General features: G+C 45.7%; 1 protein-coding gene and 2 long non-coding RNA genes across 4 annotated transcripts; 2 read left to right on the plus strand and 1 right to left on the minus strand.

Moving 5' to 3' along the window:
* The first annotated feature begins 12660 nt into the window (after nt 1-12660).
* On the plus strand, nt 12661-23580 carry LOC141098063 (uncharacterized). Its single transcript, XR_012234135.1, has 3 exons — nt 12661-12832; nt 14521-14596; nt 22032-23580. It is a non-coding gene; the product is annotated as an uncharacterized lncRNA (long non-coding RNA).
* A 5272-nt stretch (nt 23581-28852) lies between these two features.
* On the minus strand, nt 28853-46527 carry ENO1 (enolase 1). The gene is made up of 12 exons (XM_073585361.1): nt 46390-46527; nt 41817-41905; nt 40269-40364; nt 38271-38329; nt 35605-35674; nt 35000-35133; nt 33117-33339; nt 30284-30481; nt 30003-30204; nt 29568-29676; nt 29414-29472; nt 28853-29320 (listed from the first exon to the last, which is right to left on the minus strand). The coding sequence occupies exons 2-12, from the start codon at nt 41899-41901 to the stop codon at nt 29251-29253; spliced, it is 1305 nt and encodes a 434-aa protein (XP_073441462.1). The 5' UTR covers nt 41902-41905; nt 46390-46527; the 3' UTR covers nt 28853-29250.
* LOC141097869 (uncharacterized) lies at nt 46064-104526 on the plus strand. 2 transcript variants are annotated; one of them, XR_012234064.1, is made up of 2 exons: nt 46064-46229; nt 104395-104526. It is a non-coding gene; the product is annotated as an uncharacterized lncRNA (long non-coding RNA). The 2 variants fall into 2 exon arrangements; XR_012234063.1 differs by lacking the exon at nt 46064-46229 and adding an exon at nt 46667-46917.
* The last annotated feature ends 39653 nt before the right edge of the window (nt 104527-144179 follow it).

The raw sequence follows: 144179 nt of genomic DNA on the forward strand, positions 1-144179 counted from the left end.
ACCAAACTGGAACTGTTTGGTAGAAACACAACTTGTCGTGTTTGGAGGAAAAAGAATACTGAGTTGCATCCATCAAACACCATACCTACTGTAAAGCATGGTGGTGGAAACATCATGCTTTGGGGCTGTTTCTCTGCAAAGGGGCCAGGACGACTGATCCGGGTACATGAAAGAATGAATGGGGCCATGTATCGTGAGATTTTGAGTGCAAACCTCCTTCCATCAGCAAGGGCATTGAATATGAAACGTGGTTGGGTCTTTCAACATGACAATGATCCAAAGCACACCGCCAGGGCAACGAAGGAGTGGCTTCGTACAAAGCATTTCAAGGTCCTGGAGTGGCCTAGCCAGTCTCCAGATCTCAACCCTATAGAAAACCTTTGGAGGGAGTTGAAAGTCCGTGTTGCCAAGCGAAAAGCCAAAAACATCACTGCTCTAGAGGAGATCTGCATGGAGGAATGGGCCAACATACCAACAACAGTGTGTGGCAACCTTGTGAAGACTTACAGAAAACGTTTGACCTCTGTCATTGCCAACAAAGGATATATCACAAAGTATTGAGATGAAATTTTGTTTCTGACCAAATACTTATTTTCCACCATAATATGCAAATAAAATGAAAAAAAAACAGACAATGTGATTTTCTGGATTTTTTTTTCTCAGTTTGTCTTCCATAGTTGAGGTCTACCTATGATGTAAATTACAGACGCCTCTCATCTTTTTAAGTGGTGGAACTTGCACTATTGCTGACTGACTAAATACTTTTTTGCCCCACTGTATCTTATAAGAGAAATTTGCTTGTTTCTCCTCTTGCTTGGATGTTTCATCTTAATTCTTGGGTAAATGCCGTATTCAGTGAAAACAGATTTTCATATTACTGAGATAGATGACAGTTAGTGCTTATAAAATTCTATGGGGAAGAAAGGAGCAGACATTCTGCTGAAACGACAATTACAGGTCTTTATAGAACTTTATAAGCACTAATGGGAAAGTATGTATTCACTGAAAACAGATTTTACCCATGAATTAAGAATTTTGAGAATATTGATTGGTCCAAGAGGAGAAAGGATAGTATTTCTCTGATAAAGATATATGAAAAAGTTGTTTATTTGCATGTGTACTCTTCATTTATGAAGGAAAAAAAAAGATGGTTACTCTTTAACAATACTACCTTTAATTAAAGGACTATGGTATTGATAACGTATTCTTATTATTGTCCATTGATTAGATTTTTCCATCTCGTAAATTTAAGGCAGAATTCTAGAATATGCAATCACTTGATTATTGGTGGAGGGCTGACCACGGAGATCCTCACCGATCCTAAAAATGAAGAAGATACAGAGATTGAGGCAGCAGAGCATTTCCTTATACAGCCAGATGGGGGTGCTGTGCATGGAAAAAATAGTGGAGGGAAAGTAGCTCTACAGGAGCACTGTGTCCCCTTCCTACTTACCAATACGCTAATCACTTTATGAGCTGTGTGAACCCCTTTAATTTCAGATAGATGGGGTCTGACTCTCAACAACGCCATGATTAGAGACTGAATTGTACTGAGCTGCAGTACCAGGAGCAGCCACTATTAAAATGATGGAGCTGTGTTTCCTAAACAAAGGAGAGGACCTGGTCCCTTTATTCATCAGTGGGGGCTGCTGGGAGTAAGACCCTTAGAAATCTGATATGGATGTCTACCCTAAAAGTAAAGTTACTATAGCTTAGAAAACCCCTATACCTTTTTATTTGCACTTTCAATGTCAGTTCCAAAGTAATCAGTGCTTTATCAGCAGGAGATTATCGCTGCAGGACTAGGTGTCTCATGCATGGCAGTCTAGGTAATCTGTGTAACCCCGCCTCCAACTCTGATTGGCAGCTTGCGGACAATGTACACAGGAAGCTGCCAATCAGTGGTGTGGGTGGGGTTATACACAGCTCAGCCTTCTGGGATGCAATCATTGATGGCTACTCATTGCTCTGGATAAATAATGATGACCTTAAATAGAGACGTACCCCTGCTAGGGTGGTAAAAAAAAAATCAGCATTATAAGAGATACAACTAATATAAACCATTTAAAAAAAAACATAACAAAACAAAAAAAAAAACATTAATCCTTTCACAACATGCCCCGGAGCAACTCAGAAGCTGGTGAATAGCACAGGCTCACGCAGTGAGCCCGCCCCATACCCAGCAAGCGATGGCTGTGTATTACCACCAGGACCTGCTGCTAACAATCTCCGCCCGAGATTGTTAAACCTATTAAATGCCATTGTTCATTTCTAACAGCATCATTTGACTTGCACCTAGTACTTCCGCCCATCAGCGCGCCCATGATGTGATTGTAAGTGGTGTACCGGGATTGAGAAATGCTCCATGCCCTTCCTTTAATGTAAATACTTTTTATGCTTATATTTGTATAAAAGTACATACACTTGTCTTGCTATGTATTAAAGTTTGGGCATAGGGAAAGTGTAGTACCCAAATTTAGCCACAAGAAGGGTTACATTATAGTTTTAGATATAGTACTGTACATAGTTAATATAGGAGGGGTTAGCCTCTGTTGGAACTAGTGTTGGAACCTAGGCCAAGGACAAGGCCAGAGCAGTACGGGGACGCTGTTAGGAACTGTCTGTACAGCAGCCTCAGTAGACTTCGCAGCTGAGATAGCACTCTCAAGAGTAGCCAACCGGCCCTCTAGCTGCCGAATGTACTGTAGGAGTTGCTGCTGATCTGCCATTACTAGCCTGACCCTGGCGCTAGTATAATGTTAGGAACGGCAGAACGCACTAAATAAAAATAAATAATAAAGTGTGTTTGCCGCTCGGGGCCCACCGTGCAGTAGGTGTTACACCGCTGCTAGGTAATGGCAGACGCACAATATGGCGGTATATCGCGCACGGGTTGAACGTCACCCAAGTGCGGTAAGCAATCTCTGTTTGCTCACAGAGATGTCAGGAGAGGTAAACACAAAAGGCTGAGCCTGTTAGTGTCACAGGTCTCAGGTAAATGCACACACGGTATCTGGTCACAGGAGCAGGACCCAAGACATAGGAGCTGCATCCGTCTAGACCTACCGTACTACTGCAGACGCCAAAGAGGGCTGCAACTACAGCACGGCGTAGGACACTACCGCTGGTCGACAAAGCAAGGAAGCAGGCGCAATGTCGGACGCTAGCACTGTGGATGATGCTGTAGTGGCTTGAGGCTTGCCAAGCGCTGGCGCTGACTCTAATCTAAGTCCCTGTACACATTCGTAATATCAGAGGGAGGGGATCTTAATGAGTCATTCGCAGGTTAATACATCCATCATCATTCACACAGTAGCAACTAGAGACTATACTAGCGCATGGCCGAACGGTCATGCGTGCTTTTTATAGTCGAGACCTTCCAGAAGCTTCCAGATCTCCGAGATGGACCAATGAGATCTGGCGCAGGACCTGGACACATGACTTCCGATCTCCAAGGGGAGATTGTCTTGTGAGCATGCCCAGTAGGAGAACAGAGGGATTTAGTCTCTGGAGCAATCTGCTGCAATGCAATATCCTCTGCGGTAGATAGACAGCAGGAGACCGCAGAATGTGAGGCTCTGGATTCCTGCAGAGCAAATGCAGAAACCTGACGCCTAACAGACGTAGGTGGCTCCATAATGGGGCAACTTATCGCAAGGGCTGATGTCCTCAGATCTGAGGCGAAACGACTGAGGGAACCCCCAGATGCAGTGACTTTGAAATGGGAGGATGTTGCATCACCGCAGGAGACAGTACAGAAGGGCCAGTCGTTCACCTTGTGGCAGCTGACTTCAGAGGCTGATGCTCTCATGTCTGGGGCAAAACAAACTAGGGAATGTCTAACCGTAGCAGAGCTGAACCGGGAGGATGCTGAGGAACTGTACTATACGGTCCGACCCGGGTATGCGCTGTGTGACAGAGAGAGAAGTGCAGGGAAAGAGGACAAAATGTGCAATGTGGAACCTGTTGTTAATGCTGTGAAGAATATGGATGTGCTGCGTAAACAAACCAGTAAAGTTGTTAATTTAAAAGTTGAAATGGACTGTGTCTCTATTTATGCGGTACCGTCTATAGGGAGCCTTCAGTAACGCAGAGAGGACCCTGACAGCGCAGAAAGTGAAGTCACAGGTATGCAGAGTAATGGACACTGTATTCTTGTGATGGAAGGCCAGGGAACAGATATACCGCAATTCTCGGCCTTGACTACGGCCCTGGCCCTCCCTCACATGATCCCGGGTCACCGATAGGTTGTCATGACAGTTGGGGGTCAGCTGATGATCCCCTTGCTTGTTATTACGGAACTCCATTAAAACTCTGCCTGTGGCTGGAATTCAAAGGAGACAGTGATTTCTGCTATATGCATCGATGCTGTGGCATCGCTGTGTATAGCAGAAGCGATCGGATGAAGCAGGCTAACAAGATCTGTAAAAAGTAAAAAAAAACTGTTTTTTAAAAAATAAAAAAATAATAAAAGTTCAAATCAGCCCCCTTACACCACAGTAAAAATAAAGATATTAAAAAATAAATAAAAAATACACATATTTAGTATCACTGCGTTCAGATATATCCAAATATAAAAACAACCCAACCGGTAAACACTGTAAACGGAAAGAATTCAAGAACGCCAAAATTAAGTTTTTTTGGTCACCAGAATGCCACAAAAAATGCTGCAACTAAAAATGAAAGTCACATCTATCCCAAAATAATAATAAAAAACTTCACATGTTTGGTATTGCTGTAATCGTGTTGATGAGGAGTATCATAATGCATGGTCATTTTTACCACACAATGTATACCGTAAAAATAATTCCCCAAAAAAGTCAGTTTTTTTTCACAATTTCACCACATTTGGAATTTTTTTTCCCATTTCGAATACATTAGGTGGTAAAATGAATCGTGTCATTCAAAAGTACAACTTGTCCCATAAAAAACAAGCCCTCATATGTCTATGTGAACATAAAAAAAGAGTTATGGCTCTGGGAAGAAGAGGAGGAAAAAATGGAAGTGAAAATAGGCTGCGGCGTGAAGTGCTTAATGTAACTTCTGTGTATTTTATGTATTAATAATGGCTTTCATACAGTATAATTCTCATAACAAAAAAGCAATTTAATTTCTTGGGTGGAAAACTGGGTTCTGCCACTAGTTTAATATTTTTTTTCTTTTCTACAGATGATCACAGTTTTGAGTGGGATTTTTATTACTTATTTAATGAAGGTCTTCATGACAAGTGTATCAGGCATATCTGTTCATGAATAAAATAGTTCTATACAGGGTTCAGAATATAAGATGAAATACATTTGATTTAAGACCCATAATTCTCATTATTGTTCACGGTACAAAACGGTTAATGATAATGATTGCATTGTAAGTTTCTTTGACCAGATGTCTCAGTATGGAATAACTCAAAACAATAATTTTATTCCATATCGCAAGACAAAACTGTGTATGAACCTGTAGCAAACACACTGATACCTTTTTTTGGCCTCTTTAAGGTGAATATGGGCCTATGGATAAGTTTTATGTATTTTTTTGCAGCAGTTTTAGTGCATATACCCTGAAAAATGCAGAGTGAATCCACCCTAAAACAGCAAACATCCAATACTATTGTACTCTGAGGATAATTGTAAATTGTAAATGGTCCACCAGAGGGCGCTAACTTCCAAGTTTCTGTGATAAAATCCTGCAGTAAAGGAACAAGAGGTATCATTGTAGCTTCCATCTGCAGCGCAATACGTGGTTAACATCTGCGGTTTTGATTACTTATTTAGAATCCTCGTGTAGGGAGGTTAAAAGTAATATGGAAAATTATTCTAATTTTGTATCAGAGACCGTTCTGTTTGCATTTAGTTTACTTTATACAATTTGCATTCTAGTTATTTCAGGGTATTACTAGTGGAAAGTGTAAAACATGTTTATTGTAAAGTTTGGCAATCCTCCTAAGTGAGCGTATTGTCATTTGCAACAGAAAAAACTTGGCTTTCATGTTGGATCTGGTGTGATAAGTCTATATCAGGTAGATTTGTGCACGAAGTACCAGAATAAAATATTAATCTTGTGTTGTGATCATGAACATCTGAAGGGTGTAGCTACAAGCAGATTAATCTAGGGGCATAGTGCATTTATGGTTACTGCTGGGCATATATACGCTCTGGGCTATGGCCACAGTCAGGAAGGATGTTGTAACAATTCATAAAAAAGGTGCTTTGTTTGCGGTGGCTCTCTGCATAGGAAAGTACAGCCTGCTTCGCTTTCTTATATAGTTATGTATGTATACAGGACAATTGGAGGCCAAAGATCACACTTTGTACCTCGGGTGAATAGAGGCCAATAAAAACATTAAATCGGAACTAAGCTTGACTTCCGTTGCATTGATATCAGATCATCCTCATTTGGAGTACAGATGATGGCAGTGGCAGGGTCCGTGGCAGTGTTTCATTAAGGCCAGGACCCTGGCCAGGAAGAGTGGGAGAAGAGCAATGGGTAGCACTTTGAACACATTTTATAGGTGGTCATAAACTTGTAAATAACTCATGAAAGAATAAAGTTAGGTTAAAACCAAGCACACCATTGTTTTTCTTGTGAAATTCTCAATAAGTTTGATGTGTCACATGACCCTCTTTCCATTGGAAAAAATAAAGTTGGATCCAAAATGTCTGACTTCAAAATGGCCACCATGGTCACCACTCATCTTGAAAAGTTCCCCCCTCCCATATACTAATGTGCCACAGACAGGAAGTTGATATCATCAACCATTCCTATCTTATTTAGGTGTATCCATATACCGTATATACTCGTGTATAAGCCAAAATTTTCAGCCCATTTTGTGGGGTGGGCGGGGGGGGGAGGGGTCAGAGACCAAACTCACCTCTCCTGGCACTTCTCTGCAGCCCCTGCGTCTCCCTCTGCCGTCTGCTTCCTGCATTCAGTGGTCACTTGGTACAGCTCATTAAACTCATGAATATGCGCATATTTATGAGTTTAATGAGCGGTACCACGTGACCAGCTGAATGCAGGAAGCAGACGGCAGAGGGAGAAGCAGGGGCTGCCCCTGCAGAGAAGACCTTGCGCTAGGAGGGGAGAGTATGACGGGCAGAGTGATATTCACCTTTCCCTGTTCCAAGTCGTGCACCGCTGTGTCTCCGGGTCCTCCTGCTGTGACGGCAGAGGGCACAATGACGTAGTCAGTGCGGGCCCTCTGCTGTCAATGCAGAGATCCGGGAGACACAGCGGTGCATGGCTTGGAACGGGGACAGGTGAATATCGCCACTGCCAGGGGCTCAGGACACCGGCACCTGGCCCCCAGCGACGGAGAGGTGAGTATGTCATTTTTTTTTTATTGCAGCAGCAGCAAATAAGGGGTATTTATGGAGCATCTTATGGGGTAGCATTAACCCTTGTGGAGCAGCATATGGGGGGTATTTATGGGGCAGCATTAACCCTTGTGCAGCAGCATATTATGGGGGCTCTTTATGGAGCATCTTATGGGGCAGCATTAACCCTTGTGCAGCAGCATATGGGGGGTGTTTATGGAGCATCTTCTTGGGCCAGCATTAACCCTTGTGCAGCAGCATATGGGGGGTTTATCTATGGAGCATCTTCTTGGACCACCATTTAACCCTAGGCCTATACATGAGTCAATAAGTTTTCCAAGTTTTTTGTGGCAAAATTAGGGGGTCGGCTTATACACGAGTATATATGGTAAATGACCCACCCTGTATATATAATAAACATCTAATATAAATATATATCTATATATATAAAACTGAGTGAGTGTGTGTGTGTATCAAGCCATGCCCACTCCACATATCCCCGCTTACTCCACATAGCTACACTCACTCCACACGCAGAATGCTCCTTGCAGCCTTTCTGGGATTGATGCAAGAGGGGACTGTTGCAGGCAGATGTAGTCTGTGTGGGTAGGTGCGATGTCCTCCTTACCTGGGCAGCAGGCTGGATATGTCCCCCTGACTAAAACTGGCAGAAGAGTTAAAGAGTATTTAATCAGTATTTTACCTCAGTATTTGGTCAGTGGTTTTCCTCAGTATTTGGTCAGTATTTTACCTCAGTGTTTGGTCAGTATTTTACCTCAGTATTTGTTCAGTATTTAATCAATATTTTACCTCAGTGTTTTAGTACTTTACCTCAGTATTTGGTCAGTGTTTTACCTCAGTACTTGGTCAGATTTTCTGCACATTTTCTGCACCCATTAACCACTTAATGACCAGGGGTATTTCAGTTTTTGCATTTTGTTTTTTGCTCCCCTTCTTCCCAGAGCTATAATTTTTTTTATTTTTTGGTCAATATGGCCATGTGTATTTCCCAAGATGCTACACAAAGAAGCAGTGTGTTTCAGGTATGCATTAACAAACATCCACGGGTGTGTCTCTAATTAAGTAAGATGTTGCCAAAAATCCTATCAGAAGCTTCCAAACACATGACATCATCATATAGGCAGTCCAGAATTGATTAAAGGCATAGTAATCTTAGTGTATGTAAACTTTTGACTTTGCAGTAATAAAAATGCCTAAAAACATTCTCTCATTATTTTGGCATTTGGCAAATATTAATAATTATGGTAATCCTAACTGACCTAAAACAGGAAACGTTTATTCTGATTTCATGTCAGAAAAACATGCATATGTGTATTTTTATATAGTGTATGTAAACTTCTGGTTTCAACTGCATAATAAATTGGGGAATGAGGGAGGATGCTATTAGAGACTTTGCATCCTCAACCCTCAATTAATTTTAAGTCTCTAAACAGCATTCTCCCCACCCCACAGTTCATTATAAATCTTTCTATAAGGTCGTATGCACGTATGTATGTACGTATGTATGTACGTGTGGCACCCCAGGAATCCGGTTGCCACAGTGGCATTGCCTCCCTCACAGGAGGGTGATGACATGCCTGGAAGAAAGGAGGGGTCTCTTAGCTAGGTAATACCAACATTCAACACTTTTTCTACTGCAGACCACCAGAAGGGGGAGCTCTAAACCCAGTTTCAGGGGAGCTTTCCTATAAGTTCTGGGCTGGAGGTGGAGTTAGTTGCAGGCTATGAGAGTCTGTACAAGGGACAGGAGCTGTGAAGAGCTTGTCCCAAGAGCAGAGTAAAGAGAGAGGAAAGTGAAAGTTTCAGAAAGCCTGGGGATTGGAGCTGTGACCAAGCTCACCCCAGGGAAGAGAGCTTGACACCGGACGCCGGAGTCCATTGCTGCACGGGTACAACAGTCCCAGCAGCCAAATCCAGAGGGCAGGAGACTGCAGGCCTCCTGGCCCCATCACACACCTGAAGGCACAGCAGCATACCAGAGCCGGAGCCACCACGATGGAGTGACACCTGTAAAACGCTCAAGCCGCCTGCCATACAGGCAAAGACTAAAGAACAGTCAGAAACAGAGGACCAATCATAGCTTTAGGCAGCAAGGATCTCATAGGACAGCGCAGAAAGGAGGCCTCCAAACGATCTGGCTTAGTGGATCCTAAGTTGTTTCCAGGCTGCCTGGATCTCCATTACCATCTGTACTCAATGCCCTGGTCTGCACCTCAAACTGTGAGTAAAAGTGTGAAGGCTGCACCTCACTGTGTCCTCCTGTTTATTTGCTGCGTCACCTCAGTCCTGCACTACAACCATCATCACCCTCATTTTACACTATTACTGCCCTGGGACTTAGCTCCACCTGTGGAGAGCTGTAACAACTCTGCTGCATCAGCCCCAGCAGTCTCTTCAAGCAGCGTCGGCTAACATTTAATTGCCAAATACCACAGGTGGCGTCACAAACTATCTTTCAGAAACTTTATCATCCCCTTATCATCATTTTTCATTGGATGCCCAGGGCCATGGACCGGGACACTGCTGCCGTGACACATCCCCTTAAGAACCGGCACGGCACCGAGTATACCCGCGGCCCTGGCAGGCGTCCCATACTTATGTATGTGTGTGTGTATCAAGCCACGCCCACTATGCATAGCCACAGTTACTCCACACGCAAAGCCCTGTCCACACGGCCCACGTTGTTAGCACACACAGGTGGAGACACATTTACCTCGAAAGCCACCCTGCAAAACTCACCGGCTGCGACGTCCCGCCTTCAGAGTATCAGTGTGCTGCAGGCACAGGCCACATCTAGCTCCATCATATCTAGAATGGAGTTGCTCCTGTGAGGATTACACTTCTGTGCTCATAACTGGAGGTTGGAGGGAAAAATGAGAGGCGCGAGCGGAAAAAATGAGAGGCGCGAAGGGGGAAACATAATTTGATATAACTAACCACAGTTAGTTACTATGCCCGTGTAACGCTGGGCTCTTCAGCTAGTATATAATAAATATCTAATATATTTATTTCATAGGCACATCTTCTTGACCACAACAGGTTACACTTGCCTGTGTTGCCCATAGCAACCAATCACTAAGCATCTTTCATTTCACCAGAGCTGTTTAAAAGATGAAAGTTGAGCTGTGATTGGTTGCTATGAGCAACAGTTTTCCCACTCTACAACGCCTCAGCAGACACTGACCGGGTGGGAGAAATCTAGCATCGCCGGGAACATAAGCTCCCAGCCATTGCCTGCCCCCTAGAAAGGAGCAGAGAGCACATGACAGAAATCAATCACCCCTCTTCTATTACTGCCGGGCTCTATTGTTACCGGAGTAGCTATCTTTAACATTGGGTACACAGGCCGTGTGGATGTATGCAGATGCATCCGCATGCGTCGTTTTGACAATGTGGCGACCGCAACAAATTGCAACATGTTGCGTTTGCCGCAGGTTGCCGCATCCCTCCGCAGCTCTGCCAACCGCAAATCTCAAACCAGCCTTAAGGCCCCATCACACACAGCGATCTCGCTAGCAAGATCGCTGATTCTTTGACGCCACAGCGAGATCGCTGTGTGTGACGGTGATCAGCGACCGGCCCCCCTGCAGGGTATCGCTGATCGTGCTCGATCGGCCTGGGCCATTTTTTGATCGCTGGTGTCCCGCTGGCCAGCACACATCGCTGCGTGTGGCAGCAAGAGACCAGCGATCAGCGACGCTGGACGCTGGTTTCTAATGTAAACATCGGGTATCCAGGAGCCGCGGTTCCTGGATACCCGATGTTTACATTAGAAACCAGCCTGCTCGCTGGTGCTGATCGCTGGAGGGGCTGTCTATCTGACAGCTCACCAGCGTTCAGCCTAACGATGTCCCAGCGATCCCATTCATGTCTGATTGTTGGTGGGATCGCTGGGACAGCGTTATGTGTAACGGGGCCTTTAGTCCTATTCTGATCAGAACAGGACATGCTATGAATCTTGCAGATCCATGATCTTCACAGATATGTGAATGGGTCTATGAAATTCTAAGTCCATGTGCCGTCCAATAAAAAAATCTGGCATTATCATTCCAAGTCACACAGTACAGGTACAGAATAAATACATCCAGTGACCACTGACATCTCATTTGATTAGAGTTATTTTCTATTGTTTCTTCTCCATTTGGTCAGACCTTCATGTTGACATCTCCCAGCCGCGACTCCTCTTATCACGATGATCACCGCAGCCCTGAAAATAACAAGTCACATATATCGTAAAGAAAGAATAATCCAGCGCCACGAAAATCCAAATTTTCCATCAAGGTTGTTGAACGATTGAATTGTTTTTTATTATAATGTTCCCATTCTTCCCATAAATGTTTATGGACAATAGAAATACTGTAATAACAAGAATGCATTTATAAAACTATTAATAATTTCTGTAAACATTTCTGCTTCTTCAACAGCAATAACAACATCACATGTAAAACATAATATGCTATATACCTTGCATTTTACCTATTTCATGCATATTGTATACATAATGCATCTCCATGTTTTATTTTTGTATATTGCACATTATTGCCTGTTGTATATATGATGCATTTTTTTATCTTGTTTTGTATATTTATCTATTATTGTAGGTGCATCATACATTTTGTGCATTATATGTCACTTGTTCTTATCAATATTATCATGTTTTTTTTCTGTGCATGCGAAGAGGATATCATGTGATTAAATGTTAATTAAGAATCAAATTTAAAAACAGGAGACTTCCCTATATATGTTCCAACCCTTCCCATTGTATGGTAATGTAGGTTACTAGCAGGTGCGTAGGATGCAGTGACGAGCAGGAGGCAGAGCAAGTGTTAACGGGTGATTTTATATAACAAGAAAAAAAGATGACAACACTTTCTCCACTATAGTATATGCAGCTTCCTTCTGTGGCCCATGTTGCTTTTGGCTGCCCAGGGTGTACACTGTGCGCACACGCCCGCCGGGCGACTTCTGGGGCATCGCTTGATGCGGCATCTCGCGCCGAGTTCTGGTCATGTGATCCAGTCCTGCCTCATCAGACGTGGGCGGGGCTTGGCTTGCGGCCCGGGGTTCGGCGTTCTGCCGCGTCGCGCGGTTCTCCAGGGCTGCCTCGTCGGTGCGGTGTGCGCCTCTAGAGTGGGACACTTCTGGGACACCCTCATTTTAGGGGATCTATACATACTTTATGCTATAGGACATACTGTATGTGCCAAGGAGGGATCAGAGGGGAGGTTCATAATGAGTACTTATGTGATTAGCTAGATGAATCTCACTATTTTAATTAGACACATCCCCCTTTGTTAATCTTTTAATCTATTGGTCCCTTTAGATTTGGGATGTTAACATACCTGGCCATAGTCAGCCATATGACCAATCAGAGTCTATTTAAGTTAACAGGATTTGTTATAGGACTTTTCATTGAAGTGGTCCCGATATAAAGGTATGCTCCTGCTGGTGTGATACCAACCCCTGGAAGAAGGCTAAACGCCGAAACATACCCATAAGAGGTAAAATCCATCTTTGCACTGCAGGTACTATTTGTATAGGACCAGTGATTTTTTTGATATAGAGTTTTGATGTCTTAGGGACACTTTTTCATGGCTATTTGGCAATTGAAAAGCAATTACTGTTTTTTTTTGGCTATGTGCAGCCTCTTACTATTAGGAATGTGGGTTGTGGTGCCTTATTTTGGGTTTCCCACTTTTTAACTCTTTATGTGATGTATGCAGTGTCGGATTATAATGAGGTCAATTTGGGCAGTTGCCCCGGGCCCAGTGGGGTTAAGGGGCCCACAGCCCAGGCCAGTAAATTGCCCCATTATAATCCGCCACCGCGCAGGGCCGGATTATAGGCAGGGCAGGCGGGGCTTCAGCCCTGGGGCCCCCACCACAAGAGCTTCTAAGGGGGCCCCCACCACATTCCTGCTGGCTGCTGCAATGGCACTCCATCTTCTCCCCACCTAAAAGTGAGTGACCGTGGGGGCGGCATTATGTGCTCTGCTACCAGCAGCATCTACAAGTAGCGTGAACGCTGATGCTGCTGGTAGCGTGCAAAGGCTTGTGATGAGATCACAGGAGGGAAGGTGTCAGGGCCCCCGATCATGTGACCCCTGTCTCCTCCCCTCCTGTGACCTCATCACAGGTCCTGTGCGCACAGCACAGAGCACTGAGAACAGCCATGTATGTGGAGTGCGGCTCTGCGGGTGGAGGTCGGTGCTGGAGGCCCCATTATTCTCTATGTGGAGTGCGGCTCTGCGGGTGGAGGTCGGTGCTGGAGGCCCCATTATTCTCTATGTGGAGTGCGGGTGGAGGTCGGTGCTGGAGGCCCCATTATTCTCTATGTGGAGTGCGGCTCTGCGGGTGGAGGTAGGTGCTGGAGGCTCCATTATTCTCTATGTGGAGTGCGGCTCTGCAGGTGGAATTCGGTGCTGGAGGCTCCATTATTCTCTATGTGGAGTGCGGCTCTGCGGGTGGAGGTCGGTGCTGGAGGCTCCATTATTCTCTATGTGGAGTGCGGCTCTGCGGGTGGAGGTCGGTGCTGGAGGCCCCATTATTCTCTATGTGGAGTGCGGCTCTGCAGGTGGAATTCGGTGCTGGAGGCTCCATTATTCTCTATGTGGAGTGCGGCTCTGCGGGTGGAGGTCAGTGCTGGAGGCTCCATTATTCTCTATGTGGAGTGCGACTCTGCGGGTGGAGGTCGGTGCTGGAGGCTCCATTATTCTCTATGTGGAGTGCGGCTCTGCGGGTGGAGGTCGGTGCTGGAGGCTCCATTATTCTCTATGTGGAGTGCGACTCTGCGGGTGGAGGTCGGTGCTGGAGGCTCCATTATTCTCTATGTGGAGTGCGGCTCTGCGGGTGGAGGTCGGTGCTGGAGGCCCCATTATTCTCTATGTAGAGTGTGGCTCTACGATTCGTGACCCCCGTCACGTGACGAGGGGGGCCCACAGAGTCTGAACTGCCCCGGGCCCTGGCTACCCTTAATCCACCCCTGGATGTATGTCTTTTGCTATTCAATAAAGATTGTTATATTTTTGCGATTTTGGGTTCATATGTGTTTTTTTCAGATATACTTAATTTTACTTGAACCCAGTAATGGGTCCATCATTAAGTAAATTGAATACAGTATGTTGCTGAACACGCTCCGTACTTCAACTTCAACACCTTTGCTAATTATTGTTCTCTGTGTTTTTTCACAGTTTAATTGTTGCAGTCCCATGGACTACAAAGCCAGGGATTTGTCCAGGCGGACCAAATTGAATAAGTTCTTTCAGAGTGGGTCTCCCAATATTGACCAGGATAGTCAGAGAAATGTTACAGAACTGCAGGATACTACTAGGCGTCTGTTACAAAGACGTATGAAAATATGGTGGAACAAAACGTTTTTGGAAAATTATCTTGGTAAACAAATGATTCCATGTGGTCTCAGAGTCCAAGTATTTCCATTCTTCCCGGTGGAAGATGAAGGGTTTATATCCAAGTGGGAGGAGGTTTGCAATAACAGTTCTTTTAAATTTATGGAATTATTAATTGCCCGGAATCAAACAGTTATTGAAAACATAGTGCAAGATTTGGACGCTTCATATATGCATCTGAAAGAATCTATTCCTAACAAAAAATTAACTACCTTTAATGAGCAGATGGAAAAGTGTCTTGATACCTGGGAGAAACAGATCCAGGATACTCAGTTAAAAAAATTGGCAAGGGATAACTCTGATTATGCTCAGAAAAGGGTTTATAGGTGGAGAAAGGTGGCAAATAAGCCTAAACCCAATAGATCTGTGTCCATGTCTTCTCTATCATCAACTAGCGGACAGTCCGAGGCCTCATTGCCATCAGGGGTATCTATGAATACCCATCTGGGAAAGAAAAAGAACATGCGCCAAATGGAATATCGGCCTAAAGGCAATAAGTCTAAACAACCAAAAAACGACTCTGAAGATCATAGGTAATCAACCTCTCTGACCATGTATTTTCAGATCTTGACTTGTCTCTGCTCTCTAGGGGTCTTACGTTTTCACCCAGTTCATGCTTTGATCTTTTTACAGTGATTAAAGATCTTCACATTTTTGGCCGCTCCTTGATTTTTAAGAAGTGGTTCCACAATGATGAATTACTTTACATCAAATGTTTCCTACCAATGAGGAGCAGTTGGTGTTGCAGACCTTGGAGGAATTGTCCAGGGAACACAAGGGCACAAATATGAGTAAGATACCCAACTGTCTGTATGAGAAATCACACAAATTTCCACCCTTGTCCGCATGTCCCAATGTAGAACTATTTGTACAATTGGTTTCCAATGAATTGGAACAGATTCCATCAGGTATCTATAAGGACAACTTAACATCGGATGAACTTAATAGTCTGAATAGATTAAAACAACTACGAGATGTTGATTATAAACCTGCGGACAAGGGTGGAAATGTGGTTGTGTGGCCAAGTAAACTATATGAAGCAGAGGCCTACCGCCAGTTACCAGACAGACAGTGCTACTGGAGGCTGACCTACAATCCTTTGGTGCAATACTCTGAAAAATTAGTGAGAATTCTGAATACTGCTCTTGAACAGGGCATTATTTCCAAACAGTTACGTGATGTACTTATTGTACCAGAGGCTAGAGTTTCTACTCTGTACCTCTTGCCAAAAGTGCGCAAGGATTGTAGGACATCCCCCGGTAGGCCTATTGTTTCTGGTGTGGGCAATTTCTTGGAGAAGGTCTGCAAATATGTCGATGCCCAACTAAAGCCTTTGGTGGAAACATTGCCCTCGTACATTTGGGATACGAGTGACTTTTTGAAAAAGATCGACTCTCTTAATGTGGAGGAGGGGGCTATACTTGTGATGTCGAGGCTCTGTATACGAGCATTCGATATGAGGATGGACTGAAGGTAGCAGCATATAATCTAACGTTAACAAATTTTACAAAAGAGGAGGTCCAATTCATTCTAACAATATTGGAGTTTGCACTTAAACATAATTTTTTCTTTTTTGGGGGGTCCCTCTACCAACAGTTCCAGGGAACAGCCATGGGAGTGGCCTTTGTGCCTGTGGGGAAGGTGACTTGACGGATAGACGTGATTGGCAGTAGGAGGGGACGGTTTGTACACCAGAGATGGAGACTGACAGGATAGAATGGTGACAGCTAGGAAAGGCAGGATAGGAGGGTGTAGTACTGAGAAGCGACCACAAGATGGCAGGGGAGAGTAGTGCAGAACTATACATCAGCTTATGGCTCTGGATATGCTTAGTCATGGGGGGTGGGGAGATAGGAGCCCGGGAGGTGAATTCCCCTGTGGGAGAGGGGATAAATAGAAGTAGGCGGGGCTCAAGATTAGATTAGTCCCAGGAGGAGCTCAGAAGAAGACAGGGAAGAGAGAAGAGCTCGGCCAGGGGACAGAGAGAGAAGAGACAGTCAGGGGGGTGGCCCTGACCCGACGGACTGCAGGACAGACGAGGCCCCGGGGGTACTGATTGGACAACGACCTCGGACAGGTGAAGCGCTTGGGGTAGATTGGTCTAGGACAGCCCCCAGTGAAATATCCACGAGGTGCGTTACTGTGACTGGAACAAAGGTGCAGTTACCCGGGCCTGGAGACAGTGTGAAGAAGCTGCGGTGCGTGTTTGGTGGTCGTCAGGAGTGCAACGAATAAATCCGGAACTGTTACACGAGAAATCTGTCTCCGCCTTGTCCTTGAGTTGCCTGGAGTCTGCGGCGTCCGAACAGGGTAAGCAGTGGTCCACCCCCCAAGCCCGGCCCCTACCACATTTGGCGTAGTCGGCAGGATCGCCGCCGCTAATACGACACCTTCCGCGGCAGGCCTGCGTTTGAAGAACCTAGAAGGACGTGGACTGTTCCTCTGTGGATTACAAGTGCCTGTGGGTTACAAACACCTGTGGATTACAAATCGCCAACCTGTGGATTACAAATTGGGGACGCTGTTTCGGATCTGCGTTGCCAACAGAGGATTCGGGGCGGTGCCAGATTCCGTCCAAGATGGCGGTGGTACTCCAACGCCGGGGAGAGGCCCGGGCGTTTGCAATTGTTCTGGATGGACTGGGGCCCCCTCCAACGTACCCCTGGGGGGAGCGGTGTGTGTCTGGAGTCCGCCGCCCCCTCATACTGGACCCGGGCAGCTGGATGGAGAAGTCGCCATCGCCCCACGTGGGAGTGGCCCGGGAGAGAAGGCCGGCTGCGGCTGCTTGGCGCCATTCGATTGTTGCCCACCGGATGGGATGCGACACTGCAGCTGCCGTGGCCTCAGACGCCAGGAGTGGCAATGGAGTTGGGAGTCTCGCTGGGAGACCAGCTTCTTGGAGTCACGGACTGTCCTCCAGACTTCGGGCGGAGAAGAGGAGCGAAGGCGGGCCCCGTGGGAGAGACCACCGAAGACACCACCGGGGAGCCTCCCCGCGGGATCCCCGAGCCTGGAGGCTAGCCCTGCCGCACGGTGGGGTGAAGAACGGACACTACAGGAGGAGCTACGGGATGACGTGTCGAAGGCCGCGGCGCCGGGGAAGGTGACAGTTCCCCCGGCTCTGCCGGCAGCTCCGCAAGCGGCCCCCACCACTCGGCCGCAGAACGTGGCCTCCTGTGCTCCTGGAAGCCCGGCTGCGGAGGGCTCTGCGGCTCCTACCGGGCTGAGCGAAGCCTCTGCTCCCGTCCCCGAGCCGCCTCGCCTGGCGGCGCCATGTCCGGTGTTGCCGATGCAGAGCCAGCCCGCGGCCTACGCTGCTGTGTTCCACCTGTCAGCGGCGGCCCCGTCCCTGAAGCCGGCTGCTACTCCGGCCCCGTCTGCAACTCTGGTTGCGGCCCGCCCCGCGGCCGCATCTGTGTCATCACCGGAGTCCGCCGCGGCCTGCTTGTCGGGCTCTGCAGCCTTTTCATCAGGAGCTATGGCTGCCCCTACCTGCCGCCCGGCTGGGCCGCCGACCTCTACGGCCGCCTCTGCCCCGCTCTCAACCCTGGCTGCGTCCCACCCACCGGACTCCGGGGCCTACACCGGACCCTCCGTTTGGGTCGCGGAGGTCATCCGAAAGAAAAAGGCCAGGGAGCAGGAGGTCTGGAACCTGCTCCATGAGAGGGGGAGGCTGGCATGGCGGCTGCACGATCTATGGAATGGCTCATGTATACTAACTTGCAGAAAGGTTACAGGTTCATCCGAGACCTCGCAACCGGCCAGAAGGTGTACATCAATGTGACCTCCATTCGTCACGGCAGGGCGTTGCGAGAGGGGGACTTGGTGTCATACTACAAGGAATACTGTCCCCGCGGCTACTACGCGGTAGCCGTAATCGCTGAACCCGAAGCTCACGAGCCCCCATAGAAAGGACCCCTAAAGACACTCCCTGCATCCTGGGAGCTCCACGGCTGTGGGGCCCCTTGCTACCAGCCACCAGGAGATGGCTTGGACTGTCGGGATTTCGCTGCACCGTTGTGCAGGCCACGAGGACAGTGTTCGTCCAGGTTGAAAGAAAATGTTTCTTTTATATGGTTAAGTTTGTTTTTCCTGACATAGCGGGGATGCGTAAAAGGAAGTACTAACGTTAAAGGGAGGGGGAGTCTTTATTTTAAGAATGCTGTACGGAAAATGTTTTGGAAAAATATGTTAACGTGTTTGGAAAAAAAGAGGAAAAAAACAAAAAAAAAAAGAGAAAAGAAAAAGGGGTTACCCCAGTTAAGTAACTCCTTATGTTATGTGAGAATCATGTGGGAATAGTGGATGAGGGCAGGTATATCTCGCCCAGATTCCTTTCCTATGAGGCCTAGTCTGGTCAGTATCGCACCTGCTTGCTAATGAATAATGGGAGGTGGATATAAAAGGATGCCAGGTGGTTGTGTGAGTGTCTCAGCCTGGGAACACAGAGAGCCTGTCTGTGTGAGAGACACACGTGAGTGGAAGCAGTGCCCACTGCAACTGTGGTTTGGCTGGACGGGAGAAGCCCGCCAGTTGGTAGTTAGGTTGTCCATTGTTTAGTTAGTGCCGGACAGGCAAGGATTTGTTTTATGTTTTATTTCCTTTTTTGCATTGCTTTCACCGTTAATAAACCTGACCCAGGGTCAGTTTCACCCGAATCCCAGCACTGCGCCTGAGTTTTATGCTGAACGCACGTGACCTTTGACCCCAGCAAAGGCGATCCCGGAGTGTTTTATCACAGTTATTAAAGTAAGTGTAATAGTCTGTTAAGAGTTGATTTAGTGAATAATGTGTTTGGCAAAAATGTATATGTAACAGGTTCCGGGTACGAGGTAGAGGTGACGAATACGCCGACCATGACTCTTTTAAGTGGCAGACGAAGAAACGAGGAACATTGAGCCAGACAGTGGTCCGTCAGTCAGGTCCCCAACACCACGGACACCCCAAATGGACAAGCGGGCGTCGATGACCTGGTAGTCGAAAGGCCTCGGTCATGGTATTCCGGACAACTGAAGGTAGTGGAAGGGGAGAGCAGTGGGAGGTTCATGCCGTAGAGTAGTCCGGGTGGACCTCGCCAACCCGAAAGAAGTTGTCACGTGGCGTGCGCGCTGGCAAGTAGCGGTAGGCTGCTCGGAGCATGGTGCTCCCGGTTTAGTTCGGCCCCCGTGGGTGGTGGGCGCGGCCAACGACCAGTCCGACAACAGACTGTGGATAAGCTTTAGAACGACGTAGGTAGGATGATTGTCGGGACGACAATGGACAAAGGGAGGGGGAGTGTGGGGAAGGTGACTTGACGGACAGACGTGATTGGCAGTAGGAGGGGACGGTTTGTACACCAGAGATGGAGACTGACAGGATAGAAGGGTGACAGCTAGGAAAGGCAGGATAGGAGGGTGTAGTACTGAGAAGTGACCACAAGATGGCAGGGGAGAGTAGTGCAGGACTATACATCAGCTTATGGCTCAGGATATGCTTAGTCATGGGGGGCGGGGAGATAGGAGCCCAGGAGGGGAATTCCCCTGTGGGAGAGGGGATAAATAGAAGTAGGCGGGGCTCAAGATTAGATTAGTCCCGGGAGGAGCTCAGAAGAAGACAGGGAAGAGAGAAGAGCTCGGCCAGGGGACGGACAGAGAAGAGACAGTCAGGGGGGTGGCCCTGACCCGACGGACCGCAGGACAGACGAGGCCCCGGGGGTACTGATTGGACGACGACCACGGACAGGTGAAGCGCTGGGGGTAGATTGGTCTAGGACAACCCCCAGTGAAAGATCCGTGAGGTGCGTTACTGTGACTGGAACGAAGGTGCAGGTACCCGGGCCTGGAGACAGTGTGAAGAAGCTGCGTGTGTGTTTGGTGACGAATAAATCTGGAACTGTTACACGTGAAATCTGTCTCCGCCTCGTCCTTGAGTTGCCTGGTGTCTGCGGCGTCCGAACAGGGTAAGCAGTGGTCCACCCCCCAAGCCCGGCCCCTACCACATGCCCTCCTATGCTAATCTGTTCCTGGGGCTGTGGGAGAGGGACCTCTTCCTGTCAGATTGACACACATCAATGGACCGCATCTCATTTTGGGCTCGGTTTATTGATGATGTCTTTATGATCAATTAGATCAATTAGTTTCTTTCTTTGTCGATCTAAATGTCAATAATCACAACCTACGGTTGACATACAAGTACCATACAGAATTTATTGACTTTTTGGATGTCACGGTCAAACGTGACAGTAAAGGTTTTTTGCAGACGGATTTGTTTAGGAAGGAAACCTCTACAAATTCTTTGCTGCACACGCAATCAGCCCATCCAACACAGGTCATCAAGTCCATACCCACTGGACAATTTCTGAGGGTCCGACGTATCTGTTCATCAGATGGGGACATTCATAAAAGAGGAGCCGATTTAAAACAAAGATTTTTGACTAGAGGTTATAGCAAGAGACAAGTCAAGTTGGCATACAAACGAGCCAATGGTCAGAAAAGACATGATTTGATCTACACCTCAGGTAAAGCTTCTAACGGTAAGAAAAATGAAGAAAATAAGGTTAGAATGGATACCACTTACCATTCACAATGGAACCTAATGCGAAAGGTCATGGCTAAATATTGGCCTATACTTCTCGCCGACCGTACCCTTGGTAGTTATTTGTCATCAACTCCGAGTAGTACTGCTCGGCGAAGTAAAAACCTGAGGAATATATTAGTTCTAAGCCATTATGAAAAGAGGAATCAGAAACAACTTCTGTTTGTCCAGCCCCAGAAAACAAAATTGAGGTGTGCCCCATGTGGAAAATGTGTGGCGTGTCCGAACATTGAATGTGCAACTACTTTCTCTTCCTCAGACGACAGCAAGAATTATAAAATCACTCAGTCCATTACATGCTCCACCAAGGCAGTTGTATACTATGCTTGCTGTCCCTGTAAAAAAAATTTTAACGTAGGCCTCACGACTAGAGCCTTAAAAATACGGGTTAGAGAGCATGTGCGGGAGATTCTTGCTGCCAAAGAGGAGATGTGTGTGGATCATCTACGCACATTACCGAGACATTTCAAGCTGCACCATCAATGCAACCCCAAGGGGTTAAAGGTCAGAGGCATTGATAGACTCCTTCTACATGCTAGGGGAGTGGAAGTAAGTCGACCTTTAGCACGGATAGAGACCAAATGAATTTGGACTTTGAAGACCATGTATCCACATGGTTTAAATGAAACTTGCAGCTTTGTTCCATTTCTTTGATATGTCCTGGTCAAATTTTTATCTCATCTTGTTTTTAACTTATTAATTTTATTTTATTCTGTTTGTAGAGCATACCTTTGTGTTTTCCACGAGACCATCTCTGATCAGTCACAATACGGATTGGAACATCATAAAATCTTGGGATGGACATTGGATTGGATTTTTCAACACGGGAGTCATCTTTTCTTGAATGTTAAGATGTATGGTCATGCTATGCACAAACATTTTCCATTTTTAGTGTTTATAGTTATAGATTATTGTTTAAACGTGGATTTGTCTGTTTCGGTAACATCCAACAATTTGTTCAATATGGGATATTGTATATTCCTTTGTTAAATATGAGGCATTGTACGTTTTTCTGATTTAATATAACTTTATATGTGTATGTCATTATTTACATGGTTTAATAAGGGCGTTATATATGATTTTGTTAGGATTTATTACTATGTGTAATAATTTGCTGCTATTATGTATTATAATGGTATGTCTTTTTATAGAGTGCTCATATGGCTATCGTGGGGTTTTCCCCATTAGAATGTATTCATTGTCTGTGTTCTTTGTATGATCCAATAAGAGCTACCTGGATGTCCCTAATTGTTAACAATTACGTTATTATCTGTTATACTATTATTCCCTGTTTGGAAAATGGATGTCTACAATTTTCTATGTATTACTGTGCAAGGTTACTAATATGTATGGATAGGGCCCGATATTAACGCTCTCACTGTGCAATTTACTTTATTGCGTTTGTAAATTTATAGTATATGCAGCTTCCTTCTGTGGCCCTTGTTGCTTTTGGCTGCCCAGGGTGTACACTGTGTGCATCTCGCGCCGCGTCCCGGTCATGTGATCCAGTCCTGCCTGCATCAGACCTGGGTGGCGCTTGGCTCGCGGCCCAGGGCTTGGCGTTCTGCCGCGTCGTGCGGTTCTCCGGGGTAGCCTCGTCGGTGTGGTGTGCGCCGCTAGAGTGAGACACCTCTATGACACCCTCATTTTAGGGGATCTATACATACTTTATGATATGGGACATATGTGCCACGGAGTGATCAGAGGGGAGGTTCACAATGAGTACTTATGTGATTGGCTAGATGAATAGGATAATCCTCCCACTATTTTAATTAGACACATCCCCCTTTGTTAATCCGTTAATCTATTGGTCCCATTAGATTTGGGGCGTTAACATACCTGGCCATAGTCAGCCATATGACAATCAGAGTCTATTTAAGTTAACAGGATTTGTTATAGGACTTTTCATTGGAGTGGTCCCAATATAAAGGTATACTCCTGCTGGTGTGATACCAACCCCCGGAAGAAGGCTAAACGCCGAAACGTGCATTGGGACTGGCACCATCACCCACAGGAGGTAAAATCCATCTTTGCACTGCAGGTACTATTTGTATAGGACCGGTGATTTTTTTGATATAGAGTTTTGATGTCTTAGGGACACTTTTTCATCTATTTGGCAATTGAAAAGCAATTACTGGGGGTTTTGGATATGTGCAGCCTCTTACTATTAGGAATGTGGGTTGTGGTGCCTTACTTTGGGTTTCCCACTTTTTAACTCTTTATGTGATGTATGTCTTTTGCTATTCAATAAAGATTGTTATATTTTTGTGATTTTGGGTTCATATGTGTTTTTTTTGGATATATATAACACTCTCTCCACGTAGAGAGTTGATATATACAAGATGCACAGAAGTATTGCGCGAGCAGATATGTGAAGGTACAGTATACTGCGGTGACAGCCTACTTGAGCTGTCAGCAACGGTAAAAAAACAGAGTTGCTAATGGCGGGAAAGAAGAAAAACTTAGGGTTCAACTTATCAGACTCTGTCGTCTGGAGGGAGGTGGTTGGAAAATCCCACAATGGCGCCGCAGATGGTGCGTCACGTTGAGGAAGCGGTCCTGGATGTACTGGAGGCACTGTCTCTTAGTGGCGGCGAAGAGTCCGGGAACTTTTGGTGGGCCGCTGTATGTCCGGGTACCAGTGGCTGTTGTTTCATCAAATGAGGCAGAGGGATCCGGTATCAAGGCCGCTGTCGCGGCTGTAGAATTGAAGTTTCTGATGGGGCTGTGCACCCTACGCTGTCAGCGGTCAAGCGTTGAGCAGTACGGTCAGCGCTTCCTGCCTGCGGTCGCAGAGTCGGCGTCTAGCAGCGGTAAGCGGTCACTGGTGCTGTTGCTGGGAAGTACGCACCCAAGCGTAGTCTGCCATCTGTTGGATTACCCGCAGGGAAGGAGCAAACCTTCACCTGCCGCACCTCCTGTCTTCCCGCAAAAAGCCCCGGGTTCCCGCCCCCAGCCCTTTTTATAACAGACCAGCCCTTGGCAGTAGGGGGTCACAGGTCTGTCCCGGCCAGGTTCTCTGTCCCCCTGCAACACTAGTGGCAGCCCCAATGGTTCCGGCCCAGAGACACCGTTGGCTCTATTGTTCCGGTCCTTCCTCCCCCAGTAACATGCTTATGGGTTTCACTACCTGAAACTAGTTGTTTTATCTACTACCATGACATTTTAATTCACTGACTGGAGTGTTTTCTATTCACACCAATAAAGAAGAGTTTTTGGATTTTCATGGAGATAGATTTTTCTTTATTTACAATCATAACGTCCAAGATACGGACGCTTCCTTTGCTCCGGATCTTCATATAGTGCACGTGGGTGAGCTGGACTCTCTTTCCCTCACATATATTGTATATAAAAATTTGTCTCCCCAACATTGCACCCCTGACTACATATATGTACCCCATCATTTTTACACAATCAGCCACACACCATTAAAAATATAAAGTGATAACCTAGCTCTGTCTCCCATTAACTATAATTTCCAGTGCCCAATAAATATAAATTAACCAGTGTCTTATTCCCATCCCTACTCTCCACCAACCTCCTCTCATCATCCTTACCCCACTGTATTGCTCCCCAGTGTATTGCCTCCCAGTTGATTACTCCCCAAGTGTATCACCTCCCGTTTATTGCTCCCTAGTGCATTGTCTCCCAAGTTTATTGCTCCCCCACTGTATTGTCTCCCTAGGTTATTGCTCCCTCAGTGTATTTGCTCCCTAGTTTTTTGCTCTCCCAGTATATTGCCTCGCCAGTATATTACTCCCCCAGTGCATTGTCTCCCTAGGTTGTTGCTCCCCAGTTTATCGCTCCCTGGTGTATTGTCTCCCGATGTTATTGCTCCCCCAGTGTATTCCCCCCCCCAGCTTATTGTTCCCAAAGTGTATTGTCTCCCCAGTTTATTGCTCCCCCAGTGCATTGTCTCCCTAGGTTGTTGCTCTCTCAGTGTATTTGCTCCCCAGTTTATTTCTCCCCGGTGTGTTGTCTCCCGATGTTATTGCTCCCCCAGTGTATTGCCTCCCCAGTTTATTGCTCCCAGCTTATTGTTCCCAGAGTGTATTGTCTCTCCAGTTTATTGCTCCCCCAGTGTATTGCCTCCCTAGTGTATTGCCTCCCTAGGTTGTTGCTCCCTCTATGTATTTGCTCCCCAGTTTATTGTCTCCCGATGTTATTCCTCCCCCAGTGTATTAAAGCCCCAGTTTATTGCTCCCCAGTGTATTTCCCCCCCAGCTTATTGGTTCCAGAGTGTATTGTCTCCCTAGGTTATTGCTCCCTCAGTTTATTTGCTCCCTAGTTTTTGCTCTCCCAGTATATTGCCTCCCGATGTTATTGCTCCCCGAGTGTATTGCCTCCCCAGTGTATTTCCCCCCCAGCTTATTGTTCAGAGTGTATTGTCTCCCCAGTTTATTGCCTCCCCAGTGTATTGTCTCCCTATGTTATTGCTCCCAGTATATTGCCTCCCGATATTATTGCTCCCCCAGCTTATTGTTCCCAGAGTGTATTGTCTCCCCAGTTTATTGCTCACCCAGTGTAATGCCTACCTAGGTTATTACTCCCTCAGTGTATTTGCTCCCTAGTTTTTTGCTCTCCCAGTGTATTGTCTCCCAATGTTATTGATCCCCCAGTGTATTGCCTCCCTGTTATTGCTCCCCGAGTGTATTACCTCCCTAGTTTATTGCTCCCAGTGTATTTCCTCTCAGTTTATTGCTCTCCAAATGCATTTTCTCCCCAGTTTATTTCCTACCCAGTGTATTACCTCCCCAAGTTTATTGCTTCCCAGTGTATTGTCAAGAAACCAAAACTCACACAGATTTATTCACTCACCTCTGTCTGTTCTCCCTCCGCAGCATCGCTTCCTTCTTATTGCCGGGAACTTTCTAAATGGCACAGGCGCTCAGAGAGTGATGGTGCGTGCACCTGTGTCACATAGAAATTACCAGGCAGGAAGCGAAGGACACGTTCCTGCATCTCTACTGCCATTGTCTACTGAATGCGGAGCCGCAGGAAAATCCCTGCCACGCATGCTGCCTATGATGAGGGCAATCTGGCCATGGGCCCCTCAGAGCCTCTGGACAGATTGCGCTCATTAATTGCCCTGCAAGAGGCCCCCTCCAGCTCTAGGCCCCAGTGCGTATGTCCGTCCCTGGCCATGAGACATGCAGCCGCAGGGACTTGAACATATTATTCGAGCATGCCAAAGTCACTCTGTTAGCATCTGAGCATGCCAGATAACACCTTATCCCAGCACGTTCGCTTATCACTAGTAGGAACTCTACGTGTCAGCTTATGCAGGATCTTTGTGTGCAATTTTGCAATGTGCATGAGACCCTAGTTCAGAACTCCACAACGGCATATCTCGATCATTTCACTTGTGTTCACGCTAGAAGGTTGGGCAATATTGCCTCAAAATGTAGGTCTACCCCTGCATATCTTGCAGCTGTCGACATGCAGCCCAGGGGCAGGAATATTTTTTTTGAGCACCCAAGCACGTTCTCTCATCACTATTAGCTTGGACTTGTACTGTGATGTGCGAGTGTTCCCAAAGGTTTCTTATTTTTGTTAAACATTCTATTTCCATTTGGATATGTCTGAAAGCCAGTCCCAGCAGAATAAACTCTTGCAGATTACAAGCACTTTTTTCCTTTCTTGTTCTGCATTCTAATTACAATTCATTCAAGCCAATGGAAAAAGACAAGAAGAAAAGAAATACATACTGTAATAATTATTAAATTTATATTTTAAAAAATAATTCCAGCTTTTCATCACAAGGGTGGCCAGCATCACTTTCCAGTTTTACTTATAGGATGCAGACTTTTTTGTGAACTTCCTCATGTGCAGTCCACTCTATGGGTCATAGACACCAATTCTTGGACCTTTGCTGTCACCCATATTGCTTCTTGGAGAGGCAACTCATTTTATACATATTCTGCACCAAAACTTAGAAAGGCACTTGCAAGAAGCTTCCCATTCAAACACATCCATGTAATGTCAGTGTATCCGTATGTGACTTATTGGATCATTGAAACAAGTTAACTTGATGCTGTTATTTTGGTGGCAGGAATCATTGCTAAAACGTTTTTCCTTCATTTTAGTGTTGGTCTGGCTGACAGAAGTCTGATTTTCACTGTGATTTGAACCATGCAGAATGTTCACGTTTCAGAGGCAAATTCTTACCCAAGTAAAAGGTGTTTCATTGTGTGTGACGTGGGGCTACAGGTTAGACATGTACTAGCGGTGCGCTCTGCAACAATCCTGGGCTCTCTGGGCCTTTATCTAGCTCTTCAGAACACATTGTATTTGCTCATCTGTGTGCCAGGTTCTGAGTACAGGAGACCAAGTGGAGGATTTTCAGAGGAATATTCCAAGTTGGTAATGAATCCAACTGTAAACACTTTAATGATGGCAAAACAGATACACCATATATGGTGTAGACCGTGCCATAGGCCATGTCGTCGGACCCAAATAGCCTCACAGACATAGGAAACTGGCAGGTTCAGGTCAGGAGACCTGCAGCCAGTCTTTGCAGTGCTGTCCGTCATGGGACTGACATAAATGTTGAATGGGTGGCACTGTGGCTAGCACTGCAGCACTGGGTTCAGATCCCACCAAGGTCAACATCTGCAAGGAGTTTGTATGTTCTCCCAGTGTTTGCATGGGGTTCCTCACACATTCCAAATACATACCGATAAGGAATATAGATAGTGAGCCCTAATGGGGACAGCGATGATGTTTGTAAAGCGCTGTGGAATTAATGGCTATATAAATGAGTAAAAGAAGTCTGGCCCGGACTGCACCAAGTGATCCCATTTAGTCCCCAATGAATGAGTTAAGAAAAAAAAAAAAAAAAAAAAAAAATTTAACAGTCTAAACAGTGTTTCACTGACAGATTTTTGCTGTCCACAGGACATGTGCTGCAGTGAACAATGATATTTTTTTTATGTGCATACAACGACATATTGCATGTAGCCGAGCAGCAGTTAACTATAAACATGGTGTGTACAAAGGAGAAAGGCTCCTGTAAACATGGTTTCCTCTTGCTCGAGAAGACGACCACCTGCTCCTCCAGTCCTACCTCTTAGCTCTTGCCCATGGTTTATCTAGCTTTAGCAGGGATAATAAGTACAGTGTGATGCAGCCCTTGTAGTAGGGTCAGAGGGGCATTGCTGGAGCAGGCCAGCCATGTAAAGCCAAATTTTATTTTAAAAAACACACTGCAGCCTTTGTGCAATGCATAGGGTGAAACACAAAAATCCAGCACACTCTTTATATATCCAGTCCACAAGGCAGCACAGGACCAGGCTAATGCAAACCGGAGGAACGGGACCCAGCTTCCAATGACAATTTCTTTTTTTCTTCTTTCACGATAACCCCGATCATCCTTCACGCACATGTTTTTTTTTTTAACGCCTTCTCCAATTAGAAGCTGGATCCCCTTTCTTGCATAGGGTGAAATACACACAAGCCCCAGGTTTACAGGCAGCTCTTCCTCACTTATGTTTCAATTTTAGCTCTTAGCCCCTAGACTTTTTTTGCAATGAGAACAATCAAGTCACCTTCAATAGAGTTTATTTTCTTTTCATAAAACTACATTCTCCTTACTCTGCACATGAACTGTTATAACTTGCCTCCTGATAGTCTGCAACACAAGACGACAACATACCATTTCAACAGGGTTTAAGTGATCAGGACCACAGCCACAAGAGAACAAAACAATGACAACATGCAGGCACTGAGAGTGAAAAAGACAAGGAATCATCCTAATAAGCAGCAAAGCTTCTGGGATTGGAAGGTCAGAACCTGCAGGATTGTGAGGATCAGACATGGTACAGTCATTGCTGCAGGGGCTTGTGGAGGGACAGGCCTCTACAGCAGTGAGGGCTTCTCCCGCAGACTCCTAGGTGTACAGTGACTACATAGAGATGGGTAAGTGCTCAGTGTGTTGACTTTCTAGTTGATGACTGGCTTCCTGAAGTTTTTGCCTGCAAAGCGAGCTTTGGATCCCAACTCCTCTTCAATTCTGCATGGTAAAAAAAACAAAAAAAGTTACCTTAAAGCAGCCCTCTCACACAAAGCATCTTTTGAGATTTAAGGACTATTTGAAGTCACTCACCTAAGGAGTTGGTTGTATTTTGCAAGTCTCTCAGATCTACATGGAGCTCCAGTTTTTATCTGAGTGAAAAAAAAAAAAAAAAACAAGTAGAGATCAAGTTGATCGTAACTTAGAACAAAGAAATACACATAGGACATCCTGTATTCATTTATACCTGTCCAGTGCAAAGGCCAACCACAAGATCAGCAATGAAGGTGTCTTCAGTCTCTCCAGATCGATGGCTAACCATTACTCCCCAGCCATTGGTCTGAGCCAGTTTGCATCTACACAAGAAAAATAAAGTTTGAAATTCAGGGCCACATTTTTCAGATACTTAAACTTCTCAATATTCAGCATGTGCCAAAGGCCCTTAACCACTTCATGCATAGCCACAGGAGAAGCTGTCCTGCAAAACAGGTGAAGGTCTCTGGCATTGTACAGGGGCAGAGACATCCGGTCCCTCCTGGAGTGACCATGAACAGCAGTTGTGCCATTTAGCAAAACATTAACTTTTCCCTTCAAAATTGATTTTTGTAATAATGAATTGGGGTCTTAAGAATCTCATAATATCAGCACAGAACAGATTGTTAGATTGCAACCCTTTACTTACGCCTGCAGAGATTCAGTAACAGAGCCGATCTGGTTAACCTTCAGAAGAAGACAGTTGCAGGCTTTTTCACAAACAGCCTTCTCAATTCTCTTGGGGTTTGTCACAGTCAAGTCATCTCCGACTACCTGGATACCTACACTACCGGTGAACTTGGACCATGCTGCCCAATCATCCTGATCAAATGGGTCTTCAATGGAAACCACTGGAAGACAGACAAGCAATTAAGCAATGGAGAATAAAAAGTAGCAATTTTTTTTTTCATGTTGTGCACTAGCAGTCACCTGGGTAGTCCTTAACGAAGCCCTTGTACAGGTCGGCCAGCTGGTCAGGGGAGATGTATCTGCTGGGGTTATCTGGGGACTTGAAATCCAAGTCATACTTTCCATCACGGTAGAACTCAGAGGCAGCCACATCCATCCCGATCACGATCTTATCTGGGTATCCAGCCTTGTTAATGGCAGTCTTCAGAAGTTCCAGAGCTGATAGAGAGGAGAGGATGTTAGGATAAAAAGCTATGCTAGCAGTAATTAGGCATTTTACCATGTAATATTAGTGTACACCATGTATTACTACATATATTTATGCCAAGGCAAGGGTATACGAGCATTTGATTGCCAGAAGTCAGTATTCAGAATACTGCAAAAGTTGGCATCTATAATTGACATACAGAGATCCTCCAGACACAAGTCTTGGCAGAAGCGTGGCCATTACATGTATAATGCATGTGCTCCTGATCTCTGGCTCCAGAGCCGGACAGGAGCTGCTCATTCACTTAACATTCCATGTCCTCCCCCGGCTGCAGTGCATAGTAACCCTATATTTAGATTCCTAGTCTTCCCACATACTGTATACAGTTACAGTAACATAGCGGCTGGCGATAGTTTAGCTGTGAAATTATAGAGCACTTTCCCCGCTGGAGCAATATCGGGAAAGGTATTCATTTACTAATTATATTTCACTTCGGAATTCAGAAAAATTGAAGACAGCACTTTTACAGTCCAGGAAGCCAGGCTCTATAGGGAGAGGCGCACAAAATTACTGTTCTGATCAAGCACGGGCGCTCGCTGCACCTGCAACCCACCAGCAGCTTAGTTGCAAAAGCAAGTAGGTGAGGAGGTTGACAATCGCTGTCCTGCGACTGCTCTGGCTTTACAGGAAATAGACAGGTGCACTCAACTATCTGGTTGCTTTAAGTGCCTGTATTTGGTTTACAGGGAGCATGCCAGCACAAAGCAAGTGTAGCAGCCAGAGCATTTAAGGTGTTATTCCTAAAGTTCCTTCCCCCCCCCCCCCCCCCCCATCCATGGCATAGGGAATAACTTGCCGATTGTTGAGAAAAAGCAGACCACAGATCCAAAAATTAGGTCTTTAGAATCATCCCCCTCCTGATTATTCGGGAAGCATGCATATGCCGATTCCATTTAATGTCTATGGGAGTGCCGAGTCTAGTGCTCAGCTAGTAGCTTAGATAATGGAGTGGAAATTGCTGGTGAGCCCGAGAACAGGGCACAAACAGCAAGTCACCCCCTCATGCCTTCATATGAAACATACCACAATTTGCATGCCCACATAGTAGTCTACAGACAGAATTAATGTATGGACTCAGATTCCACAAAACAGATCTTTAACCCTTTTGCGCCTGAGCCTGTTTTTGCCTTCGTGACCAGGCCAATTTTTTCAATTCTGACCAGTGTCACTTTATGAGGCCATAACTCTAGAACGCTTCAACGGATCCTGCTGATTCTGACATTGTTTTCTCATGACATATTGTACTTCAGGATAGTGGTAACATTTCTTAGATATGAACTGCGCTTATATGGGGGGGGGGGGGGGGGAACAAAAAAAAACAAACAAAAAAAAAACGAAATTTGGCGAAAATTTTGCAATTTTCAAACTTTTAATTTTTATGCCCTTAAATCAGAGAGAGTGATATCGCACAAAATAGTTAATAAACAACATTTCCCACATGTCTACTTTACATCTGCACAATTTTGGAAACAATTTTTTTTTTGGAAGTTAAGGGTTAAAAGTTGACCAGCGATTTCTCATTTTTACAACAAAATTTACAACACCATTTTTTTTAGGGACCACCTCACATTTGAAGTGAGTTTGGGGGGTCAATACGACAGAAAATACCCAAAAGTGACACCATTCTAAAAACTGCACCTCTCAATGTACTCAAAACCACATTCAAGAAGTTTATTAACCCTTCAGGTGCTTCACATGAATGAATGGAATGTGGAAGGAAAAAATAAACATTTAACTTTTTTTCCACAAACATTTTACTTCAGAACCATTTTTTTTTTTATTTTCACAAGTGTAAAAACAGTAAATGAACTACGAAATTTTTTGGGCAGTTTCTCCCAAATACGCCGATACCCCGTATGTGGGTATCCTAGCCCTAACCCTAGCCTGCCTACTTTTTTTTCATTTGTGTTTTTTATTTTTTGTATTTTTGACTCATAGTAACGCCACTTCTCCTCTGATCTCACACTGACAGATGATCAGAGGAGAAGCAGCGTTACTATGTGACAAGATCGCTGCCCGGCACATAGTAAAGCCACTTCTCCTCTGATCTCACACTGACAGATGAGCAGAGGTGAAGCAGCGTTACTGTGTGACAAGATCGCTGCCTGGCACAGCTGTGCCAGGCAGCGATCAGCTGTGCCAGGCAGCGATCTAGTCACACAGTAACGCTGCTTCACCTCTGCTCATCTGTCAGCATGAGCTCAGAGGAGAAGTCGCGTTATAATGAGGGAGATCGCCGGGAAACAAGCAGCTTTCCCAGCGAGCGCTCTCATTGGCTGCTGTGACGCGACGTCATCAGGACCTGAACCAATCAGGTCTCGATGACGTCGGGGGTCCCAGCATGCATTGTGCACTGGGATCCCCGCGTTATAAGGTATCTGGGGGTCCCGGGGGGGGGCACAAAACCGCCGACAGTAGATAAACGTCGGCGCTGCACAAACCCCAGCAAGCGCCAACGTTTATCTACAGTAGGCGGTCGGGAAGCGGTTAATAGCTGAAACCCTGCAATAAGTCTAATGCAATCAAGAAAAAAAAACAAAAAACTTGCCATTTAAGGATTCCGTGCAGAAATGTTAGGACACCTACCTTCCTTATTCTCAAGGATGTTGGGTGCAAAGCCACCCTCGTCTCCAACATTAGTGGCATCCTGACCATATTTGCTCTTGATCACGTTCTTTAGGTTGTGGTAAACCTCTGCACCTATGCGCATGGCCTCCTTGAAGCTGGAGGCACCGACTGGCAGGATCATGAATTCTTGCATAGCCAACTTGTTGCCAGCATGAGATCCACCATTTATCACATTGAATGCCTAAACGAGAAAACATGGCCACTTAGACCTCAGGAAATTTCTGTTTCCATGCAGCTGGGATTACTTGCTGTTGCTATCTAACATATAAAGTTCAATGTGGATATGTACTGTATGTCCGGGATTGGCATCCGCACCGTCGTGCCTACAGCCACAAGATTTGGCACAGTCACACATCTAGACCTCGAGAGCACCATAGGCTATGCTGTGAGGTGAAATTGTAACCCCGCGTGTTCCAATTCACCAAAAAATTTTGCCCCGATCTACATAATGGGGAAAAAGTGAAAGGAAAAGTGTTGGAGGCAAATTGACAGCTGCCAGATGTGAACAAGGAGGACTTAAAGAATCAGAGCGATGGTGCCAAAGAGTATATACCGTACAGTTGCTAAGGAGGGGCCCTGACATGGAGAACTCACCACACGGGGATATGAACACAAAATGTGCCACACACTACCATGTGCTTCAACACATACCAACCTCAGCACACATTTCACCACACATACACCAACCTCGCCACATAAAAGTCGAAACACAAAAGTCGCCACTTAAAACTCGCCACGCTGTCCCAGAGCTGTTTAAAAGATGAAAAATGAGCTGTGATTGGTTGCTATCAGCAACAGTTTTCTTTGCAGACAGTTCTGGTAACTGAGGCCTATTATTCTTATCATTTCTATGGTGTTATCCTTCTGTAAAGCTGGAAATTACACAATTTATTACTGTGCCAACACAGACCACCCTCTGACACAGACTGCAGGGGGAGCCCAGTATCACACAGGATAGGATTAGATACACAGCTCAGCAGTCAGTATCACACAGGATAAGATTAGATACACAGCTCAGCAGTCAGTATCACACAGGATAAGATTAGATACACAGCTCAGCAGTCAGTATCACACAGGATAAGATTAGATACACAGCTCAGCAGTCAGTATCACACAGGATAAGATTAGATACACAGCTCAGCAGTCAGTATCACACAGGATAAGATTAGATACACAGCTCAGCAGTCAGTATCACACAGGATAAGATTAGATACACGGCTCAGCAGTCAGTATCACACAGGATAAGATTAGATACACGGCTCAGCAGACAGTATCACAGGATAGGATTAGATGCATGGTTTTTATGTGCAATCTAATATATAAAGGTGTGTGTGTGTGTGTGTGTGTGTGTGTGTGTGTGTGTGTGTGTGTGTGTGTGTGTGTGTCATCCGCACCATCACAGCTACAAAATTTGGCACAGTCACATGTCTGGACCCCGAGAGTGTCCTAGGCTCTGTTGTGAAGCGAAATTTTAACCCCACGCATTCCAATTAACCAAACAATTTTGCCCCTATCTACATAATGGGGGAAAAAGTGTATCAAGCCCCGCCCCTCATTATGATGTCATAATGGTTGCCATGGCGACGCTGATGTCATCATAGGTTGCAAACCCCACCGCTCATTATGTCATAATGGTTGACTATGGGATGGAGGGTGTGTGATGGGTATATGGGCACGGGACTATGAGATGGAGGATATGTATGATGGGTATATGGGCACAGGACTATAGGATGGAGGAGAATTATAATTTGCTATAACTAACCAGTTGTTACTATGCCCAGGCAACGCCGGGCTCTTCAGCTAGTTCATAATAAAATAGAGTGGTTTTCAGTGAAACTTACAGGGACAGGAAGAATGACTTCTGGGTTTCCAGCCAGATCAGCGATGTGACGGTACAGGGGAACTCCTTTTTCAGCAGCACCAGCCTTGCACACCGCCAGAGAGACTCCCAGGATGGCATTTGCACCAAACTTTGCTGTAAAGGGGGGGGGGGGGGGGGGAAATGAAAAAAAAATTAAAGGGCTATTACATCTAGGCTACTGCTGCATTATCCCCAAAAGTGCATGAAAAATCCTTGGTCAGATGCAGCCTGGTTACAAGGCTATTGCATTCCAAAAATTCACCTGAAAAAGTAAGGCACCCCTGAGGGTGGCCCATAACACAACTGACTTTCAGGTAATGATCACAAATCCTATGAATGGACTTCAGGTTATGGAGACGTATTGGGTTTAATTAAGAACCAAGCTTTTATTGGCGATCAGAACTTTAGCATTCTATTGAAGCCCCAACAAAAGGTGGCATTTACTAATGTTACACTATACATATGGTGGGGATGAATTTGCCAAACATTTACACTCCTTCCAGTACTGTATCCATAATGGTAACAGAGCAAGTATTTTATGAAGGCCGTTCCTACAGGAACCACAGATAGTCAGAATACACTTACACTTGTTCTCAGTCCCATCCATATCAAGCATTAGTTTGTCGATCTTTTCCTGCTCTACGACACTTAAACTCTGGAAGAAAAAGACAAGTTTAGCATAGAAGTTTCCATAAATATGACCTTGATGAGGTGGTGGTCCACAGTTAAACATGTATTCTCAAGTTGTCTCTTGAGCAGCCGAGAGCTATGCAGTCTCCTTACTTCCTAATGTGGGGGGGCACTCCCTTTGAGTGACAGTTCTGGCGAGTTGCAAAGAGATAGTATTTGTAGAATATAAAGCTCAGCACAACTTTAGCTCTTACACATTCAGCCATTAGTGTTTTTTCCACCCAGGAGTCTACACAAAAAAAAAAAAAAAAAAAAAAAAAAAAAAAAAAAAAAAAGATTGCATCTGTGCAAGTGCCCTGTAAGCTATAAGCTGTGAATAGAACAGACTAGAAGCAGCAGATGCTGGGTGTGGTGAATTGCAAGATTTACAAGAGCAGCTAGTCAGGAGCTAAAATGGAAGTGAGCAGGCTGGTGCGCCGAGAGCGGTAGATAGGATATTCAGTTAACCCCTATCCTGAAATGTAAATACTGCACACTCTCGCCACGGTCTGGGAAGGAACTAGTGGCTGAGCTTCAGGAAAGCAAGCTGCACACTATGAAAGAAAGACACTCAAGAGAATAGACAGCAGATAGAAGAGCCAAGTTAATTGCAAACTTAATATTTTCACACTAACTAAAGGAATTGAGAATATTCCTTAGAAGATTAGTCATTCCACAGGAAAACATGCTGGATTTTTACTGTGCCCAAAATAAACAAAGGGGCAAAAAGTACATTTAATTCAGAAGCACACACAGTGCCATTCTTAGTGTCATTATGGGGCTTGTGTAAAGCCCATAACGGTACCTTAAATTTCATATTGGGAGTGACAAGTTTATCAAAAATCTAATAAGCAACATGCTCTGGATGACTCCACATCTACAGGAGGTACTGCTTGTATATGGAGTCCCCCATATAGAGTGGGTCAATACAAGTTCCAGACTAATGTGCACAAGCCTTTATCCTGCAGTTGTCAGTCTAGCTGCTTTTCTACAAGTCTTGATCTCATTTAACAAGTGTCTCCACGAACACCTGCTGCTGTAAGTTTATTCCACTGCTCCATTACAGCAGCGTGGATCCCCAAGATATACATGTCAGATTAATTCAGATTTTCCAATAGGAGTAGACAATTATCTCTTATGCACTCAAGACACTGCACAAGGCAAGAATTCAGTAGTTTGCAGGAAACACACACACACACACACACACACACACTATGAGCATAGGTCAGGCAGATCATAAATGAGAATGAGAGAATATGGTCTGATTCAAACATTTCAGTGGCTAGCTGGATGTATGCTGTTTTGAGCCACAGGTTTCAATTACTGATTAATAAAACAGTGAATTTAACAGATTAGAGGGATTGAGATTGATTTGTATTGAGGTTGTTAGTCCTCTGTTTATCCTGTAGTTTTGAACACAATCAACTTTTGTATAGACTGAAAGTTATATTTTTCAGCTTTCAGAATATAGGCTCCAAGTTTAAGGGTTGTCCACTGAATGCCGCCCAGATCGGAAAGTCCAACGCTCATACCTCAGTCACCGGTTCTGTGAAAATCAGTCAAGCTTAAAATACTATAGGAAGGAGACGTTTGCATGTGGATGCATTGCAGTTACTGGCACAAAATGTATTAATGTTGCACATTTGACACACTGGATGCATCTTGATAACACTTCTGCTCAGAGGTTTTACCACATTTACAAAAAAAAAAATAAAAAAAAAAAAAGCCATAAGGGTAGACTTTAACGGCAGAAAAATGGAAGTTGTTGAAAGATTTGGAGACTTTTTTCATGCTACCTTGAATCAGCTGTGCCAAAATGGGCAGAATAAGGAGTGACCATGTACACCTTTCAAATGTGTTGAGTGCTGGACAGAAACAGACTACTCCGGTCCCTGACTAGAGTAGTATTACTGGCATGGTGCATGACAGTGTGCCTTGGTATGCCAGCAAGACTGGCATGGCCAGAGCGTTTGCTAAGTCAGTTCTCATTAATTGGTTAATTGTGTACAGTAGTGTTGTAATAAGCCGAAAATCTTAAGTCTGGCTTTGATCCATTTGCACAGATAGCCACAGCAATAATTTAAGAGGTGACTAGAGCATCATCAAGTTGCAAGATGTTAATTTTTCAAACAAAGTGATTGATTTTGAATAAATATTGAATTTTGGTCTTCAAGAGATAAAATCCTGATGTTAAAAATGCTTAGATTGGATCATCAATAAGATAGTTAGAGACAGCGATAGAGGTTGACAAGTTTCAACTAATAGTAACAATGGGTGCATACAACTTTAGTTGTACTCCTGAGACGCCTCTAACATGCACCCTTGGTCTGGCAGAGCATGCATGCGTTCCCTCCCCCTCTAGGGAGATTTTTCCATCAGCTGTTAGAGTATCGATACTGAGACGCCACATGCTTAATGCTTCTCACCCAACATCTGTTAGGTTATAGTCAAGAGACTCCAAGACAAAAGGTAGTATTCTGGTCCTGCCAAAATAAGCAGCTTTAACTTTGGAAGAACATCAAAGCAGAAGATTTTAAGAGCCCAAGAGGTGAGTGGCAAGTTAGTAAAACAAGAACCCATACCTTTCCAACCAGTGCTGGCGCAATGGTATTATTGATGTGCTCAACGGCTTTAGAGACACCTGGAAGGGACAAGCACATACAATCACTGCACGGATCACACGAGCATGCACTTCAGGCATTTCTAGACCAACATCTCCTGCTGAAGGCCGCTAAGTTCTTATCTGCCAGACCACTGCATGCACTTCTAAAGCAACAAGGAGATGACGTCTGTCTAGGAATGCCATTGCAGCAGTTAGTCAAACCCCATGCGTTGGGAGGAGTGCAGGGCACGGGCTCCCATTACCTGGGTGCATAAAGCAGGTCCCAAAAACTCGTTTACATATTTCACAGCTCTGCCCACACCTGAGATCAAGGGACACAAAGGTGAGGAAATACACCAGCAAATAAAATCCTGGATTTCAGTTCTTGCAAAGACTCAGTCTACGGTAAATTGATAGTTACCCCATTAGTGATGATCGAACAAGCACAGATAAGGTTATCTGAGCATACTCTGGTGCTAATCGAGTGATTTCGGCATGCTCGAAGAATACGTCCAAGTACCTACGGCTGCATGTCTCGCCACTATTTGACAGCTGCAACACATGCAGGGATTTCCTTTTAGGCAATCTCAGCAAGTGTTGCAGCTGTTGAACATCCACGAGACATGCAGGCACAGGGATGCAAACATTTTTAGAGCACACTGAAAACAGTTAGCACCTGAGCGTGTGATACAACACCTAATCCCAGCACATTCACTCAACCATTAAAAGGGTGTCAGAATTAATGACCCTTAGACAACATCCACACACGAGACGAGAAATATTTAAATCACTAGGTTTTAAAGGGAACCTGTCACCAGGTTTGGCCGATACGTGTTACAGCCACCACCTTTCAGGGCTTATCTACAGCATTCTACAGAGTGGGCCATATATATGGATACATCTGGGTGGGCCATTTATTAATATACAATCCAAAATGGCCACCACCCATCTTGAAACGTTTCTCTCCTCCCATATACTAATGTGCCACAAACAAGAAGTTGATATCACCAACCAGTCCCACTTTATTTAGGTTTACCCATACAAGTGGCCCACCCAGGTGTATCCATATAAACAGCCCACTCTGTATAATGCTACAGATAAGCCCCTGGTTCAGACCAGCAAGAGGGTGGGGGGGGGGGGGGGTACTACAAAAAAAAAAAAAAAAATTGCACTCACCTGCTGGGCGGTCCGGTCCAATGGTGTAGCAGGTCCGGGTCCGGCGCCTCCCGTCTCCTTGCGATGCCACCCTCCTGCTTAATTGCTCCCTGGCATTGCACTTCTGCACAGATGTAATTCTCTGCACCCCCAGGTGAGTATAATAAGAGTTATTTTTCCTCTCTTGCAAGGACTGTGCTGCAAGGATTCACTGGTTTCAGAGCTGGAAATGGCAGTGATGTATGCAATATGCATAATCCTGGGTAAAACCCATCTAGTGGACGTGGCCAAGCTTAATACGCCTATATGGAGTCAGGCCACACCCACCAGACTTATTCTGCCCAAGAGCATGCATGACGCATACATCGCTGTGTTCTTTGCTCAGAAACCAGCAAATCCTCGCAGCTCACAGTGAGTGCACTCGGGGAGGGTGTGGGTAAGATACACAAGTCTGCAGATTTGGTATTTTAGACTTGACAACCCTCTTTATATGGGACTTGTAGCATTTAGTAGTTTATTCACAGGTTTCCAGGAGTAACAGAACTCTGCATTGTATTGTTACCAAGATGATCTAGACTATTTACTACATTATGCAACTCTGCTTCAAACAAGTGAAAGAATGAACAATTGATACATTTATTATTGTTTACAAAATATTTCGTCTTATTTTGCTTTAATTATTGTATTGTTAGCGTTGTTACTTATGACTTGTGTTTTCAAACTGTTAAACTGTAAAGCGCTGCGGAATATGTTGGCACTATATAAAGATTATTATTATAAAATATGCCAAGAGGAAACAGACGCAATAAACGGATAGACTTACCCTTTCCCAAGTAACGAGTTTTATCATTGTCACGGAGCTCAAGTGCTTCATAGATACCGGTGGAGGCTCCGCTAGGCACTGCGGCACGGAAGAGACCTGCCAGAGAAAAAAAAAAGTTAGTGGGTCAAGATTAAAAGCCTCCATGGAGTATGGTTTTCATCAACTTCAACCCAAGGAGGAACAATTGTTTTAGCTGCCTAATCAGAGCAGTTTGAAATAAAGTCAGCCATGTTTGGTTGGTTTTCAGCCAAAATCACTTGTATATGACTGATCTTGTGATAAAAGAACATCATCACCAGTAACAGTCTGCTTGTCACTCACTCAACTATGGCCAGATTGACTATTGGACTAAAGTGTATTGCGATGTCGAGATTCAATTTGTTAAATGACTAAAGTTCTCCCTTTGCCAAAACTTCTGTGCCAGTCAGTCATCCTAGTAGCCAGAGTTTATAAAAAGGCAACGCTTTCTTAGTCTTCCCCCAGGGTGGTGACTGACTGGCTGTTGGGTACAGGCACTTGCCTGCATAGCAGCCTGTCAGTCATTGCAGAGATGGAGGAGTGTGTTGGGACTGATCAGTATTTAGTTCCCCCCCCCCCCCCCCTTGTCTAGCCAAATGTTTAGAGCAGCTGCAATTATACCCCTGGCGTTAGGTCTAGAATAAAGCCATCATCGATAAGGAACAGAAGCGCAAGTCATCGTAATGACAGGTCCATTAAGCTAGGAGGCACTAACCAGATTATTGAGCTTGACGGCATCAGGGGACAAGTCCTATTTAATACATGTCAAGTGCTTTCAAGGAACTTTTTGGTCGCTTTGTCACTGCCCATCCAGTTGTCCTGGCACATCAACAGCACGCCTGTGCCAAGCAACAAGTCTGCAAACTGGTATAAACTAATGGATGCAGACATGAGAAGATGCAATCCCCATTCTTCAGTGTTGCAAAGGGAAGGACTTGCTAAACACATTGTGTACTGTATAATGGCTGCTGATTAGCGACGAGTGACCGTGCTGGGATAAGGTGTTATCTGAGCATGCTCATGTGCTAATAGAGCATCGGCAGCATGTTTGAATAGCATGTTCGAGTCCCTGCAGCTGCATGTCTCACAGCCACAACACATGTGGGGATTGCCCAACAGTCAGCTGAGAGACATGCAGCCATGGTGGCTCGAACTTAGAGCATTTTCAGCACACGCGAATACTATTAGTACACAAGCATGCTTGGATAACACCTTATTTGAGTATGCTCGCTCATGAATACAACTAATGTTTTCATCTACCTCATCAATGGCTAAGATTGGAATACCAGTCAGATGGGCTTACAGGGACAGCCAGGCTCCAAAACTCCTATAGAATTGACTTCAAGCCACAATAGTAAAAACTGCACCATAAAGGGATAACCAGTAAAGGAGCCCAGCCCCAAAGTCAGTGGGGTACATAGACTGATTTTACCTCATGTACAGTTCAGTTTGTGTCAGTGTTCAAAGATGAATTTGAGTAAGAGGAATGGTTTCCAGTTTTGGAAAGTCCAAGACGAACCAATAACCCACCTTTTGATGTATACAGGTCTACCTCCACAGTGGGGTTCCCACGGGAGTCAAAGATCTCTCTTGCGTGGACCTTAATGATGGACATGGTGCTAGGAAAAAAAAAAAAAAAAGCAATACAGCACAAGATTACAAGTTGTACATACAAGAAGAAATTACTCCCATGAAAATTCAATATATGCTGGGACGGATTATCTGGAAATACTACAATACGCTGGTACTTTTAATTGCAGCTGCTGCACGTCAAGTGAATTAGTTTTATGATTTAAAGGGGTTGGTCAGGTATAGAAAATATGTCCCATTTTGCCCAAAACTGCTCCACAGCCTGTGTGCAATATAATAGCACAACCCCATTCAATAATAATGCAGGAGTGCAATAAACCATGGAAAGGAAATGCAGATTCTGAAGAATGCAGACATTTTCTTAAACTTCAAACCACATTATATTAAATAATTGACATTGTATGACAGGTCTAGCTAACCCAGCATACACAAGTCTTGCACACAATTTTTTTAGCATTAGTAATTTTTGTATTTTTTTTTTAGGGTCTGTGCACACGTTGTAGATTCTGCTGCAGTGTACAGTACCATTTTAACCAATGCAAAATGAAAAACGCTGTGCACATTCCGTGCTGATTTGAACCCGCAGCATATCAATTCTTTGGACGGATTCCGCAGGTATAAAAACGCAGGGGAAAGCTGCACCAGAACTGCAGAAAATCCGTAGTAAATCTGCAGGTAAAACACAGGTCGTTTTACCTGCGGATTTAGTAAAATCTGTGTGGAAAAATACACAGCAGAATCTGCAACATGTGCACATACCATTAGGCTATGTGCACACGCTGCGGATTCACCAGCAGATTTTTCCATGCGAATCTGCAGGTAAATTGACCTGCGGATTGGCCAGCGGTTTTCCCCTGCGGTTTGACACCTGGACAATGGAATAGGTGGCAAACAGCAGCGGAATCCGCAGAAAGAATTGACTTGTCAATTCTTTCTGCAGGTTTAAAACTGCAGCTTTTCCACAGTGAAAAAACCACAGCATGTGCACAGCAGATTGTAAATCCCATAGACTTACATGGTACTGTACACTGTCTACGGAACTGCTGCGGATCCGCAGAGGCCAAATCCGCAGCGTGTGCACATACCCTTAAGCTTCTACTGGAATTTAGCTACTTTTCTGCATTTTAATTCACTGAGAAAACTCTAACATTCAGCTCACGTTAGTTCCTCATTCCCTGCATTAAGCAATGCTAATCCAGCACAGAGGAGGTTAACCCATCATTTTGCAATGGCTGGCTTTGAGAGGACAGTTTGCCTCAAGGTCATGAAGAGCTGATGACCCCTCCCTTTATGCTTGTGACCCCCATTGTGTGGCCAGGGATCAGCTTCTGTTATGTTCCTACAGATGACCCTAATGGAGCGGCACCCATCATAGACCCTATATACATACACAGCTATGTCCTTGGTTATAAGCCTTCCTGTCTCTGGCTCCTCCTCCGCAACCTCAGAAATGCTGCAGTTCTGGTTAACCCTTTTGTTGCAAGCAGACACTAGCATCCGCATCACAATAAAATACCGGTATATATGTATTAGTCTAGAGCAGCTTCATGGAGCCTCAAGGCTTAGCAGCTTAAGGACGCTGCAGTGCCCAACCCATCCAAAGCCATGCAGGAAGAGGAGTGTGCACATCACGGCCTCCTCCATTCATCACCATCTTCCTCATCACGTAGCATCATTGGGGCATGCTCAGAAACCTGGCTAGGTCATACCGTGTTCAAGGACATCCTCCATCCTATAGAGCTGGAGGTCATTCCCATAGAGAGCGTGTGTATTCAGAAACCATGACTTTTTGGGATCAGCAGCTGTCCATCCCTTATAAAAGCACATAAAAGGCAGAGGCAGTCGGCAGATTCCTGCAAGCACCATTTTTAATGGACGCATACCGGTGCAAAGTGCAGTTTATAAATCATGGCCCAAATTTATAAACCGGTTTGCGTCAGGTGTGAGGGACAAATTACAGGGTGCAGATAATGGACGGCAGATATGGGTGCAAATGCAGAAGCCTTTTATGTCAACCATATTGTAGACCAGCGTCGCCACTATTGGAAGCAAATTGACCTTATAGAAGTGTCAGGGGTACAGGGACTGGGGAGGGTCATTGAACGTTGCCTGATGCTTCCATATATAGTGTATTATACAAGAAGTGTGATCTCAACGTACCATTATTGGGCATAAAGGTCACCGCACTCACTGTTAGCACCCGATCACGTCGCTGGCTCATCACTAGTGATAATGGGTGGGACTGATTTCTGGGACCCCCAGTGATCCAGTTTGACATGTCCCACCTTCAGCTGAGCACATGCTCTCTCACATTCATTGAATATGGGATCTCTAGAAAAATTAAACCAGAGTGCGACAAGTCCCAGATATCAGACTGAATGGAGGTAGAGCAAGCTCCCTCGAGGGTGGCGGGTTGGGCCTGTGCAGAGCCTGGCTCCTGTATTAGAGCCCCTTCTTGCTACTGCTGGGGTCCTAGTGATCAGCAATCATCCCTCATCATATGACTGCATTCACATTAGGCAGGGGTAGGTTGACATGCATCACAAACCTGTCCCCAAATCTTTTATGCAATCTGCATCAAGAGTGACAACCACATGTTACAAAGACTGGTGCATAGTGTGCTTTTTTAAGCATTGACTTTTTATTCCAGACTTGTGTATTTTGCTGCAGAATAGTCAGCAACTGAACAATCAAGGCTTGGCAAACAAAATCTGCAATAAGTCAGTGTGGATTTTCTGTTGGGGAAGCGAGCCGCACTGCCAGCATGTCGGGGTGCACCCAGAGACGCAGAACCCTCCCCAGGGAGCTTCCATCCACATAAACTAGCACTTGGCTGAAGTGAAGGAAACAGCCCAGAAAGCAGTTTTATGGCAACATTGTTTTTCTCAGACAGGACAAAGGTTCAAAAAAGGGCACAGTCCCTGCAAAGCAGTCACTTCCCTGCAGTCAGATCACCAGTGACCCACTTCTATAGCAGCCACACTAATCTAGAGGACTAACCAAACCCATCATGACTGCAACAGTAAGAGTCATACATTCCTATAAGACCAATATTGGTGTAAAGAAACCTGGGTGTCATCATTTCCGTACAGGTGGGCAGGATTATTAGTCATAAATGCCCTTCCTCCTGTGGGGGCAGTCCTGGCATCCGAGATATGGAGAAAGAACAGTGATTCAAGGAGCAGAAATGCTCATTTCTAGAAAATGGCTGCTTTGTAGACGTGCACTTACTCACGACGCAGAACACGTCCAGGCCTGGCCAAGTCGTTAGAGGGACTTCACAGGCTGTACAGTGCGGGATTACATCATAAAGCAAGCCAGTCATTGTAAAAGGACATTATGTAAGGAGACACAATGGGCAAGTACTGCATTAAGTGTGCAACCCCCTTCTGTAATATACGAGCCGCCTGAAGGCTCCCCTCTATAGCACCACTGCAGGCCATTAAACCCCTCTGTAGACAATACACATTCACACACATTCATGGAAAAAAAAAAATTTTTTAAAAACCTAATGGCAGCCATTACTACCTGCGAATGCTCCACACCCACCGAACCCTAGCAACAGATCTCGCTAAGAGTACAGATCAGATTGCAGCACCAGTGTTAACCCCTTACATGCTGGCACAACCCAATAATTATCCTTTAGGGACAGAATCAAATGGAAAGAACATAGCCCGGAGAGACGCCAGCCATTTTAAAGGGAGGAGGATTCTGTTCCTTTACAGTTTGCCAAGGAGGCAGTTGATGCAGAATGAATAAGTTCTGGGTCAATTTATGCTTTCCACTCCCCCCACACAGAGGGCCAGGTTATATGCACAGGACTATTTTGGGCTGGGCGATAATGGACAGCCACAGGCAATTTATAACCGGCCACAAATGAATGGACTTGGTGCCTGCAAGGAGTTAATACTAGACAGCAGGTTTCTATTTGTGGCAGCAGCAGCTGAGAGCATCTGTCATGGAGGGGGGTTACTGTACAGGGTCCACAAGGGTCACATTCCTGGGGCGTGCATATAGTGGAGGGGCACTGACGTCTTCCACTGATCACCAGGGCAGGCTGGTTGCCATGCTGCAGAGCTGTAGCACCTGGGGCAGAGGATCAGCTCACTGCACTCACCTGAGGATTTCCACACCCACCCTATGCCCCTGTCAGAGGGCCACCATTGCAGATATGACGTCACATGGTCGCCCATAGGCCAGCAGACCTTCAGCTGCTGTCAAGCTGACATGTATGGCTACAGCTCTGGTCAGGGTGCAGAGAAAGGTCTCGTGCATGGTCAGCAAGAAAAATGGAGACCAGACAGGGGCAGAATTAAATCCTCATCATACTCCATGACAATTAGCAACAAGCAGGTAATTTGCACCATGTGACCAGCTAAAGGTCAGACACCAGCAAACCCATACAGGACGAGTAGCCATAATCCAGGGACAGGACTAAATGCAAGTGTCACTCACTCATAGCAATACGACACAAGGAGAACACACAGCAGCGATGGCTCTTTGCGTCACTCACCTCTGGGATGGTCGTACTCTGCTTTCCGGCTAAGTGAAAGGAGCTGTTATTGCAGCAGCGCTCGACTTTTATAGTGTACGAGGACCCGCCTCCTCCCGGCAGTCACAAGCCCCCTTCCTGGGGGGTCCCCTACGTGAGTGTGATTGGACGAGAGGCGCTCACGCGCCCTTCCCTAGATAGACCGGAAGTGGAGACTGTACGTGTAGAGGGGGCGCTGGTGCAGGTGGGGGGGCTCAGGACGTGCGGACTGCAAGTATTGGTAATGTGTGGCTCTGAGTCACGGCGTTTAATGTACAGACATGCTTAAAGTTTGTGAACCCCTCAGTTTTATCGATATTTCTGCATAAGTTTGACCGAAAAGTCCTTAAAGAGAACCAAATCAAATATTACACCTTGTCATTATATTATTTTAGGAAAATTAACCATTATCATGTTTGAAAGTGATAAAAGTATGTGAACCTTTAGAACTAGCAGAAGTTTGGAAGGTGAAAGCAAAGTGGCATTTTTAATCAATGGGATGACAATCAGGTGAGACTGGTCGACCTGTTTCATTTAACCTCTTCCTAAAGGGGCAATATTTATTTTTAATCTTTTTTTTTACTGGTATTTTTGCAGTTTTGTTTTGTGTTTTTTTTTTTCTCCTTATGTAACTTAGAGAGAAAGAAAATTATTCAAAAAATAGTGTGAGCCAAATGTAAAAGTTTATTGAAAGTTCATCAAAAAGTACATAACACCTGAATCTAATAGAATAAAAACAAACATAAACAACCCATCCCAAAAAATAACGGGTGCGACCCACTCACAGGGCAATATGATAATTAGGTATAAGAATACAAAAACTAAGACTATATGACCTCTCTAAACCAAAAAATGCTAAAGAATATATGATAATTATAACCATTAGTAACAAAAGGATAATGCGGCATCCTGTCTACATATCAGTGGTCAAAGTAAAACGAGGAGAGGCAGAATGGAGACATGGGGCAGAATGGAGACATGGTGGCAGGATGGCAGACAGGGGTAGGATGGAAGACACGGGGGCAGGATGGAGACAGATGGGGCAGCGTCATGTGGCAAGATGGAGACGGAGCAGATTCATTGTGCAGGATGGAGACACATGGGGCAGGATGGATACGATGGAGGATCATGGAACACGATCATGGGACACATGGAGCATTGGGGGAGATCATATGGGGGCAGAATGGATACTCATGAGGGCAGGATGGGAGGACATATGACTGGAGCCAGGAATGAGATACACAGAGGGCCAGTATGGAGGATATTACTACCATAGGGGCTAATTAAGGGATATTATTACTGCAGCGTAGTATTTGTTTTATTTTTTAAGGATACTGTTTTAAATGGGGAGTGTGGTCCTGTTACTGTGCAGAGCAACACTATGTTGCCTTTTTTTCTTCATCTGGTGTAGTGTAGAAGATAGGTGAAAAAATTAAGTAATCTGTTCTGTAAGCAGAGCTCTAGATAACTGTGTTATTTCCTGCAGAGACAAGCCCTTGCTGAAAGAAGTCACGGCGGTCTGTGCTGGATGAAGATGAAAAGCGAAGATGAAGGACTTCACCTAGAGATGTCACTGGTGAGTCGGTCTAATACCTGTACACTGACACTATACAATGTATACTATATACAGAGTTCATGTGTATATAATCACTGGTGATCACTGTATTACCTGTACACTGACACTATATACAGAGCTCCTGGGTACAATGTCACTGGTGATCACTGCATTACCTCTATACTATGCACTATATAGTGTCTGGTCATGGTGTGATGGTATTTGTCCTTTGTGATATTATTGGTCATTTTAAAAATTGAAAAATAAATAAAAAATATACCTAAATTGTATTGCATATTTTAAAAAATGTTTTACTCCTGTCACTTGCACGCTGAAGTCAGCTGCCGGCTTCAGAAGAGGACGCCGTGTGGCGGGGAGTTGAAGGGAGGCAAGTATTTATTTATTTTTTTTTTAATCCTGTAGTACACGGTGACCATACTAATATATGGATGACTAGGAACTGTGCAGTATACTATAAGGAGGACTATGAAGAATGCATTACATGGAGGACTATGAGATGCAGGGCTGCCACTAGGAATTTCGGGGCCCCATACTGACAAAATTTTCGGGGCCCCCTTGAGACTCCACCCAGGCCCCACCCCAGACCCGCCCCCACCCCTTGAACTGTCCACAGTCCCACTGCTCTCTCTTGGAAAAACTCCACTTCTCACCAGTCACACATTAACAGTTCCCATCACCAGATCACATATATATTTCCAGGAGGTTTTGTTTTGGCCAAAATATTTTTTTAATCTGCCACCATGACAAGGTAGACTCTTTTGGCCGGGCCCTACTCTACTTGTATCCTATTAAACATTTGTTAAAATACGCAATATAATTAGGTATATTTTTATTTATTTTTCAATTTTTAAAATGACCAATAATATCCAAGGGACAAATACCACCGCACCATGACCAGACACCATATTACCACCACGTAGTGACCTATAATACCATATACAAGAAACAAATACCACCACACCATGTCCAGACCATATATTACCACCACAGTGACTGAATAATATCACATACAAGGGACAAATACCACTGCACCATGTTCAGACCACATATTACCACCACACGGTGACCAATAATACCACATACAAGGAACAAATACCAATATAACATGACCGGACCACATATTACCACCACATTTGTGGGTAGTGCGCTTCTCTGATCTAAGATCGCCCTGACTTCCGGTCCTGCACACTAGGTTCACAATGTGTTCCAGCAAGCGCTCCAGCGCGGAGACCGGAAGTCATTCTTTTACATCCGGGTCCGACCAACAGTAGTGGAGAAGCACTGATATTTTCCCACTAATGAAGCGCTACATCCAATCGCATCTCTGCAACACATATTTAAGGCACTACCTCTGGCCTTGTCTATCACGACCCCATAGAAGAAGCATTTGCGAAACAGCGCTGTCGGGGTGAGAGCATGTGGCAGCCGTATCTCCTGCTCTCTGCACTTTAGAGGTAATCTTCACTTTCCTTTCCTCTACTTTGTTTTTGATACAGTACAGACCAAAAGTTTGGACACACCTTCTCATTCAAAGAGTTTTCTTTATTTTCATGACTAAGAAAATTGTAGATTCACTCTGAAGGCATCAAAACTATGAATTAACACATGTGGAATTATATAATTAACAAAAAAGTGTGAAACAACTGAAAATATGTCTTAGATTCTAGGTTCTTCAAAGTAGCCACCTTTTGCTTTGATCACTGCTTTGCACAGTCTTGGCATTCTTGGTGATATTGATTCCTTCTTCCCATGTGTATAACCTTACATTTATCATTGTTAAACAGCATCTGCCACCTTTCAGCCCAAGTTTCTAACTTATCCAGTTTCCAACTTGTAGCAGAATACTATCTTCTCTTGTATTGACTGCTTTACATAGTTTGTATTATCTGCAAATATCGATATTTTACTGTGTAAACCTTCTACCAGATCGTTAATAAAAGAGAATAGGTCCCAACACCGACCCCTGCGGTACCCCACTGGTCACAGCGACCCAGTTAGAGAATATACCATTTATAACCACCCTCTGCTTTCTATCACTAAGCCAGTTACTAAGGCCTGTTTCACACATCCGTTTTACTACTCAGTCGAAATCCGCTAAAAAGGCGGAAACCGGATCAGCAGGCGGATTGGAAAAAAATGGGTGGCACCGGACCGTTGTTTTGACGGATCCGTGTAAGGTAGAATTTGAAAGGAACCGTATCTGGAATAAGGAGAGAGAGAGAATATTTTTTTTCAGCCGCCAGAACCGAGTTTAGGGTTAAATTTCCAGCTGACTCAATTCCTCCGGGCATGCGCCCTGTGAAATGCGGATCGGGTCGGGTAAAAAAACGTTTAATTGTCCGTCCGGCTATGTCGGCGGACGCCAAAATTTTGGCGGATCCGTATAAAAATGGATCCAACGGATGACCATCCGTCAAGATCCTCTGGTAATGCAACTCAATGGGAAAAATTTTTTTTTTTGCAAAACGCCGGATTTTGACTGATGGTGACAGACGGATGTGTGAAACAGGCCTTACCCATTTACACACATTTTCCCCCAGACCCAGCATTCTCATTTTGTGTACCAACCTCTTGTGTGGCCCAGTTTCAAACGCTATAGAGTCCCTAAATATAAGAAATAGTGGATTGTCTATTACATTACTTAGTTTTCTTAGAAATCGTGGGAGTATGCCATCCGGACCCAGAGATTTATCTATTTTAATCTTATTTTGCCAGTTTCACATCTCTTCTTGAGTTAGATTGGTGATCCTTAATATAGGGTTTTCTTTGTCTCTCGGCATTTAATTTTCCACCGAGAATACCGTGGAGAAGAAGGTGTATAATATATTAGCTTTTTCCTCGTCATCTACAACCATTCTTTTCTCACAATTTTTTAAGGGGCCTACACTTTCACTGTACAGGTAATACAGGGATCACCAGTGACATTAATCACAGGAGCGTTGTATATAGTGTCAGTGTACAGGTAATACAGTGATCACTGGTGACATTGTACACAAGACCTCTGTATATAGTATACATTGTCAGTGTACAGGTAACACACTGACTCGCCAGAGACGTCTCTAGGCGAAGTCCTTCATTTTCGCTTTTCTGTTGTGAACACTCTTCACCTGACTTCTGAGTTTGGGCTCCCTCTGGTGGTTGCTGCGGGTAATGGAGCTGGTCAGGTTGACAGAAGTCAATCACCTGAAGAGGATGATTGGAGGTCAGGTGTTACAGACTGGGAAGATTTAAGTCAGCAAGCTTCCCTCAGTTGTTGCTGGTGATTTGGTTTTCTTCCTGTGCATTTTGAAGTCCGCTTGCCCCCTGCTTGGTCCTGCATCGCTCAGATAAGTTATTTGTTTGCTGGAATCTTTTTGCATTTGATCCAGTTTTTGCCTTTCTCTGCTTTCTGCTTTGCTGTGTGGGTTCAGCATTGTTCCCTGCTGGGACCAGTGCTGGCCCCTGTTCCACATGCCACAGCTTATGTCAGTCTGTTCAGTATTGCTAGTCCCCTGTTATATCAGTATCTTTTGCTTTGCTTCCAGTTCACACCAGAATGCTGATCTAGTGGGGGAGAGGTCGTGTGGCCTCAGTGCCTAGCTTATTCCCCGGCTATCCTCCTCGGTGACCTAATCATAACACTTTGCATCTTCATCCAGCACAGACCGCAATCACTTCTTCCACCCACGGCTTGTCTCTGCAGGAAATAACACAGTTATCTATAACTCCGCTTGCAGAACACAATACTTAATTTTTTTCCCAACTTCTACACTACACCAGATGAAGAAAAGAAAGGCAACATAGTGTTGCTCTGCACAGTAACAGGACCTTCCCCCCCATTTAAAACAGTATCCTCAAAATATAAGATAAATACATCACTGCAGTAATAATATCCCTTAATTAGCCCCTATGGTAATAATATCCCCCATCCTGGCCCCCCGTGTATCTCATTCTTGGCACCAGCCATTTGTTGTCTCATCCTGGCCCCATATGTTCTCCCATCCTGCCCTCATGAGTATCCATTCTGCCCCCATACGATCTCCCCATCCCGCCCCATCTGTCGCGTGATCGTGACCCATCTGTCGCGTGATCGTGACCCATCTGTCGCGTGAGCCTACCCCATCTGTCGCGTGAGCCTACCCCATCTGTCGCGTGAGCCTACCCCATCTGTCGCGTGAGCCTACCCCATCTGTCGCGTGAGCCTACCCCATCTGTCGCATGATCCTGCACCATGATCCTGCCCCATCTGTCTCCATTTTACCACATGATCCTGCCCCATCTGTCTCCCATCCTGCCCCATCTGTCTCCCATCCTGCCCCATCTGTCTCCCATCCTGCCCCCGTGTCTCCCATCCAGCCCCCGTGTCTCCCATCCTGCCCCCGTGTCTCCCATCCTGCCCCCGTGTCTCCCATCCTGCCCCCGTGTCTCCCATCCTGCCCCCGTGTCTCCCATCCTGCCCCCGTGTCTCCCATTCTGCCTCAGGCCATGTGTCTCCATCCTGCAGCCAAAACATATTGCGGCTTACCTCTTTCAATAAAAAGAAAAACTTTCTCCTTACCTGACCGCATTCCTGCGGCGATGTTCCCTCCAGGCATTTCAAGTGCGGACTCGCCGGCGAATGACAATGACGTCATACACCGGTGATATGCGCTTTGACGTCAGCTGTCAGCCTCCAATAGGCTGGTGACTTTTAGCTATTACCATGCGGGCCCGAACGGCAATAGAGTTTAACTGAACCTGCGTTTCGGACGTAGGTACGGTTTCTGCACCGGCAGAATCCTCCTGCTAGGGCCCGATGAGCAGAAGAGATGGGGCCCCACCCGGCCCTGTTGATACCTATCGGTGGTGAAATAAAAAAATCTGTTTTGCACTTGTCCTGGATCCGGGCTTTGCTCTCCTCGCGCCTGTCCGATGAACTCTGTTGTGCTCCACTTCTGGCCTTACAGATGACCCTGTGTGATCCCTTGTGATCTTCTGCCTGGGCCCTACTAAGACATATACCGGTGCCTTGGTATTAAGACTTTTAAGTGCTCTGGTCCCCTGTCCATCTGCAGCCACCTAGACCTCTGCTACCCATTAAGGGTCTCTTGACCACCTGCGCTATCCAGTACCTCTGCTACCCTTTTCCCGCTTTCCTTACCTGCTCACCTTGGGCTTTGAGGATTAACCTCATTCGGTGAGCCTAGCAAAAATGGAATGGTGCCTTTATCTATTTACTTTTCACAGACTTCACAAAAGTTTTCACAAACTTTTTTGGCACATAAAATCATGTTCTAAATTCTCCTACTGACTCACAATTCTAGAATGTAATAAATTACAGAGCAAATTTCACTCTCTTAAACTTTAGGATGCGACCGATCCATTATCCCCCGAAATAAGAAGTCAGGAAAAAGCAAACACAGCATGGATCAGTGAGTTACCCTTATACTAACTAGATGGATAAAAATTTGCTGAAGCAGCGATTTATCAGTGCAATTGCTGTATAAATGGTGTTGTACCACTGACAACGCTTTGAAACTGATGTGAAGAGACACATTGCTTGCAAATTATAGACAGTTGGCTGGCGTGCATATCCTCACTAAAATACACTCCTATTTAGGGCACATTCCTCATGTGCTGAACTCTTTCTTTGTAGCCACAGCTGACAGGTTTTGTAAAACTCAGGGAAATGAACAACATTGAAAAAAAGAAGGAAGGGGGTGTTCATAATATCTCAATGAATGTACTTTTTATTTGCTGAAGTTTTTTTCTTTACTGCAATTAGGGGGAAAAAAGTAGTTTTACGCGAACACATAAAAATTTCTGAATTTTTCAACTGTGTCCAAAAATAAGGCAGATTGGTAATGAGTTCAATGAGAGTGTATGCTTGTTATAGGAGTACACACATAGTTCTGTGTTTGCTTGTATTAAAGATTATACTGAATATATATTATATATTCTGACTATGCAAACACATCAGTCCTGTCCTTAGTGAAGATAACATCCCAAATAAATAATAGAGACAATTCTGTAGGAAAATATGAGGGAAATACGTAACTCCCCAAATAAACCAAAGCAAGCTGAAAGAACATTTGTTGCCATAGTTGACTTTTGTGTAGAAGGAAACGACCAAAGCCAACATCCAAAATTGATTAAAACCTGGAATTTAATTCTTTAAGTTAAAAATATGTAACCAGTAAGATTCCAAAAACAAGAGTTATCAATATCGCTTCCATGTTTCAGACACAACTGTCCCTTAACCGTAGCATTTACTTTTGCATATAGTAGTTTTCAATGTATTTTCTACTATGAGTGATGAAGGAGATATTAAAGAGGACTTGTCACTTTCTCAAAAATTTGGTTTACATAAATTGTAAAAATCCCTGACCTCTCCTCATTTGTATGCTACTCTCCATTTTGTGATGCACCGTTATATTGCAGAGATATTTAGATTTGTTAGTTTGGAGCACAGTACGTGAAATTTCTACTTGCAGAACAACTGGGCGGTTCTTCAGAGTTTTCTCTAGGGGCGTGCACTTTCACCCATGCTCCCAGATGCTGCCAATCACAGCTTGGTAGCTGATCTAGCAGCCGCAGTCTCTGCCTAGTTGTAATTGGCAGCATCTCCGAGAAGAGTGAAAAGTGCACAAACCCAGAGAAGACTCAGGAAAAACACCCAGTTTGACTACAAGCAGAGGTTTCATGTACTGATCTCCAAAAGCAACAAATGTGAATATCTCTGTAGTGGAGCGACGCATCGCAAAACGGAAAAGAGCGCTATATTCGGGTGAGCTCTGAGATTTTTACAAGATATCTTTTTTTTTTTTTTCTTTCAGGAAGTAACGAGTTGTTTTTAGAGTGATCCATGGACTTTATTATTATTATTATTATTATGCATTTATATAGCGCCATTTATTCCATGGCGCTTTACATGTGAAAAGGGGAAATATAGACAAGTATAATAAACATGTGTAAGAAAAGGGACATACAAGTACATAAGGAGAGGGGACCCTGCCCGCGAGGGCTCTGTCTACAGGGATGGGTGAGGATACAGTAGGAGAGGGTAGAGCAGGTCGTGCGGTGGTTCAGTAGACCGAGGATCATTGCAGGCTGTAGGCTTGTCGGAACAGGTGGGTCTTCAGGTTCTTCTTGAAGGTTTCCGTTGATGGTGAGAGTCTGATGTGTTGCCGCAGAGAGTTCCAGAGTATGGGGGAAGCACGGGAGAAGTCTTGTATGCGGTTGTGGGAAGAAGAGATAAGGGGGGAGTAGAGAAGGAGATCTTGAGATGATCGAAGGTTGCGTGCGGGTAGGTACCGAGAGACCATGTCACAGATGTATGGAGGAGACAGGTTGTGGATGGCTTTGCATGTCATGGTTAGGGTTTTGAATTGGAGCCTCTGGGCTATAGGAAGCCAGTGAAGGGCCTGGCATAGGGGGGAGGCTGGGGAATAGCGGGGAGACAGGTGGATTAGTCGGGCAGCAGAGTGTAGGATGGACTGGAGCGGAGCCAGAGTGCTAGAGGGGAGGCCAGAGAGTAGGAGGTTGCAGTAGTCGAGGCGGGAGATAAGAGCATGCACTAGTGTTTTTGTGGTTTCATGGTTGAGGAATGAGCGGATCCGGGAAATATTTTAGAGTTTGAGGTGGCAGGAGGAGGTGAGGGCTTGGATATGTGGTTTGAAAGAGAGAGCAGAGTCGAGGATCACCCCAAGGCACCGAGCGTGTGGGACTGGGGAAATAAAGCAGCCATTGACATTGATGGATAGGTCTGGTGGAGGGGTAGAGTGAGATGGGGGAAAGATGATGAATTCTGTTTTGTCCATGTTCAGTTTGAGAAAGCGAGCAGAGAAGAAGGCTGAGATAGCAGACAGACATTGTGGGATTTCAGTCAGTAAGGAGGCGAGGTTGGGTCCAGATAGGTAGATCTGCGTGTCATCGGCATAGAGGTGATACTGCAAACCGTAGGAATCTATGAGCTGTCCCAAGCCAAAGGTGTAGATGGAGAATAGTAGGGCTCCTAGGACAGAGCCTTGAGGAACACCAACAGACAGGGGGCGAGGTGAGGAGGTGGTGTGTGAGAGGGAGACACTAAATGTTCGGTCTGTTAGGTATGATGAGATCCAGGATAGGGCCAAGTCTGTGATGCCAAGAGATGAGAGAGTCTCTAGCAGGAGGGCATGGTCTACGGTGTCGAAGGCAGAGGACAGGTCCAGGAGAAGGAGGACAGAGTAGTGTCGCTTGCTCTTGGCGGTAAGTCGTTAGTGACTTTAGTTAGGGCAGTTTCAGTTGAGTGATGCGGTCGGAAGCCAGATTGTAACAGGTCAAAGAGGGAACAGGAGGAGAGGTGGGTGGACAGTTCAAGATATACATGCTGTTCCAGTAGTTTTGAGGTGTAAGGGAGAAGAGATATCGGCGATAGTTAGACACAGAGGATGGATCAAGGGAGGACTTTTTGAGGATGGGTGTGATTGAGGCATGAGGGAAAGACACCATTTGTAAGTGAAAGGTTGAAGAGGTGTGTTAGAGATGGGATGAAGACTGTGGCCAAGTTAGGGATGAGGTGAGACGGGAGTGGGTCGAGGGCACAAGTGGTGAGGTGTGATCTTGACAGAAGGGTGGAGAGCTGATCTTCTGTCATGGTGGAGAAGCTGGCTTTTGCAGAACAGAGCAGGATACGACATGATGTGGCCGTCTGTGTCTGGAGAAAAAGGATTGTATGTGGAGGAACAGTTGTGACGAAGAGGTGAGATGGCTGGGAAGGATGGAGGGGGAAATGACTAGTTCCTTACTGGGTGGAGGGATTGCAGGAGTTAGGGAGAAATGGAGTAGTATGGGGGTGGTAGTAAAAAGAAGGTGAAACATTGTTGTGGTGTTATAGTCCGTTACCTTACAGTCAATTCCAGTCCAATTCTAGTCTAATTAAGAGTACTTAGAAATATGTACTTTGAAATATGGATTTTGAAGTAGATGGAGCCAACTACGTCTGGAGAAGACCCATGGTGCTGAATATATGTGCAGCTAAACACAATCAGCTGTGAGTGAAAGTGGGGTGTGGCTGCCCAGGCCAAATGCACAAAGTTAAGCAAAGATCATAAAAAAGGGAAGGGGTTATACAGACCACTTAGATGTGTGGCAGAGATAACAAGAATGGAGTACAATTATGGATACAAGAAGATGGGTAAACAATGCATACCATATGAAAATACAATGCAGTTCACATGGGGCATTCAGGAGCATGGGAGAGAGGGGGAAGAGAGGGGTGGAATTTAGCAATGCATACCATATAAAAATACAATGCAGTTCACATGGGGCATTCAGGAGCATGGGAGAGAGAGGTGGAAGGGTTTGTCCATTACTTTTGAAATCTTTGCAGGAGGTAGGGATTAAGAAAGAAGTAAAGAAGGCAGGCTGGCTCACCCCTGGAATCTCCAGCCATTCAAGCCACTCAGATAGTCTCCACTGGGACTGGAAATTATGACATCACCTGACCCTGCAGTCAATCCGTAGCCTCAGTAGTAAGGTGCCTGGTAAGCCATCAAAACATCATTATACCAGAAATAATAACACTCTGATTATCAGTCATTTGACTGCTAAAGGATGCTGATTGACTGAAGGATCAGGTGACTGGTGCTTATGGCATAATTTCCTGTCCATCGGACAATCAGTTGGACAGGAGCCCATTGAATGTACAGTTTTGGAGATTACAATTGTAAGTTTTGGGTCTTACTTTCTTTTATATTCCTTCTTTCTGTAAAGTTTTCTAAAGTAGTGAACAATTTACCCCTCTAAGAAAGAAATTTTGAGTTTCGTTTTTAAGATGTAAACTGTTGTAAAAAATACTTTGCAGCATGATCCTTCAGGTGAGTCCCAAATTTAAATTATTTTAAAAGCATGAAAAATAATTAGGTTTGTGTCACCATTTTTATTTCTCCGTCGATGGAGTTTTGTTTGTTTGGCTTGGTGTTTTTGTGTGTGGGGAGTTGTAGTTTTTATTGGTACCATTATGGGATACATACAACATTTTGATTGCTTTTTGTAGATTTTTGAGGAGAAGTACATTGACTAGAGTTGAGCGACTTTTGTTTTTTTAGGGTCGCGTTTCGTTTCGTGAAACCCGACTTTTCCAAAAGTCGGGTCGAGCAAGATCGTCCGATTATAGGGAAAAGTCGGGGTCGTCACGAAACCCAATGTAAGTCAATGGGGAATAAAAGTCGGCAGTGAGAGGAGGACAGGAAACACACATACAGTGCCCATTTGAATGCCAAAAGCATCAATTCTTCTTACTTAAGCTTGTCAACCTTAATTAACTTCATAATACAAGTTACGCACTGAAAAATGGGGGTTATTTGGCTAAAGTTGTGGGGGGGGGAGGGCTGGCTCCAGGTTTTCATGTGCCCTGGGCGAAAGAGCGCCCCTTTAACACATACCACAACTCATCATGCTCCGATACGGCAGAGAAATAGCGGTATAGTACAATGAAAAATACCTCACTTTTTACATCTCATGACGAGGCCCATCTATTTCTCCATACAAAATCATTGGTCCCATATAATGTTTGAAACAGTATATGATGAGCTCCACATAATGCTACAGTATATGTTGGTCCCCATGGATGAAGCTCCACTGTCTTATGGGCCCAAATAATGCTCCAAACATAATGGGCCCCATTTCTAATGCTCTAGTGTATAATGGGCCCTGTAAATGCTGCTCCAGTGTCTGATGTCCACCTTTGGAATGTTCCAGTGTATGGTGGGCCCCATCTATCATTCTCCAGAGTATAGTGCTCCCCAAAAATTGCTGTCCCAACATTGAAAACAATCAAATAAGTCTCCTCGCTAGGGAATCCCTGTACTTGTCTGGACTCCTCGTCGTCCCCATCTTCCATCTCACTGCACAGTATTTCAACTTTGCAAGTGCTGTGATCCTGAGCAAGCAGGGGGGGCCCACTCGTTGGCGACGGCACTGGCACAGGGCCCCTGATAGTACGGTGGTGTGTCTGATGGCGGGTGGGCCGAACCTGCACTTTCATCTGCAGCTTCCTCTTTGTCACCGTGTAAGATGGAACTGTATATGGGAAGGGTAACCTGAGTTTCATCAGGGTCAGATTCAGGTCGTGTAGCGTGCGAGGGGAATGTAGTGGTCTGGGTCAATGTACCAGCAGATTCATCGAGCAGTGGCTGGGCATCAGTGCACTTGTGTCGCCCCCAGGAGTACGGTCGCCACAGTGGCATTACCTTCTTCCTAGGGAGTGTGATGTCATGCTTGGGAGCAACGAACGATCTCTCTAGCAGGTTAACTGATTGGGCGGCGTTATTCCCACGAGTCATGACCCTCCAAACAGCGTTCATGAAGGCAAAGTGTTTGTTTTACGTGGGCAGTATGGTTGCAAAGCTGAACCTTAAAGGAATGTCCAGAAGGGCACCACCAGGAGTGGAGCCTACGGTTAAATTCGACTCCACCTGGGAAACCTCAACCATGCCAGCTACAGAACAGATGCACACATTGCAAGCTTAATTCCGTTAACGAACGAGACTCCGTCATGCCCCGCGGTCCGAGTCCGGCTTACTAGAGGGACACGTGAGGCTCTGGCACATGAGATTGGCCAATAACTGGTGTGTCATGCCCTTACATGTCCGTGGCTGCATGTGCGCTACACTGAAAAGGCCAGCGTTTGTCGCTTACAGGTGCAGATAACCCGCTGAACAACGTTAGTGATGGGGATCACTGATTACAATTATTACCCGCGAACAATGATTTCCCAGTAAGTGCAGGTCAACCGCAGTTCCGGAATTTGGCCTAACCGTCATTCCTGAAAAAATGAAAAACTTACGTGTGCAAACCACAGGTGCTGTAGCTTGCTTAACAGCTCGCCAGCCGTTCTCACGCCCAGGATTACACGTGATTGCACAAAGGTGAGAAAGGGTACCGTATCCCAGATAACATGTATGGATAGCGTACACATTCAAAATATATGTCTGTACATCAGGAGGCAGGAAGACGGTGTTAGGCCCAGTATGGATTGCACGTGATTGCACAAAGGTTAGAAAGGGTACCGTTTCCCCGGATAACATGTATGGATAGCGTACACATTCAAAATATATGTCTATACATCAGGAGGCAGGCTCAGGCGGTGTTAGGCCCAGTATGGATTGCACGTGATTGCACAAAGGTTAGAAAGGGTACCGTATCCCCAGATAACATGTATGGATAGCGTACACATTCAAAATATATGTCTATACATCAGGAGGCAGGAAGACGGTGTCAGGCACAGTATGGATTTGACGGCCCAGACTACACAGCGGAGGAGCAGGGAGAGGTAAAGATTGCAAATGCTGGGGCCCTGCCCAAGCAAGGGGGGCCCACTCGTGGGCGTCGGTACTGGCACTGGGCCCCTCATAGTACGGCGGTGTGTCTGATGGCGGGTGTGCACCACCACCATCAGAGACACTTGATTGCACTATGAAGGATCCTGTGCCAGTGCCCGCTCCCAAGAGTCAGCCTACCCACCTGTCCAGGGCAACGGCACTCGCACGGTGTCGTGCGCTAGGTGGTGACCCCGGCCATGGGGGGGGAGGCAGCACAGTTAGGGAGTTTTAGAAAGTGGCACATGTTGATGTTGGACATTCAGCTGATGCAAAAGGTGAAATAGGTCAAGTCCCAGGAAGAGGTGGACCAAAGCAAGCCATTTTTCTGTCACCCTATGTGTCATCAGGGGAAGGTGGGACAAAATCCTTGGAAACCCATGCGTGGTTCATTTTAATGAAGGTCAGATCATCCACATTTTGGGTTGACAGATGGGTCCTTTTTTCTGTCAGGATTAGAGTTGAGCGATACCATCCGATACTTCAAAGTATCGTATCGGATGGTATCGGCCGATCTTTAAAAAAAGTATCGGTATCGCCGATTCCGATACCGGAAGTCCCATTCAAGTCTATGGGACTTCCGGTATCGGAATAAGAAAAACCCTTTCCTGCCCTTGTACAGCCTCTCTGGGGTCTGTACGGGCCTTTCGGGGGGCTGTGCCGGCCTGCCAGGGGGTCTGTGCAGGCTCCGGTGGTCTGTGCCGGCCTGCCGGTGGTCTGTGCAGGCTCCGGGGGGCTGTGCCGGCCTGCCGGGGGGCTGTGCCGGCCTGCCAGGGGGTCTGTGCAGGCTCCGGTGGTCTGTGCCGGCCTGCCGGTGGTCTGTGCAGGCTCCGGGGGGCTGTGCCGGCCTGCCGGGGGGCTGTGCCGGCCTGCCGGGGGGCTGTGCCGGCCTGCCGGTGGTCTGTGCAGGCTCCGGGGGTCTGTGCAGGCATCGTCCGATGGGACTACAAGTCCCATCGGGCGATGCCTGCTACCATGACAGTGATTGACACATTAGCCAATGATGGGACAGTAGTAGTCCCATCATCCGGCTAATGTGTTAAATGTAAAAAAAAAAATAAAAAAAAATTACATGCTACATTCATACTACATACTACATACATGCTACATTCATACTACATACTACATACATGCTACATTCATACTACATACTACATACATACTACATATATACTACATGCATGCTACATATATACTACATGCATGCTACATACATACTACATATATACTACATGCATGCTACATACATACTACATATATACTACATGCATGCTACATACATACTACATATATACTACATGCATGCTACATACATACTACATGCTACATGCATGCTACATACATACTACATACATGCTACATATATGCTACATACATACTACATATATACTACATGCATGCTACATATATACTACATGCATGCTACATACATACTACATATATACTACATGCATGCTACATACATACTACATGCTACATGCATGCTACATACATACTACATACATGCTACATATATACTACATACATACTACATATATACTACATGCATGCTACATATATACTACATACATACTACATATATACTACATGCATGCTACATATATACTACATACATACTACATATATACTACATACATGCTACATACATACTACATATATACTACATGCATGCTACATATATACTACATGCTACATACATACCACATACATACTACATACATGCTACATATATACTACATGCATGCTACATACATACTACATATATACTACATGCATGCTACATACATACTACATGCTACATGCATGCTACATACATACTACATACATACTACATGCTACATACATACCACATATATACTACATACATACTACATACAATACATTCATACAATACATACATAGACATACAGTACATATAACATAGAGTAACATACTTACCAATACTTGTCACATTGTTCCCCGAAGCCATTGTCGTCTACGGAATAAATATTAACATAACAAACCACAAAAATACTCACCCACGATCCGAAGCAGTCCACGAGTGTGTCCCACGACGATCTTGGGTAGAGAACTGCAGCATCAGCTGATGCTGCCGTTCTCTACGGGCTGCAGGAATCCAATGACGGAAGGTAGGTATCCTTCCGCACTGTATTCCTCCGCCACTTAAAAAAAAAAAAAGTCCCTAGTCTCACTTTATGCCATTGCTGTGTGGGAATTTCCCACACAGCAATGGCATAAAGTGAGACTAGGGACTTTTTTTTTTTTAAGTGGCGGAGGAATACAGTGCGGAAGGATACCTACCTTCCGTCATTGGATTCCTGCAGCCCGTAGAGAACGGCAGCATCATCTGATGCTGCAGTTCTCTACCCAAGATCGTCGTGGGACACACTCGTGGACTGCTTCGGATCGTGGGTGAGTATTTTTGTGGTTTGTTATGTTAATATTTATTCCGGAAAGACAATGGCTTCGGGGAACAATGTGACAAGTATTGGTAAGTATGTTACTCTATGTTATATGTACTGTATGTCTATGTATGTATTGTATGAATGTATTGTATGTATGTAGTATATATGTGGTATGTATGTAGCATGTAGTATGTATGTAGTATGTATGTAGCATGCATGTAGCATGTAGTATGTATGTAGCATGCATGTAGTATATATGTAGTATGTATGTAGCATGCATGTAGTATATATGTAGCATGTATGTAGTATGTATGTGGTATGTATGTAGCATGTAGTATATATGTAGCATGCATGTAGTATGTATGTAGTATGTATGTAGCATGTATGTAGTATATATGTAGTATGTATGTAGTATATATGTAGCATGCATGTAGTATATATGTAGCATGCATGTAGTATATATGTAGCATGTATGTAGTATGTATGTAGCATGTATGTAGTATGTATGTAGCATGCATGTAGCATGTAGTATGTATGTAGCATGCATGTAGTATATATGTAGTATGTATGTAGCATGCATGTAGTATATATGTAGCATGCATGTAGTATATATGTAGCATGCATGTAGTATGTATGTGGTATGTATGTAGCATGTAGTATATATGTAGCATGCATGTAGTATGTATGTAGTATGTATGTAGCATGCAGTATGTATGTAGTATGTATGTAGTATATATGTAGTATGTATGTAGCATGCATGTAGTATGTATGTAGCATGTATGTAGTATGTATGTAGTATATATGTAGTATGTATGTAGCATGTAGCATGTATGTAGTATTTTTTTTTTTTTTTTTTAACATTTAACACATTAGCCGGATGATGGGACTACTACTGTCCCATCATTGGCTAATGTGTCAATCACTGTCATGGTAGCAGGCATCGCCCGATGGGACTTGTAGTCCCATCGGACGATGCTTGCACAGACCCCCGGACATCAGCACAGCCCCCCGGCAGGCCGGCACAGCCCCCCGGCAGGCCGGTACAGACCCCCACAGGGTGCACAGCCCCCCGGCAGGCCGGCACAGCCCCCCGGCAGGCCGGCAGAGACCCCGGGCAGTCCACACAGCCCCCCGGCAGGCCGGCACAGCCCCCCGGCAGGCCGGCAGAGACCCCCGGAAGGCCCGAAATGACGGCGCATCATGATGCGCACACACCGCGCATCATGATGACGTCAGGCCGTCAATCAACTGAACTTCCGATTCCGATGCCGAATTCCGATATTGAAAAAATATCGGAAGTCGGTATCGGAATTCCGATACAGCAAGTATCGGCCGATACCCGATACTTGCGGTATCGGAATGCTCAACACTAGTCAGGATTGATCCAGCTGCACTGAAGACTCTTTCCGATAGCACACTTGCAGCTGGGCAAGCGAGCTCCTGTAAGGCATATTGTGCCAATTCAGGCCAGGTGTCCAGTTTAGCGGCCCAATAGTCAAAGGGGAATGACCTGTGTGGGAGAACATCGATATGGGAGGAAAAGTAGTTTGTAACCATAGTTGACAACTGCTGTCTCCTGTCACTTTCCATCGATGCAGTATTACCAGTTGTGTGAGCGGTACTTGAAAAATCAGTCCACAACATTGTCATGAAACCCCTGTCTCCAACGCCACTTCTGCTGTGTGCACCACGAACACCTCTGCCAAGCTGCCCCCGGCCCGTACGGCTCGTGTGAGAACCATCACCGCTGCTGTGTCCTGGGAATGCCTCAAGCAACCGATTTACCAGAGTTGCTTGTTTATTAGCCAATATTAGGTCAAGGTTCTCCTGTGGCATGATGTTTTGTAATTTGCCTTTATAGCGTGGATCCAGGATGCTGGCCAACCAGTAGTCGTCATCGTTCATCATTTTGGCAATGCGTGGGTCCCTTTTTAGGATCTGCAAGGCATAATCTGACATGTGGGCCAATGTTCCCGGTGTCAATGATGCACTGCGAGTGCTGGTTGGAGGAGCACTTTCTGGCAAATCCACATCCCTCCAGTCACGCACAAACCCTGTACCAGACCTTGCCATGCCAACATTTTCACTTTGGCAATGTGGGCGTTCAAACCCAGTGTACGCGGATGAGAGACTGAGTACTTTCTTGACCTACTCATAGTGTCTGGGAGGGTGAGCTGGACTTGAGAGCTGCATATGGTGGAAGTAGCGGTGGACAGGGCGGACTGAGAGAGGGTTGATGATGGTGATGGAGTTGGTGTTCTTTCTGATGGCCTAGAATCAGTCTTTCGTTGATATAACAGTGGGATTCCCTGACTGCTGTGGCCTTGCAACGACACCTCAACATTTGCTGCTGTGCTAACCGGTGGGCTTACAGTGGGGGAAACAATGTAGCGTTGCTGACTACCTTCGTTGTGATCAGTTGCACATGTGGCACTTGAGGTTTGGTGTTGTGTCCACGCTTGCAAGTGCATGCTGGTTAAATGTCTAAGCATGCAACTGGTATTCAAATTTTTCAGATTTTTCCCTTGGCTAAAGGTCTTTGCACACTTCTTACAGATAACCTTGGCCTGATCATGAGGATTTTGGTCAAAAAAGTGCCACACTGCACTCTTCCTACTTTGGCAGACATTTTGCGGCCTAGCACGCTGTGATCTTTTGACCCTCTGGACAAGCTGTCCAGCAACTCTTTTGATGTTTGGAACCTGTCTTTGGAGTGCTCCGGGCCTGCCAGATAACAGCTGTTGCGATGTCGATGTCTGCTGTGGATGCTCCTCATCTGAGCTATTGGAAGCAGCACCCTCTTCCCCCAATGGATGCCAATCTGGGTCAACAACTGGGTCATCCATCACCTCCTCTTCTATGTCATGTGCACCTTCCTCTGTGTCACCGTGTATGGTGGTATAGTGTGCCTATGTCACAGGCTCGATGGCACAGCTGTGACAAAAGTGACGAGAGGATAAGGGAGATTTTGAATTTCTGCACACACTTGTGGACACTGGACACTTTTGGATTGTGTGAGACCCAATGAATATCTGAGCGCTATGTGACAGGCTCGATGGCACAGCTGTGACCAAAGTGACTAGAGGATAAGGGAGATTTTGAATTTCTGCACACACTTGTGGACACTGGACACTTTTGGATTGTGTGAGGGCCACTGATATCTGAGCGCTATGTGACAGGCTCGATGGCACAGCTGTGACAAAAGTGACGAGAGGATAAGGGAGATTTTGAATTTCTGCAGACACTTGTGGACACTGGACACTTTTGGATTGTGTGAGGCCCACTGATATCTGAGCGCTATGTCACAGGCTCGATGGCACAGCTGTGACAAAAGTGACTAGAGGATAAGGGAGATTGGATTGCTTTTAAAAAAGCAGTTTGCAGAGCAGTGGGTAAACAGCAATGCCAGCCTGTCAGGAAGCCTTAAAAGGCAGCCCAACAACCAACACCACTGATACACCACAATATAGCCTCCCCTTGCACTGAACACACAGTGACTGGTGTGTTGTGCAGGCCAAATCGCTATCAGCAGAAGCAGTTTTTTTTTCTTCTCAGCAGGACAAAAAAAAAAAATTGGGATTGCTTTTAAAAAAGCAGTTTGTGGAGCAGTGGGTAAACAGCAATGCAGGAATGTCAGGAAGCCTTAGAAGGCAGCCCAACAACCAACACCACTGATACACCACTATATAGCCTCCCCTTGCACTGCACACACAGTGACTGGTGTGTTGTGCAGGCCAAATCGCTAGCAGCAGAAGCAGTTTTTTTGTCTTCTTCCCTGCCTAACGCTCTCCCTACAGAATCAGCAGCAACCTCTCCCTATACTGAGATCGGCAGAAGTAAGATGGCGGTCGGCGTGCACGCCCTTTTATACCCCCTGTGACGCCCACCAAACAAGCCAATCACTTGCATGCCCTTCTGAAAGATGGTGGTGACCCCTGCCTATGTCATCACGTTGCCCACAGTGTCCGTGGATCCTGATTGGCTGAAAAAGAGCGCAAAACAAACTTTTGAAACGCGACTTTGGCGCGTAAGTCGCCGACCTCGTGGCCGACCTCATCCTAGGGTCGGCTTTCGTTTCATGAAACCCGACTTTGCTAAAAGTCGGAGACTTTTGAAATTTTTCGACCCGTTTCGCTCAACTCTAACATTGACCAAAAAACGTAATTTTTTTTTTTCTTTAAGGCATTCATCGTTCTCGTTAGTTAAATGTTTTCATAGATCGGATTTTTCTGAATGAGGCAGTACAGAAAAAAAAATAAATAAAAAAATATATATATATATATATACTGTGTGTGTATATATATATATATATATATATATATATATATATATATATATATATATATATATATATATATATATATAATATTTAAGTGTCTATTTTTGGAGGCTAAAAATAGTGCTGTTTTAAACTTGCATACTTTTCATTTGTTTAGTATTTTTCATAACTTGTATTCTATTATTTTTCACATTATATCTTAGTCCACCTAGTAGACATGAACATGTGATCATGCGTAATATATTCTGAAAAGTCTTTAGTACTGGAATACAAATCATGGTCTTTTTTAAAAACCAAGCCTAATACTTGGCTTTCCAGGTGTACCTTAGGCAGGTCGCTAGCTGCATTGAGAACCAGTCGGCACAAATTCTGTGACAGTGGTATTTAAATGGATAAAGACCAGCAAATGGAGCCACCTCTGGTCACTGCTTTTAGAGGCAATGCTGGCTGCCAAACATCTGACCTGTATGGAGCTGGCATAGCTCTGGATCCTGCTCCATACACCCCGCAAGCAATCTGTGACACCGCTGGAGTCCCAAAGCTTTAGAAATGGCTTTATAACCTTTTCCAGACTGATAAATCTCAATGACTTTGTTTCTAATTTGTTCCAGAATTTCTTTGAATCACGGCATGGTGTATGGCTTTTGACAAGCTTTTGGTCTTCTTCACTTTGTAAGGCAGGTCCTATTTAAGTGATTTCTTGATTGAGAACCGGTGTAGCAGTAATCAGGTCTGGGTGTGACTAGTGAATTTAAACTCAACTTCCCAAAAATGTGATAAACCGCAGTTAATTTATGTTTTAAAAGTGTGGGGGTTGGGAAAATCACTTTTTCACACTGCCCTGTAGATATGGATTTCTTTTTCCCTTAGTAATAAAGGCCTTCATTTAAAAACTGCATTTTGTTATTACTTGTGTCATCATTGCCTAAAATGTAAATTTGCTTGGTGATCTGAAACATATAAGTGTGACAAACAGGCAAAAGAATAAGAAATCAGGAAGAGGACAAATACTTTTCCACACCACTGTATTTGAAGTTAATGCTGATTAGTCCATTTTCTGTATGACTAGCTGACAATCTAATGTGAATGGAGAGACTCCTGACATGATATGTTTTAATGCCTGATTATTTGTACCCGTGGGAGATGAGTTACTGACGGAGCCTTCTGGCAGCTGCTTTCTCCAAGTTCAGCAATGAAAATGATGCACACGCGTCCGAATGGAACCTACATGTATATTGGTGGAGGTAAAAATAAGGAAAAATTAAAATCTGTCAGATGAATGAGTATGTATGGGCAGCTAGACATTAGTAAAACTATAGTGAAAATCTACAGATCAGCTGTTATAGTCTGGCACAAATGCAGATAAATTATTTTTGTGCATATTTATTTCCATGAATAATGTCTGTTCTTTATACAATCTGAAACACTGCATGTCGATATATCCAGAAGATATGAGAAATTCAATCAAATATTCCAGTCTGGAAAGGGTTATGAAGCTCTGACATGTCATCAAACTACACCAAGAGCCATTATCATCAAATGGAGAAGAATTGGCACAGTGCTGAACCTTCAAGGAGCAGCCAGCCTGCCAAACTTATAATTAGAGCGCAAATGACAACTTATCCAGAAAATCACATAACATCCCAAAGGAGCATCCAAAGAATTGCTGGCCTCTGAGGAGTTCATGAGTCCATAATGCAGAAATGGGACTGGAGGGAGAGTAGACAATCCACCGCAAATCCAAGGCTATTCTCAATACCTCTGATCAGGATGATCACCATGATATTTTAGTTAATATTCAATTGACAGATAAGCAGTAGTGATGAGCAAATGTGCTGGGATAAGGTGTTATCCAGGTATGCTCGTGTGCTAACCAAGTGTCTTCGGCATGCTTGAATATGTTCGAGTCCTCGGCTGTTTGACATCCACAACAAAATAGGAATTGTCTAACAAACAGGCAATACTTTTTTAGGACGATGATATCGATGGCCTATCCTTAGGATATCGGATCCATAAGGGACTGACTGCCATTAACATTGCTGATGATACTCGCGTTATATGGTTTAATTGGGACCCATGAGTCTTTTCACACTGAACCTATCTATAGGTTTTGAAGCATTTCTACCATTAACTAAAAAATACCAAGAACTACAGAACCGTCCAACCCGTGATCTATATCTTGAGGTTACACCTGTCACGTGCCCTTTGTGCCACAGCATTTGCTCAGAGGGCACTATATTAAAAGTATTAAAAGTGAAGACACAACCAAAACAAAAGTGGTCACAACCAAGTGCTGTTTCCAGGACGTCCACCTGACAGCACCATGGAGGACGTCCTCCTCCTCCTTACAGGGACAGGAAAGCACACGAGAGGTTAAAAGGCCCCGTCCCACCCCTTCCCCTCATTGTCTTTCCTGTCCCTGCACGGAGGGACATACGAGAGGAGCCCGGATGTAGTAGATGCCCTGAGCCAGGCCTGGATGGAACCTCTCTTGTACGCATTCCCACCACTGGTGCTGATACCGGCGGTACTCAGGAAGATCTGCGAGGACCGCGCGTCGGTGATATTAATAGTGCCATACTGGCCAAAGAGAAGCTGGTTTCCGCTGCTAGGAGCCATGGCAGTAGGAAACCCAGTCGAGCTACCCCTGAAGGGAGATGTTATCCACCAGATGTTATCCGCCGATTCGCCATCCAGACCCAGCAAGGCTATGCCTCTCGGCATGGATCCTGAAAGGGACATCCTGAGAGCAAAGGGCTTATCTGAGCAGGTCATATCCACTCTACTGGCCAGCAGGAAACCGGTAACATCCGCAATCTACAGAAAAATATGGAAGAGATTCTGCCTGGAAGGTGGCAGGTCCGACCTCTCGGCAGGTACCCCTGACCTCCCTAGTGTCCTTTCTGCAGTCTGGATATAATAAGGGGCTTAAACCCAGCACGTTAAAGGTCCAGATCTCGGCTTTGAGCGCCTTCTTCGACTACCCTTTAGCCTCCCATCCTTGGGTGGTAAGATTCATAAAGGCCACGCAGCGTCTTCGCCCCACAATTAGGCAGCTCACCCCGCCCTGGGACCTCGGCCTGGTACTCAGATCTTTATGTAGGAACCCCTACATGCCTAGTGATAGAATGTCCATTTCGACTCTCTCTCGAAAGACTGCTTTCCTCGTAGCCATCACCACGGCCAAAAGAATAGGGGCGATCCAGGCCCTGTCCACCAAGGATCCATATCTCCAGATCAGAGACGATCATATAACCTTAAGATTAGATCCGGCTTTTATCCCCAAGGTAGCCTCTTACCAGAATATAAATCAGGAGATAGTGCTACCATCCTTCTGCAGCAATCCCCGCAATGAGAAAGAACAGCGTCTCCACTCCCTAGACGTAAGACGGGCAGTTATAAGCTATCTGGAGGCCACCAATGACTGGCGTATTGACTCAAACCTGTTCATCCTCTTCGGGGGTAAAAATAGGGGGAGAAAAGCCTCTAAGGCGTCCATCGCAAGATGGATCACATCAGTAATTTCAGACGCCTACCAGTCGGAAGGCGCCAACCCACCAGATACCTTAAGAGCCCACTCTACTAGGGCAGTTTCAGCCTCCTGGGCCGAGGGCACAGGCGCCTCAGTCGAGCAGATTTGTAGAGCGGCAACCTGGGCCAGCCTGAATACATTTTGCAAGCACTACAAACTTGACGTGCTATCAGGCCAACATACCGCATTTGGGAGAAAAGTTCTCCAGGCGGTGATCCCACCCTGAGGAGGTGCTTTGGTACTCTCCATGGTGCTGTCAGGTGGACGTCCTGGAAAATAGGTATTAGACCTACCGGTAATGATGTTTCCAGGAGTCCATCCTGACAGCACAGGTAGTTCCCTCCCGGATAGGTTGTTATGTTAAGTTATGTCATATGATGTAATATGATGATACCATTAAAAGAGTTAAAGCATTATCCACGCTGTGGTACTTGTTAAGTCACTGAGGGAAAGGGGTGGGATGGGGCCTTTTAACCTCTCGTGTGCTTTCGTGTCCCTGTAAGGAGGAGGAGGAGGACGTCCTCCATGGTGCTGTCAGGATGGACTCCTGGAAACATCATTACCGGTAGGTCTAATACCTATTTATTCGGACTCCCATGACAGCACCATGAGAGAGGGGATCCGCCCTATAGGAACAGGAAACCTACAGATACAAAAGGGCGGCACCTCTCCCACGCATCAGTTGGTTTCCTGTTCCTGAGGGGACGGGATCCTACAGAAGATTTGGATCCCAGGCCAGCCAGCCGACACCAGTAGCGAGGGGGTCTCCTACCTCGGCCTGGTTCGGATTTCCTGGAAGACGCCACGGTGGCCCAGGATGGGTGTCACGGCGGTGGCGTGGACAGCAGGGAGCGGCGTCCGGAGGATGGCCGTCTCCAGGAAATTAGCCGCCGCCGGTAAGTATACCCCCCCCGGGGATTTCCGGCTCCGGCGGCGCACATGGGTGGCAGCGCTGTGCAGGGGGCTGCGACCGGCGCTGCTCCGAAGCTCCCGGGCGTCCCGCGGGGCTTCCGGCGTTTCCGGGGTAGCGGTGACGTCAGGGGGCGGGCGGAGGAGGCGCTTCCGGGTCAGCGCGCCACTGCGCATGCGCGGCAATTCCAAGATGGCGGCGCCCATCGGAAACACCGATGGCGCGAGTTCGGGCACCAGCTGGGGTAGGGAGCTCCGTTAGGGGGGGGAGGGGCGCGGCATGGATACTGCTGACCGGAGGAGGGGGTATTTAGGCGGGACCCGGGCAGGGTTCCTTGCCTTGGCCACATTACTACATGCAGCAGTGTGCAGCAGCAGCAGTGGTAATGGAAAGCGATCGAGAGCAGCAGCAGCAGCGGCAGAAGCAAGGGCAGCAGCGGCAAACATCACTGCCGCCCCTGGATGACCTTCGGCAGGTCAAACAGAAAAAGAAAGGGTCCCGTGACAGTAATGCGGGACGAAGTGACCAGTCCACTCGTAAGAGCTCCTCCAGGCAGACAGGAGCATCGACCGAAAGAAATCCCCCTCGTTCTCCGGTACTTGATTGTGGCACTGGTAAGTGATCTTCGTGAAAGTTCACTCAGTGACGGGACCCCCCTTCTGTGTTTTTTATTTTCTAGGGAAAGAAAGCTACAACTAAAAATAAGCATAGGGAATGCGCACTCTGTGCATGCCCATTACCGGATGCATGCCTCAAAAGATTGTGCCCCCCTTGTATTCAGCAGACGGTGGCAGATGAGTCGCCTGCAGTAGCGGCGAGTTTGAGAGACATTGTCAGGGTAGAAATGAGGGAAACCCTAAAGTCCTTGTCTCAGCCGCAAAGTCTAAGGGGCGAGGTCCCGGCGGAATCTGATTCCTCGATAGAGTGGAGAAAAAGCAGAGACTCCCAGGCTTCATCTCCCTCGTCCTCCTCAGGAGAAGAGGACTCGGGGTGATTTTGTCTGCCTCTTGACCGGGTAGATAAGCTGGTCAAAGCAGTCAGAGGGACAATGGAGGTAGAGGAGCCTAAGCCCCATTTATCCATGCAGGATGTCATGTTCGGTGGGCTGGAACAGAGGAAGCGGAGAGTCTTTCCGTTGAATCAAAAAATACAGGATCTGATCCACAGAGAGTGGAAAAAACCGGACAAAAGAGGGTCGCTACCACCCGCCCTCAAAAGGAGATACCCCTTCGACGATCCGGCAGTAAGTTCTTGGGACAGAGCCCCCAAATTAGACGCTGCCATTGCGAAGGCATCAAAAAAATCCTCGCTCCCATTTGAGGACATGGGAGCCCTTAAAGATCCCTTAGATAGGAAAGCTGATACTTTCCTAAAAAGCACCTGGGAGATGGCGGCCGGGTCCTTAAGACCAGCAGTGGCTTCAACGTGCACGGCCAGGTCCATGATGGTCTGGTTGGACCAGTTGGAGTCACAACTAAAGCAGGGTACATCAAGATAGACAATTCTTGGGGCCCTACCGACCATCCAAGAGGGAGCAGCCTTCCTGGCAGACGCCTCAGCGGATGCAGTGAAAATGGCCGCCAGAGCAGCAGGTCTTTCTAACGCAGCTCGCAGAGCCCTGTGGCTAAAGTGCTGGCAGGGAGACATCCAGTCCAGAGCAAAGCTCTGTGCGATTCCATGTGAGGGCGAATATTTGTTTGGGACTGTCCTAGACGAGCTGCTTGAAAAGGCGGGGGACGACAAGAAAAAGTTTCCAAACCTTTCATCAGCGTCCTACCGTCGCCCATTTGGTAGAAGGAGATTTGGCCAGGGGAGAAGGCGCAACTCTTCGCCTGTTAGAGATCGACCCAGATGGGAAGACAGAAGGAGACGAGGTACGGGCTATATGTTTACACGCTCGTCGAGAGATCAAAAGAAACCAAACCAATGACTAGCGGTTCCCGTAGGGGGTAGACTGTCATCCTTCTTCCCGGCATGGTCACAGATTACGAATAGTGACTGGGCGCGTAAGGTAATATCCACCGGGCTTAGGTTGGAGTTTACCCAGATCCCGCGGAACACCTTTAAACTGACCCCCTTAAGATCTTCTCATCTCGAACAAGCGGCTTTAGAAGCGGAAGTCTTGAGCCTATGTCAGAAAAATGTTCTGGTAGAGGTTCCAGAGGCTGAAAGAGGAAGAGGGTTTTACTCTCCCCTGTTTCTAATCCAGAAGCCTGATAACACATTCAGAACGATTATAAACCTTCGTTCCCTTAACGAGTTTTTGATTAATCATAAATTCAAAATGGAGTCCATTAATACAACAATAAAAATATTGTTTAAAGGTTGTTTTATGGCAGTCATAGATTTGAAAGACGCGTACTATCACGTACCTATCCATACAGACTTCCAGCAGTTCCTGAGGGTGGCAGTGTCAGTAGAGGGCACAGTACGTCATTTTCAGTATAGAGCCCTTCCCTTTGGTCTCTCAGCAGCACCCAGGGTTTTTACAAAGTTAGTGGCCGAAGTTATGGCTCACTTACGGGAGGTGGACGTCTTAATCATTCCATATTTAGACGATTTCTTGATTGTAGGAAAATCGGTGGGTCATTGTAAATCCCAGATAGAAAAAGCTAAATCCAGGTTAGAAAACCTGGGATGGATTTTAAACTACGAAAAATCCCGACTCCAACCCTTAAAGATACAGAAATTTTTAGGGTTGATACTAAATTCAAACACTCAGCGGTGCCTGCTACCACTAGATAAAATACAAAAGATACAGGAGCAGGTCCTTCGGGCAATGGATAATCCATCTATGACCCTCAGACAGGCCATGTCCCTGTTAGGTTCTCTAACTTCATGCATCCCAGCAGTAAGGTGGGCACAGTTCCATACCAGAACCCTTCAAAACGACGTCTTGTTTAATAGCAGGGCCCTTGGAGGCTCCTTACAAGGTCGGATGTGTCTAAGCCCCTCAACTGTTACATCACTGAGATGGTGGCTTGAGAGCGAGAACCTAGCGTCAGGGGTGCCCTGGATAACACAGATAACCCGTATTATAACCACAGACGCAAGTTCCTTCGGTTGGGGAGCCCATATGGGGGACATAGTGGTACAGGGCCAGTGGGATTCTAATTCTGAAATCTCATCCAACCAGAGAGAACTATTGGCGATAGAGCGGGCAGTCAAGAAACTCATTATCTACCTGCAGGGCCATCATGTGAGGATACACTCGGACAACCAGGTAGCGGTAGCATATGTCAACCACCAAGGTGGAACCCGCTCCAGCGCTCTGATGCAGATAACAGAACGGCTCCTCCAGATAGCAGAGGAAAATTGTCTATCTTTGACCGCACTCCACATCAGCGGAAAAGACAATGTAAGAGCAGACTTTTTAAGCCGCAAGGCTCTAAGACAAGGAGAATGGGCCTTGAACAAAAATATTTACCGCCAGATTGTCCGCAGATGGGGCCAGCCAGAGGTAGACCTCTTTGCCACCAGGAAAAACAGAAAAGAAAGATTGTTCTGCTCTCTGAACCCCAGGGAAAATCCCCTGGCGGTGGATGCCCTACTGATAAGATGGGATTTTTCTCTGGCATACGCCTTCCCACCATTGAATCTTCTTCCTCTGGTAGTCAGGAAGATCAGAGAGGATCAGGCAAGAGTCATACTGATTGCCCCCTTTTGGCCCAGGAGGACCTGGTTCGCATGGTTGAGGACCATGTCGATAGGCGATCCCTGGGTATTGCCGAACCTTCCGGATCTCCTCTACCAGGGGCCAGTCAGCCACCCACAAGTAGCGGGACTTCATTTGACGGCGTGGTATTTGAAAGGTCACTGTTAAAAAATAGAGGGTTCTCCAAGAACTTAATTGACACCCTCCTAAGAAGCAGAAAATTAACCACCACTAATATCTATGCTAGGACCTGGAAACGCTTCCTGTCCACCTTTCACTTTGACATCAGAGATGGAATTCCCACGAAACAGATTCTGGAATTTCTCCAGAAAGGTTTCGAATTGGGTCTCTCCACAAGTACGCTAAAAGTACAAGTTTCAGCCTTAGGGGCCCTGTTTGCAGCTGATATTGCAAAAGATTATTGGGTAGCAAGGTTCATCAGAGCAGCGGCCAGATCGAGACCTATACACAAAGACAGATGCGTACCGTGGGACTTAAACTTAGTCCTTACAGCCATGACAGAAAGTCCGTTTGAACCTTTAGATTCCGCCTCACTAAAGATTATATCCCTTAAAACAGCATTTCTGGTAGCAATAACATCCGCACGTAGGGTGAGCGACATACAGGCACTCTCCAGATTGCCTCCTTACACAGAGTTCTTACAGGATAGAGTGATCCTAAGGCCAGATCCAGCATACCTTCCCAAGGTAGCAACACAATTCCACAGGACACAGGAGATAGTTCTGCCTTCCTTCCTCCCTAACCCAACCAACCCTAAAGAGCAGAAACTCCAGACGTTAGATATTAGAAGATGCTTACTGACATATTTAGCAGCCACGGATCCTTGGAAGAAGGAGAACGCATTATTCCTATCCTTCCAAGGTTCCAGGAAAGGATACAGAGTATCAAAACGCACATTAGCAAGGTGGATTAGGGAGGCTATCTCTCTTGCCTACACAGCAGGTGGCGGTCCGGCTCCACAGAACCTGAGGGCACATTCCACTCGGGCCATGGCATCATCCTGGGCGGAGAGATCTGAAGTATCAATTGATCAAATATGTAAGGCGGCCACCTGGTCATCTCCTTCCACCTTTTTTAACCACTATCGGTTAGACATGGGTGCCTCCTCAGACCTCACCTTCGGGCTAAGGGTGCTGCAGGCTGTAGTCCCTCCCTAAGTTAGTTTACATCTCTGTAATTCTCTCGTGGTGCTGTCATGGGAGTCCGAATAAAGTATTGTTACGTACCGGTAACGGTATTTTTCGGAAGCCCATGACAGCACCCTTAGTTCCCTCCCTTGTTCACGTATAGAGGTGCACTCCTTTAGAAGATTGTTTATAGAATCACCATAGGTGGGAGATGGTATGAAATAATTCGGTTAAATAGGGTAGATAGGTTGTATATATCATATGTTGTGTACTAACCATGGTAGCCTCTCAAGCTCTGTAATCCAACTGATGCGTGGGAGAGGTGCCGCCCTTTTGTATCTGTAGGTTTCCTGTTCCTATAGGGCGGATCCCCTCTCTCGTGGTGCTGTCATGGGCTTCCGAAAAATACCGTTACCGGTACGTAACTTAATACTTTTCCTTTTTTTTTTTTTTTTTTTTTTTTTTTTTTACAAATTTCTTTAGGGCTTTAATCAATTTACTTTTTGTAGATTTTTTTTTTTTTTTTGCTTGTAAAAAAGTTTTTTTCTGTTCATAATTTTTTTAAGCAGTTTAGAGTGGACATCTAGATTGTGTCCATTTGGGCCAGATACGCAGCAATACATTAATCTGCTACGTATTATATTGTGATGGGATATTGTGAGATTTCATTCACACGCCACAAGAAAAATCTGCAAGAATAAATGAACCTGCACTTATTTGAAATCTGCAATATGTCAATTTCTGCTGCAGAGTATCCTTATTGGTAATGCAAAAGGTAAAAACCAGCAACACATCTGGAGCATTTCTGCAGCTAAATTTGCCAAAATCGGTGCAGATTTGTGCCAGAATTTCTGCTCTGGATCAGTCCTGTGTGGATGTACCGTATTCTGATTTTGGATATTTTTAAAATGATACAATGATATCAATTAAGAAGTGTTTGCTAATATTAAGGATGCAGATATTGTAGGAGCGTGTATAGACCTATGGGAGCCTTATGAGGTTGTGCACAAGGATGACCTGGGCATAATGCAGGGTTTTCTTTTGAATACCTCGGTTTAATTTTGAGTAACAAAGACAGGTGCAGATAGAGTGACGAGTGACCAAATAGTAGAATTGCTGTGTCGTGACTGTCGTGTCCTCTAGGTTATGGATTATTGATGAGCTCTGCATGTTTTAAATATCACAACTTAATTTGCCTTTTTTTTCCTTGGATATTTTGTCCTTGACCGCCAGCCAACCTAAGAAATGAGTGCTGATAGTCATGATACATTGTAACTCTACGTTAGTATGATAAATACTTACACTATACATTACCCTATTATATCCTACATTATATACATTACTTTTGCATTAAACATTTAAGTAAACTGTATGGCTGAAAAAATTGCAGCCATACAGTTTGGGCTGTATCAGTTTAATCAGACAGATTGGACTTCATCAGTTTAATCAGACAGATTGTGTCCAAATGGAAGGAAATTCAAGACCTTTATTACCCTCCCCAGGAGTGGTCGACCAACGAAGAACATTCCAAAAGCAAGGTGTAGAATAGTCTGAGAGGTCACAAAGGAACCCATGGTAACCTTTAAACAACAAAAGGCCTTTCTTACATTAGCTAATGTTACTACTGCACCACTGCAAGGCTCTATTGAGAATATCTTATGTTTTTGCTCTGGACGTTATTGGAGGGTAGTGTGCATGTGTCTGAAAATATAAAGGCAAGTGATGAATCCTGCATTTACGTGGTGTAAATTTGCACACAATAATCGATCTGCGTTTCACCAGCAAAACAAAAATGATGGTGGTTTCTCAAGCTTCCCCTATCAAACAGTCCATGAAGCAAACAGATGGCATCCAATTGGCAAGCGATTTTTTTTCAATTACCCATAGACTTGCATTGGCGAGTTTGATCAAACACTAAGATCAATATTAGAAATGTCTCTGAGCTTTTATATGGACCACTCGATCTGAGGGAAAAAAAAATCAGGCATGAGTACTACAACATAGACTATTCTATTATTTATAAATACTGTTTTTTGGTGATTCCTTTGTATTCCCGTTCATACTGCACCCACACACACAAATGATACACCATTTGAAAGGTAAACTTTCCCCCTTCAGCAAGAAAATAGCCAAACAAACCACACATCCACGATTTGATCACAAACTACAGTTTAAACATTAATTTTCATAAACCTGCAGTAAGGAAAAATGACCTGCAGGTGGCACCACAGTACCCCAAAGCACACTACCAACACATTTGTAAACATGCACTGCATTTTCGCTGACTACTTCGCCCCACACACACGATACACCATTTGAAAGGTAAACTTGCTCCCTTCAGCAAGAAAACAACCAAACAAACCACACATTCACAATTTTTTTTACTAAATACAGTTTAAACATTCATTTTCATAAACCTGCAGAAAGACACAATGACCTGTAGGTGGCACCTCAACCGGAAAACATTTTTTGACCTCTACTTATCAAAACAATTTATTGTATTACCAATCTACGTATATAAATACCTGTCTGTGTTTATCAGCTCATGAAATATATTTACATTTGACCAGCTGGCTTTTTCTGAAATTGCCTGCGCCCCCGACGACCAATGTGCGAAAATTTTGCACGGGCCAAGGTAGTCATAGGTACTAGTGCTAGCTGAGAAAAACTGACGTCTGAATAAGCCCTTAAAAAAAGCTTCCATCACAGTTTTAGTAAAATAGGGATGTCCCACCTCTAGGAGCTCATCAAGAGAATGCCAAGAGTGTGCAAAGCAGTAATCAAAGCAAAAGGTGCCTACTTTGAAGAACCTAGAATATAAGACATATTTTCAGCTGTTTCACACTTTTTTGTTAATTATATAATTCCACATGTGTTAATTCATAGTTTTGATGCCTTCAGAGTGAATCTACAATTTTCATAGTCATGAAAATAAAGAAAACTCTTTGAATGAGGTGTGTCCAAACTTTTGGTCTGTACTGTGTGTGTGTGTGTGTGTGTGTGTGTGTGCGTGTGTGCGTGTGTGTAATATATATATATATATAGTGGTGTAGTGACCACTGTGTCCGCTAGGGGGCGTTGTGTGGGGGTCCCAGGCTGGACAGATAGCCATGTCCAGAGTGGTAACAGGAGCAGGGTGCTAAAGGATCGTTATGTATCCCAAGGTGGGTGGCCTTGGGATGAAGTCTTGATTATGTGCTGATCAGCAGAGCTGATCTTTTGTTCCAGTGTGTTAGGGAGAAGCCTTCAGGTGATTGATGAGACGGGTGGGATCAATCACCTACAAACCTAGGGGCGGGTGTCTAAAACGCCACAGTAAAGTATGTGTATGAGTGGTTGAAGGACCTGTGATGAGGTCATAGCCATGTGATCCGGTGGGCGTGGCTACGGACCATATAAGGTGACCAGGGTAGGACACATGAGTGAATGCTTGGACCCGGTTGGTCCATATGGAAGGTCTCGCCTGGCTGACGTGCTGAGTGCACATGGAGATACTGTGAGTAATGGCTGCAAGTGTCTGACAGTTCCCAGGGAGAGGGAATGAACGTCTGAAGTATGAAGCAGCTATGAGGTAACCCGGCCACGGGGTGAGCTGTGGTTAGGCGAGAGCCTACGTACTGGACATTGTATAACCTGTGTGACCACAGGGTTAACAGAGTGGAGCTCTGTCATGGACGCTATGCTGTTTAACATGAACTTTCTGTTGCATATGGCTTTGGTTTATATTGCATACAGTTGTGACCAAAAGTATTGACACCCCTGCAATTCTGTCAGATAATACTCAGTTTCCTCCTGAAAATGATTGCAAACACAAATTCTTTGGTATTATTATCTTCATTTAATTTGTCTTAAATGAAAAAACACAAAAGAGAATAAAGCAAAAAGCAAAACATTGATCATTTCACACAAAACTCCAAAAATGGGCCAGACAAAAGTATTGGCACCCTCAGCCTAATACTTGGTTGCACAACCTTTAGCCAAAATAACTGCGACCAACCGCTTCCGGTAACCATCAATGAGTTTCTTATAATGCTCTGCTGGAATTTTAGACCATTCTTCTTTGGCAAACTGCTCCAGGTCCCTGATATTTGAAGGGTGCCTTCTCCAAACTGCCATTTTTAGATCTCTCCACAGGTGTTCTATGGGATTCAGGTCTGGACTCATTGCTGGCCACCTTAGAAGTCTCCAGTGCTTTCTCTCAAACCATTTTCTAGTGCTTTTTGAAGTGTGTTTTGGGTCATTGTCCTGCTGGAAGACCCATGACCTCTGAGGGAGACCCAGCTTTCTCACACTGGCCCCTACATTATGCTGGAAAAGTTGTTGGTAGTCTTCAGACTTCATAATGCCATGCACACGGTCAAGCAGTCCAGTGCCAGAGGTAGCAAAGCAACCCCAAAACATCAAGGAACCTCCGCCATGTTTGACTGTAGGGACCATGTTCTTTTCTTTGAATACCTCTTTTTTTCTCCTGTAAACTCTATGTTGATGCCTTTGCCCAAAAAGGTCTACTTTTGTCTCATCTGACCAGAGAACATTCTTCCAAAACGTTTTAGGCTTTTTCAGGTAAGTTTTGGCAAACTCCAGCCTGGCTTTTTTATGTCTCGGGGTAAGAAGTGGGGTCTTCCTGGGTCTCCTACCATACAGTCCCTTTTCATTCAGACGCCGACGGATAGTACGGGTTGACACTGTTGTACCCTCAGACTGCAGGGCAGCTTGAACTTGTTTGGATGTTAGTCGAGGTTCTTTATCCAACATCCGCACAATCTTGCGTTGAAATCTCTTGTCAATTTTTCTTTTCCGTCCACATCTAGGGAGGTTAGCCACAGTGCCATGGGCTTTAAACTTCTTGATGACACTGCGCACGGTAGACACAGGAACATTCAGGTCTTTGGAGATGGACTTGTAGCCTTGAGATTATTATTATTATTATTTATTGTTATAGCGCCATTTATTCCATGGCGCTTTACATGTGAGGGGGGTATACATAAAAACAAGTACAATAATCTTAAACAATACAAGTCATAACTGGTACAGGAGGAGAGAGGACCCTGCCCGCGAGGGCTCACAATCTTCAAGGGATGGGTGATAATACAGTAGGCGAGGGTAGAGCTGGTCGTGCAGCGGTTTGGTCGATCGGTGGTTACTGCAGGTTATAGGCTTGTCGGAAGAGGTGGGTCTTCAGGCTCTTTTTGAAGGTTTCGATGGTAGGTGAGAGTCTGATATGTTGTGGTAGAGAGTTCCAGAGTAGGGGTGATGCGCGAGAGAAATCTTGTATGCGATTGTGGGAAGAGGAGATAAGAGGGGAGTAGAGAAGGAGATCTTGTGAGGATCGGAGGTTGCGTGCAGGAAAGTACCGGGAGACGAGGTCACAGATGTATGGAGGAGACAAGTTGTGGATGGCTTTGTATGTCATGGTTAGGGTTTTGTAATGGAGTCTCTGGGCAATTGGGAGCCAGTGAAGGGATTGACAGAGGGGAGAAGCTGGGGAATAGCGGGGGGACAGGTGGATTAGTCGGGCAGCAGAGTTTAGAATAGATTGGAGGGGTGCGAGAGTGTTTGAGGGGAGGCCGCAGAGCATGAGGTTGCAGTAGTCAAGGCGAGAGATGATGAGGGCATGGACTAGGGTTTTTGCAGATTCTTGGGTGAGGAATGAACGGATGCGTGAAATATTTTTGAGTTGAAGTCGGCAGGAAGTGGAAAGGGTTTGGATATGTGGTTTGAAGGAGAGATCAGCATCAAGGATTACTCCGAGGCAGCGAGCTTGTGGGACTGGGGAGAGTGGGCAGTCATTTACTGTAATTGATAGGTTCGTAGGGGGGGTCACGTGAGATGGGGGAAAGATGATGAATTCTGTTTTGTCCATGTTGAGTTTCAGATATCTAGTGGAGAAGAAGGATGAAATAGTGGACAGACATTGAGGGATTCTGGTTAGTAGGGAGGTGATATCTGGTCCAGAGATGTAGATCTGTGTGTCATCAGCATAAAGATGATACTGAAAGCCATGAGATTCTATGAGCTGTCCCAGGCCAAAGGTGTAAATAGAGAACAGCAGGGGCCCTAGGACTGAACCTTGTGGGACTCCGACAGATAGGGGGCGAGGTGAGGAGGTGGTGTGTGAGTGGGAGACGCTGAATGTCCGGTCTGTTAGGTATGATGAGATCCAGGAGAGGGCCAAGTCTGTGATGCCGAGGGATGAGAGGGTCTGTAATAATAGGGAATGGTCCACTGTGTCAAAGGCAGCCGACAGGTCCAGGAGGAGGAGGACAGAGTAGTGTCGCTTGCTCTTGGCAGTTAAGAGGTCATTGGTGACCTTAGTAAGGGCAGTTTCAGTGGAGTGGTGTGACCGGAAGCCAGATTGTAAGCGGTCGAAGAGGGAGCAAGAAGAGAGATGGGAGGACAGTTCAAGGTAGACGTGTTGTTCCAGTAGCTTGGAGGCGTATGGGAGAAGTGATATAGGGCGATAGCTAGATACAGAGGATGGGTCAAGAGAGGGCTTTTTGAGGATAGGTGTGATGGAGGCATGTTTAAAGCTTGAGGGGAAAACACCAGTTGTTAGTGATAGGTTGAAGAGATGGGTTAGGGTTGGGATGAAGACTGTGGTGAGGTTTGGGATGAAGTGGGATGGGATCGGGTCGAGTGCACAGGTGGTGAGATGTGATCTTGAGAGTAGAGTGGAGAGTCGATCTTCTGTAATGGTGGAGAAGTTGGTTTTGAAGGTGGAGGGCTGGGAAGTCGGGAGGAAGGGCTCTGGGGGTTGTTGACCAAAACTGTCCCTGATGTTATCAATTTTCTGCTTGAAAAATGAGGCAAAGTCTTCAGCTGAGATGAGTGGGGAGGGAGGAGGTGCTGGGGGGCGGAGGAGAGAATTGAAGGTGTTGAATAACTGTTTAGGGTTGTGAGACAGGGAGGATATGAGAGATGAGAAGTAGGTTTGTTTAGCTGTGGCGAGTGTGGTCTTGAAAGTAGTGAGGGACTGTTTGAATGCGATGAAATGCTCGTTGGAGTGGGATCTTTTCCATCTGCGCTCAGCAGCCCTGGAAGCTCGCCTCAGCTCTTTGGTCAGGCTGGTGTGCCAGGGCTGTCTGTTGATTTTGCGAGTTTTGGTATGTGTAAGTGGGGCAGCGGATTCCAAAGCTACAGCTATTGTGGTGTTATATAGAGCGGCAGCGTCATCCGCATTGTGTAAGGAACTTATATCTGTAAGAGGGAGGAGGGATTCGGAGAATGAGTGTAGGTCAAGGTGTTTAAGATTCCTGCGAGGGTGTGAAAGTTTGTGGGGTGGGGATTGTAGACATGGAGTGAAGAGGGAAGAGAATGTGAGCAGGTTGTGGTCAGAGAGAGGAAGAGGTGAGTTAGAGAGGTTAGATAGGGAGCAGAGGCGGGTGAAGATGAGGTCCAGTGTGTGGCCATCTTTGTGGGTGGCTGTAGAAGACCATTGAGTGAGGCCGAAGGAGGAAGTGAGAGATAGAAGTTTAGTGGCAGCTGAGAGGGAAGTGTCAATGGGGATGTTGAAGTCGCCCATGATGATAGTAGGGATGTCCGCGGAAAGGAAATGAAGTAACCAGGTGGTGAAGTGGTCAAAGAAGGTGGTGGCTGGCCCTGGGGGGCGGTAGATGACAGCCAGTTGGAGGTTGGAGGGGGAGTAGATGCGCACAGAGTGCACCTCAAAGGAAGGGAGGGTAACAGAGGGTGGCAGTGGGATTGGGGTGAAGGAGCAGGTATCTGACAGGAGAAAACCAACTCCTCCACCATGTTTGCTGCTGGGGCGGGGGGTGTGAGAAAGGTGGAAGCCGCCATACGAAAGTGCAGCAGGAGAGGCTGTGTCAGAAGGGGTGAGCCAGGTTTCGGTGATGGCGAGGAAGGAGAGTTTGGTAGTAACAAAAAGATCATGGATGTAGGAAAGCTTGTTGCAGGCTCATGCTTCCTCACAATTTGGTTTCTGAAGTCCTCAGACAGTACTTTGGTCTTCTTTCTTTTCTCCATGCTCAATGTGGTACACACAAGGACACAGGACAGAGGTTGAGTCAACTTTAATCCATGACAACTGGCTGCAAGTGTGATTTAGTTATTGCCAACACCTGTTAGGTGCCACAGGTAAGTTACAGGTGCTGTTAATTACACAAATAAGAGAAGCATCACATGATTTTTCGAACAGTGCCAATACTTTTGTCCACCCTCTTTTTTATGTTTGGTGTGGAATTATATCCAATTTGGCTTTAGGACAAATCTTTTTGTGTTTTTTCATTTAAGACAAATTAAATGAAGATAATAATACCAAAGAATTTGTGATTGCAATCATTTTCAGGAAGAAACTGAGTATTATCTGACAGAATTGCAGGGGTGTCAATACTTTTGGCCACAACTGTAATAAACCGAATGGACTGAGTTTATGTTGAGAAACCTGTGCCGGACCTGGTTTTCTGCAGCAAAGCGAGTGTCCCCAACACGTATAACAAGCGCTACCTTACAATATATATATATATATATAATCTTATTCGTTCCTCACACAACCACCTCCAAGATTTCTCCCGAATATCCCGTATCCTCTGGAATGCCATGCCTCAACACGTCCGATTATCCACCATCCTCGGATCTTTCAAACGGAACTTGAAAATCCATCTTATCAGGAAAGCTTACAGCCTGCAATAACCGTTCTGCCGCCTCACCACCGCCTGAGCTGCCGCCTCAAAATCACCAGAGCTGCTGCATCACTATCCCGTAGAATGTAAGTCCGCAATTACAGGGTCCTCTCCCTCTGTACCAGTCTGTCATTGTAAATTTGCTTACTGTTAACGATATCTATAACTTTGTATGTAACCCCCTTCTCATGTACAGCACCATAGAATTAATGGCGCTATATAAATAAATAAATAATAGTATATATACATTTTCACTAAGGCTATTGTCATGATCTGAATTTGATCTGACAGTTTTAAAAGCACAGAGTGAACTTTTTTCCTTTTGGCAAGTTGCCAAAGTGACTTGACTGTCCCCGGTGGTGGTTAGTGGTATCGCACTTTAGGTTTAATGCGCACATAATTATGAATCAGGTGTGGGGCTCTATAAATGAGTCTCAGGGTGTGTAATCACGGCTGGTGATATTCATTCATGGATTGATTCTGAGTTGGTGAGAGCCTGGTGGAAGGATGAAGCTGAGGAGGAGTCCTGCGCAGCTTAGCCAGGGGGGACGTGTGTCAGCTATGGTGTCTGGACGAAGGGCTGGCATGGCGTGGTGGGGTCGCAGTGATGGTGTCGGCAGGAAGTGTCTGCATGGACTGGTGGAGTGGCGACTATGGAAAGTGGCACTCACCATGTGGGACTTGGCTGCTGAGCTGGACTCAAGCATGCTTGCCTTCGTGGCAGAAGCTGAACTCATCTTTGGGACTCTGTTACTAAGCAGCAGCAACTGGTGGTGGACTCTGCTCCAAGGCTGCACTATGGTGAAGGATCCTGTTATGGTGATGGATCCGGGTGGAGGAGAAGACGCATGCAGGTGGAGGGCTCTGTTGCAGGAGCATAAGCACAGAGCATAAAGCTAAGTGGTGTCCCCCTGTATTGTCTTCTTTCCTCATGTGTGTTGTTAGTGCAGTGGTGGGATTAGTTTCCGCACCGACCAATTCCCTAGTGAGGGTTTAGGGTCAGGGCGAGCAAGGGCTTTGAGGTACGCGTGCGGCGCCCGGTGCGGAACCGGCATAGGGAACGTTAGGAGTGCAGGGACACTGGCTCAGGGGAGCTCAGGAGGTCTCCTCCTCCCCATTCCCTATCGCAGGGCCCACCATTGTTAATGTTTCCCAGGTCCCCCTTATTATTTAAATTCGCCGTACTGGAGGCGGAGTTTCCAGAATTTATAATAACGTGTAATACCTAAATTCGCCAGGTGGAGGCGGTGTATCCATCTGCACGTTTTATTATTTAAATTCGCCCCACTGGAGGCGCTGTATCCAGGGTCACGTGTGTTATGGGTCCGCCTTGCGGAAACATCTGCGTCCAGACACTCGTGACCATGACAGCTATGTGCCCACGTAGCGTTTTAAAACGCTCACTAAAAACCGGACTTCTTCCCAGAAATCGCGCGGTTTTTTCCGCGCTATTTCACCGCGATTATGATCACGATTTTGCCGCGATTTTCGCGTGCGATATTCAAGCACTTTCCAAGCGATTTGAAGCATCGCTTGGAAAGTGATTGACAGGTTGGTCACACTCGTCAAACATAGTGTTTGACAAGTGTGACCAGGTTTTTACTATTGAGGCCGCCTATGCAGCATCAATAGTAAAAGATAGAATGTTAAAATGCTAAAAAAAATAAAAAAAAATCGGGGTATATTTACCTTCCGGCGTCCCGCGCTGCATTCCCGGCTTCAGCGTTCCCAGTAATGCCTTGCGAGACCTGTGGTGACGTAGTCTCGCGTTGCTATAGCGATCTCGTGAGACCGCTAGAGTCACGCGAGATACGTCATCACAGGACCGTGCCGCAAGGCATTACTGGGAACGCTTAGGCCGGGAATGCAGCGCGGGACATCGGAAGGTAAATATGCCCCGATTTTTTAATTTTTTATTCTTTTTTTTACAGGGGTATGGTACCCAGGGCCTGGAGGACAGTCTCCTCTCCTCCACACCGTGGGTACCAACCGCACATGAGACGCTTAACTTCCCGCATGGTTGGCATAGCCACATGCGGGAAGTAAGCGATTCTCATGCATTCCTATGGGTGCGGAATCACTGCAATTCTTTGCGATTCCGCACAAAAGAATGAACATGCTGCGATTTTTTCCGCGATGCGATTCCACCGCGGAAAAAAGCGCAGCATTAGCACAGCATGTGCGGAATGCCATAGGAATGCATGGGGGCGTTCTGTACACGATTTTTAAACGTTTTCGCGCCGAAAATCACGGCAAAAATGCTTACAAATCGCTACGTGGGCACACAGCCTAAGTCCAAGAAAATAAATATTGGGGGGGGGGGGGGGGGGAGTTTTGTGGTTTCTGCTGACACCCGGACCCTGATGCTCTGCCTCTACCATTCTGACCACTATGACACTGCTGGTCTTATCTTTGGAATTGTAAGTTCCTGCATTTCATATGGAGACCAATTTTAGCCACCGACTTCACAGGTTACAAGGTTTACAGGTTCCTAAGTGAATGGGTGCTCTGCCACCATTTCTATGCTAATTTGTCTGAACTTCCACTGATACCAGTATTATGCACCAGAAACAACAAGAACTTTCTGCACTCTCTGCACTTTTTTATTTGCTTATGTTAGCTAGATGGTTTTTACAGAATAGTCTAAAGACGTACCGCAGAGGATCCTGTGATGCACGGCCACCATGATAAAGACCATAAAAATTAGCTCCAAATTAAGAGTTACAGGGGCAGTAGAGGATGTGATTGTGGGGGATGGCACAAAAGTGGCATTATTACTTTTGGAGGGGGCACTTACGGAGCATCATTACTTGGTTAACTGGAGCAATACTTGCCCACGCTACACCTCTACTCTGTGGTGTCTTCTAATATTCTTTATTCCAATGAATTCACACCTGAGCTGCTGCAGAACGACTTATTCTACCGGTGGAATATTACATACATTGCATGGAATAAATGGCGCTATAATAATAAATAATAATAATTGCACTTATCACTTGCAGGGTCCTCTCGCTTTTTGTCTCTTTTTTATTTTGCTTCACATTTGTCTTGACTTTCTTTGTCTTTTTGGTTTAAGTCCCCGGTATTGTACCTTACAGCAGAATATGTCGGCACTATACTGTATATAAAGACTATTGATTTCCCTCCAATTTTCTGTAGTAAGTGCAGCGCCACCTTGTGGCAATCAGGACTATTTAGCCTGGCCGCTGCATTTGGACCAGCGTTCTCCTTGGAACGACCTTTACGATCTATGGTGCACAGTTTATCAAATGGTTTGCAGGAGATCAATATCTTTCCTGTTGTTGCTCATTTTCATTTAGTATGAGCATCTGCCAAACTCTAGGAGTAAAGTTATACCTCATCCAAGGCGCATCAGAGGTTATCGTTAAAAGCAACAGCAAAGCAAATCTCGTGACCACGTTTGTGGATGGGATAAGGGCAGTAGTGCAGAAAAAGGGCCCGTATAACTGAGAGTGGAGTGATAAAATGATGCTGAGTAATGCGCAGAGCCATCATTTTATTATGCTGCCATTCACGCTCTTAATTGTGGACAGGAAAGAGTGACGTAACGTTCAGATCTGGCAAATAGTATTTCTCATAACCTGTATGTGAAGGGGCCAGCAACTTGTTTGTAAAAGCATGCTGGGAATTATGGTTCCACAAAAGCTGAAGTGCCACAACATAAAGGAGGTAGTGCAGTGAACATTAGCTATCACAAATCGACAGGATAGGTGATTACTTGTCCATCAATGAGGGTCCAACCGCTGAGACTCGCACCCATCGGCAAAGGTCGACATTTTTTGAATGCAACAACGTGTTCGACCGTTGCTGCCTTCATTTTTGATGAAGTGGCCAAGTGATTTACTCTGCTATTTCCAGCAGGCCCATAGAGAATGAACGGAGCGGTGGTCAAGCGTCCAACCTACCACTCCATGCTATCAAGAAGAAAAGTGTTCCGTTGGGTTTCAAAATTCCCAATTTTTCCGATTTGTCCAGATTTCAGCAATCAGTCTCCCACTTATCAATACGTCATCACATATCCTATCCTGTATATAGATAACTTATTTTCACAGAACAATCCATTTAATGACCCCCTGCATTCTGTGTATTACACAGTACGGTGCCTCAGCTGCTGCAGAACGTCAAAATACACGGACATATCTTTTGTATATCAATCCTAAAAATGGAATCTGTCAGTGGGCATTTGCTATTTAATCTGAGAGCAGCATAATATAGAGCATGAGAGCCTGATTTCAGGGATGTATCAATTATTAGACTGTGTGTTGTAGTTTCAATACAATCAGTGTTTATCAGCAGGAGATTATCACGGCAGGACTAGGTATTACATGCACAACTGTCCAAGCTTATCTTTGCAACCCTGCCCACAGCACTGATTCACAGCTTGTCAATTCAATGTGCACAGGAAGCTGCCAATCAGTGTTGTGGGTGGAGTTATACATAGATCAGCATTACAAGCTTTGCTAGATTTGCAGCAGATAAAACAGCGATTCTATCAAAATTGCACAAAGCAGCCCAGTAAGTGACACATCTCTGGAATTAGGGTATCTTGCCCTATATTATTCTGTATATCTCAGATTAGATAGCAAAATAGCAAAACCTTGTGTAAGGGGACAGAGAAATGTTGTTGCTCGTTGTATGTAAATATGTTATTTCATGGTACTGATACACTTCTGGTGTATTACCACTGTATACGCAATTGGTACTGCTACATCTTAAATGTATCACCATTAATGTTATATACTCATTGCTTTGCACAATATAAGTATAGGGCAAGTGTAATGCTTGGGAATGGCCACTAGATGGGCATCCTAGCACACACTAGTTGTAGTCAAAGATAGGTTTAGTGTAGGGTTAATATAATAGGAGGGGCTGCAGGAAGTTAAGGCTAGAGGAGAAGGGAAGTTAGTCAGACGGGGCCAGGGTGCCTGAAGTATCCACATGGGCTATAGGCCCAGGACGGCTCGGCAGCCACGCAACCTTAAATAGCTGCAGCCCATCTTATCCACTGCCACTGGGCATCATAGCAGTGGGCCAATACAGTAGAAAAAAGATGTGGCAACTCAGAGCCAGGGCGGGTGTCAGTTGGAGTGAGGAACTGAAGGAAGTTGGAGCTTCGACGGGAACGGTACAGGCAGGCCAGATGCTTTACCAGAGGCAATCAAACCGGGTGGCTGATGATTTCGAGTCTGGGGCTAAACAGGCAGAAGGAATTGTCATCATGGAGAGGTTAGGCCAGAAAGGCAGTCTAAGACTGTCCGGTCCGGACGTGTGCTGCAAAGAAGCATCAGTAAAGCAGGGAAAGATGAGGAAACAAGTGAATTCCATGATGTGCCAACTGTGGATGTAACGTGTGAAGTACTAAGTAAATGTTCACGTTATCCTGGATGGTGTCTCCATTACTGGGGGTCGCCTGGAAGAGGGGCCGTTGCCACCTGGGAAGTGCCCGGGGGGACCTGAATTTGGAGATGCAGATACACTGAGAAGTGGAATACAGTTTTCTGTGAGGGAAGGTCGGGACACAGATGCTTCAGTGTGTCCAGTCACGACTACAGTCATGGCCTCCCCTTACACTTGCTCACAGAGTCCCTTTAATAGTGGACAAAAGACTCCCCCACACTCTTTACATATTACTGTAGCAGTAGTGATAAGCGAGCGTGTGCAGGTAAGGCTGGTTTCACATTAGGGCTTTTTAAGCGCACGCACGGCCGGGGGTAGCTCCGCCCCCGAGCCAGCTCTCTGCCCGGCGTGCCCGCCCCTTGCTTGTAGCGCCGCCTCCTAGCGGACAGCGGCGCCTGCGATCGGCGCACCCTATCTTTAGCATAGGGTGCGCAGATCGTGCGCAGGCCGTGCGCTAGTTGCGCTTTGACCTGCGCTGCGCACTTTTGACGGTGCGCCGTGCGCGCCAAAATCGAACTTTTCGGATTTTGGCGCGCACGGCGCACCGTCAAAAGTGCGCAGCGCAGGTCAAAATGCAACTAGCGCACGGCCTGCGCACGATCTACGCACCCTATGCTAAAGATAGGGTGCGCCGATCGCAGGCGCCGCTGTCCGCTAGGAGGCGGCGCTACAAGCAAGGGGCGGGCACGCCGGGCAGAGAGCCGGCTCGGGGGCGGAGCTACCCCCGGCCGTGCGTGCGCTTAAAAAGCGCTAATGTGAAACCAGCCTAAGATGTTACCCGAACATGTTCGGGTGCTGGTCGAGTGTCTTCGGCGTGCTCGAACTCTGCAAAGGAATACGTGGATTTCATCTGCGCTGCCCAAATGATGAAATTCCAGAAGGTTATTAAAGTTTGACAGTGGTTTATTCTACGCTTTTCAAGTTTTTTTGCAACCTCTTCTTCAGGAAATACCACATGAAGCATACATAGGCGGTGCATTAAGTACTGTTTCAGATAGTCGGTGACCGACTTGTGGATCTGCAGCAGCCCTTATCTATACATGCTTTGAATACCTACTACCAGGTGAGCAGTTTTGTGTCAAACCGCTTACTTTAATTGTGGGATAAGACCCTATATTGCGGCTCGAATAATATGTTCAAGTCCCCTTGGTGGCATGTCTCATGGCTTTTTGACAGTAACAACACATGCAGGGACTGCCTAACAAACAAGAAATCCCTGCATGTGTTGTGCCTGTTGAACAGCCGTGAGACATGCAGCTGCGGGGACTCAGACATTTTTTGAGCACGCCGTCGACACTCTATTAGCACACGAGCATACTCCGATAACCCCTTATCGCACCCATCACTAATTAGAAGTCACCCTTGAGTACATGATACAGTTGTGGCCAAAAGTATTGACACCCCTGCAATTCTGTCAGATAATACACCGTTTCTTCCTGAAAATGATTGCAAACACAAATTCTTTGCTATTATCTTCATTTAATTTGTCTTAAATGAAAAAACACAAAAGAGAATGAAGCAAAAAGAAAAAGATTGATCATTTCACACAAAACTCCAAAAATGGGCCAGACATAAGTATTGGCACCCTCAGCCTAATACTTGGTTGCACAACCTTTAGCCAAAATAACTGCAACTAAACGCTTCCTGTAACCATCAATGAGTTTCTTACAATGCTCTGCTGGAATTTTAGACCATTCTTCTTTGGCAAACTGCTCCAGGTCCCTGATATTTGAAGGGTGCCTTCTCCAAACTGCCATTTTTAGATCTCTCCACAGGTGTTCTATGGGATTCAGGTCTGGACTCATTGCTGGCCACCTTAGAAGTCTCCAGTGCTTTCTCTCAAACCATTTTCTAGTGCTTTTTGAAGTGTGTTTTGGGTCATTGTCCTGCTGGAAGACCCATGACCTCTGAGGGAGACCCAGCTTTCTCACACTGGGCCCTACATTATGCTGCAAAATTTGTTGGTAGTCTTCAGACTTCATAATGCCATGCACACGGTCAAGCAGTCCAGTGCCAGAGGCAGTAAAGCGACCCCAAAACATCAGAGAACCTCCGCCATGTTTGACTGTAGGGACCGTGTTCTTTTCTTTGAATGCCTCTTTTTTCTCCTGTAAACTCTGTGTTGATGCCTTTGCCCAAAAAGCTCTACTTTTGTCTCATCTGACCAGAGAACATTCTTCCAAAACGTTTTAGGCTTTTTCAGGTAAGTTTTGGCAAACTCCAGCCTGGCTTTTTTATGTCTCGGGGTAAGAAGTGGGGTCTTCCTGGGTCTCCGACCATACAGTCAATTTTCATTCGGACACCGACGGATAGTACGGGTTGACACTGTTGTACCCTCGGACTGCAGGGCAGCTTGAACTTGTTTGGATGTTAGTCGAGGTTCTTTATCCAACATCCGCACAATCTTGCGTTGAAATCTCTTGTCAATTTTTTTTTTCCGTCCACATCTAGGGAGGTTAGCCACAGTGCCATGGGCTTTAAACTTCTTGATGACACTGCGCACGGCAGACACAGGAACATTCAGGTCTTTGGAGATGGACTTGTAGCCTTGAGATTGCTCATGCTTCCTCACAATTTGGTTTCTCAAGTCCTCAGACAGTTCTTTGGTCTTCTTTCTTTTCTCCATGCTCAATGTGGTACACACAAGGACACAGGACAGAGGTTGAGTCAACTTTAATCCATGTCAACTGGCTGCAAGTGTGATTTAGTTATTGCCAACAGCTGTTAGGTGCCACAGGTAAGTTACAGGTGCTGTTAATTGAAATGTAAAGTGCTGCGGAATATGTCGGCGCTATAAAAATAAAATTTATTATTATTATTATTACACAAATTAGAGAAGCATCACATGATTTTTTGAACAGTTCCAATACTTTTTCCACCCTCTTTTTTATGTTTGGTGTGGAATTATATCCAATTTGGCTTTAGGACAATTCTTTTTGTGTTTTTTCATTTAAGACAAATTAAATGAAGATTATAATACCAAAGAATTTGTGTTTGCAATCATTTTCAGGAAGAAACTGAGTATTATCTGACAGAATTGCAAGGGTGTCAATACTTTTGGCCACAACTGTATGTATAAATACATCCAAGGGCATTCCAAAGACATACTGATAGGGAATTTAGATTGTGAGCCCCATTGGGGACAGCGATGATAATGTGTGCAAAAAATGTAAAGCACTGCGAAATATGTTGGCACTATATAAATAAACACTATGCAACGGTGGGATACAAGTCACTCTGTGAATAATGGTGCACAGAAAAGGATACCACTCCTTGTATCACAATATAATGAAAAATTCTGGCACTCAGAAAAATAGATGCAAGAAATTTTATTTACAGAAAGTCCCAATATCCTGTGTAACGTTTCGGTCTTTTACTCAGACCTTCATCAGACTTGAGGTATGGGAGAATAGCAGAAAACAGTAGGTCCAACATAGGATATGGTCTTGAAAAATGGCTGAATTCCTATGGCCATATAATATGAGATGAGTGGAGTGGAACTGGGTGAATTCCCATCTGTAGCTTGACTGGCGTATAGAGTGGGCATAAACCATATATTATATTATATACTATATAAATAAAAAGATTGTTGTTGTTTTTATTATGTGGAACTAATGATGCACTTCCCATTAATGAGCATGCGCAGTTATGAAGCTGCTCCTAATATATGACTTGTATAAAATAGTAACTATATCAAGTACATGATGTGAGGCATACAATATTAACCCAGTAGCCATTAAGGCTCATTTGTCAAGTAAAATGCTTGAGAAATACTAGCATACATGTATGACAATCGTGAAGGAGGGTGGTGTACATGCGTCTAATATGAGTTACATCTTCTGTATTTTATGCTGTGCCACCTATTGATACATTTGGAGCAAATTTTCACCAAATACAATTGTCTTTTGCTAATATAGGGATGATGGAAGAATGAATAGAACATAAAAAATAACAGCATGATAGATGGATAATAGATTAATAGATAGATAATAGATTAATAGATAGATAGATATATATATATATAGGTGGATGATTGTTAGCATCACGCCGGGTTCCCAGCGTGTCTGTTCACTTAACTGCACTGCAGTTGCTTCCTCCCTTCCTCATGCACCTTATGCTCCCAGCAGCACTTCCAGCCAGGCCTCTGACCATGTTCTAAGGGCACATGGAAGCTCCCGCCCTCTTAAAGGGCTAGCACGTGCACTTGCTATTTCCTCCCTAGCCAATGGTTTGGAGGCATTATGTATATATTGTTTCCCCTCCACTTCAGTCTATGTTGTATAAGGTCGTATACCAGTGCAAATCCTGCCTATTGTTGTTAGGCATCAGGTTTCTGCATCTGCTCTGCAGGAATCCAGAGCCTCACATTCTGCGGTCTTCTGCGCTCTATCTACCGCAGAGGAGATTACTTTGCAGCAGATCGCTCCAGAGACTAAAGGTACTGTCACACTTAGCGATGCACCAGCGATCCCGACAACGATATGACCCGGTCAGGATCGCTGGTGCATCGCTAAGTGGTCGCTAGTGAGCTGCCAAACAGGAAGATCTCACCAGTGACATAGCAGCGGTCGGAGGTTGCTACTTATGTTCTGTCCCCACATGAAGCGAATGGAGGTGTAGTTGATTGGGGTTGGGAGATATTCCTACCTTCCGTTTCCTCAATGCAGAGCAGACAGGACCATTGTTGCTGTTTTGCTGTTCATGCGTCCGGAGAGATGATACACACCAGATATTGTGAAGTCAAGACTTGTTTATTGGAAATCTGAACATACAGCGTATGATTGGTAATGCAGTACTTCTCCAGAAATGCAGGTATAACGGCCAAGGTGGTAACAAGATGATTCAGCAAACTGAGCAAATTGTGAGTGTGTGGTCAAAAAACTGATGCCTTTCACAGCAGATGGCAGCAGACCAAATGCAAAACTGAACACAAAGAATGGTAACATAACACAACCCATAAAGCACATAATCATAACTTTAGATGGAACAGCACACTTCCTGTCTGAAATTCCGAAAGGGATTTCACTATATTGTTTTTTTTTTTAAATAAAGTTCAATAACCTAGAAAGGATACACAAATATGCATGCAATAATGACAACTTCAAAACGAGGTAGATGACAGTCAGTTCCTGAGACAATCCAATGAAAACCCATCCTCGGATCGGAGAAGCCGCACTAGGCCAAACTGTCTGCGACCCAACGGTAATCCAATGGACAAAGTAGTAGGGCAGTGTTCTGTTCGTGATTCATCCTACCGGAATGTCTTCGGTAGAGAGTGGTTTGTGGCAGACGTGTCAACCGTGACAGACTTTGTCTCCATGTGAGCTGAGATAAGATCTCGCAATGTGGACTAACCTTGCTATAGTCTCGATGAGTTTCATCCAATTGGAGAAGCGTTCGAAGCGCTGGCAACCAGGGCTGGAGGTTGTTTTAGTGTTCGTCACCAAAGCACTGACCTCGGAGCAGACTTCTGGATCGCCATCCGGATCCTGGATGCTGAAGACTTCCTGGACATGTTCACTTCCCTTCTGTTCCAACAGAAACTTAGGACCTGAAAGCCAAGAAGAGTTAGCAAAGGACCTTATAGACATAGGTCTAGTGGCATGGTCAGCTGGATTAAGTTCAGATGGGATATAGTGCCATTGTTCAGGCTTGGAAGACCTCCTTATTCTCTCGATGCGGTTACTGACGTACATGTAGAAGTGCCTTGTTTGGTTGTAGATGTAACCTAAGACAACCTTACTGTCACTGTAGTATTGCACATCATCTATGTTGGTGTCCAGCTCGTGCTGTATAAAGTCTGCGAGTTCTACTGCAAGCACGGTCGCACAGAGTTCAAGCCTGGCAATAGTGTGATTAGGCTCGGGAGCCAACTTTGCCTTGCCGAAGACGAATCCAACGTGATCTTGATTGTCGGGACCCGTCAACTTCAAGTTGCAATGGCTTCTGTGGATGCGTCTGAGAACACATGGAGTTCCATCCTAGTGCTGGCAACAAGTGAGGTTCTGGCGTAGCATCTTGGTATATGGATTTCATCCAGGCACACAAAGACTGCTTCCAGGTTTCCCATTTCGGTTCCTTCTCAGGAGGGAGTGGGGCATCCCAGTCCTTGACGGTTTCGGAAAGCTGTCTCAGAAGGGGTTTACCTTGTATGGTAATTGGTGCTACGAACCCCAGTGGGTCGTATAAGCTATTCACCACTGACAGGACACCACGTTTAGTGAATGGTTTGTCTGCACAGTTGAGTTGGAAACTGAAGGTATCGACTGACAGGTTCCACCTCAAGCCTAAGCTTCTCTGCACAGGTGGACAGTCTGGTCCTAGGTCTATGTCCTTGAATCCTGGTGCGTGGTCACTTGAATCAAAGGCTCTCATGACAGCCAGGCTGTTTGAAGCAATTTTGTGCAATCTATGCTTAGCTTGGTTCAGCATACCTTGGGTCCTCTTGAGTAGATCGATAGCCGCTTCTTCTGTAGGCAGACATTTTAGTCCATCATCTACATAGAAGTCTTTCTCTACAAAGTCTCTGGCATCTGTTTCATATTCGGTCTCTCCTTCTTGAGCGGTTCTCCGCAGGCCATAGGTTACCACTGCGGGGAGGGCTGTTCCCGAATACGTACACCCTCATGCGATACTCCACCATCTCTTTTCTGGGGTCATTGTCCTTGTACCACAGGAACCTGAGGAAATTCCTATGGTCCTCTCTGACAATGAAACAGTGGAACATCTGTTCAATGTCGGCGGTGATGGCAATGGGCTCTTTCCGGAACCTCATCAACACTCCTACTAGGTTGTTTGTAAGATTAGGACCCATGAGGAGGACATCGTTGAGAGATACACCTTGATGTTTGGTGCTTGAATCAAAGACAACTCTAATTTGCTTAGGTTTCTGTGGGTGATATACTCCGAATGAGGGTAGGTACCAGTACTCCTCGTTTTCCTTTAAGGGAGGCGCTGGCTCCGCATTGTTATTCCGGAATATCTTGCTCATAAAGGTGACAATGTGTTCTTTCATCTCCAGTTTGTTGCTAAGTGTGCGCTGGAGAGAGTTGAATCTGGACAAGGCTTGTTCACGATTGTTCGGGAGTCTTACCCTGGTAGCTCGGAAGGGTAGCGGAAAAACCCAGTGATTGGTCTCGTCCTTAAGGAACTCATTGTCCATTATCCTGACAAATTCCTTGTCTTCCATTGACGGGGCTACTTTATTGTCATTCTTAGTTGTATGAAACACTGATCTTCCCAAGTCGTCTGCATAGGGAGAAGGAATGACATCAGGCAGCTGTACTGGATCTGGAGGCTTCTCTTTCACATCATAGTGATGAGGGCATGGTTTGCAGAAAGTAGTTCGTCCATCTCGGTGTACGTAGGTCTTAAAGGCGTTGACTCTTGTTCGGTCCAAGCAGATATTTCCTATGATTACCCACCCCAAGTCGAGTCTCTGTGCGTAGGGGGCATAATCAGGACCATTGCACTGTTGGCAGACCTTAGGTATCCTTAAATTGTCTCTGCCAAGCAGAAGCAGGATTTCTGCATCTGTGTCCATAGGTGGGATAACGCTGACTAGGTGCCTTAGGTGTGGTTGGTGGAATGCAGCTTCTGGGGTATTTATCTCATCCCTTTGGATGGGTATTAGATCGCATTTGATTAGCATAGGTAGGGGTATTTTTACGTTTCCGTTGACAGGAGAAGCAATGAAACCTTGTGCCCTCCTGCCGCTAGTCTCTATGCGGCCTGAGCAAGTGTTCAGAGTATAGGGCGTTGCTGGTCCCTTGATTCCAAAGACTTCAAAGAACTTAGGTCCAGCTAGAGATCGATTGCTCTGATCATCAATGATGGCATACATTCTTACTGCCTTCTCTGGTTGCCCTTCTGGATAAACTCTGATTAGGCATATCCTGGCACAGCATTTATCACTTTGGCTCTCCCCACATACCTCTGAGCATGAGCAGGAGACAGCCGTGGTAGAATTGGCGTTATTCTGTGGCTCCCCGCCATGGCTTGTAGCCGGACTAGAGGTAACTGCGACTGCTGGATCGCTGGTGGCTGAGGTTGGATGCAAAACTGATGGGTGTGACTGATGGGTGTGTCTCACTATTACACTCTTCACACTTAATGGCAGATTTACAGTCCTTGGCCATGTGTTCTAATGAGGCGCAGCACTTGAAACATTCCCCAAGTTCGCTGAGGATTTTCTTGCGCTCCTGCATGGTTTTGGACCTGAAGCCTCTACATTTGTTTAATGAGTGTGGTTTTTTGTGAATGGGACACTCACGATTGAAGGACTTACCTCTCCATGGAATAGTGTACTGTTTATCGGCAGTTACTGCAGGTGGTGGCAGGTTAGTCTTTCTGACACTTATACTGCTCCTCAAGTCCTTGCACCTATGTGTGACGCTTTCATACTTTGATGACGGTGTTTCTGGAGCTGCAGTGTTAGACTCCAGGAAGTCTAGGCTAGGGTCGTTCCTCATTTGGGCCTGTTCGTCGACAAACTTGCAGAACTGATTGAATGGAGGAAAGGTGACATCATGTGACTTTTTGTACCTGGAAACGCATACTGCCCACTTCTCTTGCAGACTATGCGGCAGCTTTGAGACGATTGGGTTCACCCCATGGGCAGTGTCCAGGTAGCATAATCCAGACAGACGAGGGTCTCCTTTTGCGAGTTCCAGTTCCATAAGCAGATCGCTTAAGTCCAGAAGCTTGTGGGCTTCCTTAAGGTTGATCCTTGGAACATTTTGCAGTCTTTTAAATAGGGACTTTTCTATGGCTTCAGCGCTGCCATAGGTTCTTTCGAGTCTCAGCCAGGCAGCAGCGAGACCTGCTTCAGCTTGCCCCACGTAGACGGTCCGAAGACCCTTGATACGGTTTGTGGAGTCAGGACCCAACCATTTTACCATGATGTCGAGCTCCTGTTCTGCAGATAGGTTGAGGTCAGCAATGGTTGCCTTGAAGGTTGCTTTCCAGGCTCTGGAGTTCTCCGCCCAGTTGTCAAACTTTGAGAGGCTGGTGCTGATTAGCTCTTTGCTCACCATAATCCTGGCTAACTCGGGCATGTCCGATCCTTCACTCCTTGTTACTGTGTTAGCTTGTGTTGCCTCTCGGGCGTATAAGCTGTGTGGCGTGGAAGGGTGAATTGTTCCCGGGTAAAATGATGTTGCTGCAGGGTTGGGCTGCGGTTTAACCTTTGGAGATTTTGATGACTGCGGCTTGAACTGTGGAGATGGACTGGAATGCGTCTTGTGATGATTGCTGCACCTGAGGGTACACATTATGGTGTTGGTCTTGGGTCTCTGCGGATGCTGTGGGTTACACTGGCACCGTAAGTTGGGCTGACTTGGACGTTTCCACATTGTTGGGTTGAACGTCGCTGGAGAAGTTGTGTGCTGCAGATATCTGTTTCTGCACGTAATCACTGGTACGGATGGCTGGGTCCTCTTCCAGTGGTGGTAGGCAAATCGGGTCGAGGTTTTGATTCAATGCTTGCTCAAGTATTTTTACTTCAGCTAATGCGATTTTTTTCCTCCATTTCTGTTTGAAGAATCTTTGCCCGAGCCTCTGCTTCTGTTTGAAGGATCTTTGCTTGGGCCTCTGCTTTTGCTTTCTTGGCTTCTGCCTCTGCATCTGCTTTCTTGCTTTCTGCCTCTGCTTTCGCTTTCTTGGCTTCTGCCTCTGCTTTCTTGCTTTCTGCCTCTGCTTCCGCTTTCTTGGCTGTGTAGGAGCGTCTTAGTTTGGATCGCTCTGCGTTTAAACGGGCCTCTAGGATTCTGTCGCTTAGGGCTGAAGTTCTTGAGCAGGATGATTGGTATGACTGAGCAGAGTGTCTGGATGAGCCTGACCTGTGAGAACCAGCTTCTTGCAGATAAGCGATACGGAGCTCCGCTTTATCTTTGGCGTCTTGCACAGCGGCGTCCCTTTCTCTTTCTGTGGAATCCACTTTGCTTAATTCTGATGAGGCTTCATCAATATTAGAGTCTTTTAGGAAGGCAACGTACCATGCGGATAGTCTCTTGTATCTTCCGTGGGCCGTGTCTAGCTGTTTTATAGTGTCCTGGATGCTTGACATGAGGGAGGTGACTCGTTCCCATAGGTCATCCAGGTTGTCATTGAACTCATCCTTTGTACTGTGATAGTTTTCGACAGCCTTTATGGTTGGTTTGACAGAGCGTCTTGGTCATGAGTCTTGGTCTGTTTCTGAAGCTGGCTCTGTTTCCCCCTCTTCTTAATGGACAGTATCAGGTAGTATTTGCTCTCTTTCAGCAGTGGGAGACTGTGCAGGGTCTTTTTTGGCCATTTTGATTTAAGGTGCACTGTCTCTTTAAGAAACTGAACTTTTGAATTGGGGGCTGGAAATCGCAGTGCAGCTTAGTTAAAATGTCCTGACAAGATTCCCAATGTGTTTTTAGAGAATTGTGGGGTTTTGCAGTCCGACAATCTGCAGCGATGTTGTATAATATACAGACAGTCTCTATGCACAATGCGGTCTGGGGTGACGCTGCAGAGTTTTTTAGCAGAGCAGGGCTGCAGAGTGGTCAGACGGGTTAGGATATAAGGGTGATATTTTGCCGGGCTTCAAGGCAGTTTTTTGACTGTTCTGTCCCCACATGAGGCAAATGGAGGTGTAGTTGATTGGGGTTGGGAGAGATTACTACCTTCCGTTTCCTCCATGCAGAGCAAACAGGACCATTGTTGCTGTTTTGCTGTTCATGCGTCTGGAGAGATGATACACACCAGATATTGTGAAGTCCAGACTTGTTTATTGGAAATCTGAACATACAGCGTATGATTGATAATGCAGTACTTCTCCAGAAATGCAGGTGTAACAACTCAGGTGGTAATAAGATGATTCAGCAAATTGAGCAAATTATGAGTGTGTGGTCAAAAAACTGATGCCTTTCACAGCCTGGTAAGCATGTCTCTTCCAGAGAAAATGAAACTAATAATGGCCACCGGCAGGAAGAGAAGGAGTCACCTGACCTGGAAATGGAAGGCATGTACTAAAATTCATTAGCTGCAGTCTGCTATACAGAAAAAGGACAGCAGGTGGCAGCAGACCAAATGCAAAACTGAACGCAAAGAATAGTAACATAACACAATCCATAAAGCACATAATCATAACTTTAGATGGAACAGCACAACTTACCTGTCAGACAAGGCGATCCTGACGTCCTCCCACCCGCGTCCACGCGTCGCTTGTCGCCACAGTAGGAAGCTGACGACGAGAAACGGCCAAGGCCGTTCTCGCGCGATCAGCGATAACCAGCGGGGGAGCCGGTCGGAGGTAAGTATCACACATAGCGATATCGCTAGCAATATCGCTGCTGCGTCACCAAACCAGTGACGTCATAGCGATATTGCTAGCGATATCGCTTAGTGTGACGGGCCCTTAAGTCCCTCTATTCTCCTACTGGGCATGCTCACGAGATGATCTCCCATTGGAGATCGGGAGTCATGTGCCCAGGTCCTGCTCCAGACCTCATTGGTCCATCTCGGAGAGCTGGAAGCTTCCGGAAGGTCCCGGCTATAAAATGTGCGCATGACCGTTCGGCCATGCGATAGTATGTGAATGATGATGGATGTATGAACCTGCGTATGACTCATTAAGATTCCCTTCCTTTCATATTACGAATGTGTACAGGGACTTAGATTAGAGCCAGTGCGTGGCAAGCCTCAAGCCACTACAGCATCATCCACAGTGCTAGCGTCCGACATTGCGCCTGCTTCCTTGCTTTGTCGACTAGTGGCAGTGTTCTATGCCGTGCTGCAGTTGAAGCCCTCTTTGGCGTCCACAGTAGCGACGCTGCACGCACGGTAGGTCTAGATGGACACAGCTCCTCTGTCTTGGGTCCTGCTCTTGTGACCAGATACCGTGTGTGCATTTACCTGAGGCCTGTGACACTAACAGGCTCAGCCTTTTGTGTTTACCTCTGCTGATATCTCTGTGAGCAAACAGAGATTGCTTACCGCACTTGGGTGACGTTCAACCCGTGCGCGATATACCGCCATATTGTGCGTCTGCCATTACCTAGCAGCGGTGTAACACCTACTGCACGGTGGGCCCCGAGCAATTAGTGTGTTCCGCCGTTCCTAACAGTTGTACACCAAGTACAAATCCTGCCTATTATACTCCAAGTGCAAATCCTGCTTGCTGCACTCTGAAGCAAATCCTGCCTGCTGCACTCTGACACAAACTCTGTCTCTGACACAAACTCTATCTGCTGCACTCTGATATGAACTTGGTCAGCTACACACTGATACAAGCTCTGCCTGCTTCTCCATCCAGTCTTCCCGACCGTTGGTCTGCCCTGGAGTGACACCTGGTGTTGATCTTGGGCCAAGTCTAACCTGATCATCAGAGGCTCTAGTGAATAGTCAGGTGATCGCTTAGTCACACCCCTCCCTGCTCTCCGCGGTTCCTGGCACAGTGGTTCCACAAACCAAGACCGTGACAATGATAGATAACACTGGTCAACAGCATTTTTGGTGCCAAAGATATTTCATCGAATTTAGGGTATTTTTGGGGTGCTGATTCTGAATATGTCATCAGTTTTGCCAGATTGGCTCAAGTTTTTGAGATTTTTGGTATCTTATTTATAGCACTTGTTGGTAAATGCGACGCATCATCTCATTAATTTCTTTGGATTAGTACTTGAACTGAGCAGTTCTCAATATAGTTTTGTGTTAATTAGTGTTCTAAAAGTTTGTTCATAGCTTGATTTTTGCACTAACTTTATGTTGTTGTCTGTTTTCCAGTGAAAAGCATGACCTCATCAAGAAGAAGTTGTCTTAACGATCCAGACTCATTCTGTTACATTTGTGGTGAATACACACTGCCAAAACATAGAAGAAACATAACAGACTTCGTAAAAAAAGTGTATTTTGCCTATTTTGGGGTTATGCTTGGGGACCAAGACAAGTTTTGGGCACCACACATAGTGTGCAAAGCATGTATCGAATTATTACGAAAATGGAGCAAAGGACAAAGAAAAAGCTTCAAATTTGGTGTTCCAATGGTGTGGAGAGAGCCAAAAAATCATCATGATGACTGTTATTTATGGTAAACACAGGTACAGGCACATCTTCACAATGAGGGACAGGCCTTCTTGCAGATTCCATGTTACTCCCATTTTCGTTTCTTATGCTTATTGAATCCTTGCACTTGCACTGCACAGAAATAACAGTCATCATGATGATTTTTTGGCTCTCTCCACACCATTGGAACACCAAATTTGAAGCTTTTTCTTTGTCCTTTGCTCCATTTTCGTAATAATTCGATACATGCTTTGCACACTATGTGTGGTGCCCAAAACTTGTCTTGGTCCCCAAGCATAACCCCAAAATAGGCAAAATACACTTTTTTTACGAAGTCTGTTATGTTTCTTCTATGTTTTGGCAGTGTATATTCACCACAAATGTAACAGAATGAGTCTGGATCGTTAAGACAACTTCTTCATGATGAGTTCATGCTTTTCACTGGAAAACAGACAACAACATAAAGTTAGTGCAAAAATCAAGCTATGAACAAACTTTTAGAACACTAATTAACACAAAACTATATTGAGAACTGCTCAGTTCAAGTACTAATCCAAAGAAATTAATGAGATGATGCGTCGCATTTACCAACAAGTGCTATAAATAAGATACCAAAAATCTCAAAAACTTGAGCCAATCTGGCAAAACTGATGACATATTCAGAATCAGCACCCCAAAAATACCCCAAATTCATTAAAATATTTTGGACACCAGAAAAAAAATTTTTTTTCGTTGACCTGTGTAATAGAGAGATAAATAGATATAGATAGATGGTAGATACATAGATGATAGATAGATAATAGATGACAGAAGAGATAGAGATAAATAGATAAAAGATAGCGATACAAATAGATGATGGACAGATAGAACCTTTGTAATTACAATATTGACGTCATTGATTATACTATAGCTCCAGGGTTACTATTTATTTTTAGCCCACCCTCTGTGGTAAGTGGTTACCTTCTATTATTATAGAGCATCTTATTGGTTCCTTCTAGAAATGATCCATGACGTGTGTGTATATACATGACTGGCTGGAAGGACAGAATACTAATCCGCATCTTTGGTCCCTGCAGGATTGAAGTCATTGGCTCTGCATTGCTGCACAGAACACGTGATACGACATGGGACAGGAGCAGAAATCTGATGTCTTCTGTACATTATGGGCGCGTCTATTTTAAGACCAATGCAATCTGGTTGATGAGGCTCCACCACATCTTAATTGCATCACCTTCCTGCTGATATACACAAGAGTATTCACATGTAAAAAATATTTATACATTAATTCTATCAATGTTCTCAGCTTGAATGTCTGTATAGAAAAGCTGGAACGTTGCAATCTCTGACATGTGGGCGAATAAATTCCTTGGTTTTGGAACTCTCTAGAGAGCTGCTTTCTCCTACTGCTCGATCAGATGTTATCTGCTTCCATCATCATGTAATTTTGGAACATAATGCATTGTTGAGGCAGCAAGGGAGAGTCTGAGCTGTGATCTTTGTGGTATGAAGGGAAGCAGTGACTGTGGTACGGCTGGATGTCTGAGTTTTTCCTACATGTGTCGTATGCCGGTAGCAGGGACTGGTGCCATCACATGTGGGCTTTGGGGAGGCCAGTAGAGGCTTCCATGTGAGTGAGTCTTTGCTAGGCCATGAACTATTTCTTGATAAAATCCTAAGTATGTCCCTGGATTCAAGTTTTGCTTTCCTGAAACTACTCATGTTAAAACTATTTGTATGAATGTTCGGAGCCCCAGTTTTAGTGACTACCTTTCTGTACTGATTTGAACACTCACTGGCCATGCAAGTGCCAACAAATCCTTTAGCTTTCTACTCTCTAATGCTTGCACTGCTTCCCATTACCTCAGTGTTTGGCATGTCTTCCTCAAGGAAGGGACTCTGTGAGCTAGGCCCCCTTTGGTCCTCTGCAGGGATGGTTATGGCCTACACCTTGCCTCGCTATGTTGCCTCCTGCCTTCATCCTTTCTGAAGCTCCTGCCTTCATCCTTTCTGAAGCTCCTCCTCACTATGCTCCGCTCTATCGGCCTCAAGGACACCTTTCTCTCATAGTTCTCCTCCTACCTCTCTGACCGCTCCAGTGTAAGGAGAAAACCGGACCGCGGGTACCTGCGTGCCGGGTCTGGAACTGTTGAGGCTGCATCCCCTGTTGCCTGGGGGAAGAAAGAAGGAGCCGGACCAACCTCTTGACCCGGGGAGGCGGGGTTCTATAAAGGAAAAAGCACGCGCAGCAGCAAGGAGCTTGGCGCCAACCTGGGGCAGTGCACAGTCAGGCGAGCGGTGCGCCCCGTGCCCCCCACAGATTACCGGTGTCATGACAGGCCACATTGAGAGGGTCCTCCGCCGTCTGCAGAGGGACTGCTGTGCTGAGAGGAGCCGAGCACTCAGCAGCAACGAGAGAGAGGCCCCCGCCCTCAGCATGCAAGCAGCAGGGCAGGCAGCGTGCTCTGCACCCGACCCGCTGGCACTGCGACGGACTGCAGCAGAAAGACCCGGAGGCCTGGACAGAGACTTGGCAGAAGCAGACAGCGCATAGCAGGGACCAGTGAGTACTCCATCCCCGGAGCATCCGTACAGCGCAGGCCCGCACCCTAGCACTGCCACCGCTGACAGACTGTGAGGAGAGATGTGCAGTGTGCCCATTGATCACCACGGAGCAAGGTGTTAAACCTTCCGGGCTAGTGAGTACTCCATGCGTGCTGCCAGAGAGAGATTGGGTGCAGGACTGCCATCTGTGCTCCGATACACCGAGGTACTGTATATCTGTCAGGCCATGTTGGGCTCAGACAGTGCCATGGCCCAGGCTCCTCTGGCCACATGAGTATATGGACTAGGGGACCAGTGGAAGGAATCGGACACCGACCACTGCCGCCAGAAGACAGGCCACCGTTACCAGCAGGATCTTCTTGGACAAGCACCGCGCTAGTTGTCAGCGCTACTGACTTTCTACTGTAAGAGGGTGAACTGTGATTACACCAGGGGAGCACTAGGACCGTGTAGTGTTTGCTTGTTGCAGCTAAGAGCAGGTGCTGCGAGTGCCCGGAATCTATGTGTGCCGGGGGGTGGGACCTAGTGTCGGTTGTCTAGAGCTGTAAGGGAAGCTTCCAGAAGAAGAGAGACTGCCCTGAGAGACACTGTGTTTGGAGCAGCTTGTGAGAAGCAAAGAGATTGAATGCTGCAAAAGACTGTTTACTGCAACCCCTTCATCTTGGGAGCTTGAGGCCTTCCTGTGGAACAAACACTGAGCATTCCTGAGAGCTGTGTGACTGTGGAGCTCTGTGGAGTCCCTGTTGTGATGAGGTGAGAAGCAATATGGACAGATATTTTATACAGAAACAAGTGTATTGCTTCTAGGAAAATTTGTGAGGACTACAGGAGCAGAGACGGCATCTTGAGGCTACAGAACTGTAAGTCCCTGGCATTTGGGCTCGGCTCCAGCCGACAAGACGAGGAACCTTGTGTTGCTGCAACTGATTGGCGCCGAAGATTTGGGACTGGCTGCAGCCAATGCAGTCTATATGCCTGAGAGGAGACTCCCCACAGGTTAAAGGTACCATAGTCATAGATGCCCGGGTATCCCTAGTTGAAGCGCTTAAAGACCTTTGTATTATATTTATATGTAATGTTATTGTAGGTTTGTGTAGGTTATACTCAGTGTGCCATTCCAGGGAGTCCCTTGATATCACTACATTTGATTTACACCTGTTCTCTGAGTACCTGAATTGACCTTTCTGATAAATTTATTTCAAATTCCAGTGTAATACACTCTTCAGGGAACCTTGGATTGGTATAGTGATTTCAGCTCCGGCTGTATAAGGGTATTTCAATCTGTTTCTTCCACATACTAAGTTCTACTTTAACTTCTACTTTATCTGCTGTTTGAGTAAAAACACTTTTGGGATTTCTGCCTCATTCTCGGTTTGTGACCCACTGGATCTTATTCGGACCTCTGGTCATTACATTTTTGGTGTAGTCGGCAGGATCGAGTATTTGTCATGGATGGAGGCGAGGAAAGAAATGACCCCGCTGCACCAGCATCCCCCTCAGGCAGCCGCGACGACTTCAGAAGAAGTTGGAGAAACTTCTGATACGATAAGGCTCAGTGCACACGGTGCGGATCCTGATGCGGATCTGCAGCAGAATTGCAGGTGATGTACAGTACCATTATAGCCTATGTAAAAAAAACCTGCTGTGCACATGCTGCGTTTTTTTCCGCGTGGTTTTTGTGCGGAAAAAAAAAGCAGCATGTGACTTCTTTTGTGCGGTTTTGCTGCAGTTTTCCACCTGCTCCATTCTACAAATCCGCAGGTGGAAAACCGCAGTGGAAAAACGCACAAAAACCACAGTAAAACCGCAAAAAAAAGGAAGAAATCATCAGGAAAAATGCAGGTCATTTGACCTGCGGATTTAGTAAAATCCGCGCTGAAAAATCCGCGGGAGGATCCGTACCGTGTGCACATAGCCTAAGTGTACAACAGAACTGCCGTTACCTTGTTCATTATCTCTGCATGCTATTTACACCTGAACTGTTTATTTCCGCGTTTAAACATTTATCTACCTGCGAGGAGTAAATCACCTGTTTAATTAAAACTGTTAAAATTGTTAACCCTTGCTCTGCCTCCTGTCTGTCACTGCATTCCGCAACCTGCTTACACCTACAGTCTATCTTTTGCTGGCTCCTCCACCTTTCCTGTTCCCCTTAGGGCCCTTCACACATAGCGACTCACCAGCGATCCCGACAACGATATCAACGTGTCAGGATCGCTGGTGAGTCGCTACATGATCGCTGGTGAGCTGCCAACCTGGTTTCTAAGTGGCGTGCGTCACTTAGAAACCCGATGTGTACCTTGGTTACCAGCTCCCTGCATCAGAGCGATAACTAAGGTACACATCGGGTTTCTAGGCACAGCGCGACCCCTTAGAAACTAGATGTGTACCTTAGTTACCAGGTCCTGCTTGCTGGTCGCTGGTCTCCCTCCTGTCACACGCAGCGATGCGTGCTGGCCAGCGGGAGACCAGCGATCAAAGAAATGTCCAGGGATTTCCAACAGCGATCAGCGATACCGGCAGGGGGGCCGGTCGCTGATCGCTGTCACACACAGCGATCTCGCTGGTGAGATCGCTGTTGCGTCACAAAACTAGTGACTCAGCAGCGATCTCGCTAGCGAAATCGCTATGTGTGACGGGGCCCTTACTGTCGCGGTTAATCAAGAATCAGTCCTAGGTCCCTCCTCTTCTTGTATACTGCCCCTATTGGACAAACAATCAGTAGATTTGGTTTCCAGTACCATCTCTATGCTGATGACACCCAATTATACACCTCTACTCCTGACATCATGCCTGCGTTATTACAAAACATCAGTGATTGTCTTAGCGCTGTCTCCAACATCATGTCCTCCCTCTATCAGAAACTGAACCTGTCAAAAACTGAAATCCTCATGTTTCCTCCCTTTACTAACCTACCTGTATCCGACATTGCCATTTCCGTGTGTGGTTCTACCATTACTCCCCAGAAACATACCCCCTATCTTGGGGTCATATTGATTCAGATCTTTCATTCACCCCCCACATCCAATCACTTGCTCGCTCTTGTATTCTACACCTCAAAAACATTTCTAGAATTCAATATTTTATTACTTTTGATTCTGCAAAAACTCTTATTGTAGCTCTTGTTTATTCTCGTCTGGACTATTGTAACTCTCTACTAATCGGTCTACCTCTTACCAATCTCTCCCCTCTCCAATCTGTTTTGAATGCTGCAGCCAGGATCATATTCCTCACCAACCGTTATACCAACGTATCTACCCTGTGCCAGTCGTTGCACTGGTTACCCACCCACTCCAGAGTTCAATATAAACGTATCACTCTCACCCACAAAGCACTACACGATTCAGCACCACCCTACGTCTCCTCCCTCGTCTGAGTCTACCTCCCTTCCCATGCCCTCCGTTCTACTAATGACCTAAGATTAACATCCTGAATAATCCGAATCTCCCACTTCCGTCTCCAAGACTTCTTCCGTGCTGCACCAATTCTTTGGAATGCACTACCCAGGTTAATACGATTAATCCACAATCCCCTCAGTTTTAAGCGTGCCCTAAAAACTTTTCTTCAGACTGGCCTACCGCCTCAACATATTTATCTACGGTAACTATCCCTGTTTTGCTCATAGAAAATTTTCTTCATAACCAGGTCCCTTGTATCATCTGTTCTCACACCCTTTATGCATTTAATAGCCCTCTGTGTCTGTATTTTTACACATAGTGGTGGGTTCCCGATTCAAGCAGCATTATGTCAACACAAGATTTATTACATTGATGGCTGGACTGGACAATGCAAGTAATTGTTACCATCCACCTTTCGTGTCCCCCCTATTTCCTCATAGATTGTAAGCTTGCAAGTAGGGCTCTCACTCCTCTTGGTATCTGTTGATTTATGTAATTATTGTTATTCTGTAATGTCTTTATTGTCCCCTCAGAAAACTTCCAAAATGCGCATCGGGGTGTGCCTCACACGGTGACCACCATACACCTAGGTAATTCATTGTTTTGTTTGCCTGTGGTATTGGCTTTATATAGCTCTTGCTTGTGGCTACTTGATGCTGTATCCTTTTAATAAAACACCATCAATTTCTTTCTCAATTATTGTTGTATTAGGGATTTACAGCACCTCCTGTTTCATTAGGAGAAGATTGATAACATCAGAGACAGTTTTGGTCAACAACCCCCAGTGCCCTTCCTCCTACCTGCCCTGCCCTCCTCCCCCAAAACCAACTTCTCCACCATTACAGAAGATCGACTCTCCACGCTACTCTCAAGATCACATCTCACTACCTGTGCACTTGACCCGATCCCATCCCACTTCATCCCAAACCTCACCACAGTCTTCATCCCAACCCTAACCCATCTCTTCAACCTATCACTAACAACTGGTGTTTTCCCCTCAAGCTTTAAACATGCCTCAATCACACCTATCCTCAAAAAGGCCTCTCTTGACCCATCCTCTGTATCTAGCTATCGCCCTATATCACTTCTCCCCTATGCCTCAAAACTACTGGAACAACACGTCCATCTTGAACTATCCTCCCACCTCTCTTCTTGCTCCCTCCATGACCACTTGCAATCCGGCTTAAGGCCACCCACTCCACCGAAACTGCCCTAACTAAGGTCATCAATGACCTACTAGCCGCCAAGGCCAACCGACACTACTCTGTCCTCCTCCTCCTGGACCTGTCCTCTGCCTTTGACACAGTGGACCATTCCCTATTACTACAGACCCTCTCATCTCTTGGTATCACAGACTTGGCCCTATCTTGCATAGCGTCATACCTAGCAGACCGGACATTCAGCGTCTTTCATTCGCACACCACCTCCTCACTGTGCTCCCTATCCGTCGGAGTCCCGCAAGGTTCAGTCCTAGGGCCCCTGCTCTTCTGCATTTACACCTTTGGCCTCGGACAGCTCATAGAATCTCATGGCTTTCAGCATCATCTCTATGCTGATGACACACAGATCTACATCTCTAGACCAGATATCACCTCCCTACTAACCAGAGTCCCACAATGTCTGTCCGCTATTTCATCCTTCTTCTCCGCTAGATTTCTAAAACTTAATATGGACAAAACAGAATTAATCATCTTTCGCCCATCTCACGTGACCCCCCTCAACGGACCTATCCATTAAAGTAAACGGCTGCCCACTCTCTCCAGTCCCACAAGCTCGCTGCCTCGGGGTTATCCTTGACACTGATCTCTCTTTCAAACCACATATCCAAGCCCTTTCCACTTACTGCCGACTTCAACTCAAAAATATTTCCCGGATCCGTACATTCCTCAACCAAGAATCTGCGCTATAATAATAAATAATAATAATAATAGTTAATACATTGCACATTATACTGTGACCAGTTCATCCCCCCCCTTTTCCCTTCCTCCCCTTTGTTTGCACATGCACCTTATTCATCAGATTTTTTGAGTGGTTTTAATTAATTATTAATTTTATCTGATGAGTTTTGAATGTACAAGCTGTGCACTTATATTCATATTGTCATTTGCATTATTTATTATTGATGTTTACACATATATTTATTCCTCTTTATTAATTGTCTCATTAGCCACATATTGCCCTTATGCCCCCCCTTCATCACAGTGAAATGTTTATATTAACTGGGGATATATATTACCTGCTGTATTGGCTTCCATTGATCCATTTAATAATTTTATTTATTTGAAATACTGCACATTTTTTATTTGGTTTAATTGTTGTCCATGTGGGCACTTGTTTGGTTTTAGTGCTACATTTTACCTTCACTACATAAAGGTATTTTAGCCTTAATTTTATTGTCCTTTAATTTTTATCCTTGTTCGGTGTCCCCCTTGGTTCTATACTACTTCCGAATGGTCTGCCATTCTTTTCTGATACAACAGATATATGTCACCTATTGACTATTTGCCTTACTTTATATTAATAGTGATACATATCTAATTCTGTATCTGATACGTGTTCTGCACAATACAAGTCAGGGGGAAAAGTTCAATAGACAAGCGAACATTTGTTGTCATTGTTAGAATAAGGGTACCGTTACACCTAGCGGCTCACCAGCGATCCCGACCAGCGATATGACGCGGTCAGGATCGCTGGTGAATCGCTAGGTGGTCGCTAGTGAGCTGCCACTCAGGCAGATCTCACCAGCGACATCGCAGGGGACCGGGATTGCTACTTACCTGTCAGACGCGGCGATCCTGCGTCCTCCCGCCCGGCTCCACGCGTCGCTCGTCGGCGCCGCAGGAAGCCCATCAGGAAGTGACCGATGAGGAATGGTCCAGCAGCTTCTCGCGCGATCAGCGATAACCAGCGGGGGAGCCGGTCGGAGGTAAGTATCATATGCAGCGATATCGCTAGCAATATCGCTGCTACGTCACAAAATCGGTGACTTTACAGCGATATTGCTAGCGATATCGCAGTGTGTAACGGGGGCTTAACTGTTAAAGGGAATCTGTCACCCCTTTTTTGAGATCTCATATAATTGTCATTCAATTGTGTGTCACATAAGGATTCTCTTAGTACTTTTGCTTCCCCCTGACCCCACACCTTTCATGCATAAATACCTTTTTTATATCGGTTCAGATGTATGTAAACTGCCGCTGTCCGGTCCGCTGGGCGGGGTTTATTCACCTGCTCCCCCTCCCTGTCTTGCTCTACGCATTTCTGCTTGGTTCGAAAAGTAATTTGGTGCTGACAGATGTAAGGAGGTGGCGGGGACCCTTGGTTGCTACCCCTCTCCTTTCCTGTATGTGGTCAACCATGCGGTTCCTCGACTGTGGGTCATGTATAAATGTGTATTGCCTTGCACTGTTCACTATATGTATTAATGTAATGTCTTATGGTTATGCTGTGCTGTTTGTCTTGTCCCAATGTTTTGCTATTAGTACAATATATGTCTGTAGCTTAGGGATAGTAAGGGGTTAATCCAGGAGGCTGGCCCAGCAGCCTCAACAGGGCAGGCAGTCCCTGTCTGCAGTTCAGTGCCTGGGCAGGTATGCCCATGGCAGGGTGTGCACCCCTGCAGGTAGCTTGCCATACCCCTGGAGAGGAACAGAGCTGCCAGTGGACTATTGGGCAGTAGGCACAAGGACTGTGTGTGTGCCCCACAACTTCCACAAGAGACTTGTAACTCCTGGGAGCCATTGCCTCTGTTGCTGCAGCCGTTGCTATGAATGGGAACAGTTCAGGAATTGTTACCTTCTTATATTCTTTATCTTAAAAAAACAAGTTGCCACTGCTGGGCCCTAAAGAGTGTGACGTGTTGTGCATCCACAGGACGCCGTTCCAACATAGAGAGCAGCCGTGATTCTGAGGTAACCCACTGATACCTGGGGCGGGGACTAGAACTGTCCTTTCATGTGAAAGGAGACAGGTGCTCACTGAATGTGACCTAGTGGACTCGCCCATGACTACCACCCCATGGAACCTTGTTACACAGACTCCATGTCATGATCCAGTGTTGGATCTGGCGGTATTAAAAGCACAAAGTGAACTTTTTTTACTTTGGTTAAGTTCAAAGGTGTTTTGACTGTCCCCGGTGGTGGTGAGTGGTATCGCACCTTAGCTTTAGTTTTAGGTTAATGTGCACTTAATTATGGTTCAGGTGTGACACCCTATAAAGGTGTGCTCAGGGTGTTCACTCACGGCTGGTGATATTTCTTGCTGAGTTGTTGGAGAGCCTGGTGGAAGGATGGAGCTGGATAGGAGTCCTGCGCAGACAGCCAGAGAGAACGAGTGCCAGCTAATGGTGTCTGCAGGAAGGAATGGCATGGCCTGGTCGAGTCGCAGTTTATGGTGTCGGCGGGAAGTGCGGGCATGGCTTAGAGGAGTGGCGACTAGGAAGAGAGTTGCACTCGGCATGCGCGACTTGGTTGCTGAGAACTGGACTCGAGCATGCTTGGATTCTTGGCAGAGGCTGGACTCGTCTTGGGACTCTGTGTACTGGACTGCTGCAGGTGGTGATGGACTCTGCTCAAAGGCTGCACGATGGTGACGGATCCAGTTATGGTGATGGATCAGGGTGGAGGAGAAGATGCACACAGGTGGTGGGCTCTGTTGCTAGGAGCGCACGCAACAGAGCAAAGCTAAGTGGTGTTTCCCCTGTATTGTCTCTTTCCTCATGTGTGTTATTAGTGCAGTGGTGGGATTAGTCTCCGCACCGACCTAGTCCCTAGTGAGGGTTTAGGCGCAGGGCGAGCCAGGGTTTTGAGGCACGCGTGCGGCGACAGGTGCGGAGCCTGTATAGGGAATGTTAGGAGTGCAGGGACACTGGCTCAGGGGAGCTTAGGAGGTCTCCATGTCCCCATTCCCTATCGCAGGTCCCACCATTGTTAAAGTTACCCAGGTTCCCCCCTTATTATTTAAATTCACCGTACTGGAGGCGGTGTTTCCAGAAATGTATATGTATGACGTGTAGTGCCTAAATTCGCCAGGTGGAGGCGGCGTATCCACCTGCACGTTCTATTATTTAAATTCGCCCCACTGGAGGCGGTGTATCCAGTGTCACGTGTGTTATGGGTTCACCTTGCGGCATCATCTGCGACCGGACACACGTGAACGTGACATTATCACCAGCCCTTACTTTTTTTTCTGGTGAGCTTTGGCCATGTGGAGACCTGTGGTAATTGCTGCCGGGCCTCACTGAGGTGCAGTGGGGAGCGGCAAGGTGTGTTTAAGCCGCTGCAGCAGCAGTTATCAGGGTCTGGGGCCTCTGCTCAGATAACCAGAAAAACAAAAATGGCGGCTGCGGTCTGGCAAAAGCCCCTAGAGTCGCTGCTGGGGAGCGGGACTTGCTCTTACAGGGGACGCACCCAGGCAGGTGGGAGGAATGGTGCCCCACGGAGCTGCCTGGTATTCCCCGAGGTGAAGGGGTACGTCCCTGTAGTGAGCAGATTGGTGAATGGTCCGCGGGGCTCATGCCAAATCTTCGATGCCGCCCCTCCTGGTCGTGTGGAGGCGACCAGCGAGTATATATATTTTCCTCCATATTCCTGCGGCTATGGTACTAAAACCCCCTAGAGTCACTGCTGGGGAGCAGGACTGGTTCATGCAGGCGGGCGCACCCAGGCAGGTGGGAGGAATGGTGCCCCACGGAGCTGCCTGGTATTCCCCGAGGTGAAGGGGTACGCCCCTGTGGTGAGCTGACTGGTGTGATAGTCCGCGGGGTTTTACGCCAAATCTTCATACCATCGAAGAAGCCGCCTTCCTGGTCGTGTGGAGGCGACCAGCGAGAGTATATTTCCTCCATTTCCCGGTCCCCTTCTCCTCCTGGTGTGTGCAGCAGGTGTGCTGCGGGGGAGTAGGGACAAGTCTCTACCCTCGCCATTAACCAACCCTAGGAGGCGCAGTCCTCATGGTGAAAGGGTTGGAGGGTGGTGTCCCTTGGTGAATAGTGGGGGTGTGAGTGTGGTGACACAGGGGGACGCCTCTGTTGTCAAGTCCAGAGTGAGATCACCAAAATATGACAAATGTATGTGTGCAATAAACGTTCAGGTCCGGACCTGTGTGTGAACGAGCATGTATGGGTGCCACCAAAATACATCTTGTGGAAATGTGATGTGGAGTCTGATCAGCTCTGAGCAAACATACACATACATTAACTCGTTCCCCAGGTCGGCGCTGTGGAGATGAGTGGTTCCTCCAAAAGGAACTTTATTGCCAATATCAGCGGTGTTTGTCATAAACCTGAAGTGTCAGGGAATGGTGGGGTGAACTCGGGGTCTGGGCGTCCCCGCTGTAGGTGTTTCCCTAATGAGGGGTGGTCTTGAGGGTCCAGAGGCCCCTCATTAAGGAGGGGGTACTGTCATGATCCAGTGTTGGATCTGGCGGTATTAAAAGCACAAAGTGAACTTTTTTTACTTTGGTTAAGTTCAAAGGTGTTTTGACTGTCCCCGGTGGTGGTGAGTGGTATCGCACCTTAGCTTTAGTTTTAGGTTAATGTGCACTTAATTATGGTTCAGGTGTGACACCCTATAAAGGTGTGCTCAGGGTGTTCACTCACGGCTGGTGATATTTCTTGCTGAGTTGTTGGAGAGCCTGGTGGAAGGATGGAGCTGGATAGGAGTCCTGCGCAGTCAGCCAGAGAGAACGAGTGCCAGCTAATGGTGTCTGCAGGAAGGACTGGCATGGCCTGGTGGAGTCGCAGTTTATGGTGTCGGCGGGAAGTGCGGGCATGGCTTAGAGGAGTGGCGACTAGGAAGAGAGTTGCACTCGGCATGCGCGACTTGGTTGCTGAGAACTGGACTCGAGCATGCTTGGATTCTTGGCAGAGGCTGGACTCATCTTGGGACTCTGTGTACTGGACTGCTGCAAGTGGTGATGGACTCTGCTCCCAGGCTGCACGATGGTGACGGATCCAGTTATGGTGATGGATCAGGGTGGAGGAGAAGATGCACACAGGTGGTGGGCTCTGTTGCTAGGAGCGCACGCAACAGAGCAAAGCTAAGTAGTGTTTCCCCTGTATTGTCTCTTTCCTCATGTGTGTTATTAGTGCAGTGGTGGGATTAGTCTCCGCACCGACCTAGTCCCTAGTGAGGGTTTAGGCGCAGGGCGAGCCAGGGTTTTGAGGCACGGGTGCGGCGTCAGGTGCGGAGCCTGTATAGGGAATGTTAGGAGTGCAGGGACACTGGCTCAGGGGAGCTTAGGAGGTCTCCATGTCCCCATTCCCTATCGCAGGGCCCACCATTGTTAAAGTTACCCAGGTTCCCCCCTTATTACTTAAATTCGCCGTACTGGAGGCGGTGTTTCCAGAAATGTATATGTATGACGTGTAGTGCCTAAATTCGCCAGGTGGAGGCGGCGTATCCACCTGCACGTTCTATTATTTAAATTCGCCCCACTGGAGGCGGTGTATCCAGGGTCACGTGTGTTATGGGTTCGCCTTGCGGCATCATCTGCGACCGGACACACGTGAACGTGACACTCCATTTATAAAAACTGCTAGCAGTTTCTTAATTATTTGAGTGGGAAAAAAACACAGAAAAACAGTAGTAAAAAACACAAAAACCATGGGCAAACCCTCCAAAAAAATCCCCACCCATGGTTAAAACCATCAGAAGAACACCCAGTGGCTACGTCTACACGTAGACTTTTTATAGAGTTTTTGTAGCAGAAACTGGTTATGTGCATATGACCTCTTAAATCTGACAGCAGAGCCACTGGTGTTTTCTTCACAAAGCCGCTTCAGGAAAAAGGCAGCTGATATCACTTCTTCATGCTAATTGAATTAGAAGAGGAGACTGCTTGCTTTACAAGCAGGTGCTTGAAATCATGGCCGTCTTTTGTTAACCATGTTTAACACCAAGGAAACGCATATAGTCATCACTGCTTTGCATCAAAAGGGGCTTTACATGCAAGGACATTGCTTGTAAGACTTCCCTTAAATCAAGCACATATTGCATCAACAAGAACTTCAATAGTAAGGTTCAGTTTCTGTGGAGAATGCTTCAGGGCATCCAAGAAAGATCAGCAAGTGTCTAGACCAGATCTCCTAAAGAGGAGTGTGCCACGGATTGGTTCAACATCAGTACAGAGCCTGCTCTGGAATGTCCGGTGTCAGTGCAATTACACACAAAGTGAGGAAAAGGCTTTTGAAGGTTGGCCTGGTGTCAAGAAGGGCAAAAAAGAAAACCTGTTTCTCTAAAGAAATCAACAAGGACAGACTGATATTTTTAAGGAAATGCAGAAATTGCACTCCTGATGACAGGGGTAAAGTTATTTTCTCTGATGAAGCCACTTCAGAATGTTTGGGACATCTGGAAGGATGACTGTCCAGAGAAGACAATGTTCTTGCTATCACGAGTCCTGTGTCTGCCAACAGTAAAGCATCTTGAGATCATTCATGTGTGGGGGCTTCTCACCCATGGAGGAGGCTCACTCACAATTGTGCCTGAGAACACTGCTGTAAATAAAAATCATCCTCCAAGAGCAACTTCTCCTGACCATCCAGGAGCAATGTGGTGATGGACAATACTTTTTCCAGTATGGTGGGAGACCATGTCACAGGGAAAAGTGATAAATAAGTGGCTCGGTGAACAGAGCATTTAAATCTTGTGTTCTTGGCCAGAAAACTCCCCCAGATGTCAATCCCATTAAAACCTATGTTCAATTCTCAAAAAGCATAAGGACAAATAAAAACTATGATGAACTACAAGCCCCGATAAGACAAGAATGGTTGCCGTCATCAGTCAGGATTTGGCCCATAAGCAGATATCTAGCTGCCAGAGTGAAGGGCAAACGTCTTGAAAAATGAGGCATAAACTTTACAGTTGTGGCCAAAAGTATTGACACCCCTGCAATTCTGTCAGATAATACTCAGTTTCTTCCTGAAAATGATTGCAAACACAAATTCTTTGGAATTATAATCTTCATTTAATTTGTCTTAAATGAAAAAACACAAAAGAGAATGAAGCAAAAAGCAAAACATTGATCATTTCACACAAAACTCCAAAAATGGGCCAGACAAAAGTATTGGCACCCTCAGCCTAATACTTGGTTGCACAACCTTTAGCCAAAATAACTGCGACCAACCGCTTTCGGTAACCATCAATGAGTTTCTTACAATGCTCTGCTGGAATTTTAGACCATTCTTCTTTGGCAAACTGCTCCAGGTCCCTGATATTTGAAGGGTGCCTTCTCCAAACTGCCATTTTTAGATCTCTCCACAGGTGTTCTATGGGATTCAGGTCTGGACTCATTGCTGGCCACCTTAGAAATCTCCAGTGCTTTCTCTCAAACCATTTTCTAGTGCTTTTTGAAGTGTGCTTTGGGTAATTGTCCTGCTGAAAGACCCATGACCTCTGAGGGAGACCCAGCTTTCTCACACTGGGCCCTACATTATGCTGCAAAATTTGTTGGTAGTCTTCAGACTTCATAATGCCATGCACACGGTCAAGCAGTCCAGTGTCAGAGGCAGCAAAGCAACCCCAAAACATCAGGGAACCTCAGCCATGTTTGACTGTAGGGACCGTGTTCTTTTCTTTGAATGCCTCTTTTTTTCACCTGTAAACTCTATGTTGATGCCTTTGCCCAAAAAGCTCTACTTTTGTCTCATCTGACCAGAGAACATTCTTCCAAAACGTTTTAGGCTTTTCAGGTAAGTTTTGGCAAACTCCAGTCTGGCCTTTTTATGTCTCGGGGTAAGAAGTGGGGTCTTCCTGGGTCTCCTACCATACAGTCCCTTTTCATTCAGTCACCGACGGATAGTACGGGTTGACACTGTTGTATCCTCGGACTGCAGGGCAGCTTGAACTTGTTTGGATGTTAGTCGAGGTTCTTTATCCAACATCCGCACAATCTTGCGTTGAAATCTCTTGTCAATTTTTCTTTTCCGTCCATATTTAGGGAGGTTAGCCACAGTGCCATGGGCTTTAAACTTCTTGATGACACTGCGCACGGTAGACACAGGAACATTCAGGTCTTTGGAGATGGACTTGTAGCCTTGAGATTGCTCATGCTTCCTCACAATTTGGTTTCTCAAGTCCTCAGACAGTTCTTTGGTCTTCTTTCTTTTCTCCATGCTCAATGTGGTACACACAAGGACACAGGACAGAGGTTGAGTCAACTTTAATCCATGTCAACTGGCTGCAAGTGTGATTTAGTTATTGCCAACAGCTGTTAGGTGCCACAGGTAAGTTACATGTGCTGTTAATTACACAAATTAGAGAAGCATCACATGATTTTTCGAACAGTGCCAATACTTTTGTCCACCCTCTTTTTTATGTTTGGTGTGGAATTATATCCAATTTGGCTTTAGGACAATTCTTTTTGTATTTTTTCATTTAAGACAAATTAAATGAAGATAATAATACCAAAGAAATTGTGTTTGCAATCATTTTCAGGAAGAAACTGAATATTATCTGACAGAATTGCAGGGGTGTCAATACTTTTGGCAACAACTGTATGCACTTGTCCAAATGAGGCATAAACTTTATGTACTTGTCAATAAAAGTTTATAAACTTTTGAAATGCTGATAATTGTACTTCAGTAACTATAGAAACATCCGATTAACATATCGGAAACCACTGAAGGAGCAAAATGTGTGGAAAACAAAATTTGTGTCCGTCTCAAAACTTTTGGCCATGACTGTGCCCTGATTGTAATCCCTTATTTTCTGACAGTTTATAGAAATGCTACACAGTAGGTGTTTCTCACAAAATTAGAAAATCATCAAAAAGTTAATTTATTTCAGTTCTTCAATACAAAAAGTGAAACTCATACAGGGGTTGGACAAAATAATGGAAACACCTGAAAACATCAACAAAAGTTAGTTTAATATGGTGTAGGTCCACCTTTTGCGGCGTCAATTCTCCGAGGTATGGATTCATACAAGGTGTGAATTGTTTCCAAAGGAATTGTAGCCCATTCTTCAGTTAAACCACCCTCCAGTTCTTTGAGCGACGATGGTGGCGGAAATCGACGTCTAACTTGAATCTCTAAAATCGACCATAAATGCTCAATAATATTGAGGCCTGGGGATCGTGGGGGCCAGATGAGATGCTCAACTTCATCACAATGTTCCTCGTGCCATGCTTTAACGATTCTAGCTGTATGAATTGGTGCATTATCATCCTGAAAGATGGCGTTCCCCTCCGGGAACAGTGCTTGAACCATAGGATGCACTTGGTCGCCCAAAATGCCTAAATAATCGCGGCTGTTAATTCTTCCATGAAGGGATATCATTGGCCCGGCGGATCTCCGCGAAATAGCATCCCAGATCATCACAGAACCTCCACCATGTTTTACGGTTGGGAGAAGGCAGTCTGGATGGAATGCTTCTTTCGGCTGTCTCCAAACGTATACTCGGCCGGAGAATATCACGTTTCCACTGCTCGAGGGACCTATTCTGGAGGTTTCTACACCACTCTAAACACTTGGAAACATTTGTCATTGTTTTCGAATTGCAGCTCTTCCGTGGAATCCAGATTTGTGCAGCTCCCGACGAACAGTTTTCATGGAAACTGGGTTCTTTAGGTGTTCATTGAGCTCAGGAGTGATTTTCGGAGCCGCGGTCTTGCGATCCTCTCTCACAATTCGCTTTAGAGTCCGACGGTCTCTCTCAGTCAACTTCGACTTTTGGCCGGACCTGTGTTTTGCTGTGGACGTCTTTCCTTCTCTTTCAAACGCAGTCATTACTTTGGAGACGGTACCTCTTTACACGCCAAGCATTCGGGCACTTTCTGTTACACTAGCGCCTGCCATGCGAGCACCAACAATTTGGCCTCTTTGAAAATCCGAGAGGTCTGCCATTGGTATCAGGTTTTCATCAATGTTCTTACAATTCTGCAAAACAAACAGTTAATTTACATACACATATCACATAACACAAATAATCAACTACAAAACATTACCATATGTCACGGTTTGCATCTTTATAACATGTTCGAAGATTATAATGCCAAAACGTTAGGTGTTTTCCATTACTTTGTCCAACCCCTGTATATTAATAATAATAATCTTTATTTATATAGCGCCAACATATTCCACAGCGCTTTACAGTTTAACAGTTACAAAACACAAGCCATAAGTAACAACGTTAACAATACAATAATTAAAGCAAAATTAGACCACCCTGCTCGCAATAGCTTACAATCTACAATGAGGTGGGGGTGGTACAAAGTACAGGTGTGTATTTACAAAGATGTATTTACAGTGATGGTCCAGCCATCTTGAGGGATTGAGGAATAGATTGGGATAATGAATGGGCTACACATGCACACATCCACATAAATTATTTGGATTAGTGAATGTGATAGGCTGCTCTAAACAAATGTGTTTTGAGGGAGAGCCTAAAACTATGCAAATTGTGGATAGTCCTAATTTCTTGGGGTAGAGCATTCCAGAGGATTGGCGCAGCGTGGGAGACGTGTTGGAGTCAGGAGTGGGAGGTATGGATTAGTACAGAGGTTAGTCGAAAGTCGTTTGCAGAGCGCAGCGGTCGGTTAGGCCGATAGACAGAAATGAGGGAGGAGATGTAGGGGGGTGCTGCACTGTGGAGAGCTTTGTGGGTGAGAACAAATACTTTGAATTGGATCCTATAATGAATGAGCAGCCAATGTAACGATTGGCGAAGAGTGGACGCGTCCGAGTACCGATTAGCCAGATGGATGACCCTGGCTATGTATTATATAGAGTCATTACAAACAGAGTGACCTACAGTTGGTACGGAAAGTATTCAGACCCGATACATTTTTCACTCTTTTTTTCATTGCCGCCATTTGGTCAATTCAAAAAAGTAAAAAAAATTTTCTCATAATGTACACTCTGCACCTCATCTTGACTGAAAAAAAACAGAAATGTGGAAATTTTTGCAAATTTATTAAAAAGGAAAAACTGAAATATTACATGGTCATAACTAGTCAGACCCTTTGCTCAGTATTAAGTAGAAGCAGCCTTTTGAGCTATTGCAGCCATGAGTCTTCTTGGGAATGATGCCGCAAGTTTTTCACATCTGGATTTGGGGATCCTCTGCCATTCTTCCGTCAAGTTGTAAGGTGAACTTTGGTTCACATCTCTGCACTTGGCCGCATTCATGTTTCCTTCAATGGCAACCAGTCGTCCTGTCCCTGCAGCTGAAAAACACCCCCATATCATGATGCTGCCACTACCATGTTTCACTGTTGGGATTGTATTGGGCAGGTGATGAGCAGTGCCTGGTTTTCTCCACACATACCGCTTAGAATTATCACCAAAAAGGTCTATCTTCGTCTCATCAGACCAGAGAATCTTTTTTCTCATAGTCTGGGAGTCCTTCATGTTTTTTTTTTTTTTTAGCAAACTTTCATATGTCTTGCACTGAGGAGAGGCTTCCGTCGGGCAACTTTGCCATAAGGGCCCGACTGGTGGAGGGCTGCAGTGATAGTTGACTTTGTGGAACTTTCTCCCAACTCCCTACTGCATCTCTGGAGCTCAGCCACAGTGATCTTGGGGTTCTTCTTTACCTCTCCAACCAAGGCTCTTCTCCCACGATAGCTCAGTTAGGCTGGATTGCTAGGTCTAGGAAGACTTCTGGTGGTCCCAAACTTCTTCCATTTAAGGATTATGGAGGTCACTATGCTCTTAGGAGCCTTGAGTACTGCAGAAATTCCTTTGTAACCTTGGCCAGATCTGTGCCTTACCACAATTCTGTCTCTGAGCTCCTTGGCCAGTTCCTTTGACGACATGATTTTCATTTGGTCTGACATGCACTGTGAGCTGTGAGGTCTTATATAGACAGGTATGTGCCGTTACAAATCAAGTCCTATCAGTTTATTTAAACACAGCTGGACTCCAATGAAGGAGTAGAACCATCTCAAGGAGGATCATGAGGAAATGGACAGCATGTGACTTAAATATGAGTGTTTGAGCAAAGGGTCTGATACTTATGACCACGTGATATTTCAGTTTTTCTTTTGTAATAAATTTGCAAAAATTTCTACGTTTGTTTTTTTTTTCAGTGAAGATGGGGTGCAGAGTGTAAAAAGAGGAAAAAAATGAACTTTTTTTGAATTTACCAAATGGCTGCAATGAAACAAAGAGTTAAAAATTTAAAGGGGTCTGAATACTTTCCGTACCCACTGTATTTCAAGTGTTTATTTCTGTTAATGTTGATGATTATGGCTTACAGCCAATGAAAACCCAAAAGTCATTATAATGGGCACCGGAATTCTTCCTCTGCACAAGGCAGATCCCTAGCCATTCAGCTTCGACCGCAGTGGGTGCTACTCAGCAGAGATGTCAGTACCAGCGTCTTGCTCAGACTCGTGCTGTTCGCTTGGTTACTGCTGGCTCTCCAGCTTCAGCTATAGTAACCAGCAATAGGCAGCGGCGAACAGACATTCCTGAAGCTATGTCTGGGAATCACCCTACTGAGCATGCTCATGAGGTTGCAACCTCTTATTGGTGGTCAGTCATCAGCTGCTCGGGTGATGTGGCAGTCCCGGATTGGTCCACGAGCAAGGTCCTGTCCGGCCTGACTTAAGTGCAGTCTATAAAAGGGTCTTTGGGGCGCCCGTTGACGCGCTAAAATCATTTGCAGTCGTGTGTGTGGGTGGAGACTCTGCCGTTCTGTCGGCGTGTGTGAACATCTAGCTTTCCTTAGAGAGCCAAGCTTTTCCTTGGCTTGGCCGTGTGTGCTGTTAACATGGGTCAGTTACGGGGCACAGTCAAACCCACGTGCTTTAACCCTTTTGTTTTGGGTATAGCACACTCCACTTTTGGTACCGCTCGGCGGTTAGCTGAGCTTGCTACTCTTATTTTTGCGCCACTCAGTGGAGCTCAATTAGTTACTTACCGTTTACACTCGTGTATAAGCCGACCCCCTTAATTTTGCCACAAAAAACTGGGAAAACTTATTGACTCGCGTATAAGCCTAGGGTGGAAAATGCAGCAGCTACTGGTAAAATTCAAAAATAAAAATAGATACCAATAAAAGTAAAATTAATTGAGACATCAGTAGGTTAAATGTTTTTGAATATCCATATTGAATCAGGAGCCCATATAATGCTCCATACAGTTCATGATGGCCCCATAAGATGCTCCATACAAAATACACCCCATATAATGCTGCACAAAGGTTAATAATGTCCCCATAAGATGCTCCGTAAAATAATATGCCCCATATAGTGCTCCATAAAGGTTATGTCCCCATAAGATGCTTCATAGATTATGCCCCAATAAGATGCTCCATAGATTATGCCCCATATGCTGCCCCAGAGAATATGCCCCCATATGCTGCTCCATAGAATTTGCCCCCATGTGCCACCCCATAGAATATGCCCCCATATGCTGCCCCATAGAATATGCCCCCATATGCTGCCCCATAGAATATGCCCCCATATCCTGCCCCATAGAATATGCCCCCATATCCTGCTCCATAGAATATGCCCCCATATACTGCTCCATAGAATATGCCCCCATATGCTTCCCCATAGACTATGCCCCCATATGCTTCCCCATAGAATATGCCCCCATATGCTGCCCCCATAAGATGCTCCATAGAATATGCCCCTATATGCTGCTGCTGCCATACTCACCTCTCCTGCTCAGGACCCGGCTCCTGAGATATTCACCTGTCTGGGGTCCATTGCTGCTCACCACTGTCTGTCAGTAACGTTCAGGTAGCAGAGGGCATGGCGCGCACTAATCACGTCACTGCGCCCTTTGCTGGTTAAATGTCACTGACACAGGACACAGCAGACAGTGGTGAGCAGCATGGATCGGGGACAGGTGAATATCGCTATACTGACCCCCTCCTGGCACGGTCTCTGCAGCCCCCCGCTTCTCCCGATCTTCCTTCCTGCCTTCAGCGGACACGTGGTACCGCTCATTACACTCATGAATATCGCATATGATCTGTGACACCCCTGCTCCCCCGCCGACCCCCCCAGGTATATGACTCGTGTATAAGCCAAGAGGGGGACTTTCAGCCCCAATAAATGGGCTGAAAATCTCGGCTTATACACGAGTATAAACGGTGTTATGAACGGGTCACCGAGGAGGAAAAAAAATAACAAGCTAAGTCTCAGAAAACCAGAGAGGTTGGTAACTATCAGATTGCAGATCCCTGATCTTAACCACACAACTAGCAGCAGTCGTGGAGCGTTCCTACGATGGTCCTAGACGCCTCGTCACAACCGGAGAGCTACATAAGCCTAAAGCAGGAAAAGAGGAAAACAAACTGCCCCAGAGCAGACCCCAAAGGAAAGACAGCCCACCACATGTCCGGATCTTCTTACAACCATACAAGTTACAGAATTCCTGGAACACTTCTGCCTCGATAGCTGGACCTTGGTCTGTAAGCACTCTTTCAGGATATCCATGTGGTCTACAAAAGTGCTGTTGGAACGCTTTGGCTGCTGTCCTGGCTGTTTGATCTTTGACAGGCACAACTACCAGGAATCTTGAGTAGTGGTCCACAATGGTAAGAGCATAGATGTAGCCTGACCGGCTTGGAACCAGCTTCACATGGTCCAGTGTTATGAATGGGTCACCGAGGAGGAAAAGACTAACCAAGCTAAGTCACAAAAAACCAGAGAGGTTGGTAGCTATGCAGATTGCAGATCCCTGATCCTAACCACAACAACTAGCAGCAGCCGTGGAGCGTACCTACGACGGTCCTAGACACTTCGTCACAGCCGGGGGACTAAATAAGCCTAGAAAAGGGGAAAACTAACTGCCCCAGAGCAGACCCCAAAGGAAAGACAGCCCCCACACATGTATTGACGGTGAAACAAGATGAAAGCACAGGCAGGAAAATAGACTGAACAAATGATGGGGCCCAAACTAACTAGAAAGGATAGGAAAGGAAAGACACTGTCTGAAATCTGCCAAAAACCCTACAAAAATAATGTCCAACACTTCTGATAATAAAATTAACCCTGAAGTCACTAGACTTCTCCCACTATATCAGCACTCTGAAATATTCTGAGACAGAGCAAAAAGAGGCCAATCTAATAAGGGACAAAAAGCAAATTGGCAAATACAGATAAATAAGAGTGGAAATTCAGCACAGCCCCAGCCGGGGCTGGCTGACCACACAAAAAACTGAATAGCCCAACAAAATCAAGTGTGAACATAGCAGAAAAACTTAGCTTGAAATGACTGGAACAGAGCTGAAAACCAGACCTGAAAAGCCAGAAGGAATCACCAGCACCAGACTAGGGCGTCGGCTGTCTAAAATCCAGTCTGAGATTCCTGAGGTCCAATCGTCATCCTCATTATCAGGTGGCAGATCTCTACTGATTAAATCAGCCTCACTACCTCCAGTTACCACCAGAGGGAGCCTGGAAGGAGAACTCACAACTGGTGGACTGGAAAATGAACTCACGACAGTACCCCCCCCTTGAGGAGGGGTCACCGAACCCTCATCCACACCACCAGGCCGATCAGGATGGGCCCAGTGAAAAGCACGAACCAATCTATTGGCATGAATATCAGAGCCAGAGACCCAAGAATTATCCTCCTGGCCATAACCCTTCCATTTGACCAAATACTGGAGTCTCCGTCTAACCAAACGAGAATCCAATATTTTCTCTACCTCATATTCCACATTGCCTTCAACCAACACAGGGTCAGGAGGTGCTGCCATAGGAACCACTGGCTCAACAAACCTCTTCAACAGAGACTTGTTAAATACGTTATGGATCTTGAACGTAACTGGAAGAGCCAATCGAAAAGAACAGGATTAAGAATCTCCAAAATCTTATATGGTCCAATAAATCTTGGCTTAAATTTTGGAGATGCAACCTTCATAGGAATATTCTTAGACGGCAACCAAACCATATCACCCACTTTAAACCGGGGACCAATGGTCCTATGCAGGTTGGAAAATCGCTGGGCCTTTTCCTGAGAGAGTGACAACTTATCCACCACTTGGTCCCATATCTGCTGCATTCTCTCAACCACAGTGTCCTCACCTGGGCAGGACGAAGATTCCACTTGCCCTAAAGAGAATCGAGGATGAAACCCAAAATTACAGAAAAAGGGTGACATCAAAGTGGCAGAACTAGCTCTATTGTTCAGTGCAAATTCGGCCAAGGGCAAAAATGAGACCCAATCATCCTGATCAGCAGATATAAAACATCTTAAATAAGACTCCAAGGTCTGGTTTGTTCTCTCAGTCTGTCCATTGGTCTGAGGATGAAATGCAGAGGAGAAAGAGAACTGAATTCCCAGATTGGAACAAAAGGCTTTCGAGAATCTGGAAACAAACTGGACTCCTCTGTCGGACACAATGTTCTCAGGAATCCCATGTAACCGAACCACCTGTTGTAAAAACAAGGGCACCAACTCAGCGGAAGATGGCAATTTTGGGAGTGGTACAAGATGGACCATCTTCGAAAATCTAACACAAATCACCCAGATAACAGTCATTCTCTGAGAGACAGGAAGATCAGAAATAAAATCCATTTAGATGTGGGTCCATGGCCTCTTGGGCATGGCAGGGGCATCAGCAACCCACCAGAACGAGAACAGGGTTTAGACCGAGAACAAATCCCACAGGACTGTACAAAATTCCTGACATCACGAGATAAGGCAGGCCACCAAAACGACCGACTCACCAAATCTCTGGTACCAAAAATACCTGGATGACCAGCCAATGTGGAGCAATGGACTTCAGACATCACTCTCTTTCTCCACTGGTCAGGAACATACAATCTTCCCATAGGGCAACGCTCAGGTTTATCCTCCTGAAATTCCTCCAGGACACATCTCAAATCGGGCGAAATTGCAGAAAGAATTACCCCCTCACCTAGGATAGTAGTAGGCTCGGTCACATTAAGAGAATCAGCAAAGAAACGCCTAGAAAGGGCGTCTGCCTTAACATTCTTAGTGCCCGGAAGAAAAGAGACCACAAAATTAAAACGCGTGAAAAACAAGGCCCATCTAGCCTGTCTAGGATTCAAGCGTTTGGCCGACTCCAGATAAATCAGATTCTTGTGATCGGTGAGGACCACAAATTCTTGTCTATCTCCCTCCAACCAATGTCTCCACTCCTCAAATGCCCATTTCATGGCCAACAATTCCCGATTCCCCACGTCATAATTGCGTTCAGATGGGGAAAACTTTCGAGAAAAGAAGGCACAAGGATTCATCTTAGAAGTCACAGGGTCTTTTTGGGACAAAACAGCTCCTGCACCAATCTCAGAAGCGTCTACCTCCACTTGAAATGGAAGTGAGACATTAGGTTGCCGTAAAACTGGAGCTGAAGTAAATCTCCGCTTAAGCTCCTGAAATGCTGAGACAGCCTCAGGAGACCAATTCAGCACATCAGCTCCCTTCTTGGTCAGATCAGTCAGTGGTTTGACAATACTAGAAAAATTACCTATAAATTTACGATAGAAATTAGAAAAACCCAAAAACTTCTGGAGCGCCTTCAAAGAAGTAGGCTGAACCCAATCATAAATGGCCTGTACCTTGGCCGGGTCCATTTCAATAGTCGATGGAGACAAGATAAATCCCAAAAATGAAATCCTCTGTACACCAAAGAGGCACTTCGATCCCTTAACAAACATGGAATTCTCCCTCAAAATCCGGAACACAGTCCGGACATGTTCCACATGGGAATCCCAATCACTAGAAAAGATCAAAATATCATCCAGATAGATGATCAAAAACTTATCCACAAAGTCTCGGAAAATATCATTCATAAACGACTGGAAGACAGAAGGGGTATTAGAGAGCCCAAAAGGCATCACCAGGTACTCAAAATGTCCCTCTGGAGTATTAAACGCCGTCTTCCATTCATCCCCGTGCTTGATGCGAATAAGATTATACGCCCCCCTGAGGTCAAGCTTAGTAAACCAGCAGGCACTCTTAACTCTGGAGAATAAATCAGACATCAGAGGTAACGGGTACTGATATCTAACCGTCATCTTGTTAAGGGAACGATAATCAATACACGGTCTTAATGAACCATCTTTCTTGGCCACAAAAAAAACAACAGCGCCTAAAGGTGACGAGGATGGTCTAATATGACCCTTCTCCAACGACTCCTTAATATAGGATCGCATAGCATCATGTTCGGGTACAGATAAATTGAAAAGCCGACCCTTGGGAAATTTACACCCAGTCATCAACTCAATTGAACAGTCATAACTCCTATGAGGAGGCAAAGACGCAGACTTACTCTCATTAAATACATCAGAGAAATCAGCCAGATAATCAGGAATATCATGAGACTGAGGAGAGGTGGAGAAAACAGGAGCGTCCCTAAGAACACACTGACAACCCCAACTCACCACAGACACAGATTTCCAATCCAAAACTGGGTTATGAGTTTGCAACCAGGGGAACCCCAGAACAATAGTATCGTGCAAATTATGCAGCACCAAAAATTTACAATTTTCTTGGTGGTCTGGGGCAACTCGCATTATCACCTGGGTCCAAAACTGAGGTTTATTCTCCACCAAAGGAGTGGCATCAATACCCCTCAAAGAAATAGGCGTCTGTAGAGGCGTCATGGACAAACCACAACATTTAGCAAAGTCCAAATCCATCAGATTCAGAGCTGCTCCTGAATCCACAAAAGCCTTAGTGGAAAATGTGGACAAGGAGCAGATCAGAGTAATTGCCAAAAGGAACTTAGTTTGTATACTGCCCACAGCAAATGTGTGTGCAAAACGTTTCTCTCGTTTAGGGCAGACAGAAATAGTATGAGAGGCGTCTCCATAGAAAAAACACAGCTTATTACGCCTTCTAAACTCCCGACGTTGCGCCCTAGACAAAACCCCATCACATTGCATAGGTTCAGACATTTGTTCAAAAGGTGGCAGTGCCTCCCGTGTAGTTTTACGTTCACGTAAACGCCGATCAACTTGAATGGCTAATGACATAGAGCCATCCAGACCAGAAGGAACAGGAAATCCCACCATAACATCTTTTACGGTCTCTGGCAAACCTTTCCGAAAGAGAGCTGCCAATGCACTATCATTCCATGTAGTAAGGACCGCCCACTTTTGGAATTTTTGACAGTACAACTCTGCAAGATCCTGACCCTGATCTAATGCCAACAGGGTTCTCTCAGCTTGATCAACGGAATTAGGTTCATCATACAACGACCCCAAGGCCTGAAAAAATGCATCCACATTAGTCAGAATAGGATTTTCAGGTGTCAGAGAAAAAGCCCAATCCAGGGGATCGCCGCGCAGCAAGGAGATGACAATTTTAACCTGCTGCACAGAGCTCCTCGATGAGTTAGACTTCAAAGCAAGAAATAATTTACAACTATTCTTAAAATTCAGAAATTTAGACCGATCCCCAGAAAACACATCAGGAGTAGGAGTCTTGGGTTCAACAGCATGTGACTGAATAAGGTAGGTGGAAATTCCCTGTACTTCAGCAGCAAGTTTCTCCACACGATCAGACAGTTGCTTAATCTCCATTAAGAAAAAAAAAAATCCTCCTACGGCCTCAGAGAAAAAGAGGAAAAAATATACATATTAAAAAAAAAATAATAATTCTGACACTTTTTACTCTTTTTTTTTTTCTTTCTACAATTCCTTCCTGCTTTTGAGTACCCTAGAATCTGCGGTATGGCTGGTGATTCTGTTATGAACGGGTCACTGAGGAGGAAAAAAAACAACAAGCTAAGTCTCAGAAAACCAGAGAGGTTGGTAACTATGCAGATTGCAGATCCCTGATCTTAACCACACAACTAGCAGCAGTCGTGGAGCGTTCCTACGATGGTCCTAGACGCCTCGTCACAACCGGAGAGCTACATAAGCCTAAAGCAGGGAAAGAGGAAAACTAGCTTCCCCAGAGCAGACCCCAAAGGAAAGACAGCCCCCCACATGTATTGACGGTGAAGCAAGATGAAAACACAAACAAAGGCAGGAAAATAGGCTGAGCAAACGATGGGGACCGACTAACTAGAAAGGACAGGAAAGGAAAGCCACTGTCTGCAATCTGCCAAAAAACCCTACCAAAATAATGTCCAACACATCTGATAGCAAAATTAACCCTGAAGTCACTAGACTTCTCCCACTATATCAGCACTCTGAAATATTCTGAAACAGAGCAAAAAGAGGCCAATCTAATAAGGGACAAAAAGGCAAATTGGCAAATACAGATAAATAGGAGTGGTAGTTCAGCATAGCCCCAGCAGGGGCAAGCTGACCACACAAGAAACTAAATTGACCAACAAGCGCAAGTGTGAACATTAGCAAAAAACAAACTTAACTTGAGAAGACTGGAAGAGAGCTGAAGTCCAAGACCTGAGAAGCAGACTGAATCACCAGCACTAGGATAGGGCATCGGCTGTCTTATATCCAGTCTGATACTCCAGAGATCCAATCGTTATCCTCCTCATCAGGTGGCAGATCACTATCACTTAAACCAACCTCACTACCTCCTGTCACCACCAGAGGGAGAACGGAAGGAGAACTCTCAACTGGTGGAGCAGAAAATGAGCGTTGCCACTCGGAGGTTAGCTGAGCTGGTATTTCTCGGCCAGTGCTGACCCCTCTGAGAAGTTATCAGAGAAGGGTAATCTGCACTCGGTCCACACAGGGTGACGTTTATCCTCGTTTGTGCTTTGTGATCGCTCGCCACAAAGCTCCGCCATTACTCGCTAGCAGCAGGTTAACATCTCTGCACGGTGGACCCCGGGTTGCGATTGCACTAAATAAAATAACGAATAAAGTGCGATCCGCCAACCCTAACACATTATCTCAGTAAATTAGAATAGTTAACAAAAAACAGCTGCAAATGCTTCCCAAAAGGTCCCTTAGTCTGTTTCAGTAGGCTCCACAATCATGGAGAAGACTGCTGACTTGACAGATGTCTAGAAGGCAGTCATTGACACACTCCACAAGGGGGTAAGCCACAAAAGGTCATTGCTAAAGAAGCTGGCTGTTCACAGAGTGCTGTATCCAAGCAGTGTCAGCAAGCAGTTAATCCTGAATGCTCTATATGTCTTTTCAACTCTGCAAGCTTATATCTGGTATATATTTATTTCAACTTACTCTGCTTGTTCCCTTTTGCTCTGAGGTCATTAAACTTTTCAAAGTGGTTTATGATGCATGTAGGCCTGGACATTGGTTTGTCTGACAATTACCTTTATAGTGCCCTGCTGTCTTAGTTTAGTTTGATTGATTAACGATTATTAATTGATTAACGATTGATTAACGTAGCTGTCTACAAATATCTAAAGGGCTGTCACATTGTAGAAGGATCATCTTTATTCTCATTCGCACAAGGAAAGACTAGAAGCAATAGGATGAAACTGAATGGGAGGAGACAGATTAGATATTAGAAAAAACTTTTTGACAGAGTGATCAAAGAGTGGAACAGGCTGCCATGAGAAGTGGTGAGTTCTCCTTCAATGGAAGTCTTCAAACAGAGGCTGGACAGACATCTGACTGGGATGATTTAGCGAATCCTGCTTTGAGCAGGGGGTTGGACCAGATGGCCTAGGAGGTCCCTTCCAACTCTACGATTCTATGATTCTATGAAGAGAGAGAGAAAAAAAATCTAAGTCTTAGATTCCTATATATTCAGACCTAGCTTGGGGGAGCATTTATGCAGGGGGCATTTATGCACACTTTATTGAAGTACAGTTTATCAAAGTACTGGCAGTTATAACATGGCAGTTAGACAGGGCAGGAGACAGGTAAGACATTTATATACATCTACTCCCTGTACATTTGGAGCACAACAAATATATACCATATGCATTTGTGTAATTTATATCCTGGCCGCTGCATTCACACACATCCACCGCCCTGGCATTAACTCTCTACACTCCATCCATATCGGCCCCTCACTCCTTTCCTCTCCTATGTATAGCACTCACACTCTTTTCACATTGTTAAATTGCACATATCCATTCAGTCCCACCATTCAACATAAGAGACGCTCCCACAAATCACTCAACCATCTGCTCACTCTTTCTATCCTCCTTCTCCTAGTCGCAGGAGACATTGCTCCCAACCCTGGTCCCATATGTTATAGAAAGTCAAACCCCCCAACTGCTACACTCAGAAACCCCTCTAATCTTATTAATATTCCCTGCATGCCTTCTGTCTCTCTTAATTGTGCCCTCTGGAATTCTCGCTCAGTGTGTAATGAACTCTCCTTCATCCATGACTTCTTCCTTTCTAATTCTCTTAACCTCCTGGCTCTTACTGAAACCTGGATCCAGCAGTCAGACACTACCGCTGCTGCTGCTCTTTCATATGGGGGATTACACTTCTCTCATACCCCAAGATCAGACAAAAGAGCAGGTGGAGGCGTTGGTCTGCTTCTATCACCAAAATGTACATTTCAGGTTATCCCTCAAGTATCCTCACTAGTCTTCCCTTCTTTTGAGGTCCATGCTGTCAGACTCTACACCCCCTTCTCCATGCGAGTGGCGGTAGTGTATCGTCCTCCCTCTCCCCATCTGCTACTCACCTTTTATCTCTAACCTCCTCGTTTGGCCTTTCACAGCTTACTAATTCTCCAACGCATGAAGACGGAAACTCCCTCGACTTGGTCTTCTCTCGGCTTTGTGCAGTGGATGATTTCACAAACTCCCCTCTCCCGCTCTCTGATCACAACCTTCTTTCATTCTCTATCAAGCACTGCCAGGCCGCTCAGGTCACCCCCACTGTCCATACTTATAGAAACATACAGGCCATTAACACCCAGAAACTTACGATGAACTTGCGGTCTTCACTGGCCCCTATGTCCTCCCTCTCATGTCCTGATTCTGCACTGAAGCATTACAATGAAACACTTCAAACTGCCCTGGATGATTATACACCTCCTATACATAGAACAACATGACAAAGACAGCGACAACCCTGGCACACCCTGCAAACACGTTTCCTGCAGCGATGCTCCAGGTGTGCTGAACGTCTATGGAGAAAATCCAGTCTATACGAAGATTTCATCCATTATAAGTTCATGCTTAGAAAATACAACACTGCCCTTCACCTCTCCAACAAACCTATTTCAACACCCTCATCACCTCACTGTCCAATAACCCGAAACGTCTCTGACAATTTTCATTCCCTGCTCAACCAAGAGTGCAGGCCCCAACCACAGAGCTTCGAGCTGATGATCTGGCCAATTACTTCAAAGAAAAAATTGATCATATCCGACAGGAAATTATCTCCCAATCATCTCATACCATGCACTGTCCTCCCTCCCCCACTGCATCTAGCTTACTCTGAGTTTGAACCAGTCACAGAAGAAGAAGTAAGCAGGCTCCTTGCATCTTCTCGCCCAACCACTTGCACCAGTGACCCATTTCCGTCACATCTGCTCCAGTCCCTTTCCCCTGCTGTCAACCCTCACCTAACTAAAATATTTAACCTCTCTCTCTCTTCTGGTATCTTTCCCTCCTTATTTAAGCATGCCATCATACATCCACTACTTAAAAAACCATCCCTCGACCAAAACTGTGCCGCTAACTATAGACCTGTCTCTAATCTTCCCTTCATCTCTAAACTCCTGGAACGCCTGGTCCACTCCCGTCTTATCCGCTATCTCTCTGATAACTCTCTTCTCGACCCTCTCCAATCCGGTTTCCGCTCTCTACACTCTACTGAAACTGCCCTCACTAAAGTCTCTAATGATCTACTAACAACTAAATCTAATGGTCACTACTCCATGCTAATTCTCTTGGATCTCTCTGCAGCATTCGACACGGTGGATCCCGTATGCTCTGCTCCATCGGCATCAAGGACACCGTTCTCTCCTGGTTTTCCTCCTATCTCTCTGATCGCTCCTTTACTGTATCTTTTGCCGGCTCCTCCTCCTCTCATCTTCCCCTTACTGTTGGGGTTCCTCAAGGATCGGTTCTAGGCCCCCTCCTCTTCTCCTTGTACACTGCCCGTATTGGTAAAACAATCAGTAGATTTGGTTTCCAGTACCATCTCTATGCTGATGACACCCAATTATACGCTTCTTCTCCTGACATCACGCCAGCCTTTCTAGAAAACACCGGCGATTGTCTAAATGCTGTATCTAACATCATGTCCTCACTATATCTGAAACTGAACCTGTCAAAGACTGAACTCCTTGTGTTTCCTCCCTCTACTAATGCACCTATACCCGACACTGCCATTTCCGTGTGTGGTTCCACTATTACTCTCCAGCAACATGCCCGCTGTCTTGGGGTCATACTTGACTCCGAGCTTTCATTCACCCCCCACATCCAATCACTGGCTCGCTCTTGTTATCTGCATCTCAAAAACATTTCTAGAATTTGACCTTTTCTTACCTTTGACTCTGCAAAAACTCTTACTGTTTCTCTTAGTCATTCTCGTCTCGACTATTGTAACTCTCTTCTAATCGGTCTTCCTCTTACCAAACTCTCCCCTCTCCAATCTGTCTTGAATGCTGCAGCCAGGATCATATTCCTCACCAATCGTTACACCGATGCCTCTACCTTGTGCCAGTCATTACACTGGCTACCCATCCACTCCAGAATTCAGTATAAACTTATTACCCTCACTCACAAAGCCCTCCATGGCTCAGCACCACCCTACATCTCCTCCCTTGAGTTCTTTTGTCCCCTGCCTGTTCTGCATGGTTCAGTTAAGTGATTCTTTTGCTAATCCTTTGCATCTAATCTGGTTGTGCCTTTTTTTTGCTTTCTGCTTTGCTAGGGTTCAGTGTACTCCCTGCTGGGGGCAGCGCTGGGCCCGGCTCCATATGTTACAGCTTGTATCAGTTTGTTCAGTCCCCTGTTATGTTAGTATCTTTTGCTTTGCTTCCAGTTTATACCAGAGTGCTGAAATAGCGGGGGAGAGGTCGTGTAGCCTCAGGCTTTTAGTATATCAGAAGTGTTGGATTTTTTTAAGGTTTTGTGTGTGATTGCAGACAGTATCTTTTCTGTCCTGTCCTGTCTAGACAGCTTGGACCCCACCGTTTGCTCAGTCTGTTTTCTGCCTGTGTTTGTATCTCATCTTGCCTCACTGACAATATATATTTGGGGGCTGTCTATTCCTTTGGAGATCTGCTCCGGGGCAGTTTAGGTTTCACCTTTCTGGCTTTAGGTTTAGTTAGTTCTCCCGCTGTGACGAAGCGTCTAGGGCATCGTAGGAACAATCCACAGCTACTGCTAGTTGTGTTGATAGGATCAGGGGTCTGCAATCCACCCAGTTACCAACCTCTCTGGTTTTCTGGTGGCTTAGCCTGTTCCTGCCATCCTCCTTGGTGACTCATTCATAACAGAGCGCTATGTGCTGGAAAAGACGAGGGCTCAGCGCTGGAGCCCACATCAAAGACAGGGTGTCTGACATTGGCGTACTAATATGCCCGATGTCAGAAAAGGTTTAAAATCATTTTTCAAGCTGGTGTTATAAAGTATTCTAATTTACTGAGATAAGGACTTTTGGGTTTTCATTGGCTGTAAGCCATAATCATCAACATTAACGGAAATAAACGCTTGAAATAGATCACTCTGTTTGTAATGACTCTATATATAATAAGTTTCACTTTTTGTATTGAAGAACTGAAATAAATTAACTTTTTGATGATATTCTAATTTTGTGAGAAGCACCTGTGTTATATTTTCTACATAGTTCCATAATGATCCTATGTGTCTAGTATAGTACACCTCTATATGAGCACACGACTTGGTAAGAAAGTTGAGCACGATGATCGGTCACGTGATGGTTGGATAACTGAGATTTGTTATGAGCACCTGTGTATTAACAAGTTAAAACATGATATAATCCTCCAGGAATTCCGCTCGGATCAGGGCATAAGAAACACCCAGGAAAGTATTAGACTTCCTATGTCAAACAATATTAATGGACTAAACAGAAAAGAGAAATGACATAGGATTGTGTGCTGAGAGCAGCAGTCGCTGAACATTATCTGCATGACTTGCTATTAAAGGGTCCTGGATATTTGGGGGGTTAAACTGCTCTAGGGATGGTGTCCCATTTATATGAAAAAAAAGTCTATTTTTACACGTTAAATTTGGAAGTCATTATACAATTTTCATGATATTGAGTATGAACTAATTTCAGTCCCTCTTACCTCTCAGTCTCATGGCTGCTGCCCTTATAGGGTCTAACAAGTCCAACTATTTTTCAGGTCATATAGGTAAATACTGTATATTCACCCACTGAACTGAGAAAAATAACTGATAGGAACAGAACTTTATTCCGCTACCCAGAGAATTCTACTTCACGATGATTTCACATGATATCTAATAAATAAAGCTGAATGTGTGTGTGTGTGTATATGTATGTATGTATGTATGTATGTGTGTATGTCTGGGATTGGCATCTGCACTGTCGCAGCTATTGCCACAAAATTTTGCAAAGTCACACGTCTGGACCCCGAGAGCGTCATAGGCTATGTTGTGAGGTGAAATTTTAACCCCGCGCGTTCCAATTCACCAAACAATTTTGCCCCTATGTACATAGTGGGGAAAAAGTGTATGTATGTGTGTATGTCTGGGATTGGTATCTGCACTGTCGCAGCTACGGCCACAAAATATTGCACAGTTACACGTCTGGACCCCGAGAGCGTCATAGGCTATGTTGTGAGGCGAAATTTTAACCCCGCGCGTTCCAATTCACTAAACAATTTGGCCTATTATTCTTATAATTTCTATGGTGTTATCGTCCTTCTGTAAAGCTGGAAATAGCACAATTTATTACTGTGCCAACACAGACCACCCTCTGACACAGACTGCAAGGGGAGCCCAGTATCACACAGGATAGGTTTAGATACACAGCTCAGCAGTCAGTATCACAGAGGATAGGATTACATACACAGCTCAGCAGTCAGTATCACACAGGAGAGGATTAGACACATGGCTCAGCAGTCAGTATCACACAGGATAGGATTAGAAACACAGCTCAGCAGTCAGTATCACACAGGATAGTATTAGATACACAGCTCAGCAGTCAGTATCACACAGGATACGAATAGATACACGGCTCAGCAGACAGTATCACAGGATAGGATTAGATACACAACTCAGCACACAGTATCACACAGAATAGTATTAGATACATGGCTCAGCAGACAGTATCACACAGAATAGGATTAGATACATGGCTCAGCAGTCAGTATCACACAGGATAGGATTAGATACATGGCTGAGCAGTCAGTAACACACGATAGGATTAGGTACACGGCTCAGCAGTCATTATCACACAGGATAGGGTTAGATACACGGCTCAGCAGACGGTATCGCACAGGATAGGACTAGATACACTGCTCAGCAGTCAGTATCACACAGGATAGGATTACATACACGGCTCAGCAGTCAGTATCACACAGGATAGGATTAGATACACAGCTCAGCAGTCAGTATCACACAGGATAGGATTAGATACACAGCTCAGCAGTCAGTATCACACAGGATAGGATTAGATACACAACTCAGCAGTCAGTATCACAGAACAGTATTAGATACATGGCTCAGCAGACAGTATCACACAGAATAGGATTAGATACACGGCTCTGCAGTCAGTATCACACAGGATAGGATTAGATACATGGCTCAGCAGTCAGTATCACACAAGATAGGATTAGATACCTGGCTGAGCAGTCAATAACACACAGGATAGGATTAGGTACATGGCATAGCAGTCAGTATCACACAGGATAGGGTTAGATACACAGCTCAGCAGTCAGTATCACAAAGGATAGGATTAGATACACGGCTGAGCAGTCAGTAACACACGATAGGATTAGATACACAGCTCAGCAGAAAGTATCACACAGGAGAGGATTAGGTACACAGCTCAGCAGACATTATCACACAGGATAGGGTTAGATACACAGCTCAGAAACAGGATGTGCCAAAGGAGAGGACATTTTCATTCCAAGAATTCCACTCATTCCATCTGATTTGTTTTTTGATTTTAAACGCCTCCAGTTTCCAGTTCAACTGCTATTTGCAATGTCCATTAACAATGCTCAGGGACAGTCCTTGAAAGTAGTAGGGATCGATTTGCAATCTCCATGCTTTTCTCATGGTCAACTTTACGTGGTCTGTTCAAGAGCTGGAACTGCCAAAAATCTGTTCATCTTTGTGTAGGGGAAGTGGACTGACGTACAGACCTGTCTGCAGTGGAAGGGTTAATATACTGGGTGCTGGACAGGGACTGCTGTAGGTGAAGGTGGGAAACAGCTAGAAAGAGGAGATGTATGTTGGAGTACAGGGTTTGGCCACTAGGGGGAAACTGAGGACAGCAGAAATGAAGGAAGGAGTAGTACTGCAGTTTGGCCACAAGATGGGAGAGTTGTGAGCAAAGGACTGAACAACAGCTTAGGGCTTAGGCAATCGCACAGTCATGGGGGGCGTGGTTCCAGGAACTCTAGAGGGGAATTCCCAGTGAGAGAGGGGATAAAAGGGAGCTGGAGAGTTCCAGAAGCGGTCAGTCCAGAGAGAGGAGCTAATGAGGAAAGAAGACCCCAGGAAGGAGAGAGACAGTGAGGAAGCTCCAGGGAGGACTGAAAGCTGAGACGGTCAGGGGTGTGGCCCCGAGGAGAAGAGCTGCAGGACAGACAAGGCCCTGGGGGCACCAGACGCACGACGTACTCGGACTGGTGAAACGCTGGCGGTAGATAGGCCTAGGGCAGCCACAGCGGAAGAGCCGTGAGGGACGCCACTACTAAAGGGAATAAAGGTGCAGGTACCCGGGCCTGTGTACAGAGAACTGTGAAGTTGCTGCGGTGTATTGCTACGGTTGTCGTGAGGACAGCCAATAAAGAAGACCTGTTGGACGCAATTCTGTCTCCGTCTCGAGTCTGTGCCCGGCTTAAAGCGGACCACCCCCGGTCGGCTCACGTACCTACATTTGCACAGAAAGGAAAAACCAAAAATCTTGAATGAGTGGAAAATAAAATACTATCAGTACTTGGGTAATCGTTTAGTTAATTTGTGTTTCAAATCTGTAGTGTTGAAAATATGATGTGAAATGTTTTCATGTGCAATATAATCATTATAATTTGTTATAACTAATCACAGTTGGTTACTATGCCCGGGCAACGCCAGGCTCTTCAGCTAGTCTAATATATAAAGCTCAATGTGTGTGTGTGTGTGTGTGTGTGTGTGTGTGTGTGTGTGTGTGTGTGTATGTCTAGGATTGGCATCTGCACCGTTGCAGCTACAGCCTCAAAATTTTGCACAACCACACGTCTGGACCCCGAGAGCGTCATAGGCTATGTAGTGAGGTGAAATTTTATCCCCGCACTTTCCAATTCACCAAACAGTTTTGCCCCTAGGTACATAATGGGGAAAAAGTGTATGTATGTATGTGTGTATGTCCGGGATTGGCTTCTGCACCGTCGTAGCTACAGCCACAAAATTTTGCACAGTCACACGTCTGGACCCTGAGAGCGTCATAGGCTATGTTGTGAGGCGAAATTTTAACCCCGCGCATTCCAATTCACCAAACAATTTTGCCCCTATCTACATAATGGGGAAAAAGTGAAAGGAAAAGTGTTGGAGGCAAATTGACAGCTGCCAGATGTGAACAAGGGGGACTTAAAGAATGAGAGTGATGGCGCCGAAGAGTATATACCGTACAGTTGCTAAGGTGGGGCCATGACATGGGATACTCACCACACACGGGGATATGAACACACACAAAATGCGCAACACACTACCACGTGCTTCAACACATATACCACCCTCAACACACATTTCACCACACATACACCAACCTCGCCACATAAAAGTCGAAACACAAAAGTCGCCACTCAAAACTCGCCATGCTGTCCCAGATCTGTTTAAAAGATAAAAATAAGCTGTGATTGGTTGCTATCAGCAACAGTTTTCTTTGTAGACAGTTGTGGTAACTGAGGCCTATTATTCTTATCATTTCTAAGGTGTTATCGTCCTTCTGTAAAGCTGTAAATAACACAATTTATTACCGTGCCAACACAGACCACACTCTGACACAGACTGCAGGGGAAGCCAGTATCACACAGAATAGGATTAGATACGCGGCTCAGCAGTCAGTATCATACAGGATAGGATTAGATACACAGCTCAGTAGTCAGTATCACACAGGATAGGAATAGATACACGGGTCAGCACAGTATCACACAGGATAGGATTAGATACACAGCTCAGTAGTCAGTATCACACAGGATAGGAATAGATACACGGCTCAGCACAGTATCACACAGAATAGGATTAGATACACGGCTCAGCAGTCAGTATCACACAGAGTGAGGCCGTCCACATTAACCGCTGAACTACCTAATCCCACAAGCTGAGCAAACCATGGCAGTACTCTCCTCAACGGGGGGCCTCCGGACCCCCAGGTTTCCCAGGATGCCGGGCATGAAATGCACGAACCAGACGGTCAGCGTGTACTGACCTGGCTGGTACCCATGGCCACTCCTCCGGATCGTACCCCTTCCAATGTACCAAATACTGCAAAGAGCCCCGAACCCGCCTGGAGTCCACAATATGTTGTAGCTCGAACTCCATATGTCCCTCAACCAAAACTGGAGAAGGAACAGTGTCAGTACCTTCCCTCACCGACCCCAAGGGTTTAAGTAAAGACCTGTGAAAAACATTATGGCGTTTTAAGGAGGGAGGCGGTAGGTTACCGGGTTCACCACTTCGATGACCTCATAGGGGCCAATAAATTTAGGCCCCAGTTTGGCGGAGGGCAATCGAAGATTTATATTTCGTGTGGACAGCCACACCTTATCCCCACAAGACAGTGTCTGAGCAGCGTCCCTTTTCCTATCTGCAAAATGTTTATATTTCTCCTGAGTGTTAGAAATATTTACACGAACCTTTGTCCAAAGGTCCTTGAGACGATTGACCCTGTCCTCTGCCCCCGGACAACCAGAATCTATCCGAGAAAATTCGCCAAAATGAGGGTTGATACCATAATTAGTAAAGAATGCTGACTTACCAGTAGATTGGTTTACCCGGTTGTTGAAGGCGAATTCAGCTAATGGTAATGTGGCGCTCCCAGGAGTAAGGTCGCCACACTGGCTTTTCCTTCCTCCAGGGGAAGGTAATGCCAGGCTTGGAGGCAGTGAAGGGTCTCTCTCTCGCAGTTAACCTATGCATGCAACACAGTTCCACTCCAGGCCAGCAGGGGGAACTCTGAACCAAAATTAAGGGGAGGAGTGCTCTCTGAGGGCCAAGAGGAAGGAGTGGTCAGTTAGTCTGTGGAGGGTGAAATGTGCAGATGTGTAGCGAGAAGCTGGAGGTTGAGTTGAAGAAAGAGAGCTCCCTCACAGCGAGAGCGCATGATCTGGAGCCTGGTCTCCATGGCTGTATGGACACTGATGGTCCTACAGCAGATACCAGAGGAGTAGGAGGCTGTAAATGCCCTACCCCCATCTAAGACTCGGAGGCACAACAGCACGAAGTGAGCCAGGAGAGGAATAGCGGCTACAGCTGTCTGCCATACGAGGAGTGAGAGTAGAAGAGAATTGAGAGGAACTTCAGTGTAACTCAGTACTAGGAGTACTTCATTCAAATAAGCGCTAGGGAAGGAGACTGCACAGCCCTTCTGCTGAGAGAGAATCCTGAGCTGCTTCCAGGCTAGCCTGCTCCGGTACCATCTGTAATCAGGACCCTGGACTGCATTTATCAAGTAAAGGTGCAGAAACTGCACCCCGCTGTGTCTTGTCTGCTTCCTACCTTTCCGGCACCGCTACATCCCCGTGCCAATCATATCTACACTGCCCTCGGACTACAGCTTCACCTGTGGGGAGCTTTTACATCTCTGCTGCACCCTACCATCAGTCCCAGCGGATCTGCATGCAGCGTCGGCTTAACACCTCCCTTGCCGAGCACCACAGGTGGCGTCACAAACTATTCATCTAACTACATTCCCCCATTACATTCCCCCATTACTTGGGTTCCCAGGGCCACGGACCGGGTCACCGCTGCTGTGACACATCCCACTGACACCGGCCCGGTACCGAGTACCCCACAGCCCTGGGAGGGCGACCCAACTTGGCATCGCGAACAGGATTACGGAGCCCGGTACCCCCCTGGTCCTGTGTGCCATAGACTGTGTTGGTGTGAAAGACTGTGTGTGAAATTGGCGCTAATTGCCGCCATTGCCACGCTGTTTGGCGGGCGCGGGAACCAAAAGAGGCGGGCCTTCGTGGGCGGAGCCTGCCACAGAGCGCAAAGAAGTGAAGTGCCGCGCGGGAAGAGAGGATAGCGCGTGAGAAGGGGAGGTGCTGAGGCCTTCAGCTCGGAGTATTGGGCCTGCGAAGCAGCCGCCGGTGAGCTCACACAACCCCCCGACCCTGGCAAACGTTAACTGGGGGGGAAAGAATGTCCGGGCCACACAACGATGCAGCGGCGGACGCCGTCACCAACCCTGCAGCACTGCAAGGAGGAGCACCCGCCGCAGCGGTCTCCATAATGCCGCTGTCCATGCACTACATACTGGGAGCGGCCTGACTACCGCAGTACTCGGGTGAGTCACATACCCTGAGTGAATTTAAAGAGATACTGTGCAGTTTGTTTAAAGTATACTCTCTGTCTGAAAGCCAGAAAGTGAATATCCTGATTGGACAGCTAACGGGTGCAGCACAGAGAGAGGTGAAAGCCTGGCAGGACACGGATAAAGAGACTGTTGCAAAGATCCTGGCCAAGCTGAGAAGCACCTTTGACACCCGCACCGCAGCTGAAATCAAGATGAGGTTCTTTGGCTGTAAACAGAAGGCGCAGGACAGTATAAGGGACTATGCTCTCAACCTGCAGGAGGCGCTGCGAGCAGTTAAGCAAGTTGATCCTGACAGTGTAAAGGAGGAAGATAAACTGTTAAAGGAGCAGTTCATTGAAGGACTTCTATCCAGTACACACAGAGGACAGTTGCGCATTATAACCCTGCAAGACCCTGATCTGGACTTTGCTGATTTTAAGGAC

The sequence above is a fragment of the Dendrobates tinctorius genome, unplaced genomic scaffold (assembly GCF_039654945.1).
Source record: "Dendrobates tinctorius isolate UK_male_01 unplaced genomic scaffold, ASM3965494v1 ptg000086l, whole genome shotgun sequence".
Classification (NCBI taxonomy): Eukaryota; Metazoa; Chordata; class Amphibia; order Anura; family Dendrobatidae; genus Dendrobates; species Dendrobates tinctorius.

Excerpts from the sequence above, each read along its gene's own strand:
- ENO1 (XM_073585361.1), bottom strand. The coding sequence starts at position 41,901 with ATGTCCATCATTAAGGTCCACGCAAGAGAGATCTTTGACTCCCGTGGG. Across the intron at positions 35,675-38,270 it reads CGCCAGCACTGGTTGGAAAG|AGTTTAAGTGTCGTAGAGCA; the intron begins GTATGGGTTCTT and ends TTTTTCTTCCAG. Across the intron at positions 35,134-35,604 it reads GGATGGGACTGAGAACAAGT|CAAAGTTTGGTGCAAATGCC; the intron begins GTAAGTGTATTC and ends CCCCCTTTACAG.